The sequence below is a fragment of the Odocoileus virginianus genome, chromosome 9 (assembly GCF_023699985.2).
Source record: "Odocoileus virginianus isolate 20LAN1187 ecotype Illinois chromosome 9, Ovbor_1.2, whole genome shotgun sequence".
Classification (NCBI taxonomy): domain Eukaryota; kingdom Metazoa; phylum Chordata; class Mammalia; order Artiodactyla; family Cervidae; genus Odocoileus; species Odocoileus virginianus.
This window is the reverse complement of record NC_069682.1, coordinates 14515328-14651875: the sequence shown is the minus strand read 5'-3', so window position 1 is coordinate 14651875 and position 136548 is coordinate 14515328. Positions and strand designations below refer to the sequence as shown.

The following is a 136548-nucleotide window of genomic DNA, read 5'->3' as shown; positions in this document are numbered from 1 at the left end:
TCAATATCCCATTTCTGTTTGTATTTTTGTAAAAAAACATTGAGGGGGAAAGGTTCAAAGAGGGGAGAAGGAGCCTGTACGAAAGCGATAGGAGTGAAGAAAAAAATGGACTTGGAAGATTTTAGATAATTGAGATTCTTGATTGGTCTATCTCTGACAGAGTTTCCCAAACTATTTTATTCCACTACTCACCTTTAATTTTACCAATATGGGGAGGTCTGAATGCTTCCCAGTCGGTCATCCATTCTTCCAGTCACCTGAGCAGCTGCACCCCCATACTCCTAAGAACGTTACACATGTGAGCCTAAGATATCTTTCCACTTCACTCTTTCAGCCCCTGTACGCACAGATCCCTCTGCTGGGTTACACAGATAAGTAAAATACAGTGTCTGCCCCTAATCAGGTCCCAGTCCAGTGGCAGACTGAACTCAACACACAATATGAGACACACGGTAATCCAAGTGTGTGCAGGTGCCCTGCAAGCATAGACAGCTGTGTCAGGGAAACCTCCGAGTGGAAGGCACACTAGAACAGAATCTTGAAGACTGAGGAGTTAGGCAAATGTGTAAGAAGAGGAGGCCACCAAGGAGAGGGGGCAAAGCATGAGCCCAGAAGCCGGGGAGAGGTTGCAAGGCATTGCAAGTGATTCCGAGGGGCTGGCAAATTGGGTGTGTATTGAGAAATGGGAGTGAACAGGTGAAGATAGTATGAAATTGTTATCGAGGAGAGTAGTAAAGGTAGAATATTGTCTTTAAAGTTTTGAAGCTCACCCCGTTGAGGTCGGTGGCCATGAATATAGAGAGAAAGCACTTTCCGCTGCTTTGTGATTTTCTCCTGCCTTGGTACTGAGAAGGTCAGAAGGGTGATAATTGGGTTCATTCAGGGCTGAAGTTTTGCAGGCAGATGGGATAGAAAGGCCAAGATGCAAAGACATTTAACATATTTGTTAGAGGACGATTGAAATAACAAAACATGGGCTTTAACCTAACATTTAAAAAATTCTATCAAATATAAGAATGGGCAGATGGTAAAAGAAAAGGGCCAGTTGGTTGGCAGTTCCAATGAGGTAAATTGATAAAGACTAGGTAAATCGGGAGTTGGTTGAGAATCTCAGCTGGAACAGAAGGTTGCAGACAGGAAACAAAATGTTGAAAGTGGTCACTGTAGCAGTGATGCAAATGTTGATACTGACCAGGAAGCTTGTTGGCTAAAGTGGAGTGTGGAAGAGTGTTTTCAGAGGTGAGGTCAAGAAACTGAGAGAACAGGTATTTAGGTTTTTTGAGTTGCCATAAGGACAACCAGCCAGAAACTTCAATGTGCCAGGCATTCACACACAAACCCTTTTTCCTTTAAAATTTCATTCACACTCATGACTTGAATTAGCAATAAAAAAGAAATTACACCAAATACAAATCACCAGTATAACCTCTCTTCTGAACCCAGGATCCACACAAATGGAATACTGCCTACCAGACATTTTTACTTTTGTGCATCATTATGAGTCCGTGATATACTAAGTGCTGTGATGTTAAAATATGATCATTTTGCAAACTGGTGACCCACAGGTCCCATCTAAACTGCTTATATGGGGAGTTCTCTGGCATTCCAGTGGTTAGGACTAGGTGGTTCCGACTCTGCTATGGTGCGGGTTCAATCCCTGTTCGAGGGATGAAGATCCCACAAGCCGCGTGGGATGGCCAAAAATAAAAAAATTAATTGCTGATATATGCTTTGTTTGCCATCAGAAAGTCTTAATTTTTTAAATTGGATGCTTTTATTAAAAATGTGGAAGATTGCATATTAAAGTTCGGGTTTGTGGTTTTTCTTAGAGATCTGACCACACTGCACTCACTGTCCTCCATGATGGTGATCAGCATGAGCTGAGTGGTTGCTGGTCTCTCTACACGGGGTGTGTGGGTACCAATTTTCAGTTCCCACCTCTCTTACCTTTATATGGTCTGCTTTTCTGGACCCTATAGCTGCTTGTGTTTGCAAACTCTAGTCTGCTGTGGTTTGCCTGCCTCTTCTTTCACCCTTAATTAGAACCACACTTTCTATGGTTCTCACTGTGAACCAGCAATACTATTTTTGGTTGCTCAAACATCCATACTTTTCCTACTTCATGGTTTTCACACAAACTATTCCCTCTGCCAGGAAGGCTCTTCCTCCTGACCCCATCCCATCACCAGAAAGATTCCTATCCTCCTTCTCCACTGGCCCAGGAGTTACTTTCTAGGGGGGAAAAAAAAAAAGTGTTCCTGGCCATCTTGGGTAAATTAGTTCTTCCTACTGTATGCCCTCATAGTACTCCATAAATTTCCTTATTTTATTATATAATTTTGAAAAATATTTCTTCAGTACCAGATGTATCATAATTGTGGGAATCTAAATTTTTACCCCCTTAGAATATTACAATGATTCTGTCTCTACCTTCCCATGCACAATTACATACTTGATTAAATTAATGTAAGCTAAATATAAATATGATGTGCCTCCTTTGTGGGTGGTTCTCCCACTAAATTGTAAATGACAAGAGTGTGCGATTATGTCTGTCTACTGCATTGCTCTGTCCCCAGCACCTTGTTTACTGGTGACCTACAGATCCCATCTAAACTGCTGATATGGGGAGTTCCCTGGTGGTCCAGTGGTTAGGACTCAGTGCTAAGGTTAGGACTTGGTGCTAGGGTGTGGGTTCAATCCCTGATCAGGGAACAAAGATCCCACAGGCCACGTGAGGTCAAACATCCAGTAATTCACCAGTATGTGATGAGTAAAAATTTTGAGTATGAGTTAATGAAAGAAGAATATAGGATGCAGTGATTGGATATGAAAACTAAGTGGGGAAGTGGGGAAACAGACTTCTTGGCTTCTGACTTGAGACACGGTATGGTTGGTGATGCCATTAACAGATAAAGGTGCACAGGACCAACAGAAGGCTTTGAGACAGGATTAATTCCATTTTGGACATTCTGATACTCAATGTTTGTGAGACTGCTGAGTGTAGACATCTGGTACATAATTGGACTCATGGGTCTAGAGCTCAGAAAACTCTTCAAGGTGGGTAATAGCAACTTTATTTTGCACATTTGAGGGCTGATAAATCCAAGGCACATACAACTAATAAGCAACAGAGATAGGACCTACATCCATATTTTTAGCCTTGACATTAATACAATCCAGTCTCTTCCTTATTGCTATGATACTTGTTATATTATAAAAAACCTTATTCATTTTAGAGATCTGTCCTTCTAAAACCTCCATTCTTTTTTTTTTTTTTTCTTTCTTTAGTTTATTTGACTACACCATGTCTTAGTTGTGGCATGTAGGATCTAGTTCCCTGATCATGGCCCCTGCATTGGGAGTTTGGAGTCTTAGCCACTAGACCAGCAGAGAAGTCCCCAAAACCTCTGTCCTTGACAAAACTTGTATAAAGTAATACATTTTAAAATACAATCTTCAGTTTCTACTCACCAGTCCTTAAATTGAAGACAATAATGCAATGCATTCTTAGACTTGGGTTCCAGTATAAAATTGTATAATGCTTTTCTATCAGAACCAATATGTTTTCAAAAGATAAAGAATAGGCATAGCGATATGAGATCTGGGTCAGAGAAACCAAGATTTGAATCCAGGCCCTGCCACTTATTACTGTAGGAGAGAAGAAAATTTATCTTCTATCCATTCATGTTCTGCTTCTGGTGACTGTGAATTCAACTGAGAAAAGACAGATTAAAATAAGAAAAGGCGTATATTTCTTTCCTTTTTGGTGTGTGTGATCAAGCAGCCTGTGGAATTTTAGTACACCAGCCAGGGATTGAACCCATGCCCTCTGCATTGGAAGCATGGAGTCTCAGCCACTGTACCACTGGGGAAATTCCAGCATATATTTATTGGTGTTAATATTTTTCATGCATGGGGGCTTAAGAGAAAGGAATGAAAATCCAAAGGGGTGACTAGACTTTGGGCCTCGTATACCGTTTTAACAAAGAGTAATATACAATGTTATGAAGAAGACACTAGGCAAAGGAAAAAAGTTTTGAGCTCCTAGGAATGGTATACTGTGAAACGTGACTAGAAAAGGTGTGATAGAGAAGGGTTAGCATTTGGTATGGTTTCTTATGCAGACAGACTCCATTCATCTCTGCTGGTAAGAATCATTCTCCTCTTACTAGTATGGGAGACAGGAAACTTATGTCATCTTTACAAATGAAACTCTATGTCATTTTTACAAAGGGAAATTTGTGCCTACTTTTAGGTAGAAAGGGGGAAGCCAGTTTCTCAATTGCCTTCAGCTTAAAATAATGAATATGCCAAAGTGAAATATTTGGGGTAGCATGCCCTGATCCCCTTCACGATATAGGCCTGAGGCAGATTCCTTGAATGCTTAGTCTATATAGTTACTTGTAAAATATTTAAGCATATATGTAAAACACACAAAGTTCAGTGATTAGGTGCTCAATAAGTGTTAGCTACTACTATTATTATTGTTATTATTAAAGAAAGAAAGCAATTGAGATGATGAAGTTGTTTATGACGCCGAAGTGATGGATGAAGGTTAAAACTGGCAAAGCTAAAGTTAAGATCCAAAGAAGTAAGGATACAGGACAGGGTCTTCTACATGGACAATGAAATGGCTTAGAATAATAGTGAGTCTCTCATGCAGTTTTGTTATTATCAGTTTCTGTCTGTCTTCATTGAGGCCAGAAATAGCGCTTTATTCATTTTTGTATTTTATTTCCAATACAGTGATTGATTCATAGTAACACTTTGAAAATTGGATGCATGACATTGTCCAGAGAATAAGACAAGTCACAAATGGGAGGAAAATATTTGCAAAAGATGGATCTGACCATAATGATGGATAAATGTCTTTATACATCTATTTAAACCCACAGAATGTATAGCCCTATGGATTAACTTTAATGTAAACTATGAACTTTGGGTAATTAAGATGTGTCAGTGTAGGTTCATCAGCCACAACAAATGTATAACTTGGATGAGAGATGTTGACAGTGGGGGAGGCTGTGCATGTGTAGGGCCTCAGAGTACAGTAGGAAACCTCTGTACCTTCCCCTCAATTTTGCTGTGAACCTTAAATATATAATATATTATATATTTAATATATTAAATATTTATATGCCCTAAAATATAACCTTAAAAAAGAGACATATTTTTAAAAATTTTACTGAAGTATAGTTGATTTACAATGTTGTGTTAATGCATGCAGTACAGCAAAGTGATTCAGTTATAGATATATATACATTCTCTTCCATTAGGATTTATGATAGGATATTGAATATAGTACCCTGTGCTACACAATAGGACCTTGTTGTTTATCTATTCTATACATAGTAGTTTTCATCCCCTAATCTCAAGCTCCCAATCCTTCCTTACCCCACCCTTGGCAATCATAAGTCTGTTCTCTTTGTCTGTGAGTCTGTCTATTTCTGTTTCATAGACAAATTCATTTGTGTCATATTTTATATATATATATATATATATATATATATTTTTTTTTTTTTTTTTACATAGTGAAAACTTTTATATTTGGAATTAGCCAGCTGGACTCAGTTTAGATGATCCCAAGTTTGTTGGCAACATCCAAAGCATCATAGTCAGGAGCCAGTAGAACATATGCTTTCTTCTCTCCATCAGGCCTGATCAGAGTATTGACCTTAGCCCGCGTCAATGTCATAGAGCTTCTTCACAGCCTGTTTAATTTGGTACTTGTTGGCCTTGACATCCACAAGGAATACCAGTGTGTTGTTGTCTTCTATTTGCTTCATGGCTGACTCGGTGGTGAGGGGGGATTTGATGATGGCATAGTGGTCAAGTTTGTTTCTCCTGGGGCGCTCTTTGAGGATATCTGGGCTACCTCCTGAGCCGCAGTGTTTTGGGCCCCCGGAAGGTGGGTAACGTCCGGATCTTCTTTTTCTTCTGGCTGTGGACACCTTTCAACACTGCTTTCTTGGCCTTCAAAGCCTTTGCTTTGGCTTCAGCTTTAGGAGGGGCAGGGGCTTCCTTCTTCACCTTCAGTGCCATCTTCATGAAAAGGGTTTCTCTTGTGTCATATTTTAGATTCCACGTATAAGTGATATCATATGATATTTGTCTTTTTAAAAAAAGACATATTTGATAAAGAATTCATATCTCAAATGTATAAAGAACTCTTAAACACAGCAATAAGAAAACAAAGGACCTAATTTTCAAAATGGGCCAAAGACCCTAACAGACAACTCACCAAAGATATATAGATGACAAATAAGCATAGGAAAATGTGCTCCATACCGTATGTCATTTGGGAATTGCAAATTAAAACTACAATGAGATAAGGATGTTGATAGTGGAGGAGGTTGTGCAAATGTGGGGGAAGGGAGTATATGAGAAACCTTTGTACCTTCCTCTCAATTTTCTGTGAAGTTAAAACTGCTCTTAAAAAAAAAGCCTCAAAAAAAAGAAAAATTAGATGGCTACATGCATGCATGGAAAAATGAAAACAAATTATGTGGTTAATTCAGGAATCAATGGGGTTTTTAAAAAGTGTTTATGAAAAAGAGGACTTTAGGCCAGATTTAAAGTCTGAAATATGTCATACTTAGAAAATATATTTGTTTAACCATATGTATAAAACATGTAAGGTAAGGAATTCCCTGGCTGTCCAGTGATTAGGACTTGGGGCTTCCACTGCAGGCTTCCCAGTTTCAATTCCTGGTCGGGGAACTAAGATCTCACATACTGCAGAGCATGGCCAAAACAAAAACAAAATGTAATGTTAAAATAATAATGCTTATCATCCTACTGGCTATCTGTTGTTGCATAAGACATTACCTCACAACTAAATGGCTTGAAATGACAAACCTGCATCACCTCGCAGTTTTTGTAGGTCAGTGTTCCAGACACAGCTTGGCTCAGGACCTCAGGCTCAAGATTGGTCCAAGGTTGCAGTCAGGCTGCAGGCTGAGATTATGATCTCACCTGAAAGCTCAAGCAGAGGAGAATCAACCTTCATTCCATTCATTTATTTGTTGGCAGGGCTGAGTCCCTCACTGGCTATTGGCCAGAAGCCTTCCTTGATTCTCTGTTCTGTGGGTCTCTCCAAGGGTAGCTTTCAACACGGCAGTCAACTGCCCTTAGGGAGTGGGCAGGGGTGGGAGCAGGGTAGGTTGGGGGAGATGAATCACAGTATTTTTGAAAACTAATATTAGTTGTAACATCCTGTCACCTCTGCTGTATTATGCTCACTAGACTAAATGCAGTCTACACTCAGAGGGAGAACATTACACAAGGGCATGACGATCAGGAGAAAGGGATCCTTGAGAACCATTTTAGAGATCACCTACTGTACCTTCATGACCATTTATAGGAAGCTTTGACTCAAGTATATGCAGTGTTTATCCTTGGCCTATCAATCATGTAACTCTCAAGTAACTCTTGCACAGACTGCTGTGACACTCTGCCCGAAGGATGAGAACTGTGGTTGTGTGTGTTAGTCACTCAGTTGTGTCTGACTCTTTATGACCCCATAGACTGTAACCCACCAGGTTCCTCTGTCCATGGGATTGTGCAGGCAAGAATACTGGAGCGGGTTGCCATTTCCTCTTCTAGATGCTGCATAAATAGTTCTGATGATAAAACATACCATCTCATTTCAAAGAACTATAGTTCCAAGCTTATTGTTTTTCCAATTAATTTCTTTAATTGGATGCTAATTACTTTACAATATTGTGGTGATTTTTGCCATACATCAACGTGAATCAGCCACTGGTGCACACGTGTCCCCCATTCTGAACCCCCCTTCCCACTTCCCTCCCCACCTTCTCCCTCTGGGTTGTCCCAGAGCACCGGCTTTGAGTGCCCTGTTTCATGCATCAAACTTGCACTGGTCATCTATTTTACATATTGCGATATATATGTTTCGATGACTAACTTATTATTTTTTTTTCCATTTATTTTTATTAGTTGGAGGCTAATTACATCATTACAGTAGTTTTTGTCATACATTGAAATGAATTAGCCATGGATTTACATGTTAGCTTATTATTATTATCATTAAACTGATATTAAATCTTGGGTATGAGAACATTAAAACAAAGTGACATCCCTATTTAAATGAGTCTTCCCTTCAACTGGAAGAAAGAGGGTAAAACACAACAGAATGGCTGTTTCTACAGCTTCTGTGGGGAAAATGTAGGTGAATATAATGTATACGGTATCTTGTGTAAAGTGTAGAAATTTCCAGAAGAAAAATAAGCTAGAAATGACACTCACTCCTTTCCCTTCCCCTTAGAAACTGGCACAAGAAGTGAGGTGATGCCAGAGGACTCCCTGAGTAATACCTTTTTTTTTCTAGCTATATTTCTCAATGTGACGATATTGTCCTGGTTTAGAAAGGTAGCCACTTTTGAATGCTTAAATACTTGGAAGCTGTGACAAAGTGCGTTGCCAAAATTAAATTAAAATAATGAAGTTAGGGATCATAAAGTCTAATGTACTCATTTTTAAAAAGAAGTATCTGAGCCACAGACAAGTTACAAACAATTTGCCCTAGTTCCATGGACATTAGCAGGGCTCTAAGACTGGACCTATCCTAAAGATCAGTCCTGGGTGTTCATTGGAAGGACTGATGCTGAAGCTGAAACTCCAATACTTTGGCCACCTCATGCGAAGAGCTGACTCATTGGAAAAGACCCTGATGCTGGGAAAGATTGAGGGCAGGAGGAGAAGGGGATGACAGAGGATGAGATGGCTGGATGGCATCACCAACTCTATGGGCATGAGTTTGAGTAAGCTCCAGGAGTTGGTGATGGACAGGGAGGCCTGGCGTGCTGTGGTTCACGGGGTCGCAAAGAGTCAGTCAGAGACTGAGCGACTGAAATGAACTGAACTGAACTGAAGACCAGATCCAGTTCTCTTCCCTTTGCATTTTGCTTTCATGGATATGGATTTATCAGCACTATGGACTGACCCAGGCAGAGATTCTTGTTTTAGTCTATGTGTTGGTTGGTCTTGTTACGACTAAATTATAAAATTATGTCTTTTCTTATTCTATACTCTGATTGTGTAAAATGGCCATCTGTATTAACCTGTGTATGGTATTGTACACAGTTGTGTAAGGTAGAGAAAACACCCTAGAAAAGGAGGAAATATTAAATAAGGCTGTGAACTTTAGAATCAGATGGTCCAGAATGGAGGTTCTATTTAGTAGCTGTATCATACTGGGCACATTATTAAACTATGTTAAGTCCTAGTTTCGCCATTTATAGAAACAAGAAAAACAGTAACTACCAAATAGAAACATTAGGTGGATAAATGCCTGATACACATTAAGAAAGAGGTCTCTATCTTTCCATTCATCCATTCAAAAGTAATTAAAATTTTTAACCACCCAGTGTTAAGAATTTGAACTACTTTTCATGGAAATCACAAAAAGGGAAATGGAATCCTATATTTGGATTGTTAAGATTTACCATTGTTTTTGCCTGAATGCTTTAGTTGTGTCCAACTCTTTGTGACCCTATGGACTGTAGCCTGCCAGGCTTCTCTGTCATTGGAATTTTCCAGGCAAGAATACTGGAGTCAGTTGCCATTTTCTCCTCCAGGGGATCTTCCCGATCCAGGGATTGAACCCACATCTCCTGCCTTGGCCAGCAGATTCTTTTACTGCTGAGCCACCTGAAAATGAAATTTCAGTCTTTATTCTGTTCTTTTCACTCTAGTTTAATCGTACACATTCCTGCATAAGTACACAGGTTTTTTTCTCTCTTCCAAGAAAAAGTTTTATGGAAAGGAAAATTTTTTCTCTCTACCCTTTTAGATTTAGTACCTGGGGTGTATGAACTAAACTGACAACAGATTAACACAGGGGAAAAAAGTATATAAATTTAATTGATGCTTTTAATTTTGCATGAATGGGGCTACACAAAAAAGAAGTGAAAGCCCACTGAAGCAGTTAGACTCAGAAGCTTATACATCATTTTAACAAATGGTGACTAGAGAAAAAAAGGGGTGAACTTCTGGGGCAGAAAATTGTAGGAAGGCAAATACATGAAGTAAGCAATGGAACTAATATAAGATATATTACCTGTATAAACTATATGTAAGCATTATTTTCCAATGCAAAGAGTCGGACATGGCTGAGCGACTGAACTGAACTGAAGTGAACAGTTATTTTAATAAGGTTTGTTTGTGTAGATTCATCTTCATGTTGGCTTTTCACCTTTAGAGCCATAAATCTCCCAGGGAGGATATTTATGGCAGACTCCATTTCTCAACAGTTTCTGCTTTTAGTCAGATAAAGGGAGCTCCAAGAAGTTTTCTTTCTTCATCTGTTGACTCTTAATTGCCTTCAGCTCAAAATAATCCATAGGCCAAAGTCTAGGCATATGTCGAGGTGGTATATTCTAATCCTTTTCATATTCATTCATTTTTTAAAAAAATATTGGAGTATAGTTGATTTATAATGTTATATTCATTTACTTTTAATTCTTCTCTCAAAATGTGATTGTGGCCCCAGGACACTAAGATAAATAAGATACAAATCATAGTCTCAAGGAGTCTTAATGGGAAAGCAAATACGAACAAATTATTTCAATATAATATAGTGAATGCTGGAATTGAGTTGTTCAGAGACTACTATGGGAACCCAAGTAGGGACAGAGACTTAACCAACATATGTAGGGTGGTGGTGATGAAGAATGCCTTTAGCGACTAGGCTGAAAACATTCACGGGAGAAAGTATTCTAAGCAAAGTCATAATATGTGCACCAAGGGAAGAGGAGGTTCACTTCACATGCTGTGCTGTGCTAAGTTGCTTCAGTTGTGTCTGACTCTGTGCAACCCTATGGACTGTAGCCCGCCAGGCTCCTCTGTCCATGGGATTCTCCAGACAACAATACTGGAGTATGTTGACACGCCCACCTCTCCTTCACAGGATCTTCACAACCCAGGGATCGAACCTCTGTCTCCTGCATTGGCAGATGGGTTCTTTACCATCTAGTGCTACCTGGGAAGCCTGGTTCAGTACATGCAACTTATTAACTACAGCTAGAACTCAGACCTGTGGAGAATCAGCCAGAAACTAGATATACAGGTAAGAGCTATGAAGATCTCCTACTAAAGACTGAATTTTACCCTCTAAGTCAGTGGCTTCCAAAGTCACTTGGAGATATGCAAAATGATCTATTTCGGCAAAAATATTAGAACTTCTAACTGGGGGTGTGTACTATTATGTACAAATTTAGGTAGTAATACGTATACACACAATTTATATCTAAGTAAATAGACATGACTTGGGAGTGTATGCCCTCCTCCCCTCCCCGTGGGATTGTATGACCAGAAAAGTTTGGAGACTATTGCCACTAAAGGGTGTTTTGCACAGGAGTTAAACAGTTAGATTTGTGCTTGAAACGATGCTAAGGTCAGGAGGGGACAAAATTAAAAGTAATTAGGTAGAAAAATTAAGATTGTTGCCAATGCTGTGGGTTTGAATTGATGTTGGTCTCAACTAAGGTTGTGGCAGAGGGATACAGAGGAGGACCGAGGTAAGATCTTTTTAAAAATTTTATTCGTTTATTTATTTTGGCCCTGATGAATGCAGCTTGTAGATCTTAGTTCCCCAACCAAGTATTGAACTCTGGCCAAGGCAGTGAAAATGTTCTAACCACTAGACTAGAGAACTCCCAAGGCAAGATCTTTTTAAGACACACCGATTTCGGGCTTTCCTGGTGGTTCAGTAGTAAAGAATCTGCTTACCAATGCAGGAGACACAAGTTTGATCCCTGGTCTAGGAAGATCCCACATGCCATAGAGCAACTAAGCCCGTGTGCCACAACTACTGAGCCTGTGTACCCTAGACTGTGCTCCACACGAGAAGCCCCCACAAAAAGTAGCCTGGGGACAGTAACTAGAGAGTAGCCCCTGCTGGCCGCAACTAGAGAAAAGCCCCTTCGCGGCAATGAAGACCCAGCACAGCCAAAAATACATAAATAAATACAATTTAAAAAGAAAAAGAAAAAAAAAGACACTGATTGCATTTGGATAAGAGATGATGAAGGACAAAGAAACTATTGGGGAGGAATAACTTTTCCTCTATCCTCTTATGGAATGCTGGGCTGGATGAAGCACAAGCAGGAATCCAGATTGCCAGAAAAAATATCAGTAATCTCAGATATGCAGATGACACCACCCTTTTGGCAAAAAGTGAAGAAGACCTAAAGAATCTCTTGATGAAAGTGAAAGAGGAGAGTGAAAAAGTTGGCTTAAAGCTCAACATTCAGAAAACTAAGATCTTGGCATCCAGTCCCATCACTTCTTGGGAAATAGATGGGGAAACAGTGGAAACAGTGGCAGACTTTATTTTCTTGGGCTCCAAAATCACTGCAGATGGTGACTGCAGCCATGAAATTAAAAGATGCTTACTGCTTGGCAGGAAAGTTATGACCAACCTAGACAGCATATTAAAAAAGTAGAGATATTACTTTGCCAACAAAGGTTCATCTAGTCAAGGCTATTGTTTTTCCAGTAGTCATAGATGGATATGAGAGTTGGACTATAAAGAAAGCCGAGCACGGAAGAATTGATGCTTTTGAACTGTGGTGTTGGAGAAGACTCTTGAGAGTCCCTTGGACTGCAAGGAGATCCAACCAGTCCATCCTAAAGGAAATCAGTCCTGAATATTCATTGGAAGGACTGATGTTGAAACTCCAATACTTTGGCCACCTGATGCAAAGAACTGACTCATTTGAAAAGAACCTGATGCAAAGAACTGACTCATTTGAAAAGGCCCTGATGCTGGGAAAGATTGAGGGCAGAAGAAGGGGAGGACAGAGGATGAGATGGTTGGATGGCATCACCGACTAAATGGACATGAGTTTGGGTAAACTCTGGGAGTTGGTGAGGGGCAGGGAGGCCTGGAGTGTTGCAGTCCATGGGGCTGCAGAGTTGGACACGACTGAGCAACTGAATTGAGCTGAATTTATGTTCTTAATTGAGACTGTGCAGATTAAACTAACAAAAGACAGATTATTAGGAGAAAAGACATACAATTTTCACTTATATTTATGTGAGTTCACAGAAAGTGAAACACAAAGCAGTTAGACTCTGGGCTTAGGTACCGTTCTAACAGAGGAAGGGGAGCTTGGTTCTCCAGGGATGACAAACTTGTGTTAAGTCATTAGAAAATATATGGGGGAACTAATGGGAGATAAGGATTATTTTAGGATCTGTTTATGTAAACCCATCTGGGTCTTGTCTCTCCATCTCTGGTGACAGTTCTTGATGCTGGGGTTGAGGGTTAGGGGATACACTTTCACAAAGGGAAATCCATGCTCTGCTTTTAGGCAGTTAAGCATAGTTCTAGAGAACTCTTTCTGAATCTGTTGATTCTCAGTTGCCTTCCTGGTGGCTCAGACGGAATCTGCCTGCAATGCAGGAGACCCAGGTTCAATCCTTGAGTCAGGGAAGATCCCCTGGAAAAGGGAATGGGAACCCACTCCAGTATTCTTGCCTGGAAAATCCCATGGACAGAAGAGCCTGGTGGGTTACAGTCCATGGGGTCATAAAGAGTCAGAAAAGACTGAGCGACTAACACTTTCACTTTCAGAACAATCCTTATGATAAACTAGCACATTTTGGTGTGGCCTTTCTGGTCCCCTTTAACATCATTAACTGAAAGAATAAAAACAGAAAAAGAAACAGGTGGGATTGGAGGCCAACATTAAGTTCAACTTTGGACATTTTAGGTTTGAAGTGTATGTGGTGTATTTCATCACAATTATCTCACAGCAAAGACTTAGAAATGTAAGTCAGGGATTAAAGAACTGAGATCAATTAGATGACATAGAGTTAGTTTCCTCACCACTTACTTACCCATTAGTTTCCCCAAAGAATACTGAGGATGGTTATTCTACTGGGCAATAAAGTGAAACCAGAATTAGAGATATTTACACACCTCTGTCTTTATTGTTTACAGTAGTGGAGAACACAATTTCTTTTTTCTTCTCTTAGTCTTATTGGGGTATAATTGACAAAATTGTTAAGAAATGTAAAATGTAAATTGAGGTGATTTGACATTTCCCCTTTCTTTTTTATCTTCCTTTTTAGTTTCTTAGCAGGATATGTAATGGTGGAGTAAAAGGTTCCTGGTGCACCGGTTTCATACCAGTGGGAGGGCAAAGAAAAAACTGCAAAGCCATTCAGATGATAGTGTTTATTGTTAGCAAAATGATTTGGTAATAGCTAACACTCAAAGAGCATAAACTATGAACACTGTGTTAAGTGCTTTTATTTAAATCACCTCAATTACTATTCACAAAACCCTAGAAAAAAGTACTGCTATTATCACAATTTTCAAGAATAAAAAGCTGTGAAGTTTGAATAGCTAGTAAATACCAGGACTAGAATTTGGATTTACGTAGTCTGATTTCACGGAGAAGGCAATCGCACCCTACTCCAGTACTCTTGCCTGGAAAATCCCATGGACGGAGGAGCCTGGTAGGCTGCAGTCCATGGGGTCGCGAAGAGTCGGACATGACTGAGCGACTTCACTTTCACTTTTATGCATTGGAGAAGGAAATGGCAACCCAATCCAGTGTTCTTGCCTGGAGAATCCCAGGGATGGGGTCACACAGAGTCGGACAGGACTGAAGTGACTTAGCAGGAGCAGTCTGATTTCAGAGATGCTACAGTGTTTCCGGTTTCCCACCCTAGCTTCCAAACCAGTTCTCTTCCAAGAACTTTGACCCTGTTGGGCTTGCTTCTGTCTACACTTCCTGCTATGGTAACTCTTCAGAACCACTTTCTGATGTCTTTGTCTGTCCCCATTGACTCACTCAAGGTTTGGCTCTTTTGTCACTTTTCTTCGCAACCTGCACTCCTATCAATCTGTTAACCCCATCCATACTCACATATAAACTTCATTTCCCTTTAACTTCCCTCCAAATCCAGTGTAGATCCTACAATCCTTCATTATAATTGCTCTTTTGCAAACATCCACGATACCTGTAGTTGTCTCTCTGCCATTAGTCTCATGGGGTGTGGGGGGGGGGGGGGGCGGGGCGGAGGCAAGCTGATTAAATCTGTCCATTTATTCTGGGGATGTTGGCAAATGTAGGCTGGATGGTTTTAAATTCATGACCACATGGTGCTGGAGAAGACTCTAGAGAGTTCCTTGGACAGCAAGGAGATCAAACCAGTCAATCCTAAAGGAAATCAACCCTGAATATTCATAGGAAGGACTGATGCTGAAGCTCCAATACTTTGGCCACCTGATTTGATGAGCTGACTCATTGGAAAAGCCCCTTCTTCTATCAAAGACACTCTTCCCATTTGTACTTTATTTTTAATTTTTTGACTGTGCCACACAGTATATGAGATCCCAGTTCCCTGAGCAATGATCGAACCTGTGCCCCCTGCAGTGGAAGCTTGGAGTCTTAACCACTGGACCACCAGGGAAGTCCCTCCACTTGTACTTTAGGTGCTATTCCATCACAGTGATTTTCCTCCTTTGCTATCTTTTTTTTTCTCCCTCTTGCAACCCCAGTATTTCCCTATTAGATCATTCCCATTAATAAACATTCTCTGTATTTTTCATTAAAAAATACAAAAACAACATAAAAGATACACAAACAAAATCCTCCCTGACTTCACATTCTCCATATAGTTCATTTTCTACCAATCTTCAGAGTAAAATGCCTCAAATACTTGTCTTCACTTTTTTCATCTCCAATTTCAGTTCAGTTCAAGTTGCTCAGTTGTGTCTGACTCTTTGAGACCAAATTTAGTCAACTATTCCAATCCATGCCCACTACTTCACTGATCTGGTTCTGAAAAACTCAAGTGTTGAGCCCCACAGTGTCAATCCAATGGGTTCTTTCCTGCCTGATGTTACCTGTTCTCTCAGTAACATTTGAAATAGTTAGCCACTTCTTTTCTAGGCTTTTACAAAGCTATACATTCCAGCTTTCCCCTCTCTGCACTGTCTCCTTTTCAGGGACTTTAATGTCTATATTTGGAAGTGTTTCAGGGTTTAGTCCTGGACCTTCTTCTCTTATCACATTTTCTTTGATCTCATTTTTTCTTACGACTTTATGTATGTGTGCATTTATTGGCCACACAGCACAGCATGCGGCGGGATCTTAGTTCCCCGACCAGGGACTGAACCTGGTCGAGAAAGTGCAGTCCTAACTAGACCACCAGGGAAATTCCCTGTTTTTTTCATATGGTATAGTTCTGTCAAGTGAAGCAGGCAAAAGGAGAAGAATGGACATTTCTGAGAATTTTCTGAAATACTTAAATAAACACTAAAAAACTTAATTTAGCTTCAAGAAATAGTGAAGTTTGAGTCATCACAATGCAAAAATGATGGCTTCTTCAGAGCAATGTATTCCCTGAAGGTAAGATTCAATGACATCCCCACATCAGAGGGTTTTTGGTGGTTTGCTTGACATGCTCCTTTGGAAAGAAAACGATTGGCAGCATTTTCAGTCTATGTAAAAATATGCATTAAGGCAGTGGGATACAGCAAAGATAGCTTGGGTTTTTGCAGTTAGAGTTCAGTATGATAGTAGAGAATAAATTTACTAGTTTTTTGATCTTTAATAAATTAATCTTTTGTGATTCAGTTTCTATAAAATTCAGAATACTTACCTACAGGATTATTGTGATTATTAAAATAACAAATGTAAAATAGCAAATACTCTCTTCTTTTTTGATCCCTGTACTCACACCGGTTTCTTTTTAATACCTGAATTCTTTTTAACACCTGATGACAAGCAAAGGATTGAGAAGGATTTACTGATCAACAGCACAGGTGAATCTTCTTAAGGTAATCAGGCAAAATGCAAAAAACTTCAAGGAGAACTTGGTGGCTTGGTGTTTTAGGACTGTTCTCTCATAATGGCTCATCAATGATACAAAAGCAGTATTTGTCTGTCTTTCTCTTTCACTGTCCTTTAAAGGTGGGCCTATTGGTAGGCTTTTTTTTTTTTTTTTAAGTACAAGAAGCATCAACACTCAGTTTGGAAGAGTAACTTGTGTGCTAAGAATAAATGGTCTAAGTGTAAGCAACCCATGTCCACCAACAGATGAATGGATAAAGATGTCACACATACACACTCAAGCATAAAAAAGAAGGAAACTTTGCCATTTGCAACATGATGACCTTGAAGCATTTTGTGCTTAGTGGAGGAAGTCAGACAGAGAAGTACAAATACTGTATGTTATCACTCACATGTGGAATCTAAAAAAAGAAAAGAAGCTAGTAAATATAAAAGAAACATACTCAGATACAGAGAACAAATCCATGGTTACCAATAGAGAGCTGGCAGGGGAAGGGGAAACAGGTAGAGGTTAAGAGATATAAATTCTATGTACAATAAATAAGTTACAAGGATCTATTATACAGCTCAGGGAATATACCCAATATTGTGAATCACTATAAATAAAAATTGTGAACCACCATGTTGTACACCTGAATCTTATATAAGATTGTAAATCAAATACACAATTTTAAAAAAGAACAGTAAATAAAAACAGTAAATTGAGACAAATGTACAAAAGCTGAACACAAGTGAACGCGTCAAGGATTTGAGGTGGCTAGTAGCTTATTTTGTAGGCGGAGCACCGCACGTAAAAACAAGAATGAAGACCAGCTCTGCACCTTTGTTCCTTTGGCTCCTGACCAGCCACAGCCGACAGTACTTAACACCCAGACAGATTCTGTTGGCAAACCTCACACTTTTTCGATAAAAATCAGAGGCCTGATGCACGAATTCATCAATTTAAGAGAAAATGAGTCTAGATAAGCTGGGCAAAAGACTCGGTTCCAAATTTACAAGAAATGGCAAGACTGGCCAATTTTTTAACCTGGTGATTTCCATTCAGTAATTCGGGGAGATGATGCTACTGTAAAAAACTTTCTGGCTCCAACAGGGTACGTTCTAAGACCTGTATGAGAAAAGCCTTGATCCTTCTTCAGCCGTGGGTTACTTACAGATTGAACAGCTAAAACTGCTTCTGGAAGTCCCCCACGGGACTTTCTTAAATCTAGATCCGTCCCTTAACAACCTGTACGTTCCTCACCATACATATTCTTAGCTTCTCCAGTTTTCAGCTTCCTAAATCCTCAACCTCACCCCACGAATTAGTCCAATCAAACTCTCCCTTCTTAGACTCTTCCTTATATACAATCCAGGAAACTCCCCTGAGAAACACGTGGCTAAATTTGTCCTTAATGGCGCTCCGTAATTCGCCTACTCCTCCACCGCCCTTCCTCACCTCCTGTTAGCTCCGCCCCTCCCCATTCTCGCTTTCCCCCTCCGGCCTCCCTCCCCCAGCGCCTGCGCTTGCGCACCTCTAATTCAGGCGCTTTCCCTTTCCTGGCGACCAATCCACTTCCTGCCTCCGGTCCTCCGAACACTCCTCCCCTCCGCTGAGGTCCTGGCTGGAGGTGCAGGTTATGGCTGCCCTGCGAATTGCCTGGCTGAAAAATTAGCTCCTCTCCTTGAGTTGGGTAGCTTGAAGCCGCCGCTCTGTGTGTGGCACCTATCTGAGCATTCACTCGCGATCTTTCGCCCCGGAGCTAAGCTAAGAGCGAGGGAATGCCGGCGGAAGGGAAGGCCGGACTGTTTTCTACCTGGCAATAGTGGGGACAGCTGCTTCCTTTCCACCGCCCTCCGCCCCGCCCCCACTCGCAGCCCAGCCGCGCTGGTGAGTGGCGGACAGGAGGGCCGCGGGCGGAGGGAGGAGGGGGAGGTGAGGGAAGGCGGGCCCTCGGCTGCGAGCTAGGTGGGGGGAGGGGAGGGGAGAGCCCGAGCGCTGGAGTTGGTGCTGGGAAACCCGGGGCTAATGTTGACAACAGGCTCGAGGTGAGTCCCGGGGAACCTCCTTCCCCTCCGCTCCAACGACCAGGAGGGAGCGGGGTTGGGGGGGGCACCGGCCTGGACTCCTACTCCCCCGGGGACCCGTGAGGCGACTCGGCACCCCAGCGCTCCGGGGACGGCGAGCAGGAGACGGACCGCGGGTCCGGCGTCGTTCTCCTCAGACCCCTCTCCTGAGGAGGCTTCCTTCAACGCGGGAGGGAGGCAGGAGAGGCTATCGAGGGGGTGCCTGCCCCATATGCCCGGGGTGGGCCTCGGGGCCGGAGGCGGGGAGCCCGCCGTGGCGGGGTGAAGAGGTTTGGGGGTGTGGAGGAGAGCGAGTGGAGGCTGGGGAGAGCTCTTTGGGAGCCGGGAGGGAAGCGAGGGCGAGGAAATGGGGAGGGTGTGTGTGGGAGGATGTGGAGCCGGGAGACCGGCCGGAGCGTGTCGGGCTCCGACGGTGAGAGAGTGTGGGGTGAGAAGTTAGGGCTGGGGCAGGGACGGTCCGCGAAGGTGACCGTGGACCCCGGTGGGAAGGGGAGTTGTGGCGAGGAAGCGAGCGGAGCTGAGGCGTGTGGAGCGAGAGCAGGGGGTTGTGGGAGAAGAGGGTGCAGGGGACGGGGTTCGCTGGATCGGAGAGTGGTGGGCAGGCATTCCTGGGTGGACTTCTTTTTCGTCCCATGGGCTGAGGATTCTTCACTTTGCCTTCATCCCGGGCTTCCCGGTCCTCCTGTTGAACTAAAGAGGCGACCGCGGGGTGTTTGGTTGGCGGAGCAGAGCCAGCTTATAAGCTCGAGGGGACAGTCTGGATCGGACCGTCGGCTCTCTTGCTCTAGGACTTGCACGCAGTGATGCATCAGACCTGAGGAAAACTCTCCCTCACTTTTCCCCTTTAGCAGAGTTATTAAGTATTTAGAAGAACTGTACGACTCTTCAAGAAGACCATTTTTGAATTCTGGTGGAATTTGTAAAAACTTTGAATGAGTCCTTTATACTGAGGACGTTCTTTAAAGTCAGAGACTGGGAGGTAATGCCCTTGTGCTGTTCTGCCCTTAGAACATTTTAAACGAATAACCCAGAATGAAAAGATTAAATATCATTCTTTCACTCTGGAGCATTTTCAGAGCAGTCTCATTGTGATTTCATACATAATCCATATGATACTTTGCGGAGAAATCGCTTTAAAGGGAAACACCCCTTTCTCTGCACACTCCCAGCAGACCGTCGGAAGTACCTGTTTTACTAGTAAAGTAGTTTTACTTTCTTCTGGAAGTTCAGAGTATATTTAGAAAACCAAATAAAATATACAGCCCAAGGGCCAGGACACTATTTTGGGAGCTAGAAACGTGGTTTTAAAGCATGGCTTCCTTTTAAGGACTGTGTGAATGTAATTATACTGGCTTGTAGGAGCTAATCATATTCCAATTAAAAAGATCACTAATTTTTATCTTACAGACTGTATTTAAAAGTTCTAGTTTTTATTTGAAAGACTTGAGGTAAAATATTAAAGCATGAGTTTATTAAAATATGAAATGCTAAAATTAGCATTTCACAATATAATTTTCATATTTGAAATTTGATGTGATACAAATCATACTTAATCTGAATTCTGTAGCTTGTATTTTTTACTTGGCTTTTAAAAAATATTTATTTGATTGTACCGGGTCTTAGTTGGGACATGCAGGATCTTTAGCTGCACCATGTGGGGTCTTTAGTTGCAACATGTGGGATCTAGTTCCCTGACCAGGAATCCAACCCTAGCCCCCAGAGTCATAGCTTCTGGATCACCAGGGAAGTCCCTACTTGACTTTTTAAGTCTTAGGATATATAGGGGGAAAGAACACTGGACCCAGAGTCTCAACCCAGTCACTAAGCTAGTTGTGTAATCTTGGGCAGTTCACTCAGTGTAAAAATTGAGAATTGGAGTAGTTAAAATCTAGTACTCCTAACTCTTAAAAAATTCTTATTTTAGGCTTAACTCTTCAGTTTTCTCTGTGAAAGAGAATAAGCATTTGTCGAATGGCTCTCTCATGCTCTCTTCTAGACTTACAGAAGTTTAAGAAGTCTGTAAGAGAGGTAGCAGTATCTCCATCTTATTGATGAATGGACTCAGAGAAGTTACATTGCCCTGTTTCCATAGTTAGCAGGTTGTAGAGTTTGCAAACTTAAAAAAGTCTGACTGACTTTAAAGCTCATATTATTTTCTCATGGTGCATTGCTACCTTAACATGAACCTTAAAATTTTCATCATTTTTTTGTTCACTTAAATTTAGTTCCAGGTGTACTTTGGGTATATGTTTGTAGTATAAGGATGAAATGGTTCAAAGAAGGTACCACTGCCAAGACTTGAGGGACTTGTTGAGAATCGGTTTTGCCATGCTCTAGAGCAGAATCTAATTCATGAAAGACTGCTGCAGTTTGATATAAAAGGCATTTAAAAGTCTGTTGAATATATGAGTACTGTGGAAAATCACAAAAGTTTGGGGGACTGTTGTGCTGATAAATGATGATCCTTTATAAATTTGTCAGATTCCAGGTATGTTTCTTAATGTTTTAACAGAACTTAATGTCTAATTTTTGTCTTCATAAATGAAATAAATTTTGGTACCATTCTTTTTTATATTCTGAGAACTGTTCTTTCCCATATTAGCTGAAGTGTTGCTTGTTGCTGCTTCACATCAGAAAGTACAAATTCTTTATAAAACTTATTATTTTTTGCATATAATTGCAGATATCCCTAAGTAAGTTTATCTGATTACCTAGGAATTACCTGTCCTCATATCTTTTAGCTAGAATATGCCAAAAGTTAAAACATAATGTAAAAACTGCTTAACCATTATCAGGGACTCTTTCTACTCTGAGATATGTAATTCTGACTTGTGTAGTCAGTATCTCTTGTCAGGTTTTCCTGACAAGAATCCTTTTCAGGATTCTTAATAACTTTGATTAAGCTCTGTCACTAGCTGTAGAAGCCTTGGTCAAGTTACTTGGTCAGGTCTCTTTTTACTCATTTATTAAATAGGGAAAATAATACTTATCTCCTGAAGATTTTATTATTAAATGAGATAATGTATGTAAAATGTTTACTTTGTGAGAAGTAGCTAGTAGCTATTAGTATTCGCTCTTGAAAGTTTGCTTGCCTTAGGGCAGTCATTCAGTTTAGGGCAGTGGTGGGTATTTAATTGAAACTGCATGAGAAGTTGATACTACATTTTCCAGGTAATATAAATATTAACACTGTCTTCCCACATAAATAAGTAGTTATACTCTTAATATATTTTAATGATTGTTTAAACAGGATTAATAGCCCTTTTTTGTTCAAGTTCCACAAGTAGGGTTATCTGAAGCCTTGGGGTGTCATTGTCCAAAAAAATGCATAGAACATGGAAGCGGAGGAGAATAAGAGTAAAACAGAAAAGGGGAAGAAAAGGTGGCTGAGATAAGATACAGACTATGCCATGTGCCTCCAAAAATCACTGAAAGTGCTTCAGTTGGCTTAGACTGTCTTTCTCTGGTAATATTTTATTAGAAGGCTGAAATAAATGCTTTGTGTTTATAAAATATTTATTACTGCAAATGTTTTATTTGCTAATATAGTTTTTATTGATGTAATTTAAACCATATATTGAAAATACTTGAGTACCGTGTTTAGCTTAAAATAAAAAAAACCCTAGGTAGTTTAAGTAATTCTATACTTCTTAAATGGAAAGTATTTTGATTTTCTTGTGTACAACTTTCAAATGATTTAGGAGTTAAAACATGAAGTATTGTCCATAAAAGAAATGACATGAGAACACTAAGCTCTAAGTAGACATGTATTTTTAGAAAAGAAAATCATGAATTTTGCTGGAGAATACATTTTTTGTCCCAGAGTTTATTTCCAGTAAACTGTATGAAGCCTGTACTGTAGACCAGTGCTCTCCAACAGAACTTTCTATAATGATGAAAATGCTCTATATCTGCACTGTCTGAGGTTGTACCCACTAGCGGCATGTGGAATTGAGCACTTGGATTATGGATAGTGATGGAGAGCTGAATTTCAGATTCTGTTTAATTAATTTACAGTGTAAGTAGCCACGTGTGGCTATTGTGGTGGTTTTCAGCTGGTAGTGATTTTGCCCCCAGGGGAAATTTGGTGATGTCCAAGTAATTTTTGTTTTTTAAAACTGGGGCGATACTACTGGCATCTACTGTGTAGAAGGCAAGGATGCTCCATTTACACTTTGTGCAGTGCACACGGTAGCCTCCCTCCTCCTACCAGAGAACTCTTGCCCACAATGTCAGTTACTCTTGAGGCTGGAAAACCCTGGGCTGGTGGCTTTTGTATTGGCAAATATAGAACAGAATATTTAATTTATGTATTATTTATAGTAATCATTATGTTTATAGACTAATTTTGACTACTAATAAAGAGATGAAAGGTATAGTCTAGTTTGGGATAGTTAGCAGTTTTTGTGTTTGAAAGTTTGATACTGTTAGAGCAGTGAGATGAAATTTATTAGTCTTGTCAATTTTACTAGTTACTTCATAGGAGGTAAGAGCTTGTTTATTCTCCCACTTAAATACTTGAATATTGTATGAGGTAGTGTCACCAGCATTTCTTAATGGTTGTGAAGTATGGTGGGTAAAACTGGTTGAAAATGTTCTCACATAGTACTGAAGTATTTATGATTAAATGATATGTCATTTAATATTAACTGTGAAGTTGATAGTGGTTGGATGTAATGGGTACATGGAGGTTCCTTATATTGTGCTCTCTACTTCTTGTAGAGACTATTTCCTGACTAAAAAGTAAAAAGAAAAAAAGTGCTTAGACATAAGCATAACTAATAATGATAGAATATGGAGTATGATCAGTGAATTATTTTATCATTGAAATAGTGTTTGTTTTGTATGCATTTTATTTAATCTCTCACAGTTGCCAAGTTGCATTAATATGTTCCACTTAACAAAATAAGTGTCACATTACTAAAAAAAAAAGTCACTGCGATTATAATGCTGACATTCTTTTACAGATTGTCTTGGGTAACATAATGCCAGCTGAGCGTAAAAAGCCAGCAAGTATGGAAGAAAAAGAATCTTTACTAAACAGCAAGGAAAAAGACTGCAGTGAAAGGCGGCCAGTGAGCAGCAGGGAGAAACCAAAAGAGGAGATCAAGCTTACCGCCAAGAAGGAGGTTATTAAGGTCCCTGAAGATAAGAAGAAGAAACTGGAAGAAGATAAAAGAAAAAAAGAAGACAAGGAACGCAAGAAAAAAGAAGAAGAAAAGGTGAAGGCAGAGGAGGAATTAAAGAAAAAAGAGGAAGAAGAAAAAAAGAAACATGAAGAAGAGGAGAGAAAGAAGCAAGAAGAACAGGTGAAACGTCAGCAGGAAGAAGAGGCTGCCCAGTTGAAGTAAGAACATTTATTCTAACTATTGATGTGTAGAAATAGGAAGATTGAAATATTTTGGAAAAACAATGATTATTTGAAATAAAATTTGCAAGGTGCAGTTGCTTGAGAGTTGAGAGTATCTTAATTGTTCTGTTAGTTTCACTGACTACAGTCATGCATACAGTGCTTTAACTTTTGAAGTTAAATAATAGTAACCTTTAAAAAGTTTTTTTTTGAGGTGGGGCAATTTGAGCTGTTTGTGCTTTTTAGAAAAGCTTTTTTTCATGGTATAGTATATCGTCTTTCTATAAGAAAGTTGAAAATCTTTCTTTTTTGGCCATGCTGTGTGGCTGGCAGGATCTTAGTTCCCTGACCAGGAATTGAACCTGAGCCCTGGTGGTGAAAGTCCTAACTGCCAGGGAATTCCCGAAAATCTTCAGTTCTTAATGGCTGCTGTTGCATTTCTTATATGCCAAACTCTATATTTGTGTCAACCTGTTTTTAAGGCAGTCCTAATGAAGTAAGCTTGTTTTGTGGATTAATAAAATGAAGCTTCAAGAGATTAAATGACTTGCCTAAGGTCACAGTAAATAGTAGAGCAGCTGATTTTTGAACCTAGTATAAAGCATATGTCTGCAATGCTGAAGACCTGGGTTCGATCCCTGGGTGGGGAAGATCCCCTGGAGAAGGAAATGGTAACCCACTCCAGTACTCTTGCCTGGAAAATCCCATGGACACAGGAGCCTAGTAGGCTCCATGGGGTCGCAAGGAGTCGGACACGACTGAGCAACTTTACCTTTACCTTACCTTAGGCTGACCTTAAAACCATTGTCTTTAAGTACAATTCCAAAATGCTTCCCTTTTTTATCTTTATCAAAATCTATTTGTAACCTTGTAAACCTGTGCAAGTGACATAACGAATTGGTGAAAAATGAGGTAGTCCTCTTAGGAAGACTACCAGGATGTAGCTGAAATGACAGTTGATGAATAGTGCATGAAACCTCATCCAATAATGCATGGGCTCTTCCCTTCATATATGTAATTTAAAAGCTGTTTGCAAATACGAATTTTTATGAATCTCTTGAACAGCTCAGTTACCTACTTACCAAAGTTCTTTAGGACCTCTGTTTTTAATGAGGAAATGGAGTCTTACGTCTGAAAAGCAATAGCAATAGTTTCGGAATATTCAGAACTATGATCCTTGAGAGTTTCTTGCTTATTTTCTGTTTCACTTAAAATAATTTGGAAGGATATTGCATTTCACCGTTAACTTTTGTCTCACCCTTCCGATAACAAAGACCTTAAAAAAACAATAGTAACCAAAATGCCAACTTTTTATTTGGAAAAATTCAAGCATGTAAAAGATAGAATGGAATAAATTAGTATCCCTTCCCATCTACCCAGCATCTGCAATTAACCTTTTTTTCCCTTGAGTATTCTAAAGCATCACATTATTTCACCTGTAAATAAATAAATATGTAAGTATAAATATTTTCATTGTGTGTGTGTGTATATATATATATATATATACACATTATATATCAAAGTATTTTTAATAAAGATGATATTTGAGTTATTGAATGCATGTAAGTAATGAGTTATACTCTCTTAACAAGTACTCTCACTGCTAATCTTGTTTTTGTGTGGCTGGGAGGCTTCCAAGAGATTCATGTCCCTGTTCTCAGTGATAGATGTAACTCTTTGTTAGCATATTGTCGCTATTAGTGGAAAAATTGTAGAATTATAGAGTAACTCAGGAATGGTTATCTTGGGTGAAAATCTGTTTTATTAGAAATTTATATTTTAAAGTTACATATTTTGGTGTCTCAGAAACCTCAGATTATCCCCACTCTCCCACTCGTGCCCGAGTTATTTTACTACTTCTGCAGTTTAAACATGTCCCATCTTTTTAGTGGAAACATAAGTAGCTTTATTTTTAAATCTTCTCAGGATAAACTAAGTCTGCTAACCTTTTATTAAAGTGCTTTTATCCTATTGTTTTTCTGGTTCCTAAATGAGCTTTTAATTATACTTGAATTTTAAGGCCTAAACTTTTATTAAGAAAGGTACTTTTATTAAGAGAGGTTTATTTAATGCTGAAGTATGGAAAAATGGTACCTAACTCAAAGCATTTTAATTATTATTTTTTTGTGGATTTTTTTCTGTTTCCCCAGTGCTTTTATTTGGTTTAGGTTTTATATTTTCCCAAACATATTGCTTTGTTATTTTGTACTAAGAATCCTGTGTTTTATCCATTTATTTTTTTCAGCTTTATTGAGTTACAGTTGACAAGTAAAAAGTTATATTCATTTAGCTTGCCAGTTGGCAGAATGATTTTTAATCTAGATATTAAAAATGCTCCACTCTGCCACTTTTGGTGTTATCAGTAGAATGAGTTCTCATTATCTTGTCATTAATCAGATGTCTTTAAAGTGATGAAAGGGCTTTTTGCATCTTTTGTTCCTCTTGGATTCTGTTGCTTTTCTAATTACTTTTTCATTGTCTTTCACTCTTATGGGATTCATCAGTTATGCTTCAAAATATACAAGGTATCTTACTTACTTTTTTGTTTTTTATATAGAGAGAAAGAGGAATCCCTTCAGCTTCATCAGGAAGCTTGGGAACGACATCAGTTAAGGAAAGAACTTCGCAGCAAAAACCAAAATGCTCCAGACAACCGACCAGAGGAAAATTTCTTTAGCCGACTAGATTCGAGTTTGAAGAAAAATACCGCTTTTGTCAAGAAACTAAAAACTATTACAGAACAACAGAGAGACTCCTTGTCCCATGATTTTAATGGCCTAAATTTAAGCAAATACATTGCAGAGGCTGTAGCTTCTATTGTGGAAGCAAAGCTAAAAATATCCGACGTGAATTGTGCTGTGCACTTGTGCTCGCTCTTTCACCAGCGCTATGCTGACTTTGCCCCATCACTTCTTCAAGTTTGGAAAAAACATTTTGAAGCCAGGAAAGAAGAGAAAACACCTAACATTACCAAGTTAAGAACTGATTTGCGTTTCATTGCAGAATTGACAATAGTTGGGATTTTCACTGACAAGGAAGGTCTCTCCTTAATCTATGAACAGCTGAAAAATATTATTAATGCTGATCGAGAATCCCATACTCATGTTTCTGTGGTGATTAGTTTTTGTCGACATTGTGGAGATGATATTGCTGGACTTGTACCAAGAAAAGTAAAGAGTGCTGCAGAGAAGTTTAATTTGAGTTTTCCTCCTAGTGAGATAATTAGTCCAGAGAAACAGCAACCTTTCCAGAATCTTTTAAAAGAATACTTTACGTCTTTGACCAAACATCTGAAAAGGGACCACAGGGAGCTACAGAATACTGAGAGACAAAACAGGTGATTTTCAAATGTTTCTCAGAATTGAGAATTTATTTTGGAGCTCATACTTTAAAAAATGTAAAGTCTTCATGCCACTGAAAGAACTTGTGGAAAAGGGCTTATTGCAGGTGATTTCTTAACATTCCAGGAAAATTTCACAGGGTAATAATAGTCTTAAGTACTCATGTTTAAATGTGAGTCTTTGATAGATTTTGTTTCTGATTTAAAAAAAGAAAGGGCAAGTATATGATGAGTTCTACATTGTGGATTTTTACTGTGATTTAAAAATCTCCTTAACGTTGAGGGATAAGTTTTCTTTTTCTATCACTTTAACTTACCTGCTATTATTTTTTTGTGTGTTTCACTGTTTCTTTTCTATAGCAGGTTTGCTTTTGTTTTGTATTTTAGTTTATTGACATCACCATTGATACTCACTCTTTTCAAGAGAATAGGTCATACATTAGTGATATCTTAGATCAGAAGTTTGAAAAATAGTGTACCGAAGTAGCTGTGAAAAAATTCTTTAAATGCAATTATGTAAAGTGCATTTACAGGAGTCTTTCTCCTGGGGACATCCATTCAAAATTCTAGAGGAATAATGTTTTTGCCTGTGGTGAAGATCCCTAATTTAGGCCACCCTTGATTATAAGATACTGTAGACTACTGTGTATCATCTGCACCTAGAAGGCATCAAAAGGCTAGAAGTTGATGCAGTTGGTGGATATTAGGTCAGTATGGAGATGTGTATGTGGAGCAGGGCTGAGGGTGTGCAGAAAGGAGGCAACAAGCGGTAGCCTTTGGCTGAATACTTTGCACCTATTTTAAAGTTCCTGTGTGGGGAGAACATTTACTCTTTTAAACCTGTAGTTGGGGAGGACTGGTTTACGTAGTTACCTCTAGAAGGTGCTTAACTTAGCAACAAAAGACTGCAGTAGTGTATACCAGTTGCTCACTTAGGTAAGGGGTAAGATAGGAGCAGAGGCTATGTGGAGAAATCTGGCGGCTGAAGCTCACTCAGGTGAGCGTCTAAGGTGGCAGGGGTGCTCCTTAATGTTTCTTCAAAAGAAAGCCCTCATTTTGTGCTTTTGAGTATCAAGGACTGTTTTAAACTTTGAAGAGGCAACTTCAGAATGTACTTCTGTAGTCAGTAATGGGTTAAAAAAGAAAGTAGTGGTTCTCTATTAATAATTTTCACATATATTAGCCTTCTTAGTTACAATTTACATAGTCATTTTTATAGTCTTTTTCCTTTTCATATATGTTTTATCTAATATGTCACAGGTTATTTTGAAAGTATGCTTTTTTTTTTTGGCTGCTTTCTAAGTTTTTTTTTTTTTTTAGTTAAACTTTTTATTTTGTGTTGGAGTATAGCTGATTAACTGTGTTTTGATAGTTTCAGGTGGACAGCAAAGAGACTCAGCCATACGTATACATGTATCGTTTCTACATTTTCTGTTTTTGATTGGCCTCACAGAAGCTTTTAGGGTCTTAGAGTCTATAATGATTTAATCTAGTCATCCTTCCAATGCAAAATGCAATCCATTTAATAGATTATCTAACATAAATTATTCTGAAAACTTCTTGAACTTAGTGCTCTGAGCCATTTCATTGTTGGACACACCTATTCCTAGCCTGTTTGCTGGGAATTTAAGCTGAAATTTAACTCCCCATATAATGGTTCCCTTTGATTTACTTGTTTTTTTTTTCTGGTACAGACAGAATGAAGCTACTCTGAGTGGGGTTCCATGAACTGTTTACCTGTTCCCAGTGAATTTAGAGAAACTGAGACAATACATTTAGACATTTTGATAGCAATTTTTCATTGCCGTGATATTGTCATTATATTTTATAGCTGTGCAGTGACTGGAAAGAAAATTATTCCTTCACGACAGATAGTTTGAGAAGCATTGGCATGGGACATGTCTCTTCTTTTACACCATGATGTCTCAGAATATTTGCAGACTGCCAAGGTGTTTCCCTTCGATCTTCTCCAGGCTCAGTATGTCTGGTTCCCTCAGTTTGCTGCCTGATTTTCAGACACTTTGGATGTTTGTTTTTGATGCCTTCTTTTCTGCCTGTGGCCTACAGTTTTTATAGCTGCAGTCTTTTGACTTTTTGTTATACTTAAAGACAAATTTTTCAGATGGCATGCTGCCAAGCCAGTTCTTCACTTTGAACTAGAGACATAATTTTTTATTCCTGATACAGACTTAACTCTTAAACTTTAGGTACTTTTGGCATATTATGTTAGCCTAATGATAATTGATGGTGTGTGTGTGTGTGTGTGTATATATATTTTTTTCCATGCCACATGGCTTCTGTCATCTTAGTTCTAGGACCAGGGATTGAAATGGTGGCCCACAGCATTGAGTGCCCAAAGCACTGAGTCCTAACCACTGGCCTGCCAGGGAAATCTCAGTGATATATATATTATTAATTATACTTATCCACTGTTCACATTTAGATTAGATAAGCAGACCTGTTTTTGTTCATGATTAAAGTCACAGAAGAAAATTTTGAATCAGGATACAGTGTTGAGACCACAGCTTTGTGGCCTTTTCCTGGAAACTTAGCTCGTATTAATACAGAGCTGTTGACCTATGGTTGGTTATTAGAGGAGGCTATTTACTAAATGTAAATTGACCTTAACCTGGGAGCAGTTATTTTATCACAGGAACTGTCTAATTATATGTAATTATTTGGAGGATGTGAGAATCTTAATCACAGTGTAGAAAACAATTGGCATACGGCACTTAGTAAGTCACTCATGCCTTAGGATAGCTTCAATTTGAAGAGTCTCTGTAAGTGAGGATTTAAGTGCCTCACTGAGCAAAGACAGGAGGAATTGGATTAATGCAGAGTCCCTACTTGGCCTAATGTTAGTCTCCTTACTTCTAAGAGGGTATTTTACAATTAAAATGGCCAGTTTCCAGAAGTTTCTTTCTGCCAATCATTATCCAGTAGATGTTTTGAAGTTTTTCTCTATCATAGGAATAAATCACAGATGGTTGTTTTTCTCAGTAAGGTTTCTCTTAGGCATGATAATGCTAGAAATCTAGGTGCCAAGCTAATGAGTATTTAAGACTCATGTAGTTAAACTACTTTAAGCCTTTATCTACTGTCTTTAATGATGGTTTTTAAAAACGTGAAATACCCTATGTTTTCAGTCTATGAATTGTAAATGCTCTTGGTCATTCTGGTCAATTTGGGAGATGGCATGGTGCTTAGGGGTTGTGAAGTGTTAGTCTGTACTCATTGAAGTCTATACTTAAAAATTTATTTAATCAATTAAAAAAAAGTAATAAAACCTCTCGTATTTTCTTAAAAACACTGTAATGGATGAATGAAGGCATGACTGAATGAGACCTGTTGAGTCTCAGCTGTTCCTTTCTGCTGTTAGCTATGCTGATATGTATTAGTTACAAGCCCCTGAGGATTTACGGTTGTTAGCCAGCAATAAAATTGATCCTAGGGTTGGGTGAATTCTAATAAATGTGAATTTATAAGCTTTTTGTACTTGCTAAGTACAAAAATCTTATTTTTAAATGCATTTTGGTTAAGTAATTGATCTGAAGAGTTAAAATTAATATTTGCACATTTAAAATATCATCTAGTAGTATTTTCCAGTCTAGAATTAATAGTTTTACTTCTTGCCAAGTGTTATTTTTTATTATTTTCAGTGCTGTTACTTTATACTCGAAATGCTTTGTACTTTGAGATATTCTCATTGAGGTAATATAACCTAGTATTTTTTTGGCATTTAATAAAAATTGGTTGAATAAATGATTTAATTTTATTAGATATAACTTTATTATGTAACAGTTAATTTTTTGCAGTATAGTGAAATCATGGATTTAGATACTAAGTCAGAATACTTGCTTCAATAATTCTGAAGTGTCTTAATTTCTTTTTTTTTCTCCTTTATTGATGGGAGTGAGGGCACATTTTCTTTTCAGTACTGGTGAATTATGACCTTCATGATTGCATGCTCAGTTCAACAGCAGTAAATGATTTGATTTAAAGTTTGGGAAAGAAAAAAATGTAGGTAGAATGTAGACTTTTCCCTTGTTAATGTAACCAGAGAGGTTTCTTTTATTAATGCAAATTCATGAGGCATTACTTTAACAGTGTTGAAACCTGAAAACACATTCCCCTGACATTCAGTAGTGTTGCTTTTACCTTTCATATTCTTTCCGGTTAAGTTGTACCTTGCCTTTACAGGAAGATTGTTTATTAAATGCAGTCCACGGGGTCGCAAAGAGTTGGACATGACTTAGTGACTGAACAGCAAGTATTAAGCACTATTAAAATGTTATGTATCACTGTACTTTATATTTACAGAGACTTTAGCAATTTTATAAGTGTTTCAAAATTGTTACCTTCTAGATATTTTCTAAGTGAGTCAGTGATGTTGATATAATTCATTAATCACTGGGTACAGTTATGCTTAATTGTTGCTCTATGCTCTTCGTATAAGATTGTACAGCATTCATAACCAACTTCAAAATTGATATCTCCTTCTAGATATTTTCTAATTCTGAGTCAATGACTTTGATATTAGTTGATTAATAAATCTCTGGGGACAGTTATGCTTAACTATTGCTCTACTCTCTTCATGTAAGATTGTTCAGCATTCATAACCAAATTCTAAAATGAAACCACAAGAAAATTCAAGTTCTCATGAGAATTTGATAGAACTGTAAAGATGAAAAGTGAAACCTAGTAGTTTTTCATGGGTCTGCTTCATGGTTATTTTTTCAAGATTTGGCCATGTGTTCTATGTTATTTTACATGAGTGGTTAAGGACAAAGCTAAAATAGATTTTCTGTATTCAAGTTTTTTTTTTTTAATTTGGCTGAAAGAAGATTAAAATAATACTTAAAATTTTAAGTTCTTGCCTTTGCTACAGTGGACTCTGGCTTTTTTTTTCCTCATGAAAATACTGTTTTACTTTGATATAGTGCATCAGATGTATGATCTCATTTGATCCTCACAGTACCCTTGAAAGAAATACCTGTATTTTGAAGGTGATAGATCAGATTTAGTTATTAAAGACCTTGCCCAATATGACTTTGATAGCAAATGACAGAATCAGTTTCTTTCTTATCTCTTCATTCTTTATTTTTCACATCTTCCATAGTATTCATCTTCATCTGCATTTTGTTTAAGGTGTCTAATAAACCCAAAATAAACCCATTAGCTACTCAGAATTTATAAGTCAAATCCAAATAAAAGAAGGACCCAAAAGAGAATATAAAACCAGCACCTTGGTTTGGGAAAACTTGCCTTTGATATATGCATTTGAGAGACATCCTAATTCAATATATGGTACCAAGTGGATAATTTGAGAGGCAGTGTAATCCAGGAGTTAAGAGAATGAACTTTGGAACCAGACTGCTTGGGTTTAAGTTTTAGATTTGTCATTTACTCTGTCACTTTGGGCAAGTTACCTCACATCTCTGTGCTTTGGTTTTTTCTTCTGTAAAATGGGATGACAGTAGCACCATATCTCTGAGGTACATGTGAATGATGCATATGTGTAAAGGCATTTAATAACAGTATCTGGCACATTGTAAGTATCAATAAATGTTGCCTGCTCAATTCTTCAGAAAGTTTTTCGAATGAGAATTTCTTTTTGTGCCTTTTTATGATTTCCAAAATGTGTATGTTAAACTTCTTAAACTTTCATAGCTTTTAAAATTCATTTTTTTCCATTTATTTTTATTAGTTGGAGGCTAACTGCTATACAATATTGTAGTGGTTTTTGTCATACATTGACATGAATTAGCCATGGATTTACATGTATTCCCCATCCCGATCCTCCAAAATTAATTTTTAAAAGCAATATAAAGCAACAGAATAAACACTGTACAAAATAAAAGAAGTAGCATGAATGCCAGGCAATAACAATACAAATTTTAAAAATGGAAAAAAATGAATGTCTCAATATAAGAATTTTTTGAGGCATATGTGGCTTTCCTTATGAGATATATTGCTTGATTCCAGAATGGACTATTTGAGATAGTCAGATTTACAATATTAAGTTAATGTTTAATATAAAAAACACTCCAGAAATCAAGGACTGATGTACCTTAGAGGTGCTTCCAGATAGTGATATCTCATATTTTAGGTGCAAGACATCTACTTTCTTTTTTTTTTTTTCCCAGTGAATAAGACTTGGAATTAATTTTGTTTTCATTGCTTGCTTTTCATATCTTTAAAATAGTACCAGTTCCTCCCTATCATGCAGTGAAACCAGGAGAGGGAATGAACTTGTTTATAATATATTTAACAGTTGTACTTGGTTATCTCCAGTTATGACAAGGATTGGCAAACTATGGCTTTCAGGCCAGATTAGTAATAACATGATGTTCACATTTCAGTGTCCATAAATAAAGTTTTATTGGAACATAGTCACACTTATTTGTTTACATATTGTCTGTGCTGCTCTTGTGCTATGCCATCAGACTTGAGTAATTGCAGCAAAGACCATATGGTCTGCAAAGCTTAAAATTATTATTTGTCCCTTGGCAGAAAGTTTGCTGACCTCTGATTTATGACAGCCTCAAAAGAATGGTTTCAGTGCAACTTTCTGTAATAGATCTAAGAGATTGTAATTAAAATGATACATTATGAACCATATTTTCAGCTTGATTTTTCTTAGTGTTATATTCTCATGGAATTTGAATTCACATGAGAAATTTTGGTGAGATTTACACTGATATACAGAAAATGTACTCTGGTCAGATGTGCTGTGTATGTGTATTTCCCTCATACAGGCCTTCTAAAATTTAATCAAACTGAAAAAGTTTCCTGTGGACTTCATAAACTTATAAGAACTGACTTATATAGTACATTCATTAGAAATTGTTTCATTTAAATTTCTTTAGAACTTCTAGAATGACTAGGGATTTTGAATTTTCAGGCACCTGCGATGGCTTCTTTCTCTGCTTGAAGTTTGTAGTCTTACTACATGCTGTGGAATTAAATATTAAGGAAATATATTTTAAATAAATGGTCAAGGAAAATACATATGACACTGTATGTTTTGTATATAATGGATCTCTTCTAATGCCTTTTCATTGTTGTCCTATGCTGCTTTCTGACCGTACAGTGTAAGGTTCTATTAGAAAATCAACCAAAACCTAAGCCCCCCTGCCCTCTAGGACTGTTCTTATTAGACAGTAACCTAAACATGTGTGAATTAAGTAGTTAAGTAAATTAGTATTATTAAAAGTTTAATCATGGAATTGAGGTTTTGAGGAGAGCGAGGAATATCTCCGGAGCTTCAGAGTTTTAACTGGTTGCAGGAGGACTGGAAGAGAATCCCTCTGCCAATGCAGGAGACGCAAGAGATGTGGGTTCCATCCCTGGCTCGGGAAGATCCCCTGGAGAAGGAAATGGCAACCCACTTCAGTATTCTTGCCTGGAAAATTCTGTGGACAGAGGAGCCGGGCAGGCTACAGTCCTTGGAGCTGCAAAGAGACGTGACTGTGTGCATGCGCGCGCGTGAGGACTGGATAGGAGCTGAATGCACACATAGGGACCCCTCATAGAATTCAGTCATTTAATTGACTGAATGCAAAGTCCAGGCCAAAGTTTCAAAGTGAGGTTGATACGGAAAAAAGTGTTCACTTTCTGTTACGATAAAATAGACACCATCTTGCTACAGCTTGTATGTCATAAATCTTTAGTGAATATTGTATAACCTAAACTGGATGTGTTTTCTTCAAATGACCAGAATGCCAAATTATTAGAGAAGTAAAGTTCCATGTTATGGTATTTTGAGATAGTTTTCAATTTTGTTTTAAGCACTGAAATAATTTTGAATCTTAGTTGTCATTAGAGGTTTTGAAATTCCTTGGAACTTGTATCCCTTTTAAGATAATTTGCTTCTGAATAAACTTTAAAAATTTTTATTAATATTTCTCCTAATTGTAGAACATTCTAGAGTAGCCTGCTTTTGAGTATAATTTATTCAAATCATTTATTTAATTTTAATGGCTTTTTTAACTTGAAAAATGATGTGACTTCTAATTAAAAGTTCTACCAAGCTCATTTGAAGTAATATCAGTCATTTTTCATGGCTTGAATATTTTTAAATGCTTGAGTTTTTGTTTTAATTTAAAAAAATTCATTCATAAAGCTTAATGAAAGGAGAGTTAGTTTGGAATAAATATTTGAAGAGAGAAATTGTTCTTTAATGACAGTGTTATTAGAGGAATACTGTTTGGCCTGGATTATTATGGTTAAACTGTCTTGGCATTTTACTGATTTGTTTGTAAAATGATATTGTCTAGTGTGTATTTAAATCATAAGAAAATGAGTGAAAAATTCTCAGTTCTTGTTGATAAGAATGGGGGAAGATGGGGAAGTTTAGAAATGTTCCAAATAAGCAGAGATAATTAAGTGTAGGCAAGGATTTTTTCTTCATGAAAACTTAATTTTATATAACTTTTAAGAAAATGACAACACAAAAAAAACCCATCTAACTTATTTTCTTCTCTGTTCAGAAGAAAACTCAAGGATTAAGAGTACTTTTATATATTTTGAAAATGACTCAATTTACAATTTGTAATTGACTTTTTGAAATCTGTATTGTATTTGCATTAAGGTTTATAAATTTCGTGTCTTACACTACTACATATTTAGTTGTAGAAAAATTGAGTCCACTTATAGACATTTCAACCATCTAAGCTAATATAGTAAAATTTTTACTTGACTGTACAATTGAAGATTTTCATTACTTTTACATTTCTGTTAATAACTGGGGGTGGCTTATTAATGAACTGTTGCAGAGTAGAAGAATACTTGTGTCCTCTGCTCCTCCGAGTGGCCTGTCCTTGATTAAGTGGGTTGCTCCCGTGATATTTGTTAAATGACTAAAAGTGCTTGCATAGTAGATTGAGAATTCACTGTAGGGAAGATGCAGTCTATTTCAAGATAATCTTGAATCAAATCATTGTGAAAGTTTAAAGGTACTGAGTCAAAAGTGCTTGCATAGTAGATTGAGAATTCACTGTAGGGAGGATGCAGTCTATTTCAAGATAATCTTGAATCAAATCATTGTGAAAGTTTAAAGGTACTGAGTCTCTAACCTGTTTTTGAAAACCAACTTGTATATCTGGGGTATATGACTGTAACAAAATACTAAAAATTGATTAGTGGTATACTGTTAAATTTTGTATTTCTCCAGGCATACTTGTTAATCACACTTCATATTTTCTGAAGAACCAATGTTAAATCTTAATTGCTTACAAAATGTGTTTGTTTAGGTGAATTTGATGATGTAAGTTTTGATTTTCAGATACATCTTGTGTTAAGTATTAAACATAGGTTATTAAAGAAGGTTGTGCTAATCTTGTTTGAAAATATCAGATTTTACGGAACATTCCCAGTATAATAATAGATGATCACATCTGTTTTGATAAGATTGTCAGATTATTTCATCATTTGTTTATAGGCGTATTCTACATTCTAAAGGGGAGTTAAGTGAAGATAGACATAAACAGTATGAAGAATTTGCTATGTCTTATCAAAAGCTATTGGCAAATTCTCAATCCTTAGCAGACCTTTTGGATGAAAATATGCCAGATCTTCCTCAAGATAAACCAACACCAGAAGGTAAGATATCCTTAAAAATAAACACTGTGATTTTTTTTTTTAGTAAGCACTAATCACTTCTATCTCTCTAGTCTTCTCAGATGTATATTATTGAAATTGGATGTTTTGAAATGCCTTTAAAATTTTTTTAATGAAGTAGTATTAAGACCTAATAAAAACCTTGGAAAGCTACTTAAAATGCCTCTCTGAATGGAAAAGTCTTTGTGCTTAGAGCAGTGAAGCCTAACTCATAATGATATGATGGGTTTCTTTAGGTTCTTTTGTAATAGATATCTTTAGATTGTATCTAACAGGGCCTGTCTTAAACCGTATTTGGGACTATATAAAGATTTATGGTATTTCTCAGGTAATAAGGTGGATTGGACCTTTGGGATACTAATATTTCTATGTTTATTTTTATTTTTAATTTAGTTGTTTTGAATGGTGTATTATCATAAATTGTTACTTAGAACTAAAGCCTACCTTGCAGTTTTATAAGATAAACTTAGCATTTTGTAAAATGAGTTATTTCTCATATTATTGCAAAGGTTTTAAACTTCCTTTTTGTTAGGGCTCCTAACCCATTATTGTAATATATTATACCAACTACTTGAGAAGTAAGTTGGTAAATGTTAATACATTATTAATTTTAAAACTATCTGAAAATCCTATTTACATAAAAATCTTCAGAGTGAAGTATTTGTAAAGTGTCCCTTTATAATACAGGAAGGTATTTTGTATTTTACATCCTCAATAAGAAAATATCCATTGTACACTATGAAAACATTTATAGTCCTTCCTTGGTATCTTCAGGGAGCTGGTTCCAGGACCTCTGAGGATGCTCAAGTCCCTCATAAAATGGCTTAGGATTTGCATATAACCTGCACACATCTTCCCATATACATTAAATCATCTGTAGATTACTTATAATACCTACTACAGTATAAATAAATGTAAATGCTATGCAACAAAATTAACAAAATTCTGCCATCATTTTAAAAAGATATTTTCACTTGGTACAGAATTTTAGGGTGAGATTTTTTTTTTCTTTCAGTATTTAAAGATGTTGTTCCACTGTCGTCTATCTTTCATTGTTTGCAGTGAGAAAGCTGCTATCATTCGTATCTTTGTTCTTTTTAATATGATGTGTACTTTTTTTCTGATTGTTTTAAAATATCATTACCACTGATCTTAAAGAACTTAATTATGATACTGGCTTGGTGTGGTTTACTTCACGTTTCTTGTGCTTGGGGTTTGTTGGGCTTCTTGAATCTGGGTTTATAATTATCAAATTTCTCAAATCTTGACCTTATTTCTTCAAATATGTATTCTATTCCTGTCTCCCCTTCTATGGGAATTCAAATACCACTATGTTTGAAGTTGTCTTCTCTGTGCTTTAGTATTTTTTTTCTGCCCTGTTTAGTATTGGTTAGTTTCTATTGCTATGTCTTCCAAATCACTCTTTTTTCCTTTTATGGTATATGATACTCTCATGTAGAGATGTAGAAGCTAGTTATGTTTTCCATGGTCTCCAGTATGCTTAGTGTATCTTCTAGCTTATTGAGAATGTGAAATATAGTTGTAATAACTGTTTTAATGTCCTTGTCTTAGTTATATCATTTATATCACTTCTGCATTTAATTGATTGATTGATTGATTGATCTCTATACCTTTGGTAATTTTTCTACTTTGGTGATATCAATCTTTTAAACATAATCTAATGGGTCAAAGTGATAAATGCTTGTTTTATTTAGCATTATCCTGATTAGTACTGAGGTTAGGATCTTTTCATATACTCTTTGACTTATCTGTTCAGAAGCTTTATCCATTTTTTTCTATTGAGATTTTGGACTTTATTTGCAGAAGCTCTTTATATTATGGATATTAACTCCTTTGTATAAATATTGCCAGTATTGTCTTCTGGTTTGTCCTTTGTTTTTTTTTTTTTTTTTTTTTTTTTTTGGCCACACAGCATAGCTTATGGGATCTTAGTTCCCCAACCAGGGGTTGAACCTGAGCCCTTGGCAGTGAAAGCTCGGAGCCCTGACTGCTGGATTGCCAGGAAATTCCCTGCTCTTATTTATGTTTTTGTTAAAAAGAAATTAAATTTATCAGTCTTTTCTCTTACATTGGTTCAGTGTCCTGTGTTTAAATATGTTTTTTTGTAAGGCATGTAAGTAATGAGTTAGAGAGCCAGTACTTTATTGTTTTTGTCCTGTTCTTCCTAAATGACTTTTAATGAATAATTTTTCTCAGGGTTATTTTTAATCTGCATGATCATTCTCTTATAATTCTAGTTTGGAGGGAAGTACAGTGAGAATAGATAAAATCATGAATGGTCTTGTGATCATGAAGTAGGAAATTGCTTTTAATGTTCTGAGTTTTAAGCATCTATAGTTGTATGCAAATGTAGACTGTGTGTGTGTGTACAAACACATGGTTTTCCACTCCCTACTGAAATATGTATATATGTCTTCATCATTCCTTCCCTTCGTTTCTAGTTATTTATCAGTTGGCCATTTATGGCAGTCTGTTTTATACCAAGTGTAATACCAAAAGGAGGGATGCTTCTTAAGGGTTTATGGTAAGATAAACCATAAACTTGCGAACATAATTGAGATAAAATCATACAGGGTGTTGGGAGTATTAAAAAAAGATGCTTCACGGCGGAGGTGGGACTTCAAGCTAAATGTTTAGGAATTGCCAGGCTTATGTATTTCTTACGTTGGTTTTAAGCTTTGTGAAGATGGGCTTAATATATCAAATAGCTACTTAATCTCATATCAGTTGCTTAAAACTTCAAGAGAAGAGCATGTTTATCCTGTACTTTTCTTTGATCTGTTCTGGTTTAGAGCTTTACTTAAAACAGAATTTGATTTTCTGGTAAAGATGGTTACATGCATAATCAAAAGTGCTTATTGACTGAAGAAGTATCTGTTAATTGAAACATTCAAGATTCATTGGTTTTAATTCCCTGTGATTTATTTTACTGTAGAGCATGGGCCTGGAATTGATATATTTACACCTGGTAAACCTGGAGAATATGACTTAGAAGGTGGTATATGGGAAGATGAAGATGCTCGGAATTTTTACGAGAACCTCATTGATTTGAAAGCTTTTGTTCCAGCCATCTTGTTTAAAGATAATGAAAAAAGTTGTCAGAATAAAGAGTCCAGCAAAGATGATTCCAAAGGTAAATGCTAGAGGACAAATTTTTATATTAAAGTGTTATAAATTTTAGTTTCAAAATAATATTTGTAAAAAAAATTTTTTTACTTACTAGTTTTGTTATATGAACATTAAGTCACTAGATTAAATGAATGACAGAATAATATGGGCATCTTAATTAATTTGAGTCCACTTTATCTAATCAGATTTATTTTCTGCTCAACATTACCACAAATCCTTATGGCCTGTATGTCTCTATTCATCAGTCCATCCATCCATTCATTTCTTCACTGAACAGATGGCATGCACAAAGAAATTATGGTTTTTGTCCTCCATGAGCATAATGTATTTTAAGAATTTAAGCATCAAATTTGCCAAATATAAATGTAGATTCTAAGAAAAATGTTGCAGATTTTGTGAATATTAATTTTTTTGCAAGCAGGATTTCAATATGACTTTTAATTCAGAGATACTGATTCTTTGATTTCAAACAGAGACAAAGGAACCTAAGGATAATAAAGAGGTATCAAGTCCTGATGATTTGGAGCTTGAGTTGGAGAACCTGGAAATTAATGATGATACATTGGAGCTAGAGGGTGGAGATGAAGCTGAAGATCTTACAAAGAAACTTCTTGATGAGCAAGGTAAACACTTTTGCCAAAAATTTTAATTTTTGATAAGTTTTTTAAAAAAATGTTTTATTTATTTTTTGGCTATGCCATGCGACTTGTGGGATGTTAGTTCCCTGACCAGGGATTGAACTCAGGCCCTAGGCAATGAGAATGCAGAGTCCTAACCAATGAATTGCCAGGGAATTCCTAACTTTTGTTTAGCGTTTATACACAAAGCTCTTGCCTGTAAATATGGGTCTTTACTCTTTAATTCCTTGTTTTCCTGTTGTTTCTAGGCCCTCACTTTTTTGGAATTTGATTTGGAACAGAAACACTACATGTCCTATATTATGTGACTACAAACTTTAGTGATAATATAAATCTTAATATTTCTTGCACTTCAGTACTTTTAGCATTGTCCTTAATGTATTTTATTTCTGATATAATCTTTACAATCTTAACATAAATGCATTTGAAAGTTGAGAGATATAAAGACAATTGGTATATCAGTTCATCTGTCACTTTTATCCGTCTTTACTATTGAGTAATGTTTTGTATTTAGCAATAAAAATATCAGTTAATTATTTCCTGAATACTTCTGTCAAGTTTCTTTATTAGTTAGGATTCTTTATTAGTTAGGATTCTTTATTAGGAGAATGCCTTTGTCAGGGTTGCCTTTCTCTGTGGGCTTCATTGTTTCCTACTTCAGATTCTCTAGCTCTCCACGTCTTGGAGGGAGGGAGGCATGGCTGGAGGGTGCCCTCGGCTCAGACCAGCTAGTGACATCTGAGAAAAAGAGGGATTCTCCCCCACTGTCTGTATAAATATCTTGGAAGGAGTTGGCTAGTCCTGTGTCATGCTTGCCTGTGGTGAGAGGAGGAATGGTATCTGTGCTTGGGCGGCACCTTTCCCATCAGAATCCCATGGATTGCCTTTGAGGGCAAGCAGTGATCACACTGTTAATTGAAGACATGGGAAAGTGGATGTTCAACAGATAAAAATAGTAGATCTGCTCTTAAAACTACATGTAACTTATGACTTCTCATGTAAAAGTTTGCCCTTTTATAGTTGATAAAGACTAGTGATTTAGGCTTATGATTCTAAAGATACCCTTTCTTTCAGGGGTAATACCTGAAAAGTGCTTCATTTTTCGTAAGAAAGGTGCTTTAGATTATCTGTGCCTCAGATAACATCTTATTAAAGGCTTTTATTCTTACATTGTCTTTGTATATTTCTGAACCTACTTAAAATCCAATTTCATATTAGAACAAGAGGATGAAGAAGCCAGCACTGGATCTCATCTCAAGCTCATAGTAGATGCTTTCCTCCAGCAATTACCCAACTGTGTCAACCGTGATCTGATAGACAAGGTATGAGTGCCTCTGTGTAACTTTACTCAAAGCACGTAGGATAGCTCAAATTAGGAATGTCTGTGGTTTTTGCAGTTTTGACTGTAGAATGAACCATTTCTTCAAATGGAATCTAATATAGGAATTCAGAATGAACACAGTTGGAGCCAATTTGTAGATACTGTGTTTGGGGGTGGGACGCTCTAGAATCCTGTAGACTTGACACTTCTCCCCTTCACATACTGCCACAGTGTGAAAAATACTGTGTTAGATCAGATGTTTTTAAAGTACTCTCTGTAGATTCCTGGTGTCTTTTCAGGTACTTTCAGGGTGTCTATAAAGTCAAAACTCTTTTCATACTAATACTAGGAGTTTCCCCCCCACCTTTTCACTGTTTTTGACATTTGCAAAAGTGATGATGTGTAAACCTGGCATTTTAATGTGAAGTCAAGCTACATTGGTAGCAGACTCTAATAGTAGCCCTTGTAGTCTTCATTGCTTTGCATTTGCAATTAAGAAACAATGTCACTTTAACTTAAAGATCTCTTTGATGAATCTATAAAAATTAGTGATTTTGTTTCATTTCAACCTCTGAGTACACTTCCTTTTAACTTGATAAAATGAGAAGGATATATAAAGCGTGTCTACTGACTCAAGGTTGCTTTGAGCAAAGCCATTTGTATGATTGAGTTGCGAGCTAAACTGCTGCTTTTTATAGAGAGTACCATTTTTACTTGAAAGAATTGAGGGATGAACCATGGTTATTCAGACTTGGGTATTTAACAGACATTTTTCTAACATGAACAGAATGAGCCTCTCACTTCAAGGGAAACAATTAAAAGTATTTACTGCCAGTAGATAGTAGTTGCCAATTTCCTAATTTTTGTTGAAACCTAGTCCATTATTAGCCATTAAATGTTTTCTTTATTTTTTCTTTTTATTTTTCAAAAAATGTTGACTTAAGAGGTGTGTGTGTCTGTGTGTGTGTGTGTGTGTGACATTTTCTAGTGTTAACCAGTTTTTTTCTGAGTGGATGACCTTTGGGGTTTTCATTATCCTAGTCCACAATTTTTCAGTATTTCATGTGGGTGATTTACTTGAAGGAATTTTAGTGTGCTTTCAGCTTTTCTGTTTGTTATTCTAATTAGCTGTAAAAAGCTTTAATGTTATAGAATATAAATTTTAATAAAATTTATTATACTCCCTTTACAAGCAGAAGAAAAAGTTTAAATTGGTTTTACTGTTGACTAATTCAGTCTTGGTGAATACTTTCAATGTGCGTTTACTGGGTTTGAATCTAATCAACATTAATTGGGTTTTATTTCATCAAAAGTTTTTAGCAAATTGTTTCAGTGAGTGTGTCACTGAAGAGTTGACATCCCTTATAGGGAAATCAGAGAATCTTTGTAGAAAGAAAGAAAAGTGAAATTGCTCAGTTGTGTCGAACTCTTTGCGACCCTGTGGGCTGTTGCCCGCCGGACTCCTCTGTCCATGGGGATTCTCCAGGCAAGAATACTGGAGTGGGTTGCCATTTCCTTCTCCAGGGGATCTTCCCAATCCAGGGATCGAACCTGGGTCTCCCACATTGCAGGCAGACTCTTTACCCTCTGAGCCACCAGAGAATCTTTGTATTTGATCCTCAAATCTACCTAAAGGTTGAGAAATTAATGATAAAATAATTATGTGAAGCTATAGAAGGAAAATACTGGTGATACCCAATAGGGTTATTTGATAATAGTTATTTTCTTTTTAAAGTCATCTTAAATGTTTTCATAAACTATGTATATTGAAAATCTTTAATATTTAAATAATATATATACCTGTATTTTAAAAATACTAATTACTCATAATTTTGTTTTCTAGTGGTTTCTCAGACCATATACTTCTCCCAGCTTTTCTTCTACACTTACATTAGATTTTAGATATATTTATAAAATATTGGACACATTTTTGTTATTAAAATATAGAATAGTGGATTGCTATACTAAATAACAATTATAGTCCTATCTTGTGGTTTCTTTAGTTTATTACTATATGTGATTGTCAACAGTAAACCATTTTAGTTGGTGTTGAAGCACTTAATCTTAAATGTTTCTGGTTATAATCTGTGTCTATCTCTCATACCTGGTTTGTCTTTATTCTTTTTTAATCCTTATTAGCATTAATAATTTTCTTGGTTCCTGGCTTCTTGCTACTTTGTAACTTCTGTCATAAAGCTTTCCTGATATTAACATTGATCTATGAGATCAAAAGCATGGGTTGCACATTTCATGCAATTATTTGCCTAACATGTCACCATAGGTCTTCAATCTACCCACTGGAAGTTCTGTTTTTGGCACTAGATTGCAATTAATGTTTGTGAAATATGTTTTGAGATATATAAGGAAAGAGCTTAAGCTTGATGATGGTTAAAGTTTGGAATATCCTTGTAATACTAGTGTCTTAAAACCATTGTGAACTGTTTAGGAACTGTTAGGAATCCATTTTAGCATACTGTTTTAGTAGGTAAATTGAGTTTTGTTTTGTTTTTTTTTTAAGAAAAAAGTTTGCTTTTTCTCCTTTAGGCAGCGATGGACTTTTGCATGAACATGAACACGAAAGCAAATAGGAAGAAGTTGGTACGGGCGCTCTTTATAGTTCCCAGACAAAGGTAGGTTTAAAAAGAAAAAAGGAAAAGTAATTCTTAGTGTCTTCCTTGTCAATGGAAGTTATTATCATTGTTGTTAGCATATTTTCTAGAACTTAACTTCTCACTGATTTTTGTTCATGAACTCTAGTGGAAATATTCCATCTGACGCTTTCCTGTTATTTTAAGAACAATAGGTACTTAATAATAACTTAATCATTGCTAGAAGCAATTTATTTACAGCTTCTCTGAGGGGAAAAAATAAATAGTATATATATTTTTTTGGAGAGTTTTTATTTTGTGGAAAGATCAGAATAAATTGATTGTATCTAGTTCTTAAGTGTTGTGTTTAAATGAAAATTTTCAAGGTTTTTTTTGGTCATTATGCTGGTTTGGACTTGAAAGTCACATTGGTGATTTATGTTGCTAGTAATTCAGGAGGTGTATTCTGTTTCATAATGCTGATAGAGAGTTCAAATGCTCTCTTAAACTAAGGTAAAGCCTCTACTTCACCCACATATTTTAGGACCATAGCAGGTCATAGGCTGTTGACTTTAGGAACTTGGAGAAGGTCTACTTCTGTTTATTCAATAGGGAATAATTACAGGATTTTGTTAACTGTTACGATGATTACATACATAACAGGTAATATAGATACTTCCCCCAGAAAGATTCTGTGGAATTTCACTAAAGATTTCTTAAGCAAAATTTTAATTTGATTCATTTGTTGGTCTCTGATTGGTAACATTTCTCAGTGAAACCAAATCACTACTTTTTTCATTTATATTGGTTTTTATCCCTGTCAGCAGCCTTAATATGAGCATTTGGTTTTTCATTTTATTGGGGCAAAGGAGATAGGATGTGCTAAAATGTAATGAGTAGTAATTCATAATTATCTAATTGAGAAAATCTTAGATGAATTACTTTTACTATGTAAAATTATATACTACACTTCATCAAATCTGAGGTGCCATCATTTACGAGGTGCACCATTATTTCATGAACAACTAAGAAAATAATATTGCTGGTTACTTATAAGGTTTCTGATTGTCAGACACATTCTGCTTTCAAACTCAAAATTTCGAATAGTTTTTGCCCTAATATTTTGGACCATTTTTAAAAAGTGGTTCTTTTTTATGTTTGCAGTGGAATGTTTACTTTTTTCTTTTCAACTGTTTATGTGAATGAATAAACACGTAGTAACAATTATCTGAACTTCTAGCTTAGAATGAAGAAAATTAAGCCAAAATAAAAGGCTTTTTTAACAAAAGAATTATGCAGTGATATTGAGTAGTTTATTTATAAAAGAGCATTTTGTCTCCCTCTATCCTCATTCCATCCCACTTCCCTGTCCATGGAGAAGACTGAAAATCTATATATATATACTCTTACTTGGTCTTATGCTAGTTACATTCTTTGTTACTGGATTTGTCTGCCTAGCTCAGCAGTTAGCCGAAAACTAGAAGTAGTTGGAATCTGCTAGAAACAGACTTGAAAGTAGTAGGAAGTGACAGTTTATGGTCTGAGAGGAGAGAAAAAATAAAGATATATATACTTAAAATGCATGGCCTTTTGGAGCCATGAGGAAGAGACCACTTTGTCTTATATATCTGAAATATAAAAATATAATAATTTAGGTTTCTTACAGTCAGCTTGAGTGATCAGGAAAGTTAAAATTATGTTCTAAAATTTATTCCTTCACTAAAGATCTACTCTTACTGTGATTAGTGCTGGAGGTACAGTAGTGAACAAGACAGATTCAACTCTTGTATCCGTGCAGCTTACAGTTTGCAGAGGAAGAGAGAGAATTCCAAGTGCAGTTGACAAGAAGAATCCCAGCGCGCTTTGGAGTATGTAACAGAGGAACTGATTGATTTAGTCTCAGGAGTCAGAGAAGGCTGCCTGGAACAGGGGTCATTTAATCCAGTTCCTGGGAAAGGAGTGAGTGAGGCGAGGAATGGGTGAGGAGAGGAAGTGTTGAGAGCATTTCTGATAGAGGCAACATTGTGTGCAGAGCCAGAGACAGGGAAGGTCACACAGCAGACTACTGCAGAGACCTCTTTCTTGGCTTCCCAGGACATTGTTGTCTAGATTAAGCCGCAGGAGGGAGGCATTTTTACTTCTTTTTTTTCAGCACTGAGCACAATGCCTCACAGACAGAAGGTGATAAACTTGTGTAATATGGTATTTAATGGGCTATTTCTTATCTAGCCCCTTTTCAGCTTCTTCAGTCTTCCCTCTAGCTATTCTTCGTCTTGCAAAATCCCACTCTGTAATAATTTCTTGAAAACCCTTTGCTCTCTACTTGCAAGCCTCTGCTTTCTGCTCTGTCTGGGATATCCTGTTTTTATTTACTGAAAACTTCTGACTTAATCTTGAACTCTTAGGATAAGAATTATCTTCTCTGAACAACCATCCTTATTTTCCTTATGTATATATAGGTGCTCTTTTATAGACTTTCAACATAATGTCTTCACACACATGAAGAATTTGGCACATCACATTAGGCATATTAGTTACAGCCCAATGTTGGTTTGCTGCCTGTATTCCTATGAAACTAAAAATACGGGGCCTTTAAAAGAGGACTAGATCTTTTCATTTTGAACTTCCCCAACATCAAGTATAGTATTTGGTACACAGTAAGTGCTTGAAAATATTTGATGAATTAATATTTGTCATATGCAAATTAAAATTTTTGTTAAAAAATAAGTAAATGCATTCATAGGACTCAAAACACTGAAGGGAAAAACCTTGTGCTAAAAAGTGTCTTTATCCTTGTCTCCGCATCTACTCTCCTCCCAGTAGGAAGCCACTGTCTTGATTATTGTGTATCCTTCCAAAATGTCTTTTGCATGTGCAGGAACATGCCAACATTCTTATATCTTCTGTTTTTTACACAGGAGCAACTTATTGTACTTATTCTTCCAAATTTTACTATTTCACTGAATAGTATCACTTGGAAATCTTTCGTATCAATAGTAAAGACTTCTATTGTTATTTTCTTTTAAATTTAGCAGCAGTTTCCTTTTATGAATGTACTATATTTAATCATTTTGGACATTCCAGTCTTTGCCATTACAAACAATCCCAATTTTGTACTTTTCCTCTTTTTTTTGTACTTTTTGTACTTTTCCTCTTTTTTTTTGTACTTTTGTACTTTATCCTCTTCATTATATTAGCTAGTAGTTTATTCATTTATTTATTTTTCATTATTTTAGTTTTTTTCACACACATGCACGCAAAAACCCAGTTTCTAGATTACCTGTGTGTTCTACTGTTTTGTTATTTTCCTATTGATTATTTTTGGATTTTATCTTTTATTTTCTTCTTTTTTGTTTCATTCATTTTGTTCCTTTTTTGGCATTTAATATATTGCTGTCCTTTTACCTGGTTTTAGCTGTATCTATTAGTTCTGACATGTGATTTCTATTTTTATGTTTTCTAGAAATTCTTCATTTTCTGACTTGGTTAGTAATTCATATTTTTATCATACTATAATTAGAGAATACTGTGTGATTTTTGCTTTTTGAAATTTTAAAAAATTTTATTTGTGGCCTATTACATAGTCAGTTTTCATGAACATTCTCAAGCATATTTGGGGAAAGGGGGTGCCTCCCTCTGTGTGTGGCATTTCCCTCCCCTTCCTGTAAGGGACATGAATCCTAGTGAGTGTCTTTATCTTTCTCTATGGCCAAGAGTCCCTCCTTTGTCCATTTAGTCCATCTAGCCTGAGTTGACGAAAAAAATAGAATGAATTATTTAATAGTTACTTGAGTGCCTATGACTGTGAGGACCCACAGGTTTTATATGTGTGTATATGTGATAGAGAAGTTAGCTGCCTTACCTTGTCTGTATAGTTTGGTTAAGGAAGCATTAAACTAAATAAATCTTAAGAAGGTCTTTACAGTTCTGTTTTTTTTTTTTTTTTTGGTTTAAAAAATAATAGCAACCAGCTTTATTGGGATATAATTCACATAACCATACAGTTCACCACTTTAAAGTATATACAGTTTAGTCTTTTAAATATATTTAACTATCACAATAATAAAAGTTTAAGACATTTTCGTCCTCCTAAAAGAAATGTTACATCCTTTAGCAAGCAGTCCCATTTCCTACCTCCCCATTCTCTCCCGTCCTGCTGCTACTGCTGCTAAGTCACTTCAGTCGTGTCCGACTATGTGCAACCCCGTCCCTGGGATTCTCCAGGCAAGAACACTGGAGTGGGTTGCCATTTCCTTCTCCAATGCATAAAAGTGAAAAGTGAAAGTGAAGTTGCTCAGTCCTGTCCGACCCCATGGACTGCAGCCTACCAGGCTCCTCTGTCCATGGGATTTTCCAGGCAAGAGTACTGGAGTGGGGTGCCACTGCCTTCTCCGCTTCCCTGTCCTAAGAAACCACTAATCTACTTTCAGTTTCTATGGATTTACGTATTCTAGGTATTTCTTATAAGTGAAATCATAAAATATGTGGCCTTTTGCACCTCACTTCTTTGGCTTAGAATGATGTCTTCATGGTTCATCCATGTCATAGCATGTATTAAAAGTTCCTCTTTTTAAGACTGAATAGTATTTCATTCTAGAGCTCTACCACATTTTGTTTACCCATTTGTCAGTTGATGGACGTTTAAGCAGTTTTCACTTTTTAGCTATTAGGAGTGCGTTGTTGTGACTCTATACAAGTTTTTGTGTGAACATACGTTTTCAGTTCTCTTGGGTATATATCTATGAGTGGACTTGTTGTCTTATGGGGTAAATATGTTTATTTTTATTTTTTTAATGTATGTTTAATATTTTTAGTAACTGCTGAACTGTTTGTCACAGTGGCTGCACCATTTTACATTCCCAGTAGCAATGTATGAATGTTCCAGCTTCTCCATATCCTCACCAATACTTTGCTTTTAGCTGTCTTAGTGTGAAGTGGAATGTATCTCATTGTGGTTTTGTTTGCATTTCCCTAATGGCTAATGATTGTGAGCATTTTTTCATGTGCTTATTGGCCATTTGTCTGTCTTCTCTGGAAAGCTGTTCAAATCCTTTGCCTCCTTTTAAATTGTATTATTTGTCTTTTTATTGTACGAGTTCTTTGTGTATTTTTTGTACACATCCCTTATGGGATATAATTTGTAGATGGTTTCTTTCATTCTTTGAGTTCTTTCACTTTCTTAGTATCATTTGAAGGACAAAAGTTTTAAAAATTGATTTATTCCATCTTTACAGTTCTTCAAGTTCTGATCTGAAGTACTGATTTAATTTTCAGTTGTATTCTTCCTTCATTAAATAAATAGTAGTTAAAAATCTTTTTGAAAAGGTTGGACTGTACCTCTTAGCCTGTTAATTTGAAGGAATCCACTGAAATGAAATCTATAGAAATCCCCTTAATTATATATTTATATATTATGCTATAATTAATTTGTAGCATAACTTCACATTTATTTATTTTTTTTTTAAAGTAAGCTACTTTATTATTTTTTTTTCTTTTTTTTTTTTTAATTTTTATTAGTTGGAGGCTAATTACTTTACATCATTACAGTAGTTTTTGTTATACATTGATATGAATTAGCCATGGATTTACATGTATTCCCCATCCCAGTCCCCCCTCCCACCTCCCTCTCCACCCGATCCCTCTGGGTCTTCCCAGTGCACCAGGCCCGAGCACTTGTCTCATGTACCCAACCTGAGCTGGTTATCCGTTTCACCCTAGATAATATACATGTTTCAATGCTGTTCTCCTGAAACATCCCACCCTCTCTTTCTCCCAGAGTCCACAAGTCTGTTCCATACATCTGAGTCTCTTTTTCTGTTTTGCATATAGGGTTATCGTTACCATCTTTCTAAAGTCCATATATATGTGTTAGTATACTGTAATGGTCTTTATCTTTCTGGCTTACTTCGCTCTGTATAATGGGCTCCAGTTTCATCCATCTCATTAGAACTGATTCAAATGAATTCTTTTTAATGGCTGAGTAGTATTCCATGGTGTATATGTACCACAGCTTCCTCATCCATTCGTCTGCTGATGGGCATCTGGGTTGCTTCCATGTCCTGGCTATTATAAACAGTGCTGCGATGAACATTGGGGTGCATGTGGCTCTTTCAGATCTGGTTTCCTTGGTGTGTATGCCCAGAAGTGGGATTGCTGGGTCATATGGCAGTTCTATTTCCAGCTTTTTAAGAAATCTCCACACTGTTTTCCATAGTGGCTGTACTAATTTGCATTCCCACCAACAGTGTAAGAGGGTTCCCTTTTCTCCACACCCTCTCCAGCATTTATTGCTTGTAGACTTTTGGATAGCAGCCATCCTGACTGGCGTGTAATGGTACCTCATTGTGGTTTTGATTTGCATTTCTCTGATAATGAGTGATGTTGAGCATCTTTTCATGTGTTTGTTAGCCATCTGTATGTCTTCCTTGGAGAAATGTCTGTTGAGTTCTTTGGCCCATTTTTTGATTGGGTCATTTATTTTTCTGGAGTTGAGCTGGAGGAGTTGCTTGTATATTTTTGAGATTAATCCTTTGTCTGTTGCTTCGTTTGCTATTATTTTCTCCCAATCTGAGGGCTGTCTTTTCACCTTGCTTATAGTTTCCTTTGTTGTGCAAAAGCTTTTAAGTTTCATTAGGTCCCATTTGTTTATTTTTGCTTTTATTTCTGAAATTCTGGGATGTGGGTCATAGAGGATCCTGCTGTGATTTATGTCGGGAGAGTGTTTTGCCTATGTTCTCCTCTAGGAGTCTTATAGTTTCTGGTCTTACATTTAGATCTTTAATCCATTTTGAGTTTATTTTTGTGTATGGTGTTAGAAAGTGTTCTAGTTTCATTCTTTTACAGGTGGTTGACCAGTTTTCCCAGCACCACTTGTTAAAGAGGTTATCTTTTTTCCATTGTATATCCTTGCCTCCTTTGTTGAAGATAAGGTGACCATAGGTTCGTGGATTTATCTCTGGGCTTTCTATTCTGTTCCATTGATCTATATTTCTGTCTTTGTGCCAGTACCATACTGTCTTGATGACTGTGGCTTTGTAGTAGAGTCTGAAGTCAGGCAGATTGATTCCTCCAGTTCCATTCTTCTTTCTCAGGATTACTTTGGCTATTCGAGGTTTTTTGTATTTCCATACAAATTGTGAAATTATTTGTTCTAGTTCTGTGAAAAATACTGTTGGTAGTTTGATAGGGATTGCATTGAATCTATAGATTACTTTGGGTAGTATAGCCATTTTGACAATATTGATTCTTCCAATCCATGAACATGGTATATTTCTCCATCTGCTTGTGTCCTCTTTGATTTCTTTCATCAGTGTTTTATAGTTTTCTATGTATAGGTCTTTTGTTTCTTTAGGTAGATATACTCCTAAGTATTTTATTCTTTTTGTTGCAATGGTGAATGGTATTGTTTCCTTAATTTCTCTTTCTGTTTTCTCATTGTTAGTGTATAGGAATGCAAGAGATTTCTGTGTGTTAATTTTATATCCTGCAACTTGACTGTATTCGTTGATTAGCTCTAGTAATTTTCTGGTAGAGTCTTTAGGGTTTTCTATGTAGAGGATCATGTCATCTGCAAACAGCGAGAGTTTCACTTCTTCTTTTCCTATCTGGATTCCTTTTACTTCTTTTTCTGCCCTGATTGCTGTGGCCAAAACTTCCAAAACTATGTTGAATAGTAGTGGTGAGAGTGGGCACCCTTGTCTTGTTCCTGATTTCAGGGGAAATGCTTTCAATTTTTCACCATTGAGGGTGATGCTTGCTGTGGGTTTGTCATATATAGCTTTTATTATGTTGAGGTATGTTCCTTCTATTCCTGCTTTCTGGAGAGTTTTAATCATAAATGGATGTTGAATTTTGTCAAAGGCTTTTTCTGCGTCTATTGAGATAATCATATGGTTTTTATCTTTCAATTTGTTAATGTGGTGTATTACATTGATTGATTTGCGGATATTAAAGAATCCTTGCATTCCTGGGATAAAGCCCACTTGGTCATGATGAATGGTTTTTTTAATATGTTGTTGGATTCTGTTTGCTAGAATTTTGTTAAGGATTTTTGCATCTATGTTCATCAGTGATATTGGCCTGTAGTTTTCTTTTTTTGTGGCATCTTTGTCTGGTTTTGGAATTAGGGTGATGGTGGCCTCATAGAATGAGTTTGGAAGTCTACCTTCTTCTGCAATTTTCTGGAAGAGTTTGAGTAAGATAGGTGTTAGCTCTTCTCTAAATTTTTGGTAGAATTCAGCTGTGAATAACTTCACATTTAATTGAAATTTCACTAAAAGTGCTGATATCTTGTTTTAAAATTTTATTAAAGTGTAGCTGATTTACGGTGTTAATTTCTGCTCTGCAGCAAAGTGACTCAGTCATATGTATTCCTTTTCATATTCTTTGCTGTTTTGGTTTATCAGAGAATACTGAATATACCTGTGCTGTTCAGTAGGACCTTGTTGTTTATCCATCCCGTATATACTAGTTTGCATCTGCTAATCTCAAATTCCCAATCCTTCCCTCCTCTACCTGACTTTGCCTTTGGCAACCACTGGTCTATTCTCTGTGTCTATGAGTCTGTTTTATTTCCTTAGATATATCTGTTTGTGTTGTATTTTAGGTTCTGCATATGATATCATATGGTATTTCTGTTTTTCCTGCCTTATTTACTTAGTATAATGATCTCTAGGTCCATCCATGTTGCTGCAAATGGCATTATTTCACTTTTATGACTGAGTAGTATTCCGTTATACTACTTTATTTATCCATTTACCTTTTGATGGACAGTTAGGTTGTTTCCATGTCTTGGCTATTATTAATAGTGCTGCTGTATGAAATAGGGGTGCAGTATCTTTTTAAATTATAGTTTTGTCTGGGTATATGCCCAGCAGTGGGATTGCTGAACCATATGGCATAAAGTGTTTACATCTTAAGTATTATGTGTATATCCACACGTAGATCAAGGTAGAGAACACTCCTAGCCCCCTCCCAAGGCTTCCTCACCTAAGTGAACTTTAAGGTATGAAGTCAGCCAGAATCAGGGAACGTTCCTAAGCATCTCTTAGTTCTTCATTCTGAAAATTGATGAACGTGGTATTGGTTTTCATGACTTTGAAGACCTGTGGATTTTACCATGTTTTAGAAGATGAGTCTCTTTACGTTAATAAAGACAGAATACTCTTCAACAGTGAAGTGCTTCACTTAAATCTTAGCTTTTCCTGATCCAGCTTTTAGGAGCATTTGCTGGAATTTTGGGGAGAGAGTTTCTAATTGAAGCTTCCCTTGCTAGAAATGAGAAACTGAGTTTTGGGAAATCTCTTAGCACTGTACCACTTGATGGCACTGTTGGGTGAGGAACATGAATGTTGTGGGAAAAGTTACCGGGGCATTTGCTTGTCTGTTTCAGAGTAAATGATCTCATTTTTTTTTTTGTTTTGTCCCTTTTGAATCATCATCTGCTTTAGTGTTTCCTATGAAGAAAAACCTTTGTATTCTTCAAATAAGCAGTAACAGTGTTCTTTCACGTTTTTTCCAGGCATTTTTGAGCACAGAAATATAATAGCTTTCAGCAGTTAAATTCTTTAGATTTAGAGAGAAAACAGCTAAAAAGCTGATAGATTATGAGGTTAAAAACCTTTTAAGATTTCCCTGCCCACCCCCCCCCCCCAGCCCCCCACTGGTCAGGAACAAAACCGTGTAATTCTGCTTTCTTGTTTTTACTTGTAGTTAATGACTAGATGTTTACTTACTTGATGATCCTTAACTACTTGTAGGATACTTAAATGTGTGATTTGGGAGACTTTAAAAGTATATGCAAGGTTTTATTATTGTTTAAGAAAGAAACATTCTTTTTAAATTGTTCACTCATTAACTGTTGGTAAAAGTAATTATCACTCAGAAAATTATAAAGTTCAGTTTTTTTAAGTTTATTTTCTAGTTCACTTTCAGAAAAGTTAAATAAAATACGTTTAGCTTAAAATTTAATGCAGGAAATTTGTTTTTTATATTGATTAAAGTGTCTTATAACATTTATGTGATTGGTACAGCATTTAGCACTCCATTTCCTTTGAGCTTGCATTTGTAGGAAAGTGAAAAAGCAGGAAGGTTTTACTTAAATAGTTATGAATGTTGAAAAATATGTAATTTCTTACATTATGTACAACATAAGGGATCTTATTTTGTGAAATAATGAATATTCACAACTTGAAGGTTTAAATGGGGCAAGATGACTTTTAGTATCAACTGTCCATTTAATTGTAAAAAGTATAGGGGTAAAAGAGGAACTAGGAACTTCTTGGTTCGAGAAGGATTTGGTGAATTTGCTAGGAGTATAGGATTCTGAGAAAATGGACTCTCTAACTTTACTTTCAAAAGAAACAAAAACTTTGGGTTACTGACTACTTAGAAGGTATAATTAAAAGAATTAAGATCTTCTAGGGTTTCCTTAAACTAATTTTTAAGTTCCTGTTGAAGCTGAAATCACTGACCTATGTTAGTAGTTTAATGATGTGAGTCTTCGTGGATAGCAAAGGCTGCTTTACTTTCTAAATATATATATATATATATATATATGATTTTATTTATATTTTTGGTTGTGCTGGGTCTTTGTTGCTGTGTGGACTCTCTGTAGTTAGGATAGCGAGGGTTGCTCTCTAGTTGTGGTATGGAGGCGTCTCCTTGCCGTGGCTTGTCTTATTGCAGAGCGTTGTCTTGAGTGAACATGGAGTTCCGTGGTTGCAGCTCCTGGGCTCTTGAGCACAGGCTCCGTTGCTCCATGGGATGTGGGATCTTCCTGGACCAGGGGTCGGACCTTTGTCTCCTGCATTGGCAGGCAGATTCTTTACCACTGAGCCACCAGGGAAGCCCAGGCTGCTTTTCTTTAAAATGGATGGGTCTACCCATCTTTCTTTTAGGATTGGAAAAAAGCTTTGAAGTAGATTGAACTAACTGGAAGAAGAAAATAATGAAGCAAAGTATAGATGACTTGCCCAGGAGAAGAAGGAAAAAGGAGATGACATATTTCAGTTAGGTTTTTGATGCTGCATGTTATAATCTCAAATTTTATTGAAAAATACATTGGAAAAGACAACCAAGAATTGATTTTGTAAACTCAGAAGCTAGTTCTTTAAAAAAAGAGACCCATTTAACAAATATAAAAAAAGTAAAAACTTCAAGAATAAGCCAGCTAATATGCTAGAAATATTTAAAAACCACTTGAAAACCTCAGTGAAACAGGTAATTTTTTGTAAAAAATAACATTTTCAAAATTGATTGAACACAAAATTAAATAGACCAGTGATTATGGAAGAAAATATAAAAAGGTACCAGAGTTATGACTCTGCTCAGTCGTTTTTGCCAGAGCATAGGAGAGAAAAACTTGTCATTTCATAATATGGAAAAATAGGCAGAATCTTAACAATGACAAAAAAAGAGTATAGAGATCAAAAGTATGGGTCAGTCTCACTTTTAAGTGTCGATACAAAAATTCTTAAGTAGAACTAACAAATTATATTTACTAGTGTATTAAAAATAAAAATTCACCATGATCAAAGATAATTAATCTTGAGGAATGAAAAGATACTTTAAATAGGAAACTTATTAATATATATAACAGCAGGGACAGTAAACTATGATTACCCCACTAACTGCATAAAAGATATTTGATAAGCTCTTGTTTTATAAAATATAAAACTTGATCAATTTAATATTATTCTTATAGAAATAGAATGATATTTTCTTAATATGTTGTAGAATATTTTAGAATAAGAGGTAACAGTATTTATCTAAGAAGTATCTGTCGAGCACTTAATACATACTGTTTTGAGTGCTGACAAACTGTTTCCCATGGAGCTTACATTCTAGTGGGGAAGGGTGACAGACAACAAACATAACAAGTAAGTAAATTATGTATGTTGGAAAGTGATAAATTTTATTTTTAAAAAAACAGTGTGGGATAAAGAGATGGGAGTGGGATGGATTTGCACTTTCAGTGGCATATTCAAAACGGGTCTCATGGAGGGGGTGTCGTTGGAACTAAGACTTGACCTTTGTGAGGGAGTAAGTGGCAGAGATATTTGGGGAAAGTAGACTCTAGCTGCTGAGAACAGCCAGTACTGAGGCTCTGAGGATTAGTGGGGGTCTGATGAGACTGGAGAGACTAGTAGGAGATGAGGTCAGGTCAGTTCTTGAGATCACGGAGGTACTGTTTGGGAGAACTAGTACCTGAGCCTCTCAACTCCCAGTGCATAACTCTTTGTTATCCCATGACCTCAATTTTTGAATCTTAATTTTTCTGACCTGCAGTGTGGCAGTTGGGAGGGGTAGAATTTGGGCACAGATTTAAAGCCTTATATTTGTAATTGATCATGAACTGAAGGGAAAAAAAGTATTTGTTACTAAAGTGAATATGAAAAAACCAACTTTGTAACTAAAATATAATAGCAATATATTAAAATGTAATATTCTAACTGAAGTTTGAATATTTAGAAAGTAAATTTGATATTAGTATGAATCTGTCTATTATGCTTGAAAATTAAGTCTGCAGTTGCCGTAGGCTTTTTTTTGGGGGGGGGGGATACTAGCACATGTTAAGAGAATTATTACAAATTTGTGAGAGTGTTTTATAGGATACCTCAGTTCTTTACAGAGTGGATTGTGCTTTTCATTTCTTTAAAGAAGGATGAAGTGAAGTGAATGTTGCTCAGTTGTAGCTGACTCTTTGCGACCCATCCGTGGAATTCTCCAGGCCAGAATACTGGAGTGGGTAGCCTTTCCCTTCTCCAGGGGATCTTCCCAACCCAGGGATTGAACCCAGCTCTCCCACGTTGCAGGCAGATTCTTTATCAGCTGAGCCACAGGGGAAACCCTAAAGAAGGATAGAATGCATTTAAAATATGTTGAAGTACTACTATGGAGCCACCACATTCTTGACTTCTCAGCATCTGTAGCCTTGTTTCTGAAGTGGTGATTATGGTTATTAGGATCCAAAATAAATAATGGATATCAGATGCCTAGGACAGGGCCTGGCACGTTCATAAGAAAAAATAAATGATAATTTAAAAAATTGTGATGATCAAAGAGGAATATAAAGTGTTTGAGGCTCTGAGGCATGAGTTTGAGTACTTTCCTCCCCTTGACTTCACCTTTCAACTTTATCTCCATTCTTCCTTCCTCACCATGTCCCTTCTCTCAGCTAAGGCTTATATCGATCCACACTGGGAGTTTTGCAGATCTAATTTAAGTCTTTCATGGTAGGCAGAGTTTCTCTGATGATAAACCATTTTCATGGTTCTGTAGTATAATGATATATTCAGAGATGTGTAAGACTCATAGAATTATTTCTATCCGTTCTAAATGGCTTTGTGTTGTAGTTTTTGAGCTCTTGTTTTGAATTTTTCTAGTTTTTTGCTTCCTTCCTGACTGTTAGCTCCCATTATTGGCTGCTTTTATTTTTTCCTCATGACTTCTCATTTTCAGAGTCTGATCTGCTGAGTGTTGGTTGACTCCTTGGATAATTGGGTTTTATAAAATAATGTGTGGCAGGAATTGAAAATAAATTTTTAGTTTCTGTGTTGATTCTGATTAGTATTGGTATCCTGGAGTGCTGAATCCTGGAGTTGTATCCAGATTTGGTGAGAACGTGCTCTGATGATGAAAGGGGGTGGCAGCAATGCATATTTGCAGTGATTTGTCTAGAGAAAGGGTAGGTTGGCTCCATGTGAGAGTCCAAGTGGGCTTTATAATGGGTAAAATAAATTAGTGTATGGGTTTTGTGCTGTTTGTTTGACTTACTCTTTTGGTTATTGGTTAACCCTTTTACTTTACTTTGAGGCTTCTAAATAACTTCTCTGTAGATAAATGAAGGAAATGGTTAAAAAGGATTGTTTTGTTCTATTTAAGTTATCTTTATGTTACCTTCCCAATAATTGTGTGATTAAAATTTTAAGCCATGTTTTCTTTGCTATTTCATATTTTATCAGAATTGTATACTTGATGAAATTTGCAGATGTGCAATAATTGCACTGAATGGAAAATACCAGATGATTAATAAACTTTCACAAGGCAAATTGAATTGAATTTCCAAATACTTCATTATAATGGCAATAAATGGGCATGTCTGTATGATTACTAGTTTTTATAATCTTTTAATGTGTGACTATATCTGAGAAAGTTTAAATTATTTTAAAATGAGTTATTTCTGGTGTGCTTTTCCTTTTACACATATCACATATAACTTTTGCAGGTTGGATTTGCTACCATTTTATGCAAGATTGGTTGCTACATTGCATCCCTGCATGTCTGATGTAGCAGAGGATCTTTGTTCCATGCTGAGGGGGGATTTCAGATTTCATGTATGTATTTAAGCATTTATTTTGTAATATATATATATATATATATACACACACACACTTATGAGTGAGGATTCTTTAGTTTAAGAATATGATTATTTTATTGGTAAGCACATTTTGAAATCTGATAGTGGTATAACAGTTCAGAATGTATGGACTTCTAAATTTTTAAAATGTGAATCTATTCAACAATACTTGAATTTTGTAAATGCTATTACAATTTGGAGATGAGTGGCTGCTGCTACCTTGTTTTCCCATTGTAGGTCCTGTACTCTGCTTTCGTAAAGTAAAACCATTCTCCAAAGTCAAGAGAGCCAGCAGGCCTCCTTGGGGTCACCAGAAGGAACATAGGGTTGGCCGTGATTCAGGGCACAGTGTCAATAGGATGCCTGTTTAGGTGTTGGGGTCCTGTGTTTGGAGCACATGAAGTTTTGATCTCAGTGAATGCGGTCATAGGCCATGTTTTTATTGATTCTTGCCTTAAAAATCTTTACGTTAAGGATTCTTCATAGAGTGTCTGTGAGTGGTTCTCCCAAACCTATGTTACCCCATCATTTTGGCTTGAAAGAAGTAAAATGATACCTTAGGAGTGACAAAGTGAACATTGATAGAATTTGAAAAGACCTAAAATGCAAGTGTTCATGTATGTCAGTGGAAAAATTGTTTGTAAAATTTAGCTTTATATATCAAGTTGCTTGGAATGCACATAAATGTTTGCTGAGCTCGATATATACTTTATTATACTTGTTCTGTGTAGGACTGAGCACCAGAATAGAAAAGTTCTTGAGCTCAGGAGTCTCATGATATAATTAGGAAGATAAGGCATAAATACAAAAGCAAGAGTGAAATAAAAAATTAAACCCTAAGTGTATATTGATGTTATAAGGAAATACATGCTTAATTGCCAAATGAATTGTTGGCGAGTCAGTACCTTGAGTGTAGAGGAGGCAAATTCTCTGTGGAGGTGGGTGGTCTCTGAAGGCTTCTTGCCATAGGTGTTAATCGTTAGTATGAGATTTGTGGGTGAATTTTTCTGCACCAGCTTTTCTCCTGAAGTGTGTTTCAGACATTTGTAGATATTACTACACAGGGACAAGTCTCTGTGTCTAGAAAAGTTTGAAAACACTGAGATCAAGAAAGTCAGACCATTTTGTTTTTGCTTTATGGTAAGAATTCTCAATGTTTTAGTAGGATAATGAGCACTATGAACCTCCTGGAAGGGGCTGACTATACACTCGAAGGACACATTTTGGTAAATGCTACTAGTTTAGGGGCTGATGGGCCTGAAGGTATATAGTTGATATCCCCTCAGGCAGATATAGACAAGACAGTGTTTTACTAGCAGGCAGTATGACAATATTGTATAAGTTACATGCACATACCCCTCTACCAAAGCTACAGTCAAACAAAATCTAAGTTGCTGGACCACACATGATTAGTGCTTTTGGTGAGAAACCTAAAATTATGGAAATTCTGTTTTTGTGTACTTCTGTCCCATCTTTGAAAATTGGGGTGAGAGTTGAGGGGATTGGCATTTTTGTTGCTGTTGTAAGGTTTCATTACAACGAGGAGAGTATCAGGATTCCAGAGAGTATTTGGGAGCTGCTGCTTTCAGGGGAGAGGAGAAAGTTCACTTGGTGTCAGCCATCACCTCTGCTTCCTCTTGATACAGGCTTTCCCACCGTCAGATCTGCAGACTTGCCATTGACCTTTTATCAGGCAGTAAATGTGCTCAGCCCTGTCCTATCTTTAACGTGAGGTATAAACAAGAATTTTTACGCAGCTGCAGCCCTCCCCATCCTCCTTCACTTCCTTCTTACTCGAGTCCTGTAGAGTTTGCTTGTCTCTTACACCTCTGACAGTTGTCTTTGTTTCCATCCTAGTGCCCTGGCAGAAACCTGCACTGCTCTCCTAAGCACCTCATCCTAGTTGATGGCCCTGAGTATTCTGACTGTCACTGTGACTCCACAATGACCAAGTTACTTAACTGCTCCACCCCTCTGTTTCCTTTTATTAAATGAGATAATTTGTATCTTTTAAAATAGGATTGTTCTCAGTGATTAAATGAGATAATGCATACAAAGCTCATCACACAGTGCCGGGACACAGATGTCCTTATAATAATAATGACCCCTTTTGTGTACCATGCTCTCCTGCTTTTCACTTCTGACTACTTTCCTCAGTATGCCCTTGCTCTTTTTTCCTGCTGAGTTTATGTGGAGGTATTCTTCCTTCACACTCCTTTTTAACAGAATGCAGTTTCCCTGGGGTTTGGTTGGTTGATTTCCCAGCATCCTCACGTACCTGTCTCTTACCAGAGCCTCTCTCCTGGTGCTTAATAAGTTGTCATGTACTTTTAGCTAAATACGTCCATAAGACAAACTCATTTTCTTTTAAAAAGTATCTTTATCTTTCCCTTCCTCATACAAACTTCTGTATTCTTCCTGTAAATTTGCAATATAGTTTATATAATCACCAAGGGAAATAGCTTTACTTTTGCTCCTCTGACATTCAGGAACCCGTGTTTGCCAAATTCTGTTGATAATACCTTCTAAAACTCGTCCTTAGGCTAGTATCTTTCCTTCAGTCCCAGTGCCACTCTTTCACTTTCTGTAGCTTGAATTAGGAGAATAGCTGTGTAACCAGGTTCCCCATCTCTGCCTTCTCTCTAGCTGTAACATATTGTCACAATCTGATCCTATTTGCTCCTTGCCTAAGAACCTCACCTGAGAAAAAATGCTGGTTGGCAAAACTATATAAAATCTTATCTGGTAGTCAAAGAAATTCTAGTTAAGACAACAGGTTTGTTAATTTGACCGACTTCTTAGTGAAGGTAATAGAAATGAGAAACCATTCACATATACTTGAGATTGGAATTTGGAGAAAGGAATTTGACAGTATGTCTCAAGATCATTGGAGGTATTCATACAGTAGACAACTCTGAGAATCTGTTCTAAGCAAATGATCCTGAGTACCCCAAAAGCTTTATTCACATCATGAATTGTAATAGGGGAAAAAAGGAAAATAATCTAGAAGTCCAACAATGGATTAATCAGAAAATGGTTATATAATCACAATGCCAAAATGATACAGAGCCATTGAAAGTCTTATTTACCAAAAGTTTTCAAATCGTATATAAAGTACTTTTAGGGGAGAAAAAGCAAGCTCTAAAGTCTTAAACATAATAAATCTACAATTATGTTAAAATGCTTAGAAAGTAAACAATAGAAAAAAGTATATATCAGTATGTTAGCAGTGGCTGTTAGATAGTGAACTTATGAGAAATTCTTTTCCTTTCTAGTTTTCTGTGTTCACATTTTTAGCAAGGGCTGCTTCTTTAATAATGGAGAAGACAACTTTTACTTAAATATAGATTAATCACCCTCACGGTTCAACATTTTTGAAATCTGGTTTTTTAACTTTTTTGATCAAACCTCTCTGTTGGTAAAAAAAGTTGACCACATATCCCAGTATAGGCATATTTATTTATAAGTTATGTGCATTTTTAATTCTACCAGATATTTCATGTATATCATAAGACATACAAAGGTAACTTTAAAGTATGAGATAAAAAGCAAAAACATAAGTAGAAGTTTTATTCCCCCCACCCCAGTATATCAAGCGTCTTATCCTCCCTACTTTGGCAATCAGTAGTCCTTAGAATAATATAAATTTTCTTTGAAGGCAGATTTATTTATTTATAAACCCAGTGCCTACTTAGTGTTTAGTGTATAGTAGATTTTCCAAAATATTAGTTGAATGATTGAATGTTTGTGTAAAACAAATGAGCTAATTATGGAGGACATACAATATGATATTTGGGTGAAGTTATTGAGGGACCAGTTTGGGGCAAAGAGTTCTTCCTTTGGGGGAATAATGAATGATAGGCCTTGAAAGTTCTTTCTTTTGTATGTTGACATCGCTGAAGAGATTTTAACTCATTATATGAATTTAGTTATTCAGTTAATCTCGGTTTTAGCTGTCACTAATACATGAGTTGTAAGTAGCATTTTTGCTGAATTTGATTATATAAATAAAATCTTGTAAGACATTATTGAACTAAAACTATATAGAAAATTTTACATTCATCTGTATTTACTTTTGCAGAAGTGTTTGACATACCTTTTGATCATAAAGAATCAACAAATGAGATTAGAAAATATTAAATGAGGAATCAGAATAAGTTAGTCTTTTTTATTGGTCAGTCTTTTGAAAAACCTTCAGTTTTTTTTTTTTTTTTTCATTTGAAAATGAGGGAGTGAGATGATTCATACCTCATTTTAAAAGTCTATAATCTTGTCATTTTAGTTAGATTGTACCACCTTAACCTCAATAATATGTAAGAATAATTATGAATGATACACTGTGTTACTTGTTTTAGAAACTATGATGCTTGGTAATACTTAAAATTGTATGATCCTTAGGAATTTGAGTCAGTTCTAGTGAGGTGGATGTACCCAGAGCCTGCTATACAGAGTGAAGTAAGTCAGAAAGTGAAAAACAAATATATCATATATTAATGATATATGTGGAATCTAGAAAAATGGTACTGATGAACCTATTTGTAGGGCATCAATAGAGATGCAGATGTAGAGAAAAGATTTGTAGACTCAGCAGGGGAAGGAGAAGGTGGGAGGAACTGAGAGAGTGGCATTGAAGCAAATACATTACCATATGCAAGATGGTAGCCCATGGGAGTTTGCTGTATGGCTGCAGGGAGCTCAGCCCAGTGCTGTGACCAGCTAGAGGGATAGTGTGGGGTGGGAGGGAGGGGACATGCATGTACCCATGGCGGGGTTCGTATTGATGTATGGCGGAAACCAGCCTAACACTGTAAAGCAGTTATACTCCAATTAAAAACAGATAGTTAAAAAAATTATGCGATCCTCACAGCACAGAGCTTGTACATCTAGAATCACCCAAGGAGCTTTGTGAAAGCATATGTATGTATTTCCCAGCTTTCTCCCTTTAAAGATTCAGCTTTGGTATATCATTTTTGAAATGCTGCTTTTTACTTTTTCTGTTTCTATATTTCTTTAATTGTAAAAGAAACACATGCTCAGACTGGATGATTTAGAAAATACAAAAACACATAAAGAAGAAAGTGGGGGGCAATCTCATAATTTCATCACTTAAACCTTGTTAATATTTTAGTTTAGTTTTTTTTTTTTACTTTTTTGCTTCTGTAGTTTTTCATGGATGAATTTATATTTAGTACAATTTTTCATTTTTTATTTCTCAAAAGCATTTTACTGTATCATTTAAAACACTTTGCAAGCATCATTTGTATAATCTTTTTCCTGGATATTAGTTGCTTAGTATTAGGTGAAGTGTAGTTATCATCATTATCGCCCACCATCATCATCCTTGTTTTTATCCTTATTTTTCCAAGTGAGTGAGTAGGTTCAGGGAGTTTTATATGCATTATCCAGGATAATATACCCCCACCCTCACTCCCAAATGGCACAGAATGACTACATGAGCTCAGGTGTTGTGAACTGCACATCTTAGTTCTTTCATGGCACTGCAATATATGTGTAAACATTAAGCATTTTCATTAATTTGTTCAGTCAGTGAACATTGATTTTGTGCCCATGTGTTAGTGATGCATGTACAAATGTGGATATAACTCATAATGACTAGTATTTATTGAACTGTTTATGGTCCCAGTCACTACACTATTGATTGTGCTTTGTATGTATCAGTTCACTTAATACCCACAACCCTATATGATACAGCTTACTTTGATTAGTTCCATTTTACAGATGAGAAAATTAAGGCATAATGCTTGCTACAGAAAGGTGGTCCTTAAAAGGAAGATGATGAATTCCATTTAAGTGTAGATTGTCTATGTAGAAGATTAATACTTATGTAAAAGATTGTCACTCATTGTCCAGGTGTGGGTGAGGTTAGAACACACACACACACACATTCACAGACACACTCACAGACACACAGATGCACACACACACAGACACACACACACACACACACACACACACACACACACACAGACAGACAGACAGACAGACAGACACACACACACACACACACACACACACACTTTCAAAGAACTGCCATATTATTGTTATTGTTCAAAGAAAAGTCTTCTATACTGTAGGTTTGGTTTTCTGATGAAAATATAATTCTGAGGTTAAATCCATTTACATTTATCTTGATGTGTCTGTTCACATTGTACTGTTGTAATAGGATTTCGTTATGTTCAGTATTTTTTGAAATGTGTGCCTAAGTAGGGGGCTTATATTTGCAAAGGATTTGAACTTTGATATATGACTGTGACTATTGATAATTTTAAAAAAAAGTGATTGTATTGGAAATTTCATTGTACTAATGTATTTACAATAAAAAATGTAGTATATAGTTCATAACTATAATACACTGACTAAGCCTTAATATTTTTTGCTTAAGTGAGCTTTAGGCATTTATTATTTTTAAAGGAACATTTCCTAATGTATATTCCTTATAATATTAATTTAACAAACTAATAGTTGTTAACATTTCAAAGGCGGTATGTATGTTTTATGTTGCCAAAGAAATTTGAGAAACTTTGAATTAAGTTAAATAGGTTTCTTTGTTTGAGAACCTCTTTAAGGCTGCTGAAATGCATTGTTTCCCCAGATTACTTGGCCATGAAACTGTTTTGGAAAGCACGTCCTGGCCCTGGTGTTCCACGGAGCTAATTTTGTCTTAACTTAGAATAATTTGAATATAGCAAGAAACTATACCCAAATTTATTTAAAATATCTTGAGTGAATTCAGTCTTATTAAAATAACAATTCTTATCACAGATTTCAGACTACTAAGCAATGTCTCTTTTCTTTTAATTTGTAGGTACGAAAAAAGGACCAGATCAATATTGAAACAAAGAACAAAACTGTTCGTTTTATTGGAGAACTCACTAAGTTTAAGATGTTCACAAAAAATGATACACTGCATTGTTTAAAGGTAAGTGCTGAATCATTTGAAATATTTTTTAATAGATAAATCTAAAGTTTTAATGCTTTAGTTTATAAATGCTGGAAAATGATGCAATTAAATATTTAATCTGTAGGACGACAAAGAAGTAAAAAGGAACAATTAATAGATGAGCAAGCTAGAGAACAAATAATAAGATGGTAGATACAAATACAGCTATAACAGTAATCACATGTAGTGTAGAAGGACAAACTACATTAAGTAAAAGCCTTAAGAATATAAGATTTGATTGAAACAACATTATGTGCTGCCTGCAAGGAAGATGCCCTTAAAATATTAGCACCAGGAAGCCTCAAGTGAAAAGATGGGGGAAATATACCAAGGAAGCACTTAAAAATATAAGATTATTATCAGACAAAGTAGACTTTAAGGCACAAAGCATTGTTAGAAATAAAGAATCATAGTTCATAAAGATAGTGTTAACCTTCCTGAATCAGTATGCATCCAATAATTATTTTCAAAATACATGAAGCAAAAATCAATAAGGAAAGAGAAATCTGCAGTCATAGTGAAAGACTGAAAAATACCTTTTAGTAGCTGAAAGCATAGGCAGGCAAGTGAGTGAGTGAGTATGTACCATATTGGACAATGCAATTAATAACCTTAATCTAATTGACAGTATATCCAACAGAATCAGAATGTACAGTCCCTTCAAATGCACATGAATGAACCAAAATCAATCAGAAAGTCTCAGCAAGTTACAAAAAGGAAATTACTCAGATTACAATTTTTTGTCCACTAAGGAATCAAACTAGAAACTCATTAGTAACTAACTAGTTATGTGTGGTAAAGCTGATAACAGTATCAGTTCAGTTGCTCAGTCATGTCCTACTCTTGTGACCCCATGGACTACAGGCTTCCCTGTCTATCATCAATGCCCGGACTCTATGCAAACTCATGTCCATTGAGTCGATGATGCCATCCAACCATCTCATCCTCTGTTGTCCCTGTCTCCTCCTGCCTTCAGTCTTTCCCAGTATCAGGGTCTTTTCCAATGAGTCAGTTCTTTGCATCAGGTGGCCAAAGTATTGGGAGTTTCAGCTTCAGCATCAGTCCTTCCAATGAATATTCAGGACTGATTTCCTTTAGGATGCATTGGTTGGATCTCCTTGCAGTTCAAGGGACTCTCAAGAGTCTTCTCCAACACCACAGTTCAAAAGCATCGATTCTTTGGTGCTCAGCTTTCTTTATAGTCCAACTCTCACATCCATACATGACTACTGGAAAAACCATAGCTTTGACTAGATGGACCTTTGTCGGCAAAGTAATGTCTCTGCTTTTTAATACGCTGTCTGGGTTGGTCATAGCTTTTCTTCCAAGGAGCAAGCATCTTTTAATTTCATGGCTGCAGTCACCATGAAATTATATGAAGCACAGATGAAATAATAATTCTGCATTTGAAATTGGTCATTACTAACAATAACAAATTTTTTATCAAGTTGATTTCCTTGAGATATCACTACCTATGTCACACACACTCGTGGATTCAGATACATTTGGAAAACCCTTAGTTAAACAAACATGTTTCTTTACTGCATGATTAAGAATGTTTAAAATATTTTGAACAATTGTTGCAAATATTCAAGAGGTTTAGTTTCCTAAACCTACCTGGAGCATCTCAGGAGACTACAGAGTACATTAGGGAAACTTTGGACAGCATTTTAAGAGGTTGTTAAAGTTTTTTCAGTGCTGTCATTGAAGGGAATCATGCCATGAACATCTTAAACATTAGTATATCTCTGTGTTAATTACCGACATATGTAGGAAGAATATACATTTGTTTGACTCAAGTTCATTTCTGTAAATTTGGTTTAAGGAAATAATCATAAATGTATTTAAATTTATCTACAAAAATGTTGCACTACACTGTTGTTTATAGTAGCAAAAAATCATAAAAACATTCCATCAATAAGAATTGGGGAGGTTTTAGTATAATTCATAAGTACTATGTACCCTCTAAATTATACCATAGAAGGAAAAATAAGGACATGGAAAATACTCATGTTAGCCAAAATAAAAGCCAAATTATTAAATGATATGACTAAACCTGTTTGGTTTAGAAAATATGCACAGAAAAATATTGGGGAGCTATATATTAAAATGTTGTAATATGTTGTTAAGTTTCATACAATAAGCCTTTTGTTGTCAAAATTTTAAAGGTAAATGTTGTGTATAGCCAAACCAGAAAATATTTAGAAAATGCTAGCTATTTGTATGTGGCATTTATTTAAATATATAGCATCTCCTGATAAATATGAGTTTTGATAAATTAATTTTCATATATCTAAAAGGAATGACATTAAATATATTGGTGTTTTTAGATAAAATTTTATGGTTGAACACAAAAGATACCCTGTGATAAAGCTTGACATCTAAAATAGACTAGTTTTTTTTTTAGTTGAAAGTATAGTTGATTTATAATGTTGTGTTTAGCTTTTCTTTTTTTTACAGTGACATTTTTTAAAGGTGTTCCACATATTAGGTATGTAATGTTTTCTTTAATAGGACTGAAATGTCTTTTTGGGTTTTTGTCATTATTATTATTACAGATGCTTCTATCAGACTTTTCCCATCACCATATTGAAATGGCATGTACCCTACTGGAAACATGTGGAAGATTTCTTTTCAGATCTCCAGAATCTCACCTGAGGACCAGTGTACTTTTGGTAAGGGCTTGAGGATAGTAGCAAGATCTTGAAGTTCATGATTTACTCAGGGGTTAAAAATTTTGACCAGTGCTTGTTACCTTGATCAACCATTTAAACATGTTTACTTCAGTAAGAACTCCAGCCATTCCTGAAGAGCTATAGGAGCTTTTCTCATTTGGCTGTCAGTGAGTTCACACTATTGTAGAGTGGGATTGAATTCAGCCCCAGATAACTTTTGGTAAACTTAGAGCCATCTTTCTGAATGTTCTTGGTACATTGTTACTGTGCCATAACCACATAAATGATGGGACTTAAATTTTTAAAATTAAAAAACAAAACATAAGCTTAAAAAATTAACTTGGAGAAGAAGATATTTCTTAAGCTAATTAGGATGCCAAAATGGCAGTCATGTTTTTTAAGCAGTTAAGTTATGCTTATTGGTAATACCCATGCGTTCACTTGGAGCCTCACGGGGAGACAGTGTGGTGGGGGAGGGGTATCAGTTCGTGTCAGAGAGCACTGGGTGGAGTCTCTGGACATAGACTGTCATTGCGTCAGTGTTGCTTTTATAGAAGTGCTGATTGCGTCTTTTTCTCTACCTGTGTTGTTTTTTTAGAATCTAGTTATAAGCTTGACTACTTCTCTGACAATGATATTTAAAATGAAAAATCATAGTAATTTATTTCTAGTAGACAAATATTAATGGGACAAGCATTAATATTTTGTCTAGTAGACAAAAATATTGATGTGAAATCATATGGAGTTGACTTCCACATTCTTTTTAGGCTTATTCAAGTGAATAATAATCATTCCCAGTTGAAATTTTTATTTTAACATAGGAAAAACTCTTCCTTCTCTTTGGCTCTAGCTGATACGGCTAAATGAGACACTACATATTATAATAGAGATGCCAAGAAAGATTAGCTTTTAAAAGTGACTATATTTTGTTTGTAATACTGAGCTGTCTATGTTTACTGTTTACTGGGGAAAGTTTACTAGTCATGGTATGGATGCTTATCCCATTGCTGCAAACCAAAGTCCTTCTTGCTTGACTGGTTTTCGTGGCTCAGGGTATCTTTCCCTGTCTTGTAGCAAGAGCAGCAAGCCTTATCATTGACTGTCTTGCTTTCTGGATAGGAGCCTTATTTATCATATAACATTTTGGGGGCTCCTCCTGTGTGTCAGGCACTGAACTGCAGGAATGATGTTCTTGCTGATTGGGAGGGGTTAGTACAAAGAAACAAACATAGTTGGCATCCTTAAAGTGGTCCCTATCTAGTGCTAATTCCAGTATAGTGTTCTACATGTTTTAACTGGGAAAGGTGTGCAGAGGATCTTATGCACTTATCGAGGGAGTACTTTAAGCTAGACTTAATGAGTCAGAAAGGATCTTCCCTAATAGCTGCTTGGTATTCCTTGAGTGCAGACTCTTCTGTCGGACCCTTGGGATATAAGAGTGAAAAAGATAGTCCCTGGCCTCAGGGAATTTATAGTCTTATAACTCAGATGAGTAATTAGACAACTGAAAAAGGGGAATGTGATCTAATACTGTGGGTCAGCATAGGGTAATATATGTCTGCATAGGAGAAGTGCTTCATCTAGTCTTGGTATGTCAAGAAAGGTTTCCTGAAAAAATAGTATTTATTTTAGAGACTAACCTGAACCTCAGAGGCAGAGAAGAGAGAAACACTAAGAGGCTGCAGATAAGACTGGAGAGGTGAACACAGCCTAGATTATAAAAGTGCCCTGAGCCTGAGTGCTGTGCTGAGAAACTCATACCCCTCCCCCCGACGGCAGTGAGTAGCTATTGAAGGATGTTAAGCAGGTAGGATAGGTATGATCAGATTTAATTTTTTAGAAAGATCAGTGTAGAGGAGATAATTGAGGTGGTTGAGGCTGGAGGTAGACAGAACAGTAAAATGGCTGTTTTCAGATCTTACAGAGAAAAAAAGAAATGGTAAGGGTGGGAAGATGAGGAATGGTAACTGGCTGTATGAAGAATTTTAGGAGGTAGAACTGATGTGATGTGGTGAGATAATGAGAAAGAGAAAGTGCCCTAAGGTAAGACCCAAGATTCCATCTTGAGCATGCCAGCAGATGATGGTGCCAGTCACAGAGATGAGAAAATAGGAGAAAGGAAGAGAGGGTGAGTTTGGTTTGAAATACACCGATGCTTATTGGTTCAGTTCAGTGGCTCAGTCGTGTCTGACTCTTTGCGACCCCATGGACTGCAGCACACCAGGCTTCCCTGTCCACCACCAACTCCCAGAACTTGCTCAAACTCCTGTCCATCGAGTCGGTGATGCCATCCAGCCGTCTCATCCTCTGTTGTCCCCTTCTCCTCATGCCTTCAATCTTTCCCAATGTCAGGGTCTTTTCAAATGAGTCAGTTCTTTACATCAGGTAGCCACAGTATTGGAGTTTCAGCTTCAGCATCAGTCCTTAATGAATATTCAGGACTGATTTCCTTTAGGATGCATTGGTTGGATCTCCTTGCAGTTCAAGGGACTCTCAAGAGTCTTCTCCAACACCACAGTTCAAAAGCATCGATTCTTTGGTGCTCAGCTTTCTTTATAGTCCAACTCTCACATCCATACATGACTACTGGAAAAACCATAGCTTTGACTAGGCAGACTTTTGTCGGCAAAATAATGTCTGCTTTTTGATATGTAGTCTAGGTTGGTCATAACTTTTCTTCCAAGGAGCAAGCATCTTTTAATTTCATGGCTGCAGTCACCATCTGCAGTGATTTTGGAGCCCAAGAAAATAAAGTCTGTCACTGTTTCTATTGTTTCCCCATCTGTTTGCCATGAAGTGATGGGACTGGATGGCGTGATCTTCGTTTTTTGTTTAGTTTAAGCCAGCTTTTTCATGCTCCTCTTTCACTTTCATCAAGAGGCTCTTTAGTTCCTCTCTGCTTTATGCCATAAGGGTCGTGTCATCTGCGTATCTGAGGTTATTGATATTTCTCCTGGCAACCTTGATTCCAGCTTGTGCTTCACTGAGCCCAGCATTTCACATGATACACTCTGCATATAAGTTAAATAAGCAAGGTGACAATATACAGCCTTGACATACTCCTTTCCCAGTTTGGAACCAGTCTGTTGTTCCATGTCTGGTTCTAACAGCTGCTTCTTGACCTGCATACAGATTTCTCAGGAGGCAAGTAACATGGTCTGGTATTTCTGTCTCTTGAAGAATTTTCCACAGTTTGTGGTGATCCACACAGTCAGAGGCTTTGGCATCATCAATAGAGCAGAAATAGATGTTTTTGTGGAACTCTCTTGCTTTTTGATGATCCAGTGGATGTTGGCAATTTGATCTCTGGTTCCTCTGCCTTTTCTAAATCCAGCTTGAACATCTGGAAGTTCATGGTTCATGTACTGTTGAAGCCTCGCTTGGAGAATTTTGAGCATTACTTGCATGTGAGATGAGTACAATTATATAGTAGTTTGAACATTCTTCAGCATTGCCCTTCTTTGGGATTGGAATGAAAACTGACCTTTTCCAGTCCTGTGGCCACTGCTGAGTTTTCCAAATTAGCTGGCATATTGAGTGTAGCACTTTCACAGCATCACCTTTTAGAATATGAAATAGCTCAACTGGAACTCCATCACCTCCACTAGCCTTGTTTGTAGTGATGCTTCCTAAGGCCCACTTGACTTTACATTCCAGGATGTCTGACTCTAGCTGAGTGATCACACCATTGTGGTTATGTGGGTCATGAAGATCTTTTTTATAGTTCCTCTGTGTGTTCTTGGGCTTCCCTGGTGGCTCAGAGGTTAAAGCGTCTGCCTGAGTCTGCCTGCAACGCGGGAGACCTGGGTTCGATCCCTGGGTCGGGAAGATCCCTTGGAGAAGGAAACGGCAACCCACTCCAGTATTCTTGCCTGGAGAATCCCATGGACGGAGGAGCCTGGTGGGCTACAGTCCACGGGGTTGCAAAGAGTCGGACACAACTGAGCGACTTCACTTTCTGTGTGTTCTTGCCACCTCTTAATATCTTCTTCTGTTAGGTCCATACCATTTCTGTCCTTTATTGCACCCATCTTTGCATGAAATGGTCCCTTGTTATCTCTAATTTTCTGGAAGAGATCTCTAGTCTTTCCCATTGTATTGTTTTCCTCTATTTCTTTGCACTGATCACTGAGGAAGGCTTTCTTATCTCTCCTTCCTGTTCTTTGGAACTCTGCATTCAAATGGGTATATCTATCCTTTTCTCCTTTGCCTTTAGCTTCTCTTCTTTTCTCAGCTGTTTATAAGGCCTCCTCAGACAACCATTTTGCCTTTTTGCATTTCTTTTTCTTGCGGATTGTCTTGATTGCTGCCTCCTGTACACTGTCATGAACATCCATCCATAGTTCTTCAGGCACTCTGCCTATCAGATAGATCTAATCCCTTGAATCTATTTGTCACTTCCATTGTATAATCATAAGGGATTTGATTTAGGTCATACTTGAATGGTCTAGTGGTTTACCCTACTTTATGCAATTTAAGTCTGAATTTGGCAATAAGGAGTTCATGATCTGAGCCACAGTCAGCTCCTGATCTTGTTTTTCATGACTGTATAGAGCTTTTCCATCTTTGGCTGCAAAGAATATAATCAGTCTGATTTCGGTATTGACCATCTGGTGATGTCCATGTGTAGCGTTGTCTATTGGGTTGTTGGAAGAGGATATTTGCTATGACCATTGCGTTCTGTTGGCAAAACTGTTAGCCTTTGCCCTGCTTTCTTTTGTGCTCCTCAAGGCCAAATTTGCCTGTTATTGCATGATTCTTGACTTCCTACTTTTGCATTCCAGTCCCCTGTGATGAAAATGACACCTTTTTTGGGTGTTAGTTCTAGAGGTCTTGTAGGTCTTCATAGAACCGTTCAGCTTCAGCTTCTTCAGCATTACTGATTGGGGCATAGACTTGGATTACTGTGATATTGAATGGTTTGCCTTGGAAATGAGCAGAGGTCATTCTGTCGTTTTTGAGATTGCACCTAAGTACTGGATTTTGGATTCTTTTGTTGACTATGAGGGCTACTGCAATTCTTCTAAGGGATTCTTGCCCACAGTAGTAAATAAAATGGTCATCTGAATTCAATTCACCCATTCTAGTCTACTGTAGTTCACTGGTTCCTAAAATGTCGATGTTTACTCTTGCCATCTCCTGTTTGACGACTTTTAATTTACCTTCATTCATGGACCTAAGATTCCAGGTTCCTATGCAGTATTGCTCTTTACAGCATCGGACTTGACTTCCATCACCAGTCATAGCCACAACTGGGAGTTGTTTTCACTTTAGCTCCATCTCATTCTTTCTGGAGCTATTTCTCTACTCTTCTCGAGTAGCATATTGGGCACCTACTGGCCTGGGAAGTTCATCTCTTAGTGTCATATCTTACTGCCTTTGCATACTGTTCATGGATTCTCAAGGCAAGAATAGTGAAGTGATTTGCCATTCCCTTCTCCACTGGACCATGTTTTTTCAGAATTCTCCACCATGACCTGTCTTGGGTGGCCCAACACGGCATGGCTTATAGTTTCATTGAGTTAGACAAGGCTGTGGTCCATGTGATCAGTTTGATTAGTTTTCTGTGATTGTGGTTTTTATTCTGTTCACCCTCTGATGGATAAGGATAAGACTGTATTTTCAGAGATCATTTCTATGGTTTGTTACTAGAGAAGTTTCTCTGAACATGTAGAGCACCCAAATGCTTATGGGATGATATAAAAAATATACTCATATTTATCTGGGAACACATATAACCTTTTAACTGGTTTGCATTTAAAATTATTCTTGGCTGATGTTAAAAGTAGTTTGGTGTGTGTGTTAGGGGAAGTGGTTCTGAATAACAGAACAGTAGTCTGCATAACAGGTTGAAACTTATGTTGATTTAAAACTGGATTGTGTATGTACAAATGATGAGTGATGCATTCCTTTTGTTTGTCCAAAGAACCTAAAAGGAGTGGTCATTATCTCTAGCCCTGTTCAACAGGGAATTGTTCTGTCTGGAGGAGCCGGCATTAAATAAGCATTCACAGATTGTAGAATAGATGTCAGGAGAGGAGCTAGGCTACAACCATATACTTGAGCAGATTCATAGACAAATGAAACAGTTGTGAACCTTGGTATACCCATAATTGAGCTTATGAAGAGCAAAACTTCTCCCCAGTATGTGATGGCTTTACATGTATGAAAACACGGACCATGGGAAAGATTAAATGTTTTTTTAAAAAATTCATTTATTAATTTGTGTATTAGTAAACGTTAATTGCAAACCTCTGATACGTGCTAGGGCGGACACTGATTAGGTGATGAGTTTATGAACCTGCTGCAACCCATGCCCTTCTTGAACTTACAGACACAAGTGTCTTTCCAAAATGTGAACTCTTGCCTCCATCTGCCACCCCCCGTCACCCTAGTCCAGACACCTTCTTAAAGCTCATCGTGCTTCCCTCTACATGCTTCAAACTCCTGTTCCTACCAACTTCTTCAGAGTCTGGTCTCACTGAACCCTCCCCACTTGGAGCTGATCTCGTGCCATTCCGTCCTGGCACCATGCTGGCCTGCATTTAGTTCCTGTAGCGGATCCTTCCGTTTCCTCATTGCCCCTTGTCTGGCTGTTGCTTCTGCCTCAGCTGCTCTCAGCCTTTGTCATCCTTCAGAGCACAACTTCAGTGTCACTTTCCCAGAGAGGCTGTCCCTAACCTGTCCTGACTAAAGTGGGCTCTTGTTACTCTCATTATTTTTTTTCGTAACATTAATCACAGTTCGTATTTAAAAGATTAGTTTATTTGTTGCCTTGATTGTTCTGTCTTCCTGCAGCAGACTCTTAGGCTTCACAGAGGTAGGAACCATGTCTGTCTTGTTCATTGGTGACTTCCAGCATAGTGCTAAGTTAAGTGCCAAGTAAAATGTTTGATGAATGGCTGAATAAATGCAGTAATTTTAATTCTTACTATAGTGCTGTTTTAAGAACTAGGAATGCTGTTTGAAGATCTTCAACTGGTTCATCTCTGGTTCTCAACTGGTATGTGGTGGGTATAGGTGAAGGTTGCTGCAGAACATCCCACAGTGTACGGAACAGTTCCCACTCCCACCAGACAAAGAACTTTCCAGTCCAAAATGTCAGTAGTGTGAGGCTGAGAAGCATGAAGTAGGTGATGATTGATTGTTTTAATAACCTCCTTGAGCTGATGCTGAGGTCACTGGATGAGTTGTAAGACATTGAAAGGCTTTTAGTTTTCTTGTCTGTAGAGATATGTCAGATTTACCTGGTACAACGTTGGATGGCCCAAGCTCTATGAATAGTTATTCTCAACTTTTGTCCCAGCCCTTAACTTCAGTAATTCATATATAAGCCTTGTTTTATGTAGAATTCATGTGGTTTGGCAGAGTTATAAGTAAAGTTAAATTTGTATCAAAGTTCTGTGAGTATTTTATTGGACAGAGCCTAAGACCAAGTAGTTACGGAGTAATTTGTTCTAAAAACATGACTAGTGATACAACAGTTACTACACTTGTATATTCTTAGAAATACCTAGTAATTAGTTTTTTCCCTTTATCTTGAAACCTTATCCTGGAAAGGGCACCTTTAGTTAGGAACAAAGAAACCTTAGAATGAAAGTATTCTGACTGATTTAAGCTTTATATATTTTAGGAACAAATGATGAGAAAGAAACAAGCGATGCATCTCGATGCTAGATATGTCACAATGGTGGAGAATGCATATTACTACTGCAACCCACCTCCAGCTGAAAAAACAGTGAAAAAGAAACGTCCTCCTCTTCAAGAATATGTCCGGAAGCTTTTGTACAAAGATCTCTCCAAGGTTACCACCGAGAAGGTAAATTTTAATGAAATAGAGCAGTAGTCAACTTGTGATTTGTGGTAGTGCTGAGCTTATATATTAATAACATTCAACCAAATTAATTCTTTTTCATCCTAATGATAATTGTACTGATTGCAGTTCACTTTCTTTGTAGCCTTGCACCAAATTGTTTTAGGTCAAGGACATATATTTCAGTCTTCCTAAATCAACTCAGTTTATCAATTGCTTCAGTGCTCCACAAAGTATAGATAAGAAATGTAAGTAATTTGCAGTATTCAAATCTTGTAAATGGAGAAATTGAAGCAGAGCTATAAATGTCTCACCAGTGGAGTGATTGATTCCATATAAGTCATCAAAAGAGGGAATTTATGTGGTAATATTTAGTTTATGGGACATGTGTTTTGTTTTCCTTTTAAACCTAATTAAAATGGTAATTCTCTTCTTTATTTACTGTTGATGCTGTGTATATTTGAAACTATTACTTAGTCTCTGATACTCTGTAGTGAATTTACCTTTAAATATTTTGCTTTAGTACAGGGGTTCTTAACCTTTAGTAGGTTTTTGGAGGCCCCTGATCCTCTGACATTTAATAATTTTATTTTTGTTTTTTTTTTATTGTTGTTTGTTTTTCATTTATTTTTATTAGTTGGAGGCTAATTACTTTACAGTATTGTAGTGGTTTTTGTCATACATTGACATGAATCAGCCATGGATTTACATTTAATAATTTTAAATCTCTGGACCTGACTGTATTTTTCTGGAAGAGGGTCTATAGCTTTCTTTAGATTCTCAGCAGGGGTCGACTTCCAGAAGAGATTAAGAACCACTGACCTGTTAGCTTAATTATTGTAGTTACCTCATTGGAACCTTCACTTTTAAGTAAGACGTGTTGAATAAACATTTCTTGGTCAGCTCAACAAGTTGAAACAACATGGCATGGGACTTTTTTCTTTTTAGGAAAAAAAATAAAGCAAATTAAATTCTGGGCAGAGGACACCTATGGATAAGAGACAATGAATAATACATGTGTCATAAGTGGCTGGGGTAAAAGGTGATGAGGAATGATAGTGCAACTTTGAACATCAAAACCACTTTCAGGGAGCCAGAGACAGTAGTTGTTAAAAAATTAGGATTTGAAAGGGGCTTTAGAATTGGCTAAAAGTTTGAGAAGTATGGAATGTTTATACAGTTGAGATGACATTAACATTTCCATTGAAGCTGATACAAGAACATAATTAGTGCTTGAAAGATGGATTGTGGGTACAGAGTAGAGGTAAAAGGACTACTTTACAAGCTGCCAACAAGTATCTATTTTCTTTCAGAATAAATCTGGAAAGAACTAGATGATAAGTAGAGCTCTGCTGATTTTCTCATCACCAGTAGAGTTTTTTTTTTAAAGTAATCGGTAACTTCTATGGGGTGCTTATAATGTGCTAGGCATGTTCCAGTGTACTTCGCACACTTGAACTTGTCTAACCCTTAGAGCAGACTTACGGCCTAAGTGCCTGTCATCCCCACTTTACATGCAAGGAAACTGTAGATGTTGTGTCCCCATCTTACTACTTAAGTGATCTTTTAACCAATTGGTCTTGATATTTCCTTATTGGACACTTTTCATTTATATAAAGAAGTGTCTGAGATTATTTACATCAAATGATGCACAAAAGAAAATGTTGTTTTTGGTTAAGTCTTGGGTATTTCAGTGACCTGAGTATGAGTGTATACTGCTAGCTTGATTGAAACCCTGGAAACTCTAGGAAATTTGAGGATGTTAATGAAAGATAAAGGGAAAATGTGAATACATTTTTCCAATAATTAGAAAAATCTTATTTTTCCTATCTGTAAAATGAAGAGGCTGATAGAGAATCTCTAAAATATTTTCCATTTCAAAAGTTCTGTGACTGTACAGTCATAATAAAATATCTGTATTATTGGATATGTTGGGCTACTTTGTGCTTATATTAGTAATTTAAATAATATTCTCTTCATTTAGGTTTTGAGACAGATGAGAAAGTTGCCTTGGCAGGATCAAGAAGTGAAAGACTATGTGATTTGTTGTATGATAAACATCTGGAACGTGAAATACAACAGCATTCACTGTGTAGCCAACCTCTTAGCAGGACTAGTGCTCTACCAGGAAGATGTTGGAATCCATGTTGTGGATGGAGTTTTAGAAGATATTCGATTAGGAATGGAGGTAACAAAGACTTGCACCGAATTGAAATCTGTGGACAATTCAGACAGCTTTTAAATCCTATTATTGAAAAATAAGGATTTGAAAACCTTCCTTTTCCCATATGATGTCACTTACTGTTACTCTTTTGGAAATAGTGATTTCTTAATAAACCCTACATGTGTCAGATTTTCTAGTCTCCTTTCAGGCTAATGCTAAAATATTTTTTGCCTCTTTTTCTCAGTCCAGTTAAGGTTATTTTAGAAGAATATAGTAAATTTTTATTCTTTCTGGGTCAGTCTTGGAGTTTCATGTTATAGGAACTCATAAATTTATTAATTAGGAGAATTGATACTCACTTGATAAGAATTTCTGTAAGCAGCTTCCTCTTTCTATAAGCTTGTTTCCTTAAAATTCATGGATTACAGAGAAAATAAGTTACAGGGAGAATTACGTTTTAACTTTTTTCATAAACTGTTAAATTCATTTAACAATTTAGTATTTAATATTTAACATGTTCTATTTACTAAAACATTTTAAAGATAGACATTTCCTGCAGTGATTAAAAAGGATACCTATTATTGGAAAAGAAGAAAAGAACCCATTAGTTTTTCTCTGTTCAGTGAGTGATGTTGTCAAGTGACAGAGATGATTTTTAGCTCTTCTCAAACACATTTCTGTTCATTAATGGAAATCTGCTTTTTTTTTTTCTTTTCTTCCTGCTTCAGGTTAATCAACCTAAATTTAATCAGAGACGTATCAGCAGTGCCAAGTTCTTAGGGGAACTTTATAATTACAGAATGGTGGAATCAGCTGTTATTTTTAGAACTCTTTATTCTTTTACTTCATTTGGTGTTAACTCTGATGGCTCTCCAAGTTCACTGGACCCTCCTGAGCACCTTTTCAGGATTAGACTGGTGTGCACTATTTTGGATACCTGTGGCCAGTACTTTGACAGAGGTTCCAGTAAACGAAAACTCGATTGCTTCCTTGTTTATTTTCAGGTACACAAATTAAAATATGAAGTTGGGCATCATATAATGCATTGCTTGTGTTACAAAAATATTAAAGCAGTGGAAATTCCCTGGTAGTTCAGTGGTTAGGACTATGCGCTTTGACTATGGAAGACCCAGATTCAATCTCTGATTGGGGAACTAAGATCCTGCAAGTCACACAGTGCAGCCAAAAAAAAAATCAGGGAAAAAACCATTAGAAAAGAATGCTGTATATATTATGTATAAGGTGTATTCATGAATTCGATTTATTCTTGTAAGGATGCTTAGCTTGGATATTTTAAATATATAATGTGTTCTATCATAAACATTCTGATTGCATTTTAAGTTTTGTGATTAATCATTACTTTGGGAAATGATTTTGGTACAGTTTATAAATTTGGTATAGTATGGGTTATTTTGTATTTCGTACAGAAATTCACGAATTAAAATTAAGTGTAATATTTTTACATTTGATAATATTCTTCTTACTCATCTGTGTTCTGGTTTTATATCTAAAATTCTTCTTTCTAAATTTTTTTTAAAGAGAAAAAAAAATCCTATCATTTACCCTACAAGAAATATTTATTCATTCTTCGTTAAACTCTTGGGTTGTGCTTTCCACGTCTTAAGTTACTTATGTTGTAATTTAGAGCAAATACAGTGTAAATTAAATCAGATACAAATACAGAGACATTTCTACAACTTCTTTGCAGTTTGTGTTACAAAAGTTAGCGTGTAGGTTGGTTGTTTGGAATCCAGTCACTATTTCCCATTAAGTGCAATGTTATAAGTGCTATTAGGGGGGCTAGCTCCCTATTGAGTTCTTCAGATGTTATTGAAATAAAGTACAAACGATAGCATTCAGTTCTGTTTGATCATTCCTTTCTGTATAATCTATTGTTAGAGTTGTTTTCATTTATCCATTGACGAAGAAAATAAATCTAAAACTACAACTTGAAGTATCAAAAATACATCCACATAGTAACTGGGGTTAGGTGGGGGTAACTACTCTTTGGGTAAGAGCTGTTTTTTAACTTTCTTCTACCACTGTACCTTTGCATTAAAGGATAACTTATTACTCCCTTATTTTCCGAATTGATGAGCCAGCAATGGGGAGGTGGTGTTGCAGATTTGTGACTCAAGATTCCTTGTTGCATGGAAGGAATGCCTTAAGTTGGAGACAGCCTGTATTGAAAACAAGTTTTGCTGCAGAATGTCAGCTGTCACTGTCAGTGTGCAAAAGCAGGGCTCCTTCCAGAAGAGTATCCTTCTTTGCACTCAGTCTGACATCACTGACAGAGAGAAAAGAGCCACTCAGAGATATTCAGAAGTAGGAAGAGACAAAAGTATTCTCCACATGATTAACAGCAGGATATACTTAGAGCATGGATATACTTAGAGCATGGAAGTAAGATGTGGGTGAGGCCTGGAAGAGGTGGTCAGTGTATGCTACCTGTAACAGTGTCCAGTTATGTATTGGAAGTCAGATAGAAAGATCCCCTGCAGCAGTGCTTCTAAACGCCAGTGTGCACACACATTGCCTGGGGATATTTTTACAGTGCACACTGATTCAGCTGGCCTAGGATGGGGGCGTCCTAAGATTCCGTATGTCTAACAAGCTCTGAGTTCCCACACTTGGAATAGCAAAGGTCTAGAACAAATTGGAGAGGATGATTAAACACCCAGAGAAATAGCTGTCTGTATACAAGTAAATTTGTGGGTTGTGCTTTTTAGTTAAACTTGAGAATTACAGGTACAAAATAGATCGAAGGAGCCAGGCTAGGATATGAGGGGGACTATATCTGAACAGTGCCATATACACAGTAGATGTTCAATAAATGCTTGTTGATTTCTGGTTTTTATATATTCAGTAACCCTATCTTCAGATGCTTTGACTCTTTAAAATATCAAAGCAGGTAGTATAGAGAAAAGAAGTAACATTTATCAAAACCCTGGCCTTAAATTTGGTTGTTTTTGTAAAATTAAATACTTAAGCCCTTTTTGGGGTGTGGGAATGGAGTTTCTGCCTGGTTTCAGTACCTGAAAATGTATTTGGTGTTTATTTATAATTTTTCCTTGCTTTTAAAAAAGATTATGACAGATACAGTAAAAAAATGTATTTAAAGTTACCAAATGGCTTAGAAACAGACTAGATGGAGGGAAATAAATGTGTTATGACCATTGCTATTGACCATTAATAAAAATGTAGGTGTCTTGTACAACTCTTTAGCTTAGTTGTTATAACTAGGTGAAATCACAATACAGATTATTATTTTAAATATTTTGTTATTAATTTCTTATAGCTAAATTTATTTTTCATTTGTTATCAGCGTTATGTTTGGTGGAAGAAAAGTTTGGAGGTTTGGACAAAAGACCATCCATTTCCTATTGACATAGATTACATGATCAGTGACACACTAGAACTGCTAAGACCAAAGATCAAACTCTGTAATTCTCTGGAAGAATCCATCAGGCAGGTACACGACTTGGAACGAGAATTCTTAATAAAACTAGGTAAGCATTAATTACAGAGAGAAAGTAAAGATGGTATTTGGCAGATTGTTTCTAGGATTTGCTTTATAATGTTTTCAGTTAGCTTTTACTTTTTGTATACTTTTAATTTTTTGATACTGAGTGTTACATAATAGTGTTAGGTAAGAGCTGGGTGGCTTACTTCTTCATTAAATAATCCCAAATTAGAGGAAAACAGTCATGTAAAACTTGAAGCAGATGATAGTGATGGAAAAACAATCCTGTCAGCCTCTCTTTAATTTTATGGTTTTTGTTTGCTAATTTTAAAGTCTACTTTTGATTAAAGCATCTCATATACAGTATATATTTTCAGCAAACACTATTTCCTGAGACAGAGCAGGCTTGACACTATATAAAGGGAGTGCCAGTTAAAGAAGTTTGAAACTATCCTACAGAATTTCAAACCCTTGTCACTGGGGGAGTTGTCCCTGTTTCTAAAGACTAGAGGACATGTGAGAAGCAAGCTGCCGGAGAATTGGTCTCTTTACTTTCTCAGTGTCCTTCAGCTATTGTTCTGGAAGAAGAGTTGGTAAGGAATTGTATGAGCTGACTAGCCTTGCCAGTGGAAATAATTGGAATAAGGTCGGCCCTTTCCAGTGTGGTTTGCTTCCTGATAGTTCTTAGCATGTTGTAGTCGTATCAAAGTGACATGATTTCAGCCTATAAATTTAGTATTTTATTAGGAGATCCTTACCATGACCAGTTGTAATAATTGTATACATTTACTTTATGCATTTCTGAGAAACCACTTTTCATGGCAAAAGCACTGGTGATTCTTTTCCTCTGAAACTATTTTTTTCTTATTTCATTCAGCATATTAATAGGGTTTCTTTCTCCAAGGCAAACCCTTTTTTGAAGAATGTGATTGCTGTTATCTATCTGAGCATTGCTTTAAAGATGCTACTGACTATGTAACTATTCACTTTCCTCCTTAGCAACCCATAAAGACACATGTGGTTCTTTTTATTCTTTAACTTTGTCCCAAGTAATCCACTTTCTTTTCCTTTTCAGATTTCTAACTGTATACAGTGATTATTTCAAGTAGTTTGTTTACCTACTTATTTATTTCATCTACTTTATATGCTTTGAAATAGTCTTGTTACCCAAAGACTTAAGAATGAATGGTAAAAAAAAAAAAAGAATGAATGGTACTCCCTGTATAGTGGACATAAGGAAATACTAATTGGATACCCAATTTGGTAGCAGTAAAGAGAGCAGTACGATTTATCCCTTATAGATTGAAGAATTAAAGAACTTGAGGCTTCTTTTGAAGAATCTGTCCTTCTTTAGAATGTGGAAAGGATAAAAAGAGGCCATCATTTGCAAATGCAGTTCTAAAGATGGTGTCAACTAGGATCATTATGCCCCCAAGTAGACCCGTTTTCCTTCTATTTTAGAGTTTAAATATCAGAGAGAAGATACATGTGAATAAATCTATATTAAATCTGTTTCCTGATGCTAAACCATAAGATAATACAGCATCTTGCCTTTGGTATTTTTTTGTTTTCAAGCACTTGCAAATTTATTATCATTCTAATTTTATAGCAACCCAGTGCTAACTTAATAGAATTTTCTTATATTTAAAAAACCATTTTAATATTATTAAAAGTAATAAAAATGTTCATGGCAGAAAATTTTCTAAATCTTTTTTTTTTTTTTTACTTTTCTAAATCTTTAATTTTAAAACAGCTGTCTTATTTTCCTTTGTGTGAATACATTAATTCTGTTTGACTTTGAGTTATCAGTTATCACTATAAATAACACTGTTATTTTTGTGTGTATCTTGATTTTCTCAAGATAGAATTACTAGCTCTATGACCTTCTCTTTAAGAACAGAACCAACATGGTAGTAAGCAATGTAATATAATTCTGGTTTGGAAGTTCTGGATTATATCATAAGGAACAGAAATGGAGGTAATAAAAATTTAAAAAGTCATATGAATAAATTGCTTATGCAACAGAAGAGTATATTCATAAATTGTAAATAAAATTAGCAGAATAAAATGCCCAGAAGTTACCCCAGTTAAATACAAAATAATTTAGTGTATGATGAAATAAGAGTCTTAAAATAGTACAAGAGCAATAGATGAGCATTTGGGAGGAAATAAACATCTTATATCATCAAACTCCAGATGTATTAAAGAGTTAAAAATTTATTTTTAAAAGGTTAAAAATAGATCTGATCATCAGATATTTGGAGAGATGTTAATTTTCCTAAATTTTAAAATGATACAGGAAGGCATGCATACGTTGACATATTTGGGTGTTTAAAACTTTTGTACAATGAAAAAAATAAGTTTGAAGTGAAAATAGCTCCTGTGCCAAGGTATCATCACTTACATAAAGAGCACAGGCAAATTGATGAAAGAACACCCAGTAGATGAATGTATGTAACATACTCAGATAAGTGAGGGCAAGAAGAGTTGGTATTTTTATTAAGTACCATCTGTTTCCCAAAATTAAAGTGGAAGATACTGTTCATACTTGACAAAGGAGTTAGGTAACGCCCAAATCAAAACACTGGGTTAACCGATTGAGCCAGAATTCAGACTGCTCTTTCTGACATACTGGGTGTGTGGGGAAAATGCTCAGCATGTCTAGTTGAGCAAAGAAATAACAGATGAAAACCATTTGGAAGAGAGGGAGTGTTACAATTATTACTGTCTCTATTAAGAACAGGAAAACTGAGGCACCAAAATAGCTCACATTCAAGAGAACAATATTTGACTTTGGTCCCAAGTACACTTCATTCTGACCCATACTGTGAACATTTTGCTCTCTAGGTTTTACATTTTATTAACGCCATGTCCTTTATATGTACATTTTATCTGTCTTGCTTATTTTAGACTGAGTGTGTCCTAGAGGTCAGCAACTGAATATTTTATTATCCAGCTTAGCAAATGCAAAATATGTTTATAAACTGCTTTTGAAACCAACTTGCAATGCAAATGAAAATGTGTTAGAAATAGTAGTATTTTCCTGACAAATTATGGCTGTCAAAACAAAGGTACTTACCACTACAGTTCTTCACATGACACATACCTTAAAGTGGCTATAAAAAAGGTGTAATGATATTTTAGGCCATGTCAGTTTATCAGTGCTGTGATATTTTTAGGCTTATACGGTCCTGATTTTTAATTTTTTGCTTTTGATAACATAAAAGCCCAGTATTTTGCTTCCGTCCAAATAAATGCATGAATAAAATAGTGAGTTAGTGATATCAACCGGAGGCAGCAGCTTTTTCTATCAGTATTATTATTTTTTTCCAAAACAGATCTCTCTCAGATTCATCCATCTCACCTCACCTTTTTAATTTCCAAACTTAATTGTACCTACTTTCATCACTTTGTAGTCTCTGTTTTTGTCAGTTCTTAATTAATTGCTTTGACTTAAGACACTGGAGTATTGCTGTTGATTGTGTTAGTTTTTCAGACTTTCTGGACTTCAGTATACCTCATAGAATGAAAGGGCTAAATCCCATCATTACTAAAGTTTGTCTGCTCTACTTATGTATGAATAAACAAGAGTTTACTAAACACCTACTGTGTATTTATCAATATATGGCCTCTAATAAGTTTTGAATATATAAAAGAAGTTTTTTGTTCTCAAAGGCTTTATATGGTGACATAACATTTATTGAAATTATTAGAAAAACCATCGCATGGTATATCTTTAAATGCAGAGTGCTATGATCACTTCTCCAAGTAGCTTTAGGGACAAGTAGAGGAAAAGTATTACTCATTGAGTTTATGCAGGAAAGGAAACTTAGACTGAATTTGAAGAATGTATAGGATTTAAAAGAACATATTGAAAAATATTCTATATTGAGAAGCAATCTGATGAGCAGGACCCCAAGGAAGTATGCTTTATGATACGGAAGAGTCTGCCCCAACTACAGGAGAAGGCTTGATTAAGACTTAGAATTCTGTGTGGGGAAAAGATGAGGCTGTGGAATGTGTACCTTCAAAGTAGAGTGTAGTTTGGAGCTCAGAATGATAATATTACTAGGCAGTGAGATGTGGATGAACGTGGGAGGTGGCCCAGATTCACACCAGGGTGTTGCCTCTGGAGGAGCACACTGTTAGGAATGAAAAAACAGCTCTGTGATGACACACATGTTAGAAGTGTCACCATGTATCTGCCTCCTCTCAGTCTTAATTTGCAGTTATTCAAATTAATAGCCAAATGTGATTTATGCATTAAAGCAATGCAATTTTATTGTATCTCTAAGTTTTTAGAGATTCTAGAAATGCCATTTGATAAAATATGTGACCATGGTTGCCTTGTGTGTGGCTAAAGCTGCACCGTATGTGCTGTACTGTTTGTTCACCTGAGACTGAGATAGTTTGAAGCTCTGAGAAAGTTTAAAAAAAAAAATGTGTTTTTTTTTTTTTTTTGCTAGTTTTTAAGAAATGAATCTGTGCTCCTTTGTTGAAATAAAGGACTAATTTAGTTTTTTTTAGTGGTTCTTAAAATAGCTTTAAATTCTCTTCTTAATTTACTGAACTGAGAACATAACTTGAAGTATCTTCATGTATACTTTAAATGGTATAATATTCACTGTGGAAGATTTGCGTTTATCTTGTTTTGTAAAAGTCTTGTCTATTTTCTTCTCACTTCAAGGCCTAGTAAATGACAAAGACTCTAAAGATTCTATGACAGAAGGAGAAAATCTTGAAGAAGATGAAGAAGAAGAAGAAGGAGGAGCTGAAACAGAGGAACAATCTGGAAATGAAAGTGAAGTGAATGAGCCAGAGGAAGAGGTGATGACTTTTATTTACAGCAGATAAATAACATTTGTGCAAGAGTATTTAGGTTATATGAGCCAAAATTTTCTTCATAAAAGAAGATCTTCCTCTTAGTTTTATTAGAGTAAATGTAACTAGTAGTCTATGTCTATTATAAGACTGTTGGATTAATTAAGAGGGGTTTTTTATGAGTAAGAAAATATTGATCATAGGATTTTTAAAAATTACTATCATTAAGAGCAGTTTTAGGTTCACAGCAAAATTAAGGGGAAGATAGCAAGATTTCCTGTATATCACCTTCTCCTATCTACTCACACAATCTCCCCCAATCAGCATCCCCCACCAGAGTGGTACATTTGTTATAATTGATGAACCTACAGCAACACGTCGTAATCACCCAAGTCCATCATTTACATTATGGTTAACTCTTGGTGGTATACTTTCTATGAGTTTAGGTAAAAGTATAATGACATGTAACCATCAGTATGGTTAGGATTTTTATTTAATAAGCAATTTGAAGACAAAAAATTATTTGATCTGCTCTGTAACTTAATGTCATTTTTGAGTGTGGACTTTTAATCTATGGGTTTTATGAAGAAATTGCTGACTAGATATTAGTAACTTTCTTTTCCCCAGATCTGATAGTATAGGAAATCTGAAAATCATCATGTACCATCATCTTTATTATTACAATTCTGTTAGGCCAGACTGTATGAAATGACTGTTCTACCAAACTGTCATCTTTATGTATGATTCAACATAATAGTTCTAATTCTTTCCACTTTTTCCTTCTAAACCTGCTTTAAGTTTTAAAAATTCCGCCTAAAAGATTGAATGTCTGGGGTTTGTTTCATCATCTGGAAGTAGACTGGGCAGTGAATTAGGGATGTAGAAGACACTAACTGACCATTAGCTCTCCATTGTTTAGTTGTTTAATGAGTAAGTAAGGGTTTGTTATGCTATTCTGTCTACATTAATATATATTTAAAGAAAATGAAAAGTCGGGTAAGAATAACAATAACATACTGATGAATAAAATTTATACCATGAAATTAGGACCTTCACTTTTTAAGCTTATAATATGACATCATGTGTATGGCTTTTTGTGCTTGGATGCTAAAAGCATTTAGGAGAGGGTGATTGTTTACAAGTGGGATTTTAATTAAATACTGAAAAAGTTTAAATGTATAATCAATACTTATAATCAATATAATGTTTTATGGAAATGGAATTTATTAAATTTTTAAGTTTAGATTCATAGTAAATAGAATGCAAATGTTTGGAGGTTATGAGTTGTTTAATGTATAAAGGAGTATAGATTGTTTAAGGCATTCATAAGATAGATTCATAAACTGGGTTTTTTTGGCTGTGCTGGGTCTTCATTGCTGCACATGGGCTTCTCTAGTTGTGATGAGCGGGGGGTGTTTTCTGGTTCCAGTGCAATGGCCTCTCATTGTGGTGGCTTCTCTTGCTGCTGAGCACTGCCTTTCGCGTGCACAGGCTTCGTAGTTGCGGTGCATGGGCTTAGTTGCCTCACAGCATGTGGGATCTTCCCAGACCAGGGATCAAATAGGTGTCCCTTGCCTTGCAAGGTGGATTCTTAACCACTAAACCACCAGGGAAGCCCTAAACTAGATTTTTAAAAAGCTTCATTTAGCATGAAAGAAAAATGACCCATGCATGCATACATGCTAAGTCGCTTCAGTTGTGTCTGATTCTTTGCGGCCTTATGGACTGTAGCCTGCCAGGCTCCTCTGTCGTAGGAATTCTCCAGGCAAGTATACTGGAGTGGGTTAAATGACCCATAATATAAGGTAATTAAGATTTTCTATAGTTAGAAGTAAAAATCCCTAAGTCTTTGTTTCTTTTAGCCCTAAAGGTCTGTAGCTATTAATGAACAATTTGTTTAATTTGACTACATAGCTAATAGCTTCACTGTTAAAAATGAATGATTATATAAAAGGCAGCTTGTTTGTTTGGCTTTTAAAATTGGCTGGGCTTCCTGTGTGGCTCAGCTGGTAAAGAATCCGCCTGCAATGTGGGAGACCTGGGTTTGTTCTATCCCTTGGTTGGGAAGATCCCCTGGAGAAGGGAAAGGTTATCCACTCTATTATTCTAGCCTAGAGAATTCCATGGATTGTATATGGGGTTGGAAAGAGTTGGACTCGACTAAGCGACTTTCACTTTAAAATTGGCTAGCATTTATAGGCAGTGGAAATGCATCTTTATATTGGGTTATTTTGCTACCACTTTTCCCCCAGTTTTATTGCGATATAGTTGATAATAGCATTGCATTAGTTTAAGGTGTACATACAGCAGTGATTTGATAGAGAGAGAGAGAGAGAAATGATTACCATAAGTTTAGTTAACATCCATCACCTCACATAGTTATAAATGTTTTTTCTTGTAATGAGAACTATTAAGATCTACTCTCTTAGCAGACTTCAAATAAACAGTACACATTGTCATCACTTTCTCTTTCCAACCTGACGGCTCCCCTAAAGTAGATATAAATAAGCTGATAAAAATTTAGAACTGGAATATGTTTCTATAATACATTTCTATGAAATAGACATTGCTATATTACTTTTCTAAAAAATGAGGTCATAGAAACATTCAATTATATAATTTAAATTGGCTTATTAAGTATTTTATAATAACAAAAGGAAATGAGAAGTGTAGACTAATATTCCATTTTGTATTTTTAAACTAATCTTATGGCTGTCTATGGATTTTGCACTAATTTGATAAAGAGTCTAATAAGTGAAACATCCTCAGTAAATGTGACATTAAAGAATAGCTCATTTTCCTATAGATTCCTCATTTGAATAGTTGTGATATTTTCTCCAAATGCATTTCACCTTTTAAAAAGTGAACTTTATAATTTTAAAAATGGTATTTTAAACTATTTCTTTTCTGGTTGTAAAGTGGATATTATACATAATATATGTGAATTTGCTAAATGGAAAAACATTCAACAGGATGACTACTGAGCCTTGGCTGGGAGGAGATGTGAAAGGAATATGCTTGGTTTGCTTTAAGAAATGGAATTGGAATTGTTACTCTCCCACCCGGGAGAGTAACCTTAACCACCCTTTCCCATGACTATCCTCCAAACATAGGAGAACATTTTCAGAAAGAGAAGATGGGTTGATTATAAAGTAGTAAGGACAATGTGTAGAATATTCTATAAATATTTGCCTCAACTGAGAAAAGAACAGTGCTGGAGTGGAACTCTTCAGAAACATTGTACTTTTCTTTCCATCTTGCTCCACAACTCTTCCAAGCTCCGGATGGCCTTTTGAAGTTATTCTTAACACCTCAGTTCAGTTCAGTTGCTCAGTCCTGTCCAACTCTTTGTGACCCCATGGACTGCAGCACGCCAGGCTTCCCTGTCCATCACCAGCCCCCAGAGTTTACTCAAACTCATGTCCTTTGAGTCGGTGATGCCATCCAACCATCTCATCCTCTCGTCTCCTTCTCCTCCCACCTTCAACCTTTCCCAGCATCAGGGTCTTTTCAGATGAGTCAATTCTTTGCATCAGGTGGCCAAAGTAATATAAAAATTGGTGAAAGAAAAAAAAATTCATGCATTTTAGCTTAGTTTTTGAATAGGAAGTATCTTTCCAGTGTTAAGAAATGATTAATTTTTTGCAAGAGCCAATTTAAGTGCATTTCTAATGCAAATTTAATTTTGAATTATAGAATTTTGTCAAAAAAGCTAATGTGTTTCTGTACTTTGCTCAAATATTTCCATTTCAGAAATTCTAGAAGTTTTCAAATATATATAAAGTATTAATAGTTTAGATTTTTGAAATTAATTGCTAGGTATGCTAAGTGTATTATAACAAATTTAAATCATTTGTTTTCTCATAGGAATTATTTCTCATTCACTTTATTTCTCTCAGTACAAAGAGAAGCAGCACAATGAGAAGTGCAGTATTTTTTTTTTTTTTTCTTTTGTGGAACAAAGTGGGAGTAAATTGTGTTGAAAGGTTACTCAGATGGAATGCTGCCACCGTGTGGCTGTGTTTTTTGGTTTTGGTTATGGTTTCTTTTTTGTGTCTCTCTGAAAATCCATTGGAGTTCTTCTCAGTCTTCCATTTGAAGAGGAATTTTGGCTGATAGACGAGGATGTGGGGGTACTGACAGGAGAGGATAGGGGAGAATGTAATACTTGAAAGCCACCAGCAAGGGGAGTCAGAATGTCTAGCTCTTCGACTTAAAAAAGCACGTGTCCTTGGGCAGGTCACTTAACTTTTCCAAGCCTTAGTTTTTTCACATAAAAAAATGAAGACAGTAAAGCTTATCCGTCCTTCTTCAGAACTGGGTGAACAGCAAAATGCTGTGAGAGTACACTCCACCCTGAGATGCTTTATACAGTGAGATACTTTATAAAATGTAGTGTCATTGCTTTCAAATGGTGATGATATTAAATTTGAATTGTCAGTTTTCATTGCAGAGTTACATGGGTATTAAAGAACTGCTGTGAGGAAAATCAGTCTCAAGTTTGTTAGGAAGGAGAAAAATATGAAAGGTGCAAGAAACTTGTTCCTTATGGAATTCATGGATGAGTTTCTAAAAAGGATCTTTGTGTTACTAGGTCAGTGGAAGATGTAAAATAGGTTTTTTAGCTACTGGTGTGTAGTAAGAGTTGCCAGTTGACTTTGCCCTACATTCTAGGCAGATTGCATAAAAGGCTGAAGCTGGAGAATAATAAATAGTTATACATAAATTTTAACATCTTTTTAAGGCATGTAAAATTATTAGTAAAGTTTTTCAAAAGTTTTAATCTTCTACAAATGTTAAACAATTTCAGGAGGGTTCTGATAATGATGATGATGAAGGAGAGGAGGAAGAGGAAGAGAATACAGATTATCTCACGGATTCAAATAAAGAGAATGAAACTGATGAAGAAAATACTGTACGTATCATTAAAACTTTGCTCTTTGAAATTGTGCATCATTTTCATAATATTTCAATTTTAGCCACCAAAGTTGGTTTTTGTGATTATTGAAATATTTCTTTAGAAATTCATTTTTTATTTGTTTTCTTATCTAAACACTTTTCTTTATCTGCAAGTTCTTTGAATATTTAATAATGTTATTATTTTACCTAACTCATTCTTTGAGTTATGTTGAACAAGTTTATCAATACAGAAGGCTCTGCCATATAAAACATTACAGTTAGAATTCCCAGTTTCAATTGTTTTTGTTTTGTTTTAATAAGGAGGTAATGATTAAAGGAGGTGGACTGAAACATGTACCTTGTGTAGAAGATGAGGACTTCATTCAAGCTCTGGATAAAATGATGCTCGAAAACCTTCAGGTATTAAATGTTGCTCTATTCCAAAGTACTCGATACAAATATTGCAGCACACTTGATTGTGATTGGAGAGTCTCTGTTATCTAAACGTTTATCTCTGCAGCAGCTTTTCCTAATTTAGTCAGTTTCAGGCTGCCAATACTTCTAGCATCCTACATCGTGATTTGCTATGCTTCTTTGAAATAGAATAGAAAAAATAAATGTTATCAGACTTGGAGCAGAGTAATTTTATTGTATCACCCTCTGCCTTTTCTCCTCTTTCTAAGACCCTTTACTTGCAGTTTGTTTAGGAGTCAAACTACAGAAGATTAGAATTTCGGGAAATTTAATTTAGTAAATTCTTTAGTTTGACTTATAATTTGAATAACTTGTATATAAATATCTAGAAGGATATTGGTTATTTGATGTTTAAAGTACTCATATTAAGATACTGGATTTTATTAAAAGCTCCATCTTGCAGTGATTTAAGTAATTGTGTTTTATGTTTTTCTGTAGTTAGGAGTAAAATCCCATGAACTATTTACTTCAGCCCTATTTGTAGCTATTGTTAAGCCCTTTGGTGATTTGAGGGCTTTTGTCATTGGAGTGGTAGGTGAAAGCTCCATGGAGTGGGCTTAGTGGAAAACAGAAAAGGGAGAAGTGGACATACTGGATACAGGTAGAGCTGATTTGAGAAGTTTTTACTAGAAAGGGGAGGAAAATGGGCATGTGGCTAGAGAAAGTCAGTTGAAAGAGGAGGGGTGTTTTTAAGATAAAAGATTTATGGAGTACATGCTGATGGAATAATCCTTTAGAGAAGATGGATTTTACTTTCATTGTTGCTACTAAGGCCAAAAGTTGTGATAATGTATAAATTAGCAGTGCAGGTACATTAGTCTCAGGAACCAAAAGAACAGAATACTTTGGTAGAGTGTAAAGGAAGAGCCTTTTTTAGATGAGATAATCAGAGAAGACATCTCAGATCATGACTTTTAGACAAGACAGGAACAGAGGAACCACCTAGGTAAAAAATTAGGACTGTGTCAGAGGTCCTGATCAGGGCAGAAAAGTACTTGTTTGAAAAATTTTAAAAAGGGCTCCAGTACTAATAGAACATTGTCTGTGAGAAGGTCACAGCATGAGACAGGTGGGAGTGGCACAGTCCTTTAAGGAGCTGGTTCAGACTGTGTGTTAGTCACTCAGTCATCTCCGACTCTTTGCAACCCCACAGACTGTAGCCCACCAGGCTCCTCTGTTCACAGGATTCTCCAGGCAAAAATACTGGAGTGGCTTGCCATTCCCTTCTCCACAGAATTTTCCTGACCTAGGGATCAAACCCTGGTCTCCTGAGAAGGGACTAAAAGCAGAGACTAACCAGGGATGTGGTTATAAGGCTGTGGTGGTAACCTAGCTGAGAGATGATGGTCATCTGTCTAGGAGAGTGGCAGGGCACATGGGCCAGAAGTCTGGATTTGAAAGCTATTTAGGAGGCAGAATGAACTGGATTTATTTCGTGCTTGATTGGGTAGCAGTATGTGGGGCCCAAGGAGTCAAGGATGATACCCAGCCTTATGGCTTGGACCACGGCTTGTCTCTAAGAAACAGGAGAGTGCAAGTAAGAGTTACACTTGGTAAGTTTGAGGAGCCTGTAAGGCGTCAGTGGAAATGTCTAGAGAGCAGAAGAGAAACATAAACAGAGCAGTTGTTAGAGTACTTTTAAAGCCATGGCAGTAACTGGCTCATCCAGATGTAAAGTATGGAGACAGAAGAGAAGCAGGTTCAGGGTTGAGCCCTGACAAACCCCAACATTTAGAAAAGGTGGAAAAGCTGATGAAGTCAAATGAATGGGAGATTGTGTGGTTCCGTGGTCATCGCTTACTGAGAGTTCTTAAGAAGTGACCTGGAAGGGTGAGAGGATGTGATCAGAGAGGAGGGAAGTTTGAATTCATATTTTTGCAGTTGTGTTTATGTATAGGAGAAAATTTCATCCACTATTAGGCCCCGATTTTAAATCATTATCAGATACCCAAAATGAACAGTTGTACAGACTTTTTCCTTTTGCTAAAAATCATAGGAAGACACAGTATTGTGAAGACATCATTTCTCCATAAATCATGTCCTTAAATTTCATACAGTCCTTATTCTGTCCCATGAGGGAAATTTGGGGGATGGGGTGAGGGTTGGAGGAAGAGAATAGGGACATGGATGCAGAATGAACCTAATGAAATTATTCTTAAATTCTTAAAGAATAACTGAACAGTTAAGAAACCTGCAGAAAATAAAGTGTGACATACAAGATAATAAACATTTTAAACATATAGCAATCTTGGTACAGGAATGGATAGATTAATCAAACAGAGGAGGGTCTACAATAGACCTTGGATTGCATTGCGTGTGGACTCAGTTGTGTGTAACTCTTTGAGACCCCATGGCCTGTAGCCCACCAGGCTCCTCTGTCCATGGGATTTTCCAGTCAAGAATACTGGAGTGAGTCTCCAGAATCTAAAATAGACCTTAGAACATGGCAGTTTAATCTTGATGAAGTTAACATCTCAAACCATGTGAGGGAAAATGGTGTCTTCACCAAATGGTCAATAAAAAATAAAGCTGGATTTCTATTTTTAATTTCCACCCCAGAATTAATTGCAGATCTCTCAAATAATTTTAATGACTGTAAAGACTGTTGAGCACTGCATTGACTTTATGTTTATTCTCCATCCAGTGCTGTTAGCTGTTAGATACTGTTCGTATTCCCATGTTTCAGTTAAAGAAACAGGCTTGGAAAAAACAACAAAAAAAAACTTGCTTAAAGTGAAAGGGTAGTGAGTGGTATAGTCTCTTATCAACCATTTGTTACACTACTTTCCAACACAAAATGCCACAGAAATCTTTTAAGAAATAACTAACCAGGAGAAAAAAATCTATAGCTGACACAACGCAAGAGTCAGTATCTGTACTTTGCTAAAGAGATTGTACAAACCAATGAGAAGAAATGAATGACTCATTTTGTTGTTGTTAGAATATAGTGCTAAAACTGACTGACAATCAAATGACAAGGAAACTATGAAGGGCCTTTTTATCAGGTCATCAAATATTAAGATTTTAAAAGTGATGGTACCTATTGTGGTTAAGTGTGGGTAAACATCTGTACTTGGTAGATGTAAATGAGTCTAGCCTTTTTTAGAGAGAAATTTAGTTAACCTGTCAGAATGACTTGCCATTTGATCTAGAAGTGTACCCTTAATAGTCTCTCAAGTGCATGAAAAGTGTGACATTGTGATAGAAAAAAAAAGTCCAAGCTGTCAGTAGAGGGCCTAAAATAGTTAGCACTGTACTAGATGCCCAAGATACAGAATCTAAAAGAAGAAGAAACATGTAAGTTTAGTATAGAATAATAGTCATCATGATTGCTCCTGTTTACATGTGTTACATTGTATATGTCATGTTATATATGTTTCATATATGTATATATGCAAGAAAAAATCTGGAAGGACAGGACCCATTGTTAATGGTTGTTGCGTCTTAGAGTCAGGCAGAGGGAGATAGGAATTATAATTCCTATAGGTATAAGCTGTAGGAATTGGTATGGACACACTTGATAATATATCTTTGTATTAGTTTATGAAAAGAATATGTTAATTTTATAATCAGGAAAGATAATTTACATATCAAGGTTCCTCTGACATGATTGTTTCAAATTTTAAGTTAAAAAGTCTTTATAAATAATCTTATGAACTTGGAAGAACTTCAAGCAAATTCTAACAGTTGGAGCTGAGAAATCAAAAACCATAAAACCTTACACCTTTATTACCGTTTTGCTGATTTGCAAATCTCTTGCAAATATGGTGCCTATATCAAAAGAGTATTTAAATGGCAGTAAAGAAGTTTTAATACCTTCATACCCTATTAGCATTACTTGCTTAGCTTTGAAATATCATGTTCAGCTCTTTTCCTCATTTGTGCTCCATTCATTCAGACTTAGAATATTTGCAGTTCCCTAAATGCACCTGCTGTTTCACATCTTTGCTTTTGCACCTGTTCTTCCCCTGTGTAAATTCTCAGTGTATCCCCCAAACTGCTCTTTTACCATCTGGTTGGAAGAAGGCCTGTGAAGTCTTTAATGTTCTCAAATGTCCCGTTTTCATTCAGCCTTTTGTGAAAGCACACACCCACTCTCAACCAGTCGCATGTAGTCACTCTATTGTACATGTTATACACAACTCAGATGAATCGTAATTGATTTCTCTCTCTTACTTAACAAGCTTATGAGCTCTTTGAGAACAGAGATTATCTTTTTAATACTAGTATCTCCAGGCTTAACGTGTAGTAAGTCACCCATCAGTGAAGGTTTGTTTCAATAATTGGTTGCTAAATCCAGTGTAAATATTAAAAAGAATTGATACTAACAAGTTGTCACCCTTAAATACTGAGCACTGACTGCATGTGCTCACAGCAGGAAGCACCAGAGAAAGGGCCCAGTGATGAACCCATCGGTCAGGTAGGGGTTCACATGGGTAAGGAGGCAGTTGTGGCCCATGATAATTACAAAGGAAGATGTGTGCCCTGAGGGTGAATGAAAGGGCACAGTGTACTCACACAGGACAGTAGAACCTGCAGCACTGTGTGTGTGAGTTTGGGAGAGGCCTGACCCATCAGCAGGAGCCAAATCATGTGGTTCCAAGGCATGCGTGCAGGTGGGTGGCGACTCTGGTTTCAGAAAGATTACTTGGCTCTAATGATTATTCTAAGAAATGTAGCACTGAAGGAATTACAAACAATTTATTGAGCTATTTACATTTTTTTCATTTCTGTCTTTAAGCAACGAAGTGGCGAATCTGTTAAAGTGCACCAGCTTGATGTTGCCATTCCCTTGCACCTCAAAAGCCAGCTAAGGAAAGGACCCCCACTTGGTGGTGGGGAGGGAGAGACAGAGTCTGCAGACACAATGCCGTTTGTCATGTTAACCAGAAAAGGCAATAAGCAACAGGTGAGAATCTGTCCGCAGTGTATTCCCAGTTTGTTGGTAGTTACCAAGTGTAAGTGGTAACTTTGTTTTATGGGTTCTTGCTTACAGGGGGAAAAGACTGGTATTCAGTGGTAGAAATAATTTTATCTGTTATGTGCACAGAAGACACATGTAACTTCCATCAAGTAGATGGGTGTTTTTTAATGGAAAGAACATTTAAAATTTAAGTCATATGCATTTGTTAGAAGATACGCATACTGACTTTGAGTAGGAAGGTTTCATCAGTAAGCTCACAGTGAAAAAGGAAAGGAGGGTGATGGCAGATAATCTTGAAAAAAATGCTTACTTGCCAAATTGCTTTTGGAATAAAAAAACCATTGTTTTCGGACCCCTGATCCTTCTCCTCCATTCTCCTTAAACCACCTCCTCTTTCTTTCCCTTATCTCACAGATGGCCCTCACAATCATTTCCCTGTCTGCTAAGCTGTCACTTTGATTCATACATTCAGTCCTCAAATATTATTTGTCTGCTCTGCCAAATACCAGCCCAAGTGTGCGGCTACAGTGATGAACAGGATGTAGCCCCTGACCATGTGAGCACACACCAGCTGAGGGAGAGAGACAAGCATAATATTTGCTGATTGTGGAAAGTGCTCTGAAGGAAATGGCCTGGCTCCCAGATCTAACTCGAAGATACATCATTTATTACCAGTCCTGTTAAAAAAAAAATTCATACTTTATTATTTCTGAGTTTAAGCTGCCTCTTAGAGTTGATGGAATCTTAGGATAATTGACAGCATTTTTTTCTGTTTTAGTGGTATGTAAAATAATGGTGCATCTTATAATTAACAGAAGCATCTATGAAATATGGCGGCTAGAACAGCTTGTCAGACCAGTCTGATACCTGGTTCCCACGTTCATTTAAATTGTCATTTAACAGCTACTTGTTGTTGACTTGTTACGTACCAGGCACTGTTCCACGTGCAGAAATACAGCAGTAATAAGTCACTCCTCTCTTCGGAGCTTTCATTCTAGTATTGAGAGGCAGACAAGAAATAATGTCAGGTTAAGGACAGTGCTCTGTTGGAAGATAAAGCAAGTTAAGAGGATAGGAAACTGAGGTGGGGAGGAGGTGATCAGAGGGAGACTGCTGTTGTAGAGGGTGATCAAGGAAGGCCCGGAATATCCTCTGTGAGGGGAGGGACATTCTGTTCCTTCCCTTCCAGAAGAGGCTCAAGGAGATGGTGCCTACCTTCATCGTTTACCTCTGCTTTGTCAGGTAATTTCTTGTTACTCAAAAGATCAAAGTTGTAGAGCATACCATCATTTTGCTGTAGTGTAAATAAGTCTTGAGATGTGAAAGCTGAGTACCAGTTAGGATCACAGAATGGAGGGCTGGGAACAGGCTTTCCATCGTGACTCACATTAAACTTGACTTCGCTTCTGAGCACTGCTGGATCTTTGTCAGATATTCTTCATAATTCCTTTCCAGGCAACAGGACTTTCCTTCATCCTAGACTTTAGGGTTACCAAGGTTTTATGAAAGCTCCCCACTTTCTCACCTTGATGCCAGAGTTGAGCCCTGATATTTCCCCTCTCCCTCATCCTCCACCCAGTCCCTAGAAAAATAAGGGTTTGTTTTTGATCGAGACCCTAGACTTGGTGCTGGAGTCTTTGTAAAAGTACTCTTTTTAGCACTTGGAACTGCTGGTTCACCATGGCTAGCAGGATTCTCGAAGCCTAGAGTTTCTGCTTTTCTTTTTAGGGATAACTTAGTTCTCTGAGTAGACTTTTCCTGTTTTTTTGTTGTTGTTTTTTTTTAATAATAATTGTCAAGGGCAGTACATGGCAACTTCCATTTCCATAGGCTGAACTATCACATGAGAATTGGTTCCCGTTCCTGTACAGCTCCTGAACTTTCGGTGATGGCATCCAGCTGTCTCATCCTCTGATGCCCTCTTCTGCTCTCCATCTTTCCCAGCATTAGGGACTTTTCCAATGAGTCGTCTGTTCACATCAGATGACCAAAGTACTGGCGCTTCAGCTTCAGTATCAGTCCTTCCAGTGAATATTCAGGGTTGATCTCCCATAAGATTGACTGATTTGATCTGCTGTTCAAGGGACTTTCAGGAGGCTTCTCCAGCACCACAGTTTGAAGGTATCAATTCTTTGGCTTTCTGCCTTCTTCATAGTCCAGCTGCCTCAACCATACGTGACCACTGAGACAATGAGGTAGCTGGATGCCATCACCAATGTAATGAATATGAACTTGGGCAAACTCCAGGAGATGGTGAGGGACATGGAGGCCTGGTGTGCTGCAGTCCATGTGGTCACAAAGAGTCGGACATGACTGGGTGACTCAACAACAACAAGTTGATCTTCACAGAAAGATATTCCTAAAGCTCCTTTTAAATAAGAAAAATCAAGGCTCAGTAAATGTGTCAATGTAGCAAAGAAAGTTCAGGAGCTGTGCTTTTCAACACACTGTCTAGGTTTGTCATGGTTTTCCTGCCGAGAAGCAGTTGTCTTCTCATTTCATGGCTGCAGTCACTGTCCGCAGTGATTTTGGAGACCAAGAAAAGGAAATCTGTCACTACTTCCACCTTTTCCCCTTCTGATTGCCATGCGGTAATGGGGCCAGATGCCATGATCTTAGTTTAATGTTTACTCTTAAGCTGGCTCTTCCACTGTCATCAAGAGGCTCTTTAGTTCCTCTTCACTTTCTTCCATTAGAATGGTATCATCCACATATCTGAGGTTGTTGATGTTTCTCCTGCCTATCTTAATTCCAGCTTGTAATTCATCCAGTCCACCATATCTCATGATGTGCTCAGTGTTTGGTTAAACAAACAGGGTGACAGCAGACAGCCCTGTCGTACTCCTTTCTCGATCTTGTATGGATCAGTTGTTCCATACAGGGTTCTCGCTGTTGCTTCTTAACCACATGCAGGTTTCTCAAGAGACAGGTAAAATGGTCTGGTATTCCCATCTAAGAGCTTTCCACAGTTTGTCATAATCCACACAGTCAAAGACTTTAGCGTTGTCGATGAAACAGATGTTTTTCTGAAATTCCCTTGCTTTCTCTATATAATCCAGCAAATATTGGAGATTTGATCTCTTATTCCTCATCCTTGTCTAACCCCAGCTTGGACATCTGGAAGCTCTTCATTTGCCTAATCCTGAAGCCTCGCATGTAAGATTTTAAGCATAAGCTCACTAGCATGGGAGATGAGTGCAGTTGTCTGATGGTCAGCACGTTGTTTGGTACCACCCTTCTTGGGGATTGGGATCAGGGTTAATCTTTTCCAGTCCTGTGGCCACTGCTGGGTCTTCCAGATTTGCTGACGTAATGAATGTAAAACCTTGATGGCATCATCTTTTAGAGATTTAAATAGTTCTGCTAGAATTTCATTGCCTCCACTGTTTTTATTAACAGTAGTGCTTCTTAAGGCCCACTTGACTTTCCACTCCAGAATGTCTGGCTCTGGGTGACTAACCACAACATCATAGTAATATTGTTAGTTCATTAAGATCTTTTTTATACAGCTCTTCCATGTTTGTTTCCATCTCTTCTTGATCTCTTCAGCGTCTACTAGGTCTGTACCGTTTTTATCCTTTGTTGTGCCCATCTTTGGGCAGAATGCTCCCTTGATATTTCCAGTTTTTCTGAAGAGATATCTACATCTTTCCCCTTTGGTTGTATTCTTCTGTTATTACACATTGTTCATTGAAGAAGGCCTTCTTATCTCTTCTAGCTATTTTTTGGAACTCTTTTTTTTTTTTAAATATGGAACGCTTCACGAATTTGTGTGTCATCCTTGCGCAGGGGCCATGCTAATCTTCTCTGTATTGTTCCAATTTTAGTATATGTGCTGCCGAAGCAAGCACTTTTGGAACTCATATACACCTTTCCCTCTCTCTCTTGCTTTTCTTTTCTTTGTTTTTCCGCTATTTGTAAAACCTCTTCAGATAACCACTTTGCCTTCTTGCTTTTCTTTTTGTTTGGGGTGGTTTTGTTCTCCACCTCCTGTACAGTATTACAACCTCTGTCCATAGTTCTTCAGGCACACTGTTAACTAGATCTAGGCCCTTGAATCTATTCATTATCTCTACTATGAATTCATACAGGATTTGACTTAAGTTATACTTGGCTGGCCTATTGTTTTTCCCAGTTTTCTTTAGTTTAAGCCTGAGTTTTGCTCTGAGAAGCTGATGATCTGGGCCAAACTCAGCTCCAGGTCTTGTTATTGCTGATTGTATACAGTTTCTCCATCTTCAGCTGCAAAGAAGTAATCAATTTGATTTTGCTATTGACCATTTGGAGATGTCCATGTGTAAAGTCGTCTCTTGTGTTGTTGAAAAAGGGTATTTGCTGTGACTAGTGCATTCTCTTGGCAGAATTTAGTTAAGCTTTGCCTTGCTTCGTTTTGTTCTCCAAGGCCCAGAATTGCCCATTACTCCAAGTATGTCTTGACTTCCTACTTTTGCATTCCAATCCCCAGTGATGAATAGAACACCTTTTTTAGGTGTTAGTTCTAGGTGGTCTTCTAGATCTTCATAGAACTGATCAACTTCAGCTTCAGCATCGGTGGTAGGGGCATAGACTTGGATTACTGTGATGTTGAATGGCTTGCCTTGGAAATGAACCAAGGTTATTGTCATTTTGAGGTTGCACCCAAGTACTGTATTTCGGACTCTTGTTGATTACGAGGGCTACTCCGTTTTTTCTATGGGATTCTTGCCCACAGTAGTAGATACAATGGTCATCTGAATTAAATTAGTCCATTCTCATCCATTTTAGTTCACTGATTCCTAGGATGTGTATGTTTATTCTTACCATCTCCTTGACCACATCCAGTTTTCCTTGATTCATGGACCTAACATTCCAGGTTCCTATACAATACTGTTCTTTGCAGCATCACCAGACACATCCACAACTGAGTATAGTATCTGCTTTGGCCCAGCTGCTTCATTCATTCTGGGGCTATTGGTAATTTTCCTCTGCTCTTCCCCAGTAGCATATTGGACACCTTCAGACCTGGGGGACTTATCTTTTTGTGTCATATCTTTTTGTCCTTTTATACAGTTCATGAGGTTCTCACGGCAGGTGTACTCAGGTGCTATAATCAGGTATAATCTGGGTATAGCTAGGTATACCCAGGTGGTATAATCAGGTTTGTCAATCCCTCCTCCAGTGGATCACGTTTTGTCAGAACTCTCTGCTATGACCCGTCCATCTTGGGTGGCCCTGCATGGCATGGCTCATAGCTTTATTGAGTTATGCAAGCCCCTTCACCACAACAAGGCAGTGATCCATGAAGGGGGACGATCAACTTATACAGCAATAAATAATCAATTTTCTTCATTCATCCCTCTGTTTTCTGAGGCACATATGAAAACTTCACGATACCTGTGTCAGTTTGCACACCCTTGTGATCTTTTCAGAATGTGTAGGCATAAAATTAAAACCTACCTTCAGAAACTTTTGAGCTTTGAAAAGTAAATTCATTTCAGTAGTCCTGAATTCTAAAGACTGTGTCTGTATTTTAACAGAAATATTTTTGGTTCAAAGTAGATAGATTATATACTGTGTAACCCATGTAACTTCAGAATGAGGAGTGAACTCTTTCTTAAAAGTGAAATTTTGTTTAAGGAAACATTTTTATTGAACTTTATTTTTAAAATGTTAGCAAACATGAAATGAGAGCTCAGAGTACTTGGTTATTAAGTTAAGTTTCAACTCATAAACATTATTTGGAATTTTGGAATATGTTCAACTTTAGGAACATTATTTGAAGAAACATCACTGTTATTTTGTGGTTTGAAGAAGAAAGTATATTTTGTTCTGATTTTTATTTCTTTATTTGACTTTTGGGTGTTGGTTCTTCTGGTGCAACGGTTTTTCTAGAAATGTGAAATGCGTAGCCTTATAGGAATCTTTAGTTCTTAAGTGAAAGATCTCTTTGTGGACCAAATTTGTGCCCAGAAATAACTTTCTTCTGTAGTCAGTAGGAAAAGAAAAATTTGTACCAGTGAAGTAAGTAGTTGAAAAGAAAGGAAAATACTGTTGATAATTTCTTTCTAGATTCAAATGTCTATGAATTAGAATAATGAATTGAAAGAAAATGTCTTATTAAAGTAAAAGTTTTAATGTAATAGAGCCATTATGTAGTGTTTTAAAGAATTTTTGTTTCAAACAAATGCTAAAGATATTTATTTTGGTTTAATAGTTGTTAACAATCCTGAACCAGGAACATCCTGCTAAAAACAAAACATTCCACAGATAAGAATTATTCCCCCATAACTAATTGTTCAGTTGCTAAACTCTTTCTCTTTTCCAGCATCACAGCTATCTTTAGAATATGAAGACTTGGTAATCGTAAAGGTGGACTAGATTTGTTCTGTATAGTCAAGAGGGAAGAATTAATTCCAGGGGGTAGAAATGAAAAGGGTGCAGATTACAGCTTGCTGTATAAAACCCTTTCTGACAGTTAACGATGTGTAACAAGGGTCTGCACAGTGGACAGTGATCCCCTGTTGCTTAGATGTGTTGCTTCCGGACAGCATGCGGAAAAGAGGAGTGTCTGCTTTTCATGGACGTTGAACCTGATGGCCTTCCACTTCTTATCCAACCCTCATGGGTTTCTCTCTTAAGTAGAGTAACACTATTGTCTGTTTATGTTTTGAGATGATATTGTCTTTATTGACTTACTAGGAAAGGAAAAATTAATTTTCTAACCTCATTTAGTTCTACTTATTTATTTGGGTTTCCCAGGTGGCTCAGTGGTAAAGAATCTGCCTGCCTGTGCAGAAGACGTAAGAGACTTGGGTTCAGTCCCTGTGTTGGGAAAGATCCCCTGGAGTAGGAAATGACAACCCACTGTAGTATTCTTGCCTGGGAAATCCCATGGACAGAGGAGTCTGGCAGGCTGCAGTCCAAGGGGTCCAAGTTGGGAGTGACTGAGAACGAATGCATGCACTGATTTATTTGAAATCTTTGTTTCTTGATTTTCTGAAGCCATTTGTGGTTTCTTTACTTTTTTTTCTCAGTTTAAGATCCTTAATGTACCCATGTCTTCCCAACTTGCTGCAAATCATTGGAACCAGCAACAAGCAGAACAAGAAGAGAGGATGAGAATGAAAAAGCTCACACTAGATATCAATGAACGGCAAGAACAAGAAGATTATCAAGGTATCAAATCATTTCCAGGACAGAAGTGGAAAATTGTGATGCCTTTTGGATTTTTAAAATATAGAATGTCAAAGCTATTATTCTCCTTTTCATGTCATGTTTGTTTATATTTAGCCTGAGAATTTGATTGTTTTTTGTATTCCTTTCTGTCTTTATTTTTCTTTCACTTATTTATAAAATAACACTAATGTAATTTTTATCATACTTTGCTTCCCTTATAATTCAGTTAGATTCTGTACTGTAAGAGCTGGATTGCAGGTGAGGTAGTACCAAGTTTTAATTGCCTTGTGTTGCCAGTCAACTGTGAGCAAATTATTATTCAGCAAATATCCTCTCTTGAATGTTTGGGAATCCTGGTCTTGAGGACCCTCTTCCTCCCAGATTTGAGATCATCAAGTTAGGATTCCAGTTTTAATGCAGACATACTCAGCACACTTGGATTAGCTAAACTTTACATACGGAGTCCAGACACCTTAAAAGGCCCTCAGAGCCATAACATGGCTTTTATATAGTGTTGTACTTACAAACTGCTTTTTGTGCAAGAGATTGTTGTGTAAATAAACATTTAGTTTTCTATCTTTAAATCCCACTTTTAGAATCTTCTCTTTCAGTTGATGCCAATTTTTAAAAAAATAAATGTGTGTATTTATTTATTTGGTCCTGACTAAAGGCATGCAGGATCTTAGTTCCCTGACTGGGTATCGAACCCATGTCCCCTGCAGTGGAAGCATGGAGTCCTAGCCACTGGACCACCAGGGACTTGCCAATACTCAGTGTTCTTAATAATAAATAATGGTAGCTAACACTCAGTAGAGGTGCTTATTATGGCCAGGTGCTTATGTACTTGGGTCATAGCTTTTAATCCTTACAATAATTCCATGAGATAAATGAAACTTTATATTTAGGGAAACTGAGCCAAAAGCCCCATAGCTAGTATGTGGCAGAGCTGGGATCCAATCTAATGTTGTTCAGCTCTGAACACCATGCTCCCAGCTATTGTACTCTACTGCTTCTTACACTGTTTCACTGCCTCACAAGACACACAGTTGTGGCCCCATTGACTGTAAGGGAGCGTGATGTTATATGGTACACAAGAGCATGTCTCCTCTCTTGATTGCTCTTCCAGTACTTCTCAATGATTTTAGCCCATATAATGGTGATTTTTCTTTAGTTAGCTACCTGACACAACTAATAAATTTGATCTCCCTTTATTTGCTTATTGGGAGAAGTACATTTACCAGTGTTAACGCCTTTTCTGTTTTGCTCCTAACTACAGAGATGCTGCAATCTCTTGCCCAACGCCCAGCTCCAGCAAACACCAATCGGGAGCGGCGGCCTCGTTACCAACACCCAAAGGGAGCGCCTAATGCGGATCTAATCTTTAAGACTGGTGGGAGGTATGACGATCTCACTTGTTTCTGCCTTAGCTAGTTCTTTTTCATGGTGTCTGTGTGAGGAAGTTAGATAGTTCTGGATTATACCTAATGGTAAAGGCCCAAGGATTAGCACAATAGAAAAGTCTTTGAGTTGTAGATATTTGAGGGGGAAAAAAACCTGTTTATAAAATAGTTACCTTTATTTTGTTTTATAAAATCTTGATTTTAGTCATACCAGTATTGGTTTTCATTTTCTGTGACTTTTTTGGATTGTTAAAGATTTTCTCTTTTGCATTTATAGAGAGGACTAGTTATCGATTAATTGGAGAGAAGTCACAGGCTTTTTGTTAGAATTTCTTAAGCCAGTGTTAAGTAATCATAATGTTTATAAAAACTCAAAACCTGTTGCTAGACTTTGAAGCATGCAGATTGAGTTTGTTTTTAGGTATTTTTTGTTTGTTTTTAAATTATAAAATATCCTGCTGGTATCCGTGCTACTTCTTCTTAAACTTGAGTTGCCTGATGTGAAATAACTAAAACTGTAAGGTATTTCACATAGAAGATATTCCCTAATAAGACCTCACTCATCTTGTTTTTAAAGAACAAAATTGTTGAAAGTTTTGCCAGGATCTGATCTGAAGACCCTTCCTCATCAATTTCGTTCTTTCTCTTGTGTTTGGGTTATTATCAAAAGTGACATAGGCTTCGTTGCTCTCCACCGGTCTGCCTCGGGGTATTAGTGTTTAGACTGAGGCTGTCAGAGCCCTCAAATATCAACGTGTTGTTGGGAATAGGCGAGCAGGTGTAGGAGAGGGGTTCTGGGGTTGCAGAAATGGTCCATCCCTGGAGTAGTAGCACTGCAGAAAATGCAGATATTCAGCCTATGTCTTTACTCAGAATATTTGTGTTCCTGATAACGTTTTACTTTGAACTGTATGCTCAGGCCCTAATAGCTCAGTTGGTAAAGAATCCACCTTCAATGCAGGAGACCCCCGTTCGATTCCTGGATCAGGAAGATCCGCTAGAGAAGGGATAGGCTACCCACTCCAGTATTCTTGGGCTTCCCTGTGGCTCAGCTGCTAAAAAATCTGCCTGCAGTGTGGGAAACCTGGATTCTGTCCCTGGGTTGGGAAGATCCCCTGGAGAAGGGAAAGGCTACTCCAGTATTCTGGCCTGGAGAATTCCATGGGCTGAATAGTCCATGGTGTTGTGGAGTGGGACATGACTGAGTGACTGTCACTTCACATATGCTCAGACAACTCTAATCAAATTTCAGTTGAGGAAGTTGGTTTGTCAAACTGAGTTCTCACATCCTTCAGGGTTACTCATGGCTTGTGGGATAAAATCCCAGCTCCTCACATGACCCTGGCTGATAGGGTGCACTCTATTTACTGGCTTTCCCTCCTGCTGTTCTTTGCCCTCCTCCCCACCCAGCTGGCCTCTTAGTTCTCCTAGCACGCTGTCTTTTGCCTCTCTCTGTTTGGAGCTCTCTCGGGCCCTTCCTCTGGATTACTCTTGCTCCTCCCGTCTGGTCTCACCGTGATACTCAGGAGTCTCACCTTGGTGCCCTGAGTCACGATGCTTCCCCAAACCTTACACTGCTTCATCACCTGCCAGCCTGTCTCCATCCCCCAGAAAATTGAGGACCCAGGAAGCCCTGTCTTGCTTTCCGTTTTGTCTCCTCCACGGCTTTTGGTGCCTAGCATGTAGTAGATCCCCAGTAAATGTTTGTTGAATGGACAGAGAAACTTAAAAAAAAAAAAAAATCTGTGTTTAATCATTTAATAAACTTTCTTCCTATGTTACGCTTCCCAGCACTCTCATTCCTTTTTGTTTTCCTGATTTTGTGAGACTCCAGTTCTTGAGCTACTTCCTTTACCTATTTTAAATCTCTGCCTAAAATACTGATTTGGAAAATAAAATCCTAACTTGTAGAGTGCTCTTTAAAATGACCCTCTGTAAGGTCTCATGGTTTTGTGGTATTTTTAAAGCCAGAGCTCTCAAAATGAAGGTATGGATGAATATTGGGGAGGAACACACAAATGTGTAAAAGTGAGTTTCTGAGCCTTTCAAGTACCATGTGTTTTTTGCTGTTTTTTAAACTTAAATTTAAGTGAAGAAGTGTAGTCATGTGGAAGAACATTAGCTGATGGGGTGGTGTCTTTTGGTGGTTTGGCTCCTCTTTATTTTCTTCTGTTTTTAACCCTGGGCAAGATTCATTGGGAAGCTGTTTATCTAGAGCCATGGTCCTCGGCTCTCTGGGTGCTGAATTCCTATAAGAGAAGGCAGAAGAAATTCTGTGAGGTCTGAAGAACTGTTTTCAGTTGACTCCTAACTTGGCTAGTACTCTTTTAAAAGTTATTAATATTGTTTGAATTATATGGCAGATGAAGGGAAATTTACTAGAAACCTGGTTATTAAAGCGGTTTTAAGTTTTTCTTATCTCTAGATTTTGATAAGGCTCTCAGACATTAATTGTAATGATTTTTATATTTTCTAATCAGGATTGAAATAGAGCTGTAAGTTAAAATTTCAGCCCTTCTCCCTGGGTATTTATGTCCTAACAAAGTAGAAGCGTTTTGCTTATAATGAATTAAAATGGCAGTAGCACTCTTAAGTAATACAGTTACCCAGGTGTTTTGTAAGGCAGGACAGGGTTGCTTTCCACTCTGCTAGCGTTGAAAAAACTGTGAAACTCAACATCATGGGAAAGATTGAGGGCAGGAGGAAAAGGGGGCACCAGAAGATAAAATGGTTGGATGGCATCCCTGAAGCCTGGCGTGCTGCAGTCTATGGGGTTACAGAGAGTTGGACATGACTGAGCAACTGAACAACAATAGCATCTTTGGCAAATGTCAGTACTAATACAGTTTACACTCTATAAATTCATGTGGATTATACTGTTGCTCCTCAAACTTCAAAATACACATTTTAACCATCTTGACTCATTAAACTGCTGGTTCTCATTAGTTTCTAACAAGCTGTCAGGTGATGTCAAAGTTGCTGGAGTGTGGACCACTCTCAGAGTAGTGAGAGCTTATATGGCAAATGTGTCTCACTTACCAAAGACTGTGAACACGTTTCCTTTATTCACTGCATTTGTCTAAGATAGTCTGTTTTAGACCATTGCTTTGTCTTGACATCAAGAGAGACTGTTTCTTTCTCTCAGGGAATACTCGTGTTACTGACCTTTTCCCTTTCTGTTCAGTTCTATACAAATTGCAGATGTATCCAACTGAAGATAGACTTTTCCATATTTGCATTTTAGTCTCTGGAAGTTTCTTGCTAATGCAGCTGGCCTTGTGTAGGCAACCTGTGTTAATTTGCTAGAGCTGCCAAAAGACAGCATTGTACACAGTGTGATTCACACAACAGAACTCCCGTCTCACACTCTGGAGGCCAGAATCCAAAGTCAAGGCAGGGTTGGTTCTTTCTGAGGGCTGAGAAGGACAGTCTGCTCCCAGCTCCCTACTGCCTCCTGGTGGTTTGCCAGCAGCCCCTGGCACTCCTGGCTTCCACAGCACCTTCTGATCCCTGCCTTCCTCTTCACGTGGGGCTCTCCTCAGGTGTGTGTCTGTCCAGATGTCCTCCTACTGTGAGAACACAGTCATACTGGATTAGGGGCTCATCTGATTCCACTCTGGCCTTCTCTTAACTAATTACATCTCCAGTGACCCTTTCTCCAAATAAGGTTGCATTCTGAGGTTCAGAGGTTAGACTTCAGCACATAAATTTGGGGGTTACGCAGTTCAGCTGACACGAACCATGAGTTTTCAGCATCTTAGAAAGTAGTTACAGGAAAGCTGATGGGCCCACCCTCGTCATCACCGTCAGAGTTGCCCTATTTAGTGCCCCTCTGCCCCTTCTTGTTTCTTCAGTAGGATTCTGTACTCTCTTTAAAAAGCACTGACTTCTCTGCAGTCAGTGAACAGTGGCTGGTGGTGCTCAGGGGGCATTTTCTTGCTGGAGGGGCATCCTCAGTCCTGGTTCTTTAACATTGCCCTGTTTGTGCCTCTAGGAGACGTTGATCCAGCAGCACGTGTCATTTCATTAGGTCCTGTATCTGATGTTGTGGATAGTGGAGTCCTCCAGCAATTGAATGAGAGCAGTGGACACATCTCAGCATGTCGGTCTAGAGAGTTGCGAATCTAAACCTGGGACAGGCTGGGGCCATGAGGCAGAAACAGCAGCCTCTGCCAACACCGGAACAAGCCGACGCTTCCAGACAAGGCGGAAAAGGCCTTTTGTAATGGAAATCACGTGAGGGTTCATCTTCTCTTGAGAATGGCAGTCAAGAAATGAGGTGGTTGACTTGACTTCTGAGCAGTTACACCGGGAAGAGCGTCAGTGAGATGACTGAGCCGGAGAAGAGACGGTTGTAATGGTAATGGTATGGGGGAAATGAACTTGAGTTTAAACTTGATTTGAGTTTCAGTGTCTCTGAATTGAACATCCCATGTTGAAAGAAGATACATTTGGGGGCTCCAGAACTACAGTAGAAAAGTATAGAGCAAGCAGTAAAATCTTCTAGTGAAAACTTACATGCAGGACAGCAAAATGATGAAAGATATCCAGGTACCAGATAATCCACCAGGAAGGCTTTTGTTTAGGAATCTCTTTCATGAGGAACAAGGGATGGGGGAGAAAAATCAGTTTTATCCACCAGAGTCAGTAATACAACATTGCCTATTAGGGTAAAGGGAAAATGTGAAGATGATTAGTACACACAGCATGAACGCAGATGGCTTAGGGGGGTCTGACACCAGCCTCAGAACAGGGATAGTGGAGCCCATTGTAATTATCATTGAAAACAAACAGCGTGCCAGGCAGACACCACAGAAGATGGACGAAGGACAGTGAGAAGGGGATCCGGAGATTTTGTTGACCTTCATGGGTTTACAGCCTCTGTCTCTAAACAAAGTATGGAAACAGTAGAGCTTTTATTTTGCTTTTGTTTTTGTTCTGTTTTTCCCCCACTACATAGAAATGAGAGTTCTTAGTCTGTTTCTGGCCAATCTGTTAATCTATTAGGATATTTATCTTTCGTTTGCTTTGCAGTAGGCATAGTGAATTTAGCTGGAGAGCAAGCACATCTGTAAGCTACAACTTGATTACATCTTTTTTTCTAGCTGTTTTGCATTTTTTCTTTTACCATGTTTTAGTTTCTGCATGTAGAATTAAATAAGAAACAAAACTGTAAAGTTGTAACATTTCACAAGGAAATGCTGCCCGATCTTCACCAGCTTCAGAAATCTGACCTTTGCCGATGCTGCAATAAAGTGTTGTAATTTAGATTTGGTGTGGTTGTGTTTTATTTGGTTTGGGTGTTGGAAACCTATTAAATGGGTAAATCAGTATCTTCCATTGATATCTTTGTTCTTTATAGTCTTAGAGAAGATTTTGTTTGCATTTCACTTGTATCGTTGTTCTCATTTTAGCATCTGTTATTTGCATTGTTTTCTTGGGTGCCTGAGTCAGCTTACCTTGGGGTCAGTACAGAAAGTAGCCTGTGGAATCCAATCGAATAAACATGTTTAGAAGAGGCTTGAACCAGTTACAATGGAAAATGCTAGGAGAGCACGTCTAGTCTGGGTGGTGGTTATGTTCTTACCTGAGGGTGTGCAGCAGGGTTGATAAATGCTGCCGTAAGGCAGGCAGCTCAGAAGGGAATCCCGAGAACCATGTTTCCAGCTTCTTTCAGGTGTTCATTCCAAGGTTGACTGAGACAATCCAGAAGGTGTGACTGTAATCACTCTTGATAAAATCAGCTGAGAGTCATTGATATTTGAAAAGAAAAAGACTTAATAAAGTTTCAAAACTGAATTCTCTCAGCCCTGTTTCCCAATGCTCATTGCCGTCTTACTTGCTGGCTGCACTTGGCACGGTATCCATCCCTGGACCAGTGATCAGTGGGGCAAGTTCTGTGAAACCACTGACTTTGCAGGCAGGCGCTTTAAGAATTGCCTGGAGGAGGCCGCTTCCTACACTCATCCATAACGGGTTCACTCATATTTTAAACATGAAGTTTTTTCACATAGCTACACATTTATTTCTAAAGTTTGGCTTTTAAAGAACCCTAAATGTGTTATCTATACAACCTCTTGTTAGAACATGTTGCTCTGCGTGGCCGACATTGGAGTGTCGCCGCGCCAGCTCTGTCTAGTGCTCTTCCCTAGGCTTGCTTTGGATGAAGACAAAATGGAGGTGGAGTCAGTTTAAGAATACTTAGCATGCTCTACATAAAGTCATGTTTTTGGCATTCTTATTGTGATGCGTTTTTGAACGTTTGGACAAAGTACAAAGGACAGTCAGCCATCTTCTGTTATTTCAGTAAGTGCTGCTTTCTGGAGGAGTAACTTTGGAAATTGTTGTATTACTCAAATGTGTGTTTCGTTGGAGGAGGTTTTAGTTTTATAGTTATTGGGGAAAGCATTTCAGATTCTGCTGAGTATGTGCATGTATGTCTACAAGCGCTCTTTTTTTTTTTTACACTTTCTTTGGTTTCCTGTGTGACACTGGATAGTCAGTCTGGCTAGATTTATGGATTTAAACATTTTGATGAATACTTGGCGACCATGGGAAGGGAAGGATTGATTGACTCCTTTCTGTTTACCAGGCACTGGGGATACAGAGGTTGGGGGGGGTGGCGGGAATCCCTGCTCCCATGGGACTGATACTCTAGTAAGGGAGAAATGTGACAATTCTGTGAAATGAGGTGACCCTGTATGGAAACTGCTTATGCAGTGCATGGCATGTAGGAAGGGTCCACTTGATGGCACTCTTACTATAATACCTTGTTCTCTCCTTACTGCCTGGCTTGGTTTCTTTCAAGGTGTAGTTGAAGCTTTGTCTCCTCTAGGACACCTTGCTGTTCCCTCATCCCTGATTTGACTTAGATGCTGTCCTTCCCTTGTAGCTCAGTTGGTAAAGAATCTGCCTGTAATGCAGGAGACCTGGTTTCAGTCCCTGGGTTGGGAAGATCCCCTGGAGAAGGAAATGGCAACCCACTCCAGTATTCTTGTCTGTAAGAGTCGGATACGACTTAGTGACTCAACCACCACCTTGAGCTTCATCATAGGTGCTGCCCACCTGCCCCTGGGTGGGATGAGATTAATTGCAGGGTGGTGCTCAGCAGCTGTTCTGCAAGAGTTACACAGAGCTCCTATCTGTAGGAGCACCAGACTGGACTGGGGGACCCTGGGAGGTGCTCATCACATGCTCCCCCTGGACGCCGAGAATTCTGAGGGAACTTGCTTTACCCCAGGAAGCGTGTGTGGCCACATTCTCAACCACCTGTCCTGCCATGTCCACAACAGGACTTTTGCACTTGACCCAAATGCTGCTGAACCCCAGGCTGGGTATGTGATGGGTTCTCATCTGCTTGAGTAGGTGAGCTCGAGAATTTGGAGAGTGGACACAGGTCCCACTAGTCTCCCATTTCCCAGTTCACTCTGACTCTGGATGCTGGCCTGAAGATTTTGGGGCCAGCACTCGCAGGGCATTTCTCGTTTGGACTGATGGGCAAAATGTCAGTCTAGTTCCACGCACTGTTTGTAATCTAGGAGGTGAGCAGGGGGACTTCATATGTCTCCTGAGATCTGTGTGCACCTGTACGCACTTGCCTCAGGCCTGGAACATTTTCTCACTAGTGGCCCAGAGGCCAGAAACACCTATTCCCAAAGGGAATGTGGAGGCGCCCGGCCGACACCCTCAGTAACTCATTAGATGTTTATTGAGCACCAACTCCCATGCTTCCTACTTGTATGAACTTGGGTGGTCATTGACCTCTAAACTTCAGTTTTCTCCTCTGTAGACAGTTGACTAGGGTTGTCTGAGGATTTAACGAGATAATGGACTTTGAGGGTCTTAACAAAGTGGCTCGGGTTGATATATAGTAGTGGTTGACTAGTAGTGGTAGTAATATCAGCACCTGTGTATAATATACTGTGTGCTATGCACATGGTACACAGTTGGATACAAAGTTGGCCACGCTTGGCCCTTGAGCTCATAAACCCTTCAAGTGCGCAGAGAATCCTGTGTTCAGACCTGGGTGGCTGAAAATCAGACAGAACTTCCAACAAGTTCTACTTTATTACCCACAGAAAACTTCCTGAACTTCTCTGGTAATGCCACCTTTCAGTGAACCAGGCCTGGACCGTGTCCCGTTACCTTGCCAGAGAGAAACAGTATCTGTCTCCCCAGTGATCACTGGCCACTTGATTTCAGGCATAAACCTCTTATTTTCTCAATTTCTCCCTCTATACATCTCTTGCCAGTAACAAGGTTGAATATTAAGGAGAAACACACAAGGTCCTAGTTCCTCTGACTCCAGAAGTAGCACAGGTGGCTTTGGGGTCTTCCAGCATCCCAGAAAAGTATGGGCTTTTGGCTGAAATGCATCCTCCAGCCAGGACAGGTCATGGATGGGGGTCAGATTGACAAGATTTAGCCCTCTTGAGGCTGGTGGGATTTTTGCCAGGCTTCCTCGAGAGGGCATGGTGAAGGGGAAGAAGCGGATGGAGCAGGACAGGCGGCAGAGTTGAAAAGAGGAAGCAGAATTGTCTTCTGCTTTATCAGATCTCTGCCCCCCACACCCCTGCTCGGGTGCAGCATAGGGTATGTAGTGCAGGTTCAGTACGACTTCTGTGTGGGGGGCCATTGACTTAACGCTGAGCCCAGGAGGGATTGTGAGGTATGACCCAAATCCTCCTGTAATTGATAATCTGTTCCAAGCCACTCATGAATGTGCAGTCTCTTCGTTGATTCCAGCAAGGTGGGGGCGCTGGCTGGGATTGCACACCTGCTGCTCCTTGGGTAAGTTTCTCAACCGAAGCTTCATTGACATCACCTGTGCGATGAGAATCATATAGTGGGTTTTTCAGGGTAATGGAGAGTGGAGAGCATTCACTCCACACCTGCCATGTGCTAGGCTAAGGTCCTGGTGACACAGCAAATCCTGCTTCTGTGGAGCTTCTGTTCTTGAAGGAAGAGCACAGAGGAACAAAAATTTAAGAATATAAAAATGAGAGAAGCTGGATACTGTGATGCTGAAGGCCCTGTTCTGGGATGGGCTTGGCTGCAGGTGAGGTAGGGGGCCTGTGGGGGCCCACATGCAAGGGCTGCTCGGAGCAGGAAAACTAAGGCCTGGTGTCCTTAGCCTGAGTCAGGACAACATGGGCCAATCCAGCTGTTGTCAAGCCTGCCCTGCCCACCCTGCTCCTTGGCTGCTGGTCCCCAGAGGGCTCCCTCGTGGACACTGCACTCTAACCGCCTTGCTTGCCTGACAGACTGCAGCCCGTGTGCTCTGGGGGTGAGGTGCCGTGGTCTGTGGTCCCTTGAGCTCGATTCCCTGAATGACAAGGATCAGCCCCTGGAAGACAGGGGAGGACATTCCAGAAGAGTGATTGGAGATGGGGGTATGAGCATGTCCTGCTTGAGGAATAGAGGGAAAAACCAGTGAGAGGTGGGCACAAAGCTGTCTGTGTCAGAGAGGACTCATGAGCCAGAGGGGGGCATGTGAATTTTCTTCTGAGTGTGGTGTGATTGATTCTGTCTGACTTCATGGGATCATCTGGCTGCTGAGTGAAGGTCAGATTGTAGGGGCTGGAGTAGAACTGGGGAGACTTGGAGGCAGGAAATGGCAAGAGCCTGGCTGAGAACGATGGGGTGATGGTGGAAAGGGGACAGGTTTCCCAGGTAGAGGGGAAAGGGCTGGCTTAGGAGGGTCAGGTGTAGGAAGGGGTGGGATGAAGGGGTGTGGGGTCCTGGGCTGTGCAGTTGGGTGGGCGGGGCATGCAGAATGGGACAGAGTGAGTGTAGACGGTCCCCAGGTGATGTTCATGTAGGGGTTGCTGCCTGGAGGCCCCCACGGCCCCTCTTGGAGGGTTTGCATACCCTGGCTCCACGCCACTGCCAAATGGCCCTGGTTTCTGGAGTTGCCTAGCCTGCAGGTGGGCAGGCCAGGGTCTGCCTTGGTCTGAGGCCATGTCACCCTGGGCAGGGGGAGGAAAGCACAGGGTCCCTGCTCCAGAGCACTGCCCCACTATGTGTGTGGAGCTCAGGCCTGCTGTGAGGAGCAGGCCCTGGCAGTGAGCCAGGGGACACTCCCACTGGACCCTGTGCATACTGGGGAGACGGGCTGACTGTAAACGGATCGCTCTGTTCTGCCTGACCTGATTTCCCCTTCCTTTTAATTTGACTTTTGTTTGTTTGCTTTGCATTGTTTCTGAGAGACCCTGGAGAGAGACCTGAGACAGCCCGCACTGGTAGCTGCACACCGGATCAGGCTGGGGCCTTCTGGCCTCAGCCTGCCTTTGGCCCTCCCAGAGGCCCAGGCCTCCCTCTGCAAACCTCTGGCTTCCTGCAGTCACAGAACCAGGCAGACCACACCCACCAGGGCCTCTCTTCCCCTCCTCTTCACCGCCTGCTGCAGCAGGAATCTGATAGAGCCACTGGCCCACACGGCCCGCTCAAGAGAAAGCCTGAGGAAGTACTGGAGGGTGAGAGAGAAGATCTGTGTATTTAGGTCCCTAGAGCCAGCAGCCTGTGACTTTGGTATCCTACCCCTTGCATGGTTCACCCAGGTTTCTGCACCAGCTCCCGGGTGCTCCGTTCCTGCTGCTGTGATCTGCAGACAAGTACGGAGGGCCAGGGCCTGACAGTCAGCCACCCCGGTGTTACTGAGGGAAGGAAATCGAAAACAACTGCAAAATCCCCTAATCGCATTTTACTTTTAAAAAACTTTTTCTCTCGAAATAATTACAGACTCACCAGAGGCTGCAAAATTAGTTGAGTCCTACAAACCCTTTGTCCAGCTTCCCCCAGTGGTAATGTCTTCTGATGACAGTAAACATCAAAACCAGTATATTGACATTGGTTCAACATCGGTAACTAGACTCTAGGCTCCATTAAGTTTCCAGAGTTTTTACGTGTGCACCTACGTGTGTTTCCGCAGAATGGGATTGCGTGTGCAGATTTGCCACTCTCAAGGTACAGAAATGTTCCATCAAGGGAACTCCTTCCTCTGTGCTACTCCTTGATCCCTGATGTAGTAGTTCTTCAGAGAAACAGAACAAAGGATAAATAGAAATGTGTATTTTATTCTATTTTGTTTATAAAAGGACTATTTAGGGATATTATAGGAATAGGCAATTATGAATTACGCAGGCTGAAATGTCTCAGAGTCTTCCATCTGCAGACTGGGGAAGCATAAAAGTCAATTCTACAGTTCAACACAAGTCTGAAGGCCTGAGACCCAGAGGTGCTCACAGTCCAAGATCAAGGGCCCAAGAACCGGGGGCCGATGGTGTGAGTCCTCTCTGAGTCTGAAGAAGAGAACCAAGAGCACCCTTATTTGAGAGCAGGGGAAGACGGACGTCCCAGCTCAAGTGGAGTGAGCAGGTACCCCTTCCTCCACCTTCTTCTTGTTTTCATGTTTTTGATGGTTTGGTGGATGCCCACACACACATTGGGGAGGGCCGTTTTCTCTACTCAGTGTACTGATTCAGATGCTCATCTCTTCTGCAGACACCCTCACGGACACACCCAGAAATGGTGTCCCATCAACAAACTGCATCTCTTAGCTCAGTCAAGTTGACACATAAAATGAGTCATTGTACCTGGAAACAACTAACCTGGTTTCTTCTGTAGAGTTTTGTCATTTTGAGAGTGTTGTGTAAATGAAACTGCACAATATAGATTGATGATGGATCTATGATGCCCTTGAGATTCCACTGAAGCCAGTGCATTTGGTTCCTTATGGATGAGTGGTAACCCTGTTGGGTGAATGTCCCTGAGTTTAAACATGCACCCTACTGAAGGACATTTGTGGTGTTCTCAGTTTGAGGCTATTTTGAATAAAGCTATTGTAAATATTTCTGTGCAAGTTTTTTTTTAAATTTTGATAAAATATACATAAAATTTACCATTGTAACCATTTTGAAGTGTACAGTTTAATATGTGTACAGGTTTCTGTATGGATGTGAATTTTCAGTTCTCTGGGACAAATCCCTAAGAGTACAATTGCTGAATCATGTGGTAAGTGCACGTTTAGTTTCTTAAGAAACAACTGCCAAACTGTTTTCTGGAGTGACTGCACCATTGTCCATTCCCACCAGCAATGTAGGGGAGATCCAGTTTCTTCACCTTGTTGCCAGCATTTGGTCTTACCACTGCTTTTTTTTTTTTAATTTTAGCTGCATAATCAGTGTACACTGGTGTCTCCTTGTTATGATTTTCATTTCCCTAATGGCTAATGATGTTAAGCATCTTTTTGTGTGGTTGTCATTCATATATCCTCTTTGGTGAAATGTCTGTGCATGTCTTCTGCCTTTCTAATTTAATTAAAAGCAGGGTCTGCTTTCGTGTATTGTTTTTTTAAGTTTTGAGAATTCTTTCAATTCTTTTAGAGATTCTAGATATAAGTCAGAGATGTGGTTTTCAAATGATTTTCCCCCAATCTGTAGCATGTCTTTCATCCTTTTAATGGCATCTTTTGCTCAGCAGAAGTTTCGAATTTTGATGAAGTCTAACTTATCTTTTTTGGTGATAACTCTCCTTTTTGCCTAACCCTAGATCTCAAAGGTTTTCTGTTGTTGTTCTTTCCTAAAAGTCTAATAGTTGTACGTCTTACATTTAAGTCCATGATCTACTTTGAGTTAGCTTTGGTATAGGATATGAGGTTTAAGGTTTTCTGTTTTGGTTTTGGTTTTTTTTTTTGCCCATGGATGATCAGTCACTCCAATGCCTTTTGTTGGAGAGGCGCCATTCTCCATTGGGTAAGTTTTACACCTTCGTCAAACCAACAACAACCACAGAACCTACCATGTGGGTATATTTCTGGTGTCTCTGTTCTATTCAGCTGACCTCTGGGTCTATCGCTTCACTAATACCACACTGTTCTACTGTAGCTCTATGGTGAGTCTTGATATCAGGAAGAGTGAGTCCTCCTACTTTATTCTTTGTTAAACTTGTTAGCTGATTTAGTTCCTTTGCCTTTGCACATAAATTTTGGAATAAGCTCGTCTCTGTCTACAAAGTATCTTGCTGGGATTTCCATAGAAATCATGTTATTATTTTTGAGCTGTCATGGATTAAATGGCTTTTGTAATCTTATTTTCAGATTGTTCATTACTGATATCTAGCTATGCAGTTGAGTTTTTTACACTAGGCTGGTATCCTGTGATGTTGCTCAACCCAATCTGTTCTAGTAGTTGTTTCTAGTAATGGATTCATGTCATCTACAAATACAGTTTGACTTCTTGCCTTCCAATCTGGGTGACTTTTCTTTTTCTTACCTGATTACATTGGCTAGAATCTCCGGTACAGTAACCAGTAGAAGTGATGGGATTAGGCATCCTTGCCTTGCTCCTGATCTTAGGAGAATCATTCTGCTTTTAACCACGTACTATAAGAACTACAGAGAGCACCATATACTGACCCAATACCAGGGTCCTGAGAAGGGGGGAGGGTTGGGTGAAGGCAACTGGAGCTCCTTCCCGACAAGATGGGTTGGGAGGAAGACGAGCTTACTGAGGTCAGGAAATCTGTGAATCTGTCCTGACATCCCAGTGTGGGAACTGACAGCTGAAGAAGACAGCCTCAGCATTGCTGATGCTATTGCAAGCTCAGCTGTCCTTCCCTGACAAGGTCGACCCCCTCTCCCTCCCCACCATACCCATGAATGAGACAGACAGCCTCTAGGGGTCCTGTGCCCCACAGATTGTGTCTCATGCCCCATCACTCCAGAGTTGGTGGTTGGAGCGGGGCAGGCAAACTGAGAGGCTCCCAAGTATTCCAGGGAAGAAAGGCAGGACCAGGCATGTGAAACTCTTGCCCCAGGATCCCTGGGGCAGCTGCCATCAATGAGGATCCTGTGACCTTCCTCCCCTGTTAGGAACCTTTCCTCCATTGATCCATTCACTTATTTAATGCATTTGTCTGATACCTGCTAGGTGCAAGGCATCTTTTGAGACATGATGTGGGATGAAATAGACTAACGAGGTCCTTACTCACCAGACAATTGTAGTTTACAACAGAGGGATGCATCTCAAATGCTTATACCTTAAGAACAATGTGAGTCTTGGGACAAGAGAAGCATAAACTAAGTGCTGTGGTTGTCCTGAGAAAGGAAACAGACATGTGCGTGTCTGTGTAGGGGTGTATGTGAGGGGGGTATTGTTAGGCCAAGTGGGATGGGGGCTGTAAACAGTGGTGGGGGCTGTAGGCAAGCTGAACCCTAAATGATGTACAAGATTTTAACTGACGACTGGCAGGAGCTTTGCAGACACCGTGACTCTCAAACTCTCATAAGCATGACTCACATGAGGTCTTGTTAAAGTGCAGATTCTCTTTCCATGTGTCTGGGGAAAGACTTGAGAGTTCTGACAAGCTCTCAGGTGGGGCAGATGCGTAGGTCAGAGGCTCACTCTGAGTAGCAGGAGTGCAGAGATTGCCTAATGTGATTTGGCTGCAGAACAGTGGGAAAGGAGGAGAGCAGAACGGGAGAAGGAGGTGGGGGCCAGATTCCAGGCAGAGGAGTTTGAACTGTATTTGGCAAGCAGTGCACAACCTCTGAAGGTATTTGGGTCATGCCATGAGCCAAGCTGGACGTTAGGAAGATTAGCCTGGAAATTACTTAATGGAGAGACAGAACAGGCGAAACTAAAGGGACATCCATCCATGTGTCCACCCATCCCTCTATCTATCCACGCATCTGTGCACCTACCTAACGTCTGTCCGCCATCCACTAACATTTGTTAGACACATATTATGCTCCAGAGCCTGGGGAAGGATGGAGAAGACCCAGTTCCCTGCCTCCCCAACCCCAGCCCAGGGATCTCAGAGCCCAGAGGGGTTGAAAGATCTACGCTTAAAGAAGTCTGAAAGCAGAAACACACTGCCAGAGGTGACCTCGGAGACAGAGCTCCTGTGAGAATTTCTGGACAGACAAGGGTTTCCTACTGGGGTTCCAGCCATCTTACTGACTCCAGGATGGCAGAGACAGAAGGGCCTGTCTGCCTGGGCTGCCATAACCAAGTTTCGCAGACATTTGTTTCTCACAGTTCTGGAGGCTGGAAGTCCAAGGTCAAAAGTGTCAGCAGGGAGACTTCCCTGGTGGTCCAGTGGCTAAGATTCTGTGCTCCCAGTGCAAGGGGGCTGGGTTCCATCCCTGATTGGGGAACCAGATCTCATATGCCCCAACTAAGAGTTTGCATGCCACAATTAAAGATCCTGCATGCCTCAACGAAGATCGGAGACTATGAGTGCCACAACTAAGACCTGGTGCAGCCAAATGAATTTATAAATAAATAATACCAATACAGTGTTGGCAGGGCTGGAGCCTGGAGAGGCCTCTCTGCTTGACTTGCAGCTCGCTGCCCTCACGGACTGTCCTCTGTGCACTGGTGGGAGTGAGAAGGATGCCCTGATGTCTCTTCCTGTTCTTCCAGGGACCCCAGCACTAACCACCTCATTCAACCATGGTCACCTCCTAAAAGGCCCTGTCTTCAAATACGGTACCATCGGGGTTATTTGGGCCTTCAACACATGAATTTGGGTGGACACACATCTAAGAGATCCTCTAGTCCAGCCCTGTGACTTTACTGGTGAAGACATGGAGGCTCAAAGACGTTAGGGGATTTGCTCAAGGTCACACAACTGGCTGGCAGCACATCCAGAACAGGAAGTCAGGCCCATCACCTCCCAAATGTGCTGGGAAAAGGACAGTGTCTTCCAGCTGTTGAGGCTTGTGCTGAGGCCTGCGGCGGCATGCCCTCCAGTACCAGCCCTGAGTTTATGTGAGAGGCAGGGCTGGAGGGGAATAGGCCCACCCCGAAACCAGAAGGATTTAGCTCAGACCTCAGAAAGGCTTCCTGTCCCTGCCAAGTATGACCAGTGGTGGTTATGGGGCTTCTTCTTCTGAAAATGGCAGAAATCTGGCCAAAGGGCCAGGGGTAGGACTTTACAACTGCTTCAGGCTCCTCCTAGACTTAGGGTTCTCTGATGACAATTAAAGACCTACTCAACTGAAACCACTTGAATCCAGAAGTCCTGCCAGGAGGAAATAAGTCACCGAAAAAAATCACCCCGTGCATACCTTTGGCCCAGCAGCCCGACCTTGAGGGTGAGGGCAGGGCCTGGGCCCTCGAAGGGCTGTTTACCTTGGTTAGGCAATGCAGATAAGTGGCCTTGTTTGTGTTTACAGATGGGGTCAGCGTTTGTGTGGGCACGTCAGTCTGGAGCAGTGGGAAGCCAGCCTTAGGTCAGGGGCTGTGTTGGGGCCTGGGGAGGGGAGGAGCAGCTGCAGCCCAGCCCAGAGGCCCGTCTCCACGCCCGCCTCCCCTCCCTGTCCACCCTCGCTCTCCCGGCCTGCTGCGTCCCTGCAGTCTCCACACGCCCCCGTCTCTCCACAACCCACCCCTGGTAACAAAATTCTGTACTGACCCTCGCCCAGAAGAATTTTTCTTTTTGAGAAAATGTTTTCATTGAAAAATGAATTCAGGCAATCCCTTTCAGACCCACAAATGCCATTTTTAGGAAATTAGGAGATGCTAAGACCCACCCTGTTGGGTCATAAAGAGGGTTTGCCTTTCTGAGCGCTGTCCCTCCTGATTTGTGGTGGGAGAAGACACTCCAGAGAGGCCTGCTCTCAGTCCGGTGCTTTCTGGCTCTGTGTAATAAAGGCATCACCCCCTGGGAGGGGTCAGGAAGAACACCGATGGTGGAGATGGGGATGGGGAGGACGGGAGTGCTGTCTGCTGCTGAGAACCCCACTTGCCCCCAAGCCTGTGCGGCCGCAGCTAATCTAAGCCACAGCCTCCCTGTGAAGAGATTCCGAAGGAGCTGTAGAATGCACACACCTCTTGGAAGCTGTGACTGCTCTGGGAGAGAGCCGTGCTCCACGGGGTCCCACGCTTCACCATACCTCATGACTTCGTGGGCCTGCTGGCCAGTGGAGTAACGACTCAGGCTGGCGGGGCTTGCTCAGTTTATTTTGGCCAGGCCCACCCTTGGTGGAGAGGGGGAGTGGAGGGAGGGAGAGTCATGCCCAGTGATGGCGGGACCCAGGATTTGGCTTAGTCCTGGCTTCCAACACGTGGCTCCACTGTCTGCAGCGGCAGCCCCTGGTGGAGACTGTTGATTTGGGAAGTGTGGTCAGTGGGCACAGAGCCTTCTCAGCACCTGGTTTACTGAAGAAATGAGTACATGTGAGACCAGAGTGGCCTCTGTGGACAGAGGAAGGCCCTGCTTCCTGCTGACGTGGCAGAATCTGTGCCAATCCTGGGACACTCCTTTATCCAGGGTCCCGGTGCCCCTTCGAGCAGGGTGTGACTTCGCCTGGGCCCTCAGGTTCCGCCCCACAAGGATGGAGGTTGTAACCCCTTCTCATGACCTCTTCTAAGCCCTCCATTTACCAGTACATCTTCCTGCGTCCACCAGCTGGGGACAGGATGTTGGATGGCTACCCAGGCCCGGCTGATCGACCTCAGACATGGGTCTGCGTCACTGGCCCGGGTGTCCCTGGAGCACCCTCCTCCCATCCACAGGGGCTGGTTGTGGGGCCAGCCAGTATCAGAAGACAGGTTTTTCGTCCAGTGTCGCCTGGTCACTTGCTGGCTCTGTGACCTTGAACTTGGCCTCTCTTTCAGTTTCCTCATCCTTCAGCGGAGATGGTAAAGGAATGACTGGCAAGTCTATCATGAGAAGAAATTAAGGTGACCCAAGTCCAGCCCCGAGCATGAGACCTGGCCCAGAAATGCTAAACCCTGGGAACTCCCACCGGTTATGGGTCATGAGCACGCTCACCTGAGGTGGGATCACACCTGAGATGCCCCCTGCTTACTCGGCAGTGAAGATAGCGAGTCCCCAAATAGACATGAGGGGCCCAGCCTCACCCCGAACAGCACAGTCTCACCTCCCAGGAGTCTCATTGGCCCTAAAGAATAAACTGAGCTCTAATAATCAGACTCTGCTCCCTACCCTCATCACAAACTCAGGCTAGGGGTATCAGGGAGACCCCCTCCCATCCCAGCAGGCCCCAAATCATCCTCAGTTGAAAGGGCTCCTGGGGTCCCAGAGATGCACGAGACAGGCTGCTTTAATCTCAGATGAGCCAGCTCGAACCCCTTCGAGACCCGTGAGACCTGGAGTGCAGCTGGCAGCAGCCAGAAGTGAAGACAGCACAGGGAACATTCCAGCAACCTATCCTCTGGGCCCTGCAGGAAAATTCTCAAGGCCTGGAGCCATGATATCATTTCTGGCCCGACCTGTAAGTCACCTTTTGGGTGGGTCTGGCCACCCCAGATCAGGGCCTTCTGCTCCCCAAGGGCGGGACGGGCAGCCTAAAATCTGAGACTATGTGGAGCCAGAGGTGCCTGGAGATTGAAAGGATCTCCTGGGCTGATCAATACTGTGGCCTGAACTCCCAGCCAGGTCCCAGTGGGGCTTGGTCTCCCTGGGGATTCCATGCAGCCCTCCCCTGACAGGGGGCCTCAGAATGGAATGTTCTGGGACTAGCAGGTGTGTAACAAATACTACAAATGCTTGCTCACTGATGTCAGAGCATCAGGGCTGGCCCTGGGCCGGACGCAGAGGTGAAGGCTGACTTTGTTAATACCAGCTTCCCTCTCTCTTTGTACCTTCTGCTGCCCTTACCGGTTCTGGGCCTCCTCCTTGCTCCTCTCTCCTGACCTTAAAAAGTCTCCTCAGGAAAGGGGAGGAGAAATTTAGACTATAGTGTAAATGACTGATTGCTTTAAGTGTCTGATCCCTTTAAAGCTCTGCAGCCCCCCTTTCTATCTTTTTAACAAGCTAGACATGTCCTCAGTCTTGGGCTTCTGAAACAGGGATCATGAATCCCTGGGGATATCTGCTGATGTTCTGGGGAGCAGACAAAGCCACAAGATAACCCAGATAACCTGCTATACCTTCCTGGAGCATTTTATTCAGTGAAACGAAAAAAGTTGCCTGGATTTTAAAGACAAAACAGAGTCTACTCACTATTCACAATAGTTAAATTTGTTCCTACAAAGCTCAGAGGAGCATAGTTCCCACCTGATTACTCCCACCATGGACAGTAGAAACATCCGGTGATGAGAGGACATCCCCTTCTGGTCACAGTCATTTATCATCTTGGTTGGTAGTGACCTGCTCTGCAGGACTTAATGCTTTTCTATAATCAATAATATTTTTGAAACCAAGATTAGACTTTGTATAAGTGTAAACCCACATTGCACCATCTGGACCTTACACAAAGCTAAAAAGGGCATCTAGCAGATTGACCTGTGTTTCTGAGCACATGTTTACTTAAAGGTTTAAGAGTCTTAAGAAGTACAAACATGACTGTTCCAGGTGTAAAACTCTGAGAAATCACAGGTGGAAACTGTTCATGGAACCTTAGTGGAGAGTGCAGGCTACAAGTACAGAACAAGGTACGAGGAGCACAGAGATGGACTTAAGAATATGAATGAAAAAGGAGAAAGCTTGGACACCAGGTGCGAGGGCCATCACAAGGAGATCACAGAAGACCTGGGCAGGAGAGTCAGGAGCTCTGGGCTCTGCAGTGCCCCGGACCCTGTCCTCCTGCACCTACATCTGTACATAGGTCCTGCAACTCTAGAAGGAGAAAGTTCCCTAGAGTCCAGCCATCTCCAAGTCAAAGCCACGGTGTCTGACTTTTGACAGAATCTGATTCTATTTCCAAAGCTCTGATGGCTTTTGCTGCAGTGAGATTTCTCTCAATCTTCCCAGTGTTCTCACTAGTCAGTGGATGCTGGAGAAATGAGATGAATCACGTTGGTGGTGTGACGGGTGAATAAGGAAGTAGATGAGTTCATGTTTTGTTTAGGACTGCCTCCTGGAAATGGGCAAGGGTGGACCCCACCCTCGGGGCACTGGGGTCACTCCTCAAAGTCCTCCTGTTTCCTCCTGAAGTACCCAGATGTTTTCCTGGTGTGCCTCTGTCCAGCGCCCCTCAGCCCCCGTGGGCTCCAGGGCTGATGGTGGTGATGTTCTTTGTGATGCTTGAAGGGCTTCCCGGGTCATTGCCCCCCACCCCACACCCTTTGTCTCTAGTGAGCACCAGGCACCCTGTTTGCCTTCCTCTGTCCTCAGCTACGTCCTGTCAGTCACTTGGGTCATGATGGGCCAGAACACAGAAAAACAGGGCCCTTGCAGACCCATCTCTGGATTGAGAGCTGGTGTGAATTCTCTGGGCTTCCCAGTGGCTCAGTGGTAAACAATCTGCCTGGAGTGCAGGAGATGCAGGTTCAATCCCTGGGTCAGGAAGATCCCCTGGAGGAGGGCATGGCAACCCCCTCCAGTATTCTTGCCTGGAGAATCCCATGGACTGAGAAGCCTGGCGGGCTACAGTCCATGGGGTCACAAAGAGTCGGACATGACTGAAGCGAGTGAGTACACACACATGCATGTGAATTCTCTGGGGGGCAGGTGGGGGTAGTCATCTGCTTCCCTCCGATCTGTAGAGAAGCCAGACCCAGGAAAGCAGAGAAGAAAAAAGAAGGGGAACATGCACACACAGAGAACCTTCTAGAGTTGCAAGACATTCACCCTCAGTGTCCCTTGCTGGGTGTGGGAACAGTTTCCTCGCTTACACGCTTGAGAAGTGGAGGCTCCAAGATGCTGAGGAATAGGGGTGACTGGTGTCACCCAGGGCCTCATGACTCACCCACCCCATCCCATAGGCACGGTGATCTCCGTTTTATGGATGGGAAACTCAGACGTAGAGATACCAGGTAACCCACCCACAGGTCAAGCTCATAAATGCTGGAGTCAGGACTGCAGTCTCAGAGTTCTGACTTGAATTTGTGTGTTTCACCACGGTGTTGTTCTGCCTTCCAGGCCTCAGGGCTTTTAAACGCTGGACTCCTAGTTCCCTCGTCTCTGGCCTCAGCCAAAGGGGTCCTGAATGCCGAGCGTCTGAGGCCACCTGGCACCTCCCTCAGTGCAGAAGGCTGCTCCAAGTGGCTCAGTGGAAAAAGAAAGGCAAGGATGCAGCTGCCAGCACATGTACAGCGGGCCCCTCAGCCTGGCTTGAGGGCAGGTATCCCCGATCTTCCCAGGCATCTGCCACTGACTCTGATCCACAGGTGGGTGAGGGTGGTTTCCACCTTTCCCCATCTGCCCAGAGGACCGGCTCTGGCTCCCACCCGCAGCCTCAGCTGCCCTGAGAGCTGGTTGAGAAGTCACCCTTGGCCAAGATAGAGGCCTGGTTCCCCTGGAGCCACACCTCTGTTGTCCCCTTCCACGACCAGATGAGTCAGGTAGAGTCTTGTGTACAGATGGAGGTACCCCAGCAGCTCTTCCCCCACCGCCTTCCCCATGACAGAGTAGGAGCCCAGGGGCTGAGCCCAAAGCAGAAAAAGATGTGGAGACAACAGGGAGAGTGTAGGATATTAGGACAGATTCCCGAGAGAGACTCGGGGGTGGGTGGGTGAGCCTGACCACTGTCTAGTGTGGCTCAGATCCTGCATGCACTTCTGAGCAGAGAAAACTGGTTCCAGTTTAGACCTGAAAGTGTCCGTTCTTGAGAAAAAGACCTTCCTGTTAATTCTGAGCAGTTAAAATGCATCACTTGTGTGACAAAATTGCTAGTTGATGCTCCAATATACATTTGTTACATAGTACCATTATTATTATACATCACTTAGTGCTCGAGTTGCTAGGTTCTTAGCCTGGTTCTTAGCTAGCTGTGACCAGGAGACAACATCCTGGCTAATGGAATATGCATGAAAGTGAGATGTGTGTAAATTCTGAGTCATATCCTCAAGGATATGGTGGTGTGCCCTTGCCTTTCATCATGTTGCCTTCCTCATGGCTGGAATGTAAACACGATGGCAGGAATTGGAGCAGCCATTCTGGGCCACAGTATGGAAGCACATATTGAGGATGGCAGAGCAAAGAGTTACAGAGTCCTGGATCCCTGATGGTTGTGGAGCCACCGTGATACTTCCACCTATGTGTTTGAACTTCTACATGACAGGGGTAGAGATTTCCATCTTGTTTAAGCCAATATGATGTGGGTCTCTTTGTTATAGCAAGCAACTTGATTACCCACCAGTGCAGCTCAAAGTTCAGACTCCCTAAGTACCGCTTGGTTGTGAGGTTCTGTAAATGCTCAGGTAGATGAAACACCATGCTACAAGGCCCTGCATATGCCTCATGGGTGTAAGTCATTGGCTGAGTTTGTAGGGAAATGGGCAGCCTCCTGTGCTAACCCATGACTACTTTCAGGCAGGCTGACAGGTCCCTGCTTCTAGAACAATGGGACCAGCCTTGGCTCCATTTCATTAGACTGAGGTTCCCTTGATGGAAACAGTTGGCAAGGGGAGAAAGGCCATGGGGACAAACGGGAGGAAGGCTGTATTCTGACCCTGATTCTGTGTTACCAGTCCCTGCTGTGGCCCTGGACCCCTTTCTCCAGATGTGAAAATGGAAATGACCCTGACCACCATCCACAGGGCCTCGTCCCCATGATCTTCCCCCCAGGGGCCTGGGGAAAGTCTTGTCTAGCTTAGGACAGCTTGTTTTTCTAAAGGTGACTGCCCTCTTTGATTTGATGTCTCAAGTAGCTTGACTTCAGGGGACAAAGCTGTAGGAATCTCCAGCCTGGCATCACATCTGTGTTTCTCGAGCCAGTCCTTCTACGCAGTCACACCCCAGCCACAACAGCTTTTTTTATTCCTCCTTTTAAATGACAAGCCCATCACTAAAGGAAATCAACCCTAAATATTCATTGGAAGGACTGATGCTGAAACTGAAGCTCCAATACTTTGGTTACTTGATGCGAAGACTTGACTCGTTAGAAAAGACCCTGAGGCTGGGAAAGACTGAAGGCAGGAGGAGAAGGGGACGACAGAGGATGAGACAGTTGGATGGCATCACTGAATCAATGGACATGAGTTTGAGCAAGCTCTGGGAGACAGTGAAGGACGGGGAGGCCTGGCGTGCTTCAGTCCATGGGATCACAAAGAGTCAGACAAGACTAAGCGACCGAACAACATCAGCCATCACGCCAGCGTCCCGCTCCATCTGGGTCATGTGCAGTGAGGGGATGCTGGTCCCGTGTGGGCTGACCCCTCCAAGCACAGACAGGACGTTCTCTCATGGCCAAGGGGAAGGGCGGCTGCTGCAACCTCTCCCGTCTCCAGGTCTGCTTCTCCCAGAGACACTCTCCTGACATAGATGTCTGTGACTCCTTGTCCTTCCATAGGTAATACCCGCCTTTCTCCTGGAGCAGGCTGTTCCTGAGAAATTCCTTCTCCCTGACCCTACGGGCTGCAGGGGCTCTGAATGGGCTGCAGCAGGACCTTTTCTTGCTGGGAGGACTTGAAAACGGGCAGAAGGTTCTCAGCCATCTAGGTTGGGCCCTGACCATCCACTCCTATTATTTTTTCTTTACTGCTTTCAATGTGGCAGTTTCCTGGTCAGGAGGGACTCCAGGGCCCAGTGCAGGGTCAGGGCGGAAGCAGGGCTCCAGGGAAAGGTACCTGGGTGCCCTGCTGTTCTGTTTGAGGTTCCCACCATCTCTTCCTCCAGTCTCATCCGCTCATGAAATGAGCGCGCGAAGGCCCATCACACTGCCTGCTCGGTCTCAACTGTCTCTTCTGTGAAATGGGGGGCAAGAAAACCCTTCACCCCTTCAGACAAGGGGCCAGACTGTCTGGTCTCTTGGGTTTTCTGCCATCTCTGAGACCCGCAGTTCTGCAAAAGACTGAGTCACTAGAAACAACTGAAATTCCTATTGAAACCTGGTGAAAAAATATAGATATTTTTTCCAGAAGCGTTAAGCAATAAACTGCTGACATGGTGGCCATACCCCAAATACTTTGGCGTGTATTTTCTACACACAAGAATATTCTCCACCAACACGACCATCAAATGAAGTCAGTCTGCCCTGTTTTACCATCCAGTCTTCCTAGTAATGTCCATTGTAAAGTGAAAGGGACACGGGATCCTGTGTCCCATTTAGTTGTCACATCTCTTTGGTCTCCTTGCCTGGGAGGCATTTCTCAGTCTTTTATTAAAAAAAATAGTTTTATTTCCTTCTTAATTTATTAGTTTGTTTGTTTTTGGTTGTGCTGCGTCTTCATTGCCGCACAGGGCTGTCTCTCGCTGGGGTGAATGGGTGGGCTACTTAATTGTGGTGCATGGGCTGCTCATTGCTGTGGCTCCTCTTTTTGCGGCACACAAAGCTCTAGGGCACGGGGGCTTGGTAGCTGTGGCTCGCAGGCTCCAGGGCCGGCTAATTCACTTTAGTCGTGTCCAGCTCTTTGTGACCCTATGGACTATAGCCCACCAGGCTCCTCTGCCCAAGGGATTCTCCAGGGAAGAATATTGGAGTAGATTGCCATGACCTCCTCCAGGGGATCTTCTCAGCCCAGGGATTGAACCCACAGCTCTTATGTCTCCTGCACTGGCGGGCAGGTCCTTTACCACTAGCGCCACCTGGGAAGACCCCTGGGTTCGAGAGCACAGGCTCAATAGTTGAGGCACGTGGGCTTAGTTGCTCCATGGAATGTGGAATCTTCCTGAGTTCCCCGAATTGGCAGGTGGAGTCTTCACCACTGAGCCATCAGAGAAGCCCCTCGGTCTTTTACTGGCTTTTATGATCTCAATACTTTTGAGCATCACAGTCACTACTTTTTATAGCATGTCTCTCAATTTGAGTTTTCTGGTGTTGCCTCGTGCTTAGATTCAGGGTCTGGATCTTGGTAGGAACAGAAGTGGTACCTGTTCTCACGACGGCACGATGTTCTGTTTGCTCTGTCACTGATGGAACTAATTCCTGATTAAGGTCTGTCTGCCAAGTTTCTCCACCGATGGGAGTTTTTGTTTCTAATTAATAAGTGTTTTGTGGAGAAATACTTTGAAACTATGTAAGTAACCAATTACACATCAGATAATTATGGTTAATAATTAATTCTAAATATCCGGGTAAGTTAATTAACACAATTAATCAATTAATATATGTGTGGACTTGTGGTTTTCTGTTTCATGCAGCGGATTATGATTCATTATCACCATTATTTATCCTGATGCTCAGATCATCCCAGATCTGGTCTCTGGGAGCCCAATAAGGCCAGCCTCTGTGTCTTTTGGACACGTCCCCACCATTCTTTGAGTACTTCCTCCCTTTCTAGCACAAGCATATGTTCTGGGCTCATCTTGTAGTTTCTGGTCCCAAGCTCTGGAATCAGCTGTTTCTCCCCAGAGCTCTGACTCTTTTTAGTGGAGAATGAATAGTGACAAGACTCTCTTTGATCTAACTTTAACCAGGCTCCTCTGGTTAGGGTTCGCTGCTCCTCGTCTCCCTCTGTGTGTTAGGCCACATGCATGGCCTTGGACGGGTTACGTTTTAACTATCCCATCAGCTTCAGGCCTGGGCAGGAAATTTTCCATAGCTTTCCCCCAGCTATTCATGCTTTTTGAAAGCCTGCCCAGTGCCAGCAGCTTCCAAGCCTGCGTGGCTCAAAGCAGCCTGCACTCAGGGCCCTACCCAAGGGGCCTGGATTCCAGCACTTGTCTCAGAAGTGGGCTGAGGGGGCACCGGGTGACTTGGGGGCTTCCTGTGGACCCCAGTATGGTTTCCCCTCCCAGGATATCATTCATCTTCCTAGAGAAGAGATATACAAGGTGCCAGTGGACAGAAAATCCCAGAATCCCTTGCACAGGTCATCAGAGACGGACAGCCCCGGAGACCACCAGGGCAGAGGCTTGTTTACACGAAGCCAGCAGAGCTGGAAAGCCGGGGCTGTTCCTGGCCCGCTGCTTCCAAAACCTGTGTGATTAGTCATCATCGTGTTGTAGTCTGTGCCTTAAAGAGGGGCTCCTAAATTGTCTAACCTGCGGGCCCCACTGCCTGGCCTGCCCTGGGTCCAAGGTCACATACACCATGACTCCTGGCTCCTGTGAGCCCTAGAGGGTGAGAAATGACCAGTACAGGACGCTGTGTGGGGAAGTGGTCCGTGTTGTGGAGAGCAAGACGACCTGGGCTTGAACCTCAGCTCTGATGACTACCAGAAGTTACCTAGGTATGTTGTCCTCAACTTCCTCCAGTGGTACCAGCCTCACCCCGCAGGGCTGATATAAGGAGTAAATATGTTTATCCATATATATGGACTCTATATATCTGTCTGTCTATTACTCTATCAAATATGACTTCCTATCTGTCTATGAACTCTATCTACCAACTCTGGATCTACCTACCTATCAACTCTATCTATATCAACTCGTAACAACTCTATCTATCAATTCTGTCTATCTATCTATCATCTGTCTGGAAAAAGTCAATTTTCATTCCAATCCCAAAGAAGGGCAATGCCAAAGAATGTTCAACTACTGCATAATTGCACTCATTTCACATGCTAGCTAGGGTAATGCTCAAAATCCTTCAAGCTAGGCTTCAGCATTATGTGAACTGAGAACTTGCAGATGTACAAGCTGGATTTAGAAAAGGTAGAGGAACCAGAGATCAAATTGCCAACATCCACTGGATCATAGAAAAAGCAAGAGAACTCCAGAAAAACATCCAATTCTGCTTCATTGACTACCCTAAAACCTTTGACTGTGTGTATCACAACAAACTGTGGAAAATTCTCAAAGAGATGGACATACCATACCACCTTACCTGTCTCCTGAGAAACCTGTATGTGGGTCAAGAAGCAACAGTTAGAACCAGACATGGAACAATGGACTGGTTCCAAATTGGGAAAGGAGTATGTCAAGGCTATATATTGTCACCCTGCTTATTTAACTTATATGCAGAGTACATCATACTCTGCTGATATATGGAATCATCAAGCTGGAATCAAGACTGCTGGTATAAATATCAGTAAATTCAGATATGCAGATTACACCACCCTTATAGCAGAAAGTGAAAAGGAACTAATGAGCCTGTTGATAAAAGTGAAAGAAGAGAGTGAAAAAAGGTGGCTTAAAACTCATCATTAAAAAAAAACACGACATTCAAAGAACTAAGATCATGGCATCCAGTCCCATCACTTCATGGAAAATAGATGGGGAAATGATGGAAACAGTGACAGACTTTATTTTGGTGGGCTCCAAAATCGCTGCAGATAACTGCAGCCATAAAATTAAAAGACACTTACTCCTTGGAAGAAAAGTTATGACAAACCTAGATAGTGTATTAAAAAACAGAGACATTACTTTGCTGACAAAGGTCCATCTAGTCAAAGCTATGGTTTTTCCAGTAGTCATGTATGGATGTGAGAGCTGGATCATAAAGAAGGCTGAGCGCCAAAGAATTGATGCTTTTGAACTGTGGTGTTGGAGAAGACTCTTGAGACTCCCTTGGACTGCAAGGAGATCAAACCAGTCAATCCTAAAGGAAATCAGTCCTGAATATTCATATGACTGATGCTGAAGCTGAAACTCCAATACTTTGGCCACCTGATATAAAGAGCCAACTCATTGGAAAAGACCCTGATGCTGGGAAAGATAGAAGGCAGGAGGAGAAGGGGACAACAGAGGGCGAGATGGTTGGATGGCATCCTGACTCAATGAACATGAGTTTGAACAAGCTCCTGGAGATGGTGAAGGATGGGGAAGCCTGGTGTGCTGTAGTCCATGGGGGTGCATAGAGTCAGACATTACTGAGCGACTGAGCAACAACAATCGTCCGTCTATCTACATGTCTGTCTATGTGTCCATCTATCAACTCTATCTCCCTCCCTGTCTATCTACTCTGTGTATCTATCAACTCTATCATCTGTGTACACAGAGAGAGTCACAGAAAGAGTCCCCAGACAGCACTTCAATTCTGTCATTGAAAAATAAGCCCTTTTTATAAAAAGCTGCCATGAAAGTCATAAGGCACATGTCCCAAAGCCTGAAGAGCCCTGATCCTCCCCTGTTGCTTCAAGGCCAAGGACTGTTCCCTGACTTCTTTGCCTTATTTAGGGGTGGGTTGAAAGACTCTGAGGTTTCAGAGCGTTGTGATTCGGGACCGTCTGTCCTGGGCTGCTCACCCAGAGCGGTTTGGCCTGCTCCTTCCACACCCGGCGCTCACCGGCGGTGGGGGAGCCTCAGCCTGGGTCCTGTGCTGCCTCCTGGCTCTGTCCCCAGAGGAGGGCCAGCCACCCCCTGGCTCCACATGGGCAGAAAATGAGAGCCCAGGAGGGCTTGGGAGCAGTGAGGCTTTGGACACTTGGGAGGGTTGGTAGCTGGGAAGAAAGTCAGGTGGATGTTAACTGGCTTGTGGGAGAAAACCACAAAGGCAGCCTCAGAGGTGCTGCCCTGGGGATTCCAAACCACCTCCAGGAGAGTAGCCACGTGGGAAATGTTCTCCCCTTTTGCCCACCATCCTGCCCACCTCTCCCTTGTTTCAGAAAGCTGGGGGCTCAAACGCTTGAATTTCACCTGCTTTTCCTTTCTTCTTCTTCAGCCAGCATGGGTGAGGCCAAGCTTGAGGCACAGGCGTGCTGGCTCAGGGTCCCCTTTGGGAGGCTGGGGTTCAGCTCCTCCCCAGCAGAGACCCTCCCCGGGTGCCAGCCCCATGCCTTCCCTTGTCATCCAGCTCCCCAGAATGTGTGCTCCACCTCCATCTCCTCCCTCCTGCTTCCCTCTAACCTGGTTTCTCTGCCACCTTCCTCTCGGACTCTTGTTCCAATCCGAGGTTCTGGGCATCACGGAACCAAACTTAGGTCCGCTTGCCTGCACCCAGCAGAGCTAGTCTACTGACACCACGGTGTGGTGGAGGGAAGGGCAGTGTTTATTGCAGGTACCGAGCAGGGAGTGCAGGCAGCTAATGTTCAGAAGGCCCAGACTCCCTGACAGTCTTCAGGGAGCAGTTCTGAAGACGGGGTGAGGGACTGGGTCACAGGGTGCGCAGTCAGCCCGTGGACATTCTCCTGACTGGTTGGTGGTAAGGGAATCAGGGGTCACCATCATCAGCCTTTTAGCTCTGTTCAGTCTGGGGTCTACGTGCTTGTGGTCAGCATACACTTCACTTCCTCCACCTGTGGGGGTTTCAGTATCTGCCAAGCTGCTCACAGGCTGTGGCCCAGGATATTATCTGTAGCCCTTGAGGAAGAACTAAAGGCCACTGACTTTTGCTCAACTGTTATTTTGTCTTCCTTTATTTCTGAATTTTCTCACTTCTCAGATTAAATTTATTGTTTGGAACTTGGAAAAGGCCTAGGAGGCTAAACTTTTCCTCCAAACAAGAGGCATGGTGGGGTGAGGGGGAGAGTATCTGTCCTGGGAAGGCCCCAAAGGGTCCTGCTTAGTTACCTGGGGACCCAAAGGGCTGCAGTTCTTCATCTGTTATCATTTTCATTCCAAACGAGACACTCTTGAAAATCAAAGGGGACAGTCCTAGTGACTGAAGCTGTGGGTCAGCCTGCTCCAGCACTATCATCTCATGCCTGCATGCTCAGCTGACACTCTGGCCAGGCCTGCACCTTCCTCCTTCCTTTTTCTGCTGAAATAACGGCAACATTTGCTTTCACTCCACTCAGACCTGTCTCTCCTAACCAGCTCCCTGTTGTAGGCTCGAGCCAGCTTCTCCTGGTTTGCTGAACTGATTATTAGATTTTCAGGAATTTTTCAGGTCAGCTGTCCTCACCTTAAACTGGAAAGTTATAAACTTATAATTTAAGTTTATAAATCTAGAACAATATAAGTTCTAAATCCATCAGTTGCTCATTATATTACTGTTTTCTATGCTTTTGATGATATATATATCATAGCTCAGTTGGTAAAGAATCTGCCTGTAATATAGGAGACAAGGGTTCAATTCCTAGGTTGGGAAGAGCCTCTGGAAAAGGAAATGGCAACCCACTCCAGTATTCTCACCTGAAGAATCCCATGGACAGAGGAGCCTGGCAAACTACAGTCTGTTAGATCACAAGTCTGACACAACTTAGCAACTAAACCACCACATGTCCATTTTATTTGTTTCATGGGAATACCATGGGCTCATTGATTCCTGCATTTCTGTTTCCAACTGTGTCTTCAGTGACATCAGAGGGGTAGCTGGGGATTGTCTACTGTGGGAGTAATTACACCATCCACTTTGGCAAGCACTATATACCAGGGCAGGATGTATTGTCTTGTTGGTTGTCAATACTTTAGAAGAGTATCATAACAGCATATGTAAGAGGGAAAATGTTAATAATGTAGATTGAACTTAAAAGCTTACTGTGTCCGTATCCATGACACTTTTGATTAAAACAGAAAAAGGAGGGAACATTTCCTAGCGTTTGAGAACAGTTATCTGATTCAGCCAAGAAGTTACTCAGGTCCAAAAAGATTTCAGTAGGGGGACTTCCCCAGTGGTCCACTGATAAAAGACTCCACCTTCCAAAGCAGGGAGTATGGGTTTGATCTCTGGTTGAGGAACTAAGATCCCACTTGCTGTGTGGTATAATTAATAAATGTATCTCATATGAAAGTGAGAAATTGTTTATCTGATCACATATAAGATTTGAGGGCCATAACTTTATTGGGGAAAGAGCTGATGGGGGTGCAACTCTATTTGTCAAATCATGGTTGAGTGGAAGGGCTTAGCAAAA

At 39.2% G+C, this 136548-nt stretch overlaps 1 protein-coding gene, 1 long non-coding RNA gene, 1 other non-coding gene and 2 pseudogenes across 6 annotated transcripts; 2 read left to right on the top strand and 3 right to left on the bottom strand.

Moving 5' to 3' along the window:
• Positions 1-5508: 5508 nt before the first annotated feature.
• Positions 5509-6048, bottom strand: LOC110137100 (large ribosomal subunit protein uL23 pseudogene; annotated as a pseudogene).
• A 12383-nt stretch (positions 6049-18431) lies between these two features.
• On the top strand, positions 18432-110552 carry UPF2 (UPF2 regulator of nonsense mediated mRNA decay). 3 transcript variants are annotated; one of them, XM_020893135.2, is made up of 22 exons: positions 18432-18705; positions 23870-24249; positions 26810-27589; positions 37035-37195; positions 40170-40367; positions 40837-40986; positions 42220-42323; positions 44867-44952; positions 59138-59246; positions 66096-66209; positions 68789-68905; positions 76539-76724; positions 78703-78906; positions 79611-79886; positions 82208-82391; positions 87033-87172; positions 91977-92081; positions 92387-92485; positions 97281-97448; positions 104477-104618; positions 105895-106015; positions 110013-110552. In XM_020893135.2, exons 2-22 carry the CDS (start codon positions 23888-23890, stop codon positions 110020-110022), a joined length of 3816 nt encoding a protein of 1271 aa, XP_020748794.1. In that variant the 5' UTR covers positions 18432-18705; positions 23870-23887; the 3' UTR covers positions 110023-110552. The 3 variants fall into 3 exon arrangements, with proteins under 3 accessions (XP_020748794.1, XP_020748779.1, XP_020748789.1); XM_020893120.2 differs by lacking the exon at positions 18432-18705 and adding an exon at positions 18754-18863; XM_020893130.2 differs by lacking the exon at positions 18432-18705 and adding an exon at positions 19784-19881.
• Positions 74516-74636, top strand: LOC139036875 (small nucleolar RNA U3; annotated as a pseudogene).
• On the bottom strand, positions 101208-101314 carry LOC139036892 (U6 spliceosomal RNA). Its single transcript, XR_011489746.1, has one exon. It is a non-coding gene; the product is annotated as a U6 spliceosomal RNA (small nuclear RNA).
• A 12412-nt stretch (positions 110553-122964) lies between the features above and the next one.
• On the bottom strand, positions 122965-125954 carry LOC110137097 (uncharacterized). 2 transcript variants are annotated; one of them, XR_002313851.2, is made up of 5 exons: positions 125753-125954; positions 125048-125165; positions 123800-123929; positions 123409-123687; positions 122965-123183 (listed from the first exon to the last, which is right to left on the bottom strand). It is a non-coding gene; the product is annotated as an uncharacterized lncRNA (long non-coding RNA). The 2 variants fall into 2 exon arrangements; XR_011489233.1 differs by having other exon boundaries at positions 122965-123687.
• Positions 125955-136548: the final 10594 nt, after the last annotated feature.

What these genes read in the sequence shown, in the direction of transcription:
- UPF2 (XM_020893135.2), top strand. Translation starts at nt 23,888, where the DNA reads ATGCCAGCTGAGCGTAAAAAGCCAGCAAGTATGGAAGAAAAAGAATCT. An exon ending in ACCGTGATCTGATAGACAAG is followed by an intron (nt 42,324 to 44,866) that starts GTATGAGTGCCT and finishes TTTCTCCTTTAG; the next exon opens with GCAGCGATGGACTTTTGCAT. An exon ending in AAACTGATGAAGAAAATACT is followed by an intron (nt 92,082 to 92,386) that starts GTACGTATCATT and finishes TGTTTTAATAAG; the next exon opens with GAGGTAATGATTAAAGGAGG.